This window comes from Dermacentor andersoni, chromosome 6 (genome assembly GCF_023375885.2).
Source record: "Dermacentor andersoni chromosome 6, qqDerAnde1_hic_scaffold, whole genome shotgun sequence".
Taxonomy (NCBI): domain Eukaryota; kingdom Metazoa; phylum Arthropoda; class Arachnida; order Ixodida; family Ixodidae; genus Dermacentor; species Dermacentor andersoni.
In genome coordinates, this window is record NC_092819.1 from 59,037,166 (window position 1) to 59,181,344 (window position 144,179).

At 47.4% G+C, this 144,179-nt stretch overlaps 2 protein-coding genes across 5 annotated transcripts in view; both read right to left on the bottom strand.

Annotated features, from left to right (window-relative positions):
* Positions 1–19,794: 19,794 nt before the first annotated feature.
* On the bottom strand, positions 19,795–100,613 carry LOC126522786 (protein Wnt-2-like). 4 transcript variants are annotated; one of them, XM_055066558.2, is made up of 6 exons: positions 100,432–100,604; positions 91,486–91,852; positions 50,907–51,127; positions 42,683–42,881; positions 38,798–39,062; positions 19,795–22,077 (listed from the first exon to the last, which is right to left on the bottom strand). In XM_055066558.2, the coding sequence occupies exons 2-6, from the start codon at positions 91,575–91,577 to the stop codon at positions 21,421–21,423; spliced, it is 1,434 nt and encodes a 477-aa protein (XP_054922533.1). In that variant the 5' UTR covers positions 91,578–91,852; positions 100,432–100,604; the 3' UTR covers positions 19,795–21,420. The 4 variants fall into 4 exon arrangements, with proteins under 4 accessions (XP_054922533.1, XP_054922534.1, XP_072144852.1 ...); XM_055066559.1 differs by lacking the exon at positions 91,486–91,852 and adding an exon at positions 94,399–94,527 and having other exon boundaries at positions 100,432–100,486; XM_072288751.1 differs by lacking the exon at positions 100,432–100,604 and adding an exon at positions 94,399–94,479.
* Positions 100,614–134,554: 33,941 nt separating this feature from the next.
* The window catches only part of LOC126522789 (ataxin-10), a 35,509-nt gene continuing 25,884 nt past the window's right edge, over positions 134,555–144,179 (bottom strand). Inside the window, exons 6-11 of the mRNA XM_050171592.3 lie at positions 143,605–143,679; positions 142,261–142,423; positions 138,723–138,831; positions 137,110–137,303; positions 136,928–136,991; positions 134,555–134,775 (exon numbers count right to left, since the gene is read on the bottom strand). Of these exons, the coding sequence (XP_050027549.1) occupies positions 134,633–134,775; positions 136,928–136,991; positions 137,110–137,303; positions 138,723–138,831; positions 142,261–142,423; positions 143,605–143,679 (748 nt within the window). The 3' untranslated portion in view covers positions 134,555–134,632. The remainder of the gene's footprint in view (positions 134,776–136,927; positions 136,992–137,109; positions 137,304–138,722; positions 138,832–142,260; positions 142,424–143,604; positions 143,680–144,179) is intronic.

Below are 144,179 nucleotides of genomic sequence, written 5' to 3' on the forward strand. Positions count from 1 at the left end.
TACGATTCATTTTCAGTAATCGTGTCGCGTCCCCGACTTTCCATTTTCTTTCTGGTATCAAACTTTATTGCAGTAAAGCTGAAGGGCATTGCAAGAGATATGTCCATCTGATAGCCGCTTGGCTATTTGACGGATGAATAGAAAGCAAAATGCGTCCACCGCAGGCAGTAGTACTGTCTATCATGAACACAACAATAATTGATATCACAGTATATGCTCAAGGACAATAACGCGAGTAAGGAGATATTTAAGAAACTTGCTGTTTGTTAGGAATGAACAATTCACAACTAAACTTGAAGCTGCTTTGCGAGCTTCTTTTTATGAAGAAAGACATACGGCAAATTTTAAAACCACCAAATTCGAATACAGTCGCTACCCCTCGCCATAACGGAATCCTACTCTACGAAATATTGGTCTATTTGCAACTTTATGGAGTTTTGAACGCAGTGCACGCATTTTAAGCCGGATTATTTGAATTTCAGTGGGCGACGGACTTTGCTTAATATGAAGAAAGTGGGAAGTTGTAAATCTGCATACGATTGCTCGGTGCAGTATACACTACCGCTCTTTACGTTTCTTTAATTCGTATCAACCTGGAGACGGAAGGTAATTTTCCAATACATTTCCTCAATAAATTTTCTTCACACAATCTCTCAATAAAACTTCGTTTTACATAGATCATATAATTTGTGTGAGATCTGTTTAATTATTTTTTATTTATTAACTACACGCGGCCTGATGAACTCGCGTAATATTTCCGTGCAGCTTAGCAGCTGCGTCGACGTTTGTTACAAAACAAATTAATGCTGTTCTCCTGTAATTATTCTCCCGTTATGCAAATGAACTTGAACCTGTTTGAACCAGTTTGAACCATTATTTTTTTCGCTGCGGAGTTCAACCGGAACTGAACTGTGTTCGCTGAAAGGAACGAAAACTGGAACGATAAAGCTTTCGCTTCGACACTCTTACGCACGGCCAAGCAATCTTGCTGCTTTCGCAGTGTTCAGCAGTCAGATCGAAAAACAAGTCTGTTTCCTGGGCCATTTCACCCTGCGCCAAAATATTGGAGCCGAACAGTTACATGAAATGCGAATATCCGCATCGCAAAACGGTGACGACGACAATGGTTTTGTGTTTTCGTCATCTTTCTCGAGGCAACATTTCCTTTCTTTTTTTAGTCGAGCATTGGTTTGATCTTCAGCTGTGAAGAGAACGCGAAGCTGTTACTTGTACGACATTCGCAGTAAAGCGCAGAGGCGAACTTTGGAAAGTTTGCGCTGAGATTGTTGGCCATCGCGATAAAGTGCACCGCATGTGTGTTGCAACGCCTGGTTTCACTCGATAGCAGGCGCGGTAATGCACCTTACGATGCAAACATATCCACGGCAGTTCATCTTTCTTTGAACGAAGTTGTTACATTGTTTACATGCGGCGAACACCTTGTGTAAGATCATCTTTAATGTAAAATAGGTAACAGAAGTTTTCAGGACGGCGAAACCAGCGGGAAAGCTTCGCCAAAAAGAGTCGTCGCGCATGCCGAACTATAGGTCGCGCGACAAAGTGCAAAGCTCGCTTTTCTTTAGATTCGCTCGCTGATTTAGAACGAAGAAAACGGCGTGCATAAACGAGAAAGCGCTCTCTCGTTGCGCACTTATGCACGTGCACTTAATTAGGGGCTTTACGTGCACTTGCAGCAGCCGCTGACCGAGCTCATTGCCGCGCTGCAGGTGGCCACGTTAAAAACGGGCGGGCGAACTGCACAAGTAGCGAATTCTCGGCAAATTCTGGCGAATCGCCGGCGTGACGTGCTCGCCTTCGTCTCGCGCGCTCGAAAACCGGGCTATATATCCTATCCGCGCCTTAAACTGTGAATCTTCACAGCAGAAACGTTTAGTAAAGCAATGAAGGGGGCTAGTTGGTGAACGTTCATGGTTCATTGCGCTACGTCCGTCCACGTCCTGTCCTTCCTTAATATCGTGTTTGTAAAACTGAGCGCAGTATAACCATGAGCAGAAACGTGCTTGCACCTTTCCGACAGTCCGGCACTGCACGAGTACACTTCGCCTCCGCAAACGACGGGTCCCGGAATACGTCGGTGATCTTCATCAGAATCTGGTGCGGCTACGCTGTACGTCACGCCGGAGGTTTGCACAACATAGCGCGACATCTTCAGCCTCGCTACCCACTGTACCACTCCTATACGTGCTAAAATGATGCGCTAAGCGTCAACCACCCGCCCATCTTCCACAAAAGAGCGCAAACTGATGTCACACCGCAAGAAAATAATCAGGCACAGTGCCGTACCGGGGACGCTGGAACCTCGGCACATCCTTTATGCCGCACGGTGTACCCATGCCCAGACTTCGCAGCACCCCCTGATGTTTATTTTAGTCGCGAATAGAGCGTTGCTTTGTTTTAGTCAAGCGTAGCTTCCATTGCCTCACAAGTGGCGTCGTAGTGGTCACGCAAAAACACAGTTGCTTCCAGAGCAGAGCACATGCGGGAAAGGGCGGTTTGGTGAGTTTACAGCTGCGCCCGGCGCTGGAGCGTGAGTCATCAGCAAGGATTCCGCAACTATGTAAAGGCCGAGCCGTTCGGCTTCCGCCGGGGAGAAAAGTATCGCGCGCGCTGCGCCGCTTTCGTTTCCGTTCAGTTCAGTCTCGGAAAACGGACGGGACGCCACGTGTTGTGCGTTCCCCCGAGGAACTGGCAGCGTTCGACGAGAGCAGCGGCGGGAACTCGCCCGTGAAAAGGCTCGCCGTCGGCGCGCCGATCCAGCCGTTCCGCCCGAACCCTGGAAATCCGACAGGAACGAGTAGATCTCGAGCTGAGGGAGCGGGAAGGCCGAAGAAATCCGGCAGCGTTACCTGTGGCTTACTTAACCGTGGCGAAGGTGAGGTGCACGCAGGACAAGCTTCGCTTACCCCCCTTTTCCGGTAGGGGAAGGGTTGGTCATTTTATTAAAACGTTTTGCTAATTCCCACGTTGTTGGAGCGCACGCGCCGTCTCGTTACGGCTATTTCAAAGCCTCTCCGCTTTTGAAAAAATACCATTCATAACGAAGTACATTTCCTATGCCCATGACTTCCTTACAAGAGGGTTTACAGTATTCGTTAAGCGCAACTACGAGTACAGGGAGGGGGGGGGGGGTGTATTTTGTAAGAGTCCGCCTAGTGGACTGTCCATTTTGGCCGCTGCTGATTGGATACAGGTGTACGAGAGAGGAGGAGACCAGCGGCCCTACCCAATCAGCAGCGGCCGAAATGGACAGCCCACTATAGGTGGACTCTTACAGGATACCCCCCCACAGAATAGAATATAAACTCCTTTGTACAACACCTACTCTCGCGCCTTATCCAGTACGGTCATGATATGGTGCGCCGTGGTATTCTGAATAAAATAGACGAAAAGCGCAGAGTCTGGTGGATTGAAGCTATCATCACGTGCACGTTTTGTGTTCGTGCTGATAGCTTATGTCCCTTACGAGTTAAACGAAAACGTAAATAAAACTACGCGCTGTTTACAGGGCTTGTCCTCTGCATCCATGGTATGGCTTACGGCGCAGAAAAAGAAAAAAGGCGCATTGGAAAAAGGATGAAATGTACATAATAAAATGTGCAATACGGATGAAATGTTGTCGGTTCATCTGCATTACTACTCTTTTTTTTCTTTTCGTGCATGTGTTTCGTGTGTTCTTTGCTATAAGCTACCATGGAATCGCTATTCCGAGTTGCCGAGATAAGTACTTTATTGATCTTATCCTCTGCAAAAGCATCGAAGTAAACACCTGAAAACGAATGCGCACCTGCCCAAAGCAGAACTGTTAATATTAGAGAGAAGAACAATGATTTTAATAAGTACTGATGATGCTACACACCTGTATGGCGTCTCGATCGCTCTGCAGTGAATAAACCCACCAAATGGAGCGGCGAAGAGCAGTTGAAATATCTAACGCATTAGACTCGCCAACACGAGATTTTAAGAGCTTGATAGGGGCGAGTCAGAATTCGAAATTCGGTCATCACCCAGCCATCCGGTAATTCCAGTTGCGGGACGTGTTTACGTTTTATCTGCTGGAACTATCAAAATTTGTCAAAGTGTGTCACCATAGAACTCGGTCTTGTATTTAAGTATATGCAAATTGGTGTCTAGTTTACGTAATCTAACTACGCACACTCAAGCTACACTTCTGTAGCTTTTCAACGGTGGTTTGTTTGCGAGGCGAAAATAATCGAATATTCCTTTTCTATGCGTGGCAAAAGGAAAGAAGGAACTGTATTTACGTCAATTTCCATCAAGAAAAAGAAAGAATGAATGTCCACCAATGCTTGCATGTGCGCGTGTTACACATCAGTTTTGCTGAGGTGAGTCTAATCAAACACTAATAATTCGAATGATCATATTACATTTTTTTCTGCCAGAACACTTCCGCTACCTAGACATGTTTCCGACACCTCGACAAGCTTGCGCGTTCTGAAGCGTGACGTCACGCCGTAGAGCATGAATCCATACGTTTCAGTCGAGATTACCGACTGTGCCTATAGCGTCATCCTACGGCTTTTAGAAGCCGAACCTTTCAGCAGTATACGCTCCATCTGCGCATTATAGATAACAGATCAGCTGAAATGCTATAGCTTCTTGTCTTTGCGGGCTACTCGTCGCGATTAAAAAGAGCTAAGCCTTTTGCTATACCTACATGTGATGTCCGCTATGCTAGATGCCCTGCATCGCGACCACTATCTTCCAGTTAAATTCGTAGGCCGTGTCTACATTTTATTTTTCGCGGGCGAATAATTGCGTTGAGACATGCACGTTGCTTCATATGTCTCATTTTTGTTTTACGTGCTCAGTAAAAAAAAAAAGAGAGAGAGCCAGCCATCATCAGTGATAGTTCAGAAGTTCCCGTTAATTTTTTCTCACTTATTCAACTCCTCATTTACGAGCACTTCTGCGAAGCTTCAAATGTATAAGTTTAACAAAGCAATACAGCTTTAACCGCAACTGAGCGTACTCCTGTAGTGTTAACCAACCCGTACGCAATAACGTCATTAAAGCTGTTTGTCGGCGTATTACAGCTTTACTGCTCTTTTGCAAGGCCATCAAGGCGTTGTCATAGCGGTTCTTAACGACCACTCAAATATGTCATCAGATGTAAGGCAAATTGCACCCTTACCTTTTATTACGGCGGAAACACTTTTCGGCTGCGTCCTTTCTTCGGGGCCGCTCGAAGAGGCTATAAAATGCCGCGTGCGGCAAGATATCGCACCATCGCTAAGGAGCACTTTCAAAAGTTGCGTGACGCAAGGTTATGGCTGAATCGAAATTGTACTGGAGAGCCTGTCCGCACACTTTCGGCGCTTACGAAACACCAGAACATGAGGTGGCGGTAGCGCCGTTAGCGACATCTCGTGCCACTTTATTCGACAACAAAGTACATTAGCAATGTTTTTACATTGTATTATGTGTAGCCGACAAAGAAAGAAAATATAGCCACTATACGGCGTCGATTGTTGCTGCCGTGTGTCTTTACTCAAGCAGCTAAGTAGATTAGATTAGATGTACCTGTTGGATCAGCGGGCTGGGTTGGAAGTGTGCGATTTCTGCTGCTCCTCGTAACTTATATTTGAGCGCTAAGTGGTGGAAGGTACGCGAAAAAAAAATTCTGACTGGCATAAAAAATGAAAAACAAACATAGTGGAGGTCTCAACGTGAAATTAAGCGCGTGGTTGAAAAAAAAATGTTAAACTTCTAACACATGTACACTGTCACTTCTCTGAGACTATACATGCTGCGCGAAACTAAGGAATTCGGCAGAGCAAATAATGCTTTCCTTGCAAATGTCTGGCGAAGGCCATGGCTGCGGAAGTTGAATAGGCCGAAATTTTATCTTCGTGTGTTACAGTTCAACCTAGCCTCTTATGGTTGCATCATGAGCAGTGACGCAATCATAACCAGAGAAACATGGAATAAAAATTTGTACATGGCCGCGGGATGCTGTAATCATACGCTTATCAGGCTCCACTGTGCAACAACTCGCTAGTGCATCCCCATTGTAACGTATGGTGCTAATTATTACTCAGATTAAAACGATGTGTCATTTTTTTCCTGGCATATGTGACGCAGGACTTTCTGTTAGCCGTACAAAAATGTAACAATTCGCTCTAGCGTCCAGGACGCTGCACCTGAAGCATCAAACGGAATTCCAAGCACACACCCCACCTGGCCAACAGAAGTGCTAACCGCACAGCTCGTGGTTTGAAACTTCGAGGTAATCGACAGCACTTCAATCCAGAAGTGTAAGCTGTGTGTATTTGAAACTTGGTAGGAATAAAGTGCATTTCTTTAAGGACGCACTTGGTGTCGTAAGAAATATTGAGGTGCATGCTTATCCCGGGACTAAAATGGGATCTGCTAGGTGCATGACTGTAATTGTTTTTTAGAAATAAGGTGTGGTGGTTAGTTGTACGTCACTGCAAACGTCTCTACGCCGGGGGAGTCGAAAGGGGGAGTCGAAAAACGTAGGAACCCCTTTCTCTGTATCAAACTGTGCTTCGTATGTATGTATGTGTGTATGTATGTATGTATGTGTATGTATGTATGTGTGTGTGTGTGTGTGTATGTATGTATGTATGTATGTATGTATGTATGTATGTATGTATGTATGTATGTATGTATGTATGTATGTATGTATGTATGTATGTATGTATGTATGTATGTATGTATGTATGTATGTATGTATGTGTCTCCTCATTAGTTAAGATATACCGGCTAGTTTATTACTGAATAGATACTATAAAGATATACGGAACAGGCTGGTAGGTAATCCATAGTGAAAGCAACTACAACACGCAAACAGCTCAAGGACCAACAACAGGGACAGATACAACCGCTTGCGTCTGTCCCTGCTATTAGTCCTTCGTTTCTGCGCTGTAGTCACTTACACACAGTTAATCATGCGAAATTATGTCTGCGCTCCTTCGTTTGCCGTACGGTCTTTCAGCACTACGTCTGTTTATATGATTAATATATTCAGGGTATTTTCAAGTAAATTCATTTCAGTTTGTTTACCAGACAGTTCTCGCTGGCCACCTTCACACACTTTCCGGGGGTCAGATCTATCTATCTATCTATCTATCTATCTATCTATCTATCTATCTATCTATCTATCTATCTATCTATCTATCTATCTATCTATCTATCTATCTATCTATCTATCTATCTATCTATCTATCTATCTATCTATCTATCTATCTATCTATCTATCTATCTGTAGGTGGAATTGTGTGCGCATGTGCCGCTCTTCAACGAACCTCTTCAACGAACAAAAGCGCACAAAGACGTGTACTGTGAGAGCAAACAGGACAAGGCGCTTGCGCACAAATGGAAAATTTTATTGGAAGGAAACAAATATGTGGGCGCAAAAGAGTAGAGGGCCTACGCATGCGTGTCGATGATCACGGGCTAATGCTTTCAACGCAACGTTAAAATTAAAGAAAGTCTAACTATTAAGAAACTCAAATTCCTTATCATGTAGCAAGATCGAAGGGTGGCTGAAGCACTTATCTCCTCTTTTCTTTATGTGGTAGTCCTGTGCCACTTCACGAGTTAGCTGGTTGTTGCTCGTGTAGATAATGTGTCTTTCAAAACAGGATAGCAACCACATTCCCTTTGGTGGGCGGCTAGATGCGTCCCTGCGAGTGAAGGTCTTCCTTTAGTCGCACGTTGACGCAGCGCCCAGACTGGCCTATAGTATACTTTAATTTTACCACACATAACGAGATCGTATACACAATGCCCATCGCACAATCTACAAATTTTTCTGGTGTGCTTAATACTATATTGCGATGGCTTCCTGCGAATACGCGAACAAATTGACTGAAGTTTGCTCTTGAAAAAAAAAAAGAACCTCAACCTTATACCTACTGTCTATATGTTTTAATTCGTGCGGCGTTCTACGTAGATACGGAACAACGGTTAGTTTATTCATTTTACGACTGGGCGCTCTGACTGTCTTCTTTGGTTTTCAGTTCTTTTTCGAAGACGAAGTGATTCTTTGATAGAACGCTTGTGCTTTTGTCTCCGCTTTTTCGCTTTGTTTCCCTGCATTTCTGGGAGCTGCCGCTCCCTCCTTGCGGCAATGGATGAAGAAATCTCCGAGGACTTTCCTGATGTGCAGCCGTCAGGTCGGCTAGCGTCCAGGAAACGTGGAAGTGCGTCAAGCGATACAGACAGCGAGGCCACTGAGATATGTTCGGACAGCTACGACTCATCGGACGATGACTTCCAGGTCGTGATGAGTAGATCAGCGAAAAGAAGACTACTGCAGGCATCTTCGTCGCCAAGTGCTTCTACCGTGAAGAGTGCACCGCTGCGCTGGCCGCACACTGTGCTCTTTATGCCCGTGGACCCAGCGACCAATTTGCGGCTCCTCAACAGGCAGGTCCTCTCTTCCTTACTCGAGAGAATCGCACCAAATGAGATTAAAGACGTGCGAATAAACTCGCGGAAAAATGTCCTGGCAGTTGATGTGCTACATCGCAGTGCCCTACAACACCTACGTAATATAACTGATATCGACAAGGTAAAGGTGCGATCAATGATCCCTACAGGCGGCGATGGTACTGCGGGCGTCATTTATGACGTCGACGTTGCCATTCCTAATGACGACTTGCCAACGCTGATAAAGCCAACGACAGAAGGCAATTTCATTACAAGGATTTCCAGATTGGGAAACACACGCTGTGTGAAGATATTGTTTGAAGGAGACAGCCTTCCTTCCCACGTCAAAGTAGGACATGTCCGCCATCCAGTACGACCATTCGTGCCGAAGCCCCTCCAGTGTTTCAAGTGTTGCAAGATTGGCCACGTGAAGGGTGTCTGCGTGAACAGCGTAGTGTGCCCGCGGTGCTCCGAGTCCCATTCAGAAGACGCCTGCAGCGCACATGTTCTAAAGTGCCCTAACTGCAGTGGTCCTCACAAGGCCTCATCAAAGGATTGCCCGCGGATGCGGAAGGAATTCACGATTCTAAAACGCATGGTGCGAGACAATTCAACGCATCGAGAGGCTGCTACCGCTGTTCGGCGACGTCGGCATCGACACCGAAAGCGTTCAAGAAATTCCGCAACTGCAGATAGGTACACGCCAGCTACAGTCAGAAGGGCTGCCGCATCTCCACACTGCGCCACCAAGACAGATACAAGGAAAGCGAACAAAGAGGAGAGGCTCGCCTGCCCTGAAGAATGGCCTGAGCTACCGAGGGCACGACTCCCTACTGAGTTACCTCAAAACGCACCGACTGCAACGCCTTCTGCGACTGTTGAAGCGACGCTGGCTGATGATCTCCAGGTCATCAACATTCTGCGGTCGCTCATGAGTGCCATTCGCGTTATACTTACCAACATGAAGTCTTCGTCTGCGCAAAGCGCACTACAGGTGTTGGACACTTTGAGTCCAGTACTTGCAGCTCTTGGTTAAAATCATGGCTCTCCAGAAGCCGTCGTTTCGTGATGAAGTCCGAAACGCGTCGATATTTCAGTGGAACGCCAGAGGACTGAAGTCACGCATGTCGGACTTTCGACAGTTTGTGTTCACAAATAAGTTCCCGGTCATCGTCATCTGCGAGCCCCTATCAGATAACATCAGACTGTCCGGGTATGAGTGTTTCATGTCCGCCACCCACGGAGAATGCAGCAAGATCATCGTATTCATGCGACGTGATCTTACGTATGTCCATCACCCAGTGTCGCCAGACCAAGAAAACCAATACGTCTGTCTGACAGTGAAGAAAGGCAAGCTCACTTTCACATTAATTGGAGCCTACATATCGCCCTCAAGTCGGTTGGACTGCGAGAGATTACGGCAAATCACCACAGCGACTCCGCATCCTTTGGTGATTACTGGAGATTTTAATGCCCACCACCATCTCTGGGGAAGTTCTAAGATAAACTCGAGAGGCAGAAGATTAGTGTCATTTGCCTCCAAACAAGAACTGTGCTTGTTAAATGATGGAAGCCCGACCTTTCTACGTGGAACTGCCTACTGTAGCTGCCTGGACCTGACCTTTGTTTCACGCTCCTTCAATAGAAAGGTCAGGTGGTTTCCGGATATTGAAACGCGGGGAAGTGACCACCTACCCACTTATCTTAGGGTTGAAGGGTTGACGGACTCCAGGTTAGCCGCCGTCACACAATGTATCGACTGGCCAATGTTCAAGTCAATTGTCGAAGACGGCTGTCGTGATGACTTGTCCACTAGCCTAGAGGACATCATAAAAGGTGCCCTAGAGGCTGCGAAACATTCGCTTCTGAGAACGTCTACACGCACCGAATACGACGTTGAGCTAGAGAAGCTTCGTGCAATTCGTCGTCGGGCAGAGCGAAGATACAGGCGCACGAAGTCTGTACATGACTTGAGGTTGGCCAGAAGAACTCAAAAGAAAATTCAGCGTCGCATGGACAAACTTGCATCACAAAGATGGAAATCATTCTGCGAATCTTTGGATCCACGGAAACCATTGTCTCACATATGGAGAACTGTTCGTGGTCTCCGTGGAACCCCTCAGCAGCGCCACCCTTTTAAGTCTTTGGCCCTTCACCAACAATGCAGCGAGATTGACGTAGCGGAAGCTTTCTGCGGGAGGATTGCTGCCGAAAGCAGTTGCGCTGGAACATCGACGCGCCGCCACTCACCAATTTCACGCGACTCCCGCATGGATAGTCCTTTCTCCATGGACGAGCTCGAAGCTGCACTGGCCTTGTGCAAGCGTTCATCTTCACCAGGACCCGACGGTATAACCTACCGTGCCCTGTGTAATCTTGGCGATGAGGCTCGAAAAGTGCACCTGCTCCTGTTCAACAGCTCCTGGCAGACAGGTACGGTTCCCCAAGAATGGAAGACCAGTCGCCTAATTCCACTGCTCAAGCCTGGCAAGTCGCCTGTAGACATTGCATCATACCGACCAATTGCGCTTGCCAGTTGCATCGGAAAACTAATGGAGAGGATGGTTCTAGCGCGGCTAGAATGGTACCTCGAACATTACCAGGTATATCCAGATGCAGTGGCCGGTTTCAGGCGTGGCCGTTCTTCCATAGACAACGTTATCGACTTGGTGACGTACGTCGAGCACCAGAAGTCCTCCAAAAGATTATCTGCTGCTCTGTTTCTGGATGTTAAAGGAGCGTACGATAACGTAACGCACGAAGCGATTTTCAACGCGTTAGAGGCAGTAGGACTTGGCGGCAAAGTATATTTTTGGATAAGTAGCTACCTACATAAGAGATCCTTTTTCGTACTTACCGAGGATGGCCCGACCTCCCAGCATTACAGTAACCGTGGGGTGCCTCAGGGCGGAGTACTCAGCCCAACGCTCTTCAGTCTAACACTCATTGGACTCGCCGACATCCTGCCAGGCACCGTTAGGCTCTCCATCTATGCCGACGACATTTGCATTTGGACGTCGGCTGTGACGCGACTGCAGCTTCGCGCGCGGCTTCAAAAGTCAGCTACTTTAACATCATCCTACCTTAGAGAACAAGGACTTCGTATATCATACGAGAAGTGCGCAGCGGTGGCATTTACCAGGAAATCAATGTCACCATACGTGATATCCGTGGACAGACACATGATCTCGTACAGCACGAGTCACAGATTTTTGGGGGTGGTCCTTGACAAAAATCTCTCCTGGACCCCTCATGTGAATTATGTGAAAAAACGCCTGACAGGAATTTGCCATATGTTTAAGTTCCTTGCAGGAAAGACCTGGGGAGTGCCAATACACTCTATGCTGCAACTGTACAGGGTCCTCTTCATTGGATTCCTGCGGTACAGCCTACCGGTCATGTCCAACACCTGCAGAACTAACCTGAACACAATCCAAAGCATCCAAGCTCAAGCACTCAAGATATGTCTCGGTCTACCGCGGAGTGCGTCAACGACTGAAGTTATTGCAGTCGCTCAAGATTTCGCTATTAGAACGCACATTAGCATTGAAACAATGCGTGTGCACATAAGACACTTCGCCCGGACCCCTACCCACCACCTAGCAAGTCTCCCAGTAGATAGGCCCCACACGACGTTCAGTGCGACTGTCTTCGCGCACCGTGCCTCTTTCAGGTCAGGTTACACACCTGCGGCAAGGCCTTCTATTCCTCCATGGTGCATGCGCCGTACTCAAGTGAACCTTACAGTCCCAGGACTTCAGAAAAAGTCGGACTTGCCATCATCAGCGCTCAAGCAACTAACTTTACTTCTCTTGTACGAGAAATACAGCGACTGCACACACGTCTACACTGATGGATCAACTACATCAACCAGTTCCGGCGGCGCTGTAGTTATACCAGCAATGGGAATAACCAAGCGGTTCAGGACTTCCCATGTCACTACGTCTACAGCTGCAGAGCTCGCGGCTCTCCGCGACGCGCTTCAATTGATAAATACTGAAAGTCCTCGAAAATGGGCAGTCTTCTGCGATTCAAGGCCGGCCTTGCAATGTGTGCATTCATTTCTCCGACATGGAACTCACGATCAGCTCACGTGCGAAATCGCGGAACTTGTCCATCACTTAAGAGAAAAAGGCCACGATATCTCTTTTCAGTGGATACCAGGTCATTGCGGTATCATTGGTAATGATGACGCCGATAAGGCAGCTCGGACGTCAAACCAAGAAGACCGCTGCGTCCCCATTCCGCTCTCAAGGACCGACGCCGCGAGACAACTTGGCATTCTGGCAAGCACTATCTCCTTAGCAGAGTGGAATACCGTACATACAAGGCGCACAAGACTGCACCGACTCAACCGTCACTTCAACTCAGACCTCCAGCCGGTGTGCACCGGCGTGAAGCGTCTCTTCTGTGTCGGTTATGGCTTGGAGTGGCCTTCACAAATGCCTTCTCAGCACTAATTGGAATAGTCCTGATAGTCCTGCATGTGATGTTTGCGCATGCGAGGAGAACATTGACCACATATTGTGCCATTGTCCTCAATTTCAAGCACAAAGACAGTATTTGTCCGACACATTGAGGAAACTAGACGATCGTCCTCTGAGTGAACAGACAATATTAGAGCACCGTCCCGACCGATCATCGGCTCAGAAGGCAGTGAAGGCACTTTTGTGTTTTCTCAGAACTTCTGGTTTGCTCGAGCGACTTTAACTGAAGTGCTATCCGTACACGTACCTACACCTTCTCTCTCCCTTCTTTCTCGTCCCCTTCTCCCTTCCCCCAGTGTAGGGTAGCCAACCAGACTATTGACTGGTTAACATCCCTGCCTTCCTGTATTCTTATCTCTCTCTCTCTCTTTTTCAATTCTTTCAAAGTGTTAGCACAAACAGATTTAATGACATTTTGAAGATAGCCTGGTTGTTATAGTTTGTCGATCAGGTTAGTAAAGCTCGATTTCATCGTGTTGACACGATTTTCTTTCATTAGTTCTTTAATTGTGAGCCAACTAGCCAACTAGCCGAGTTGCCCAACTACTAAACCAACTAGCCCAGTTGTCCGTTCTGTTACACTGTGTTTGTATGTGTCACTCGGTCTGTGCTGCTCTTTAATGATCCTCTTTGACACCGACTTAGGTCGTAGGGTAATGTGCCAGAAGGTGTGTCCAACTCATCTGCGAACGCATTTGTCGCCAACTTCGGTAACTAGGTAATTGCCAATGGGAACGTGCTGCCCCACAATATATACATATACATATATATATATATATATATATATATATATATATATATATATATATATATATATATATATATATATATATATATATATATATATATATATATATATATATATATATATATAAACCTTTTTAATGTCTCCCGTGCTCGGGGTAGCATCTAACCCACGCCGAGCGCGGACTTTACTTTTGCATCGATGGATGGCGTTACGTGGGCACTGGTGAATTGAGTGTGCATTAGCGGCAGTGCAGCCGGAGATGAGCCCTGGCGAATTTTGACCAGCGGATATTGCGACGGAAGACTTCGACCAGCCAGCCGACGTGTACCAGTAGACAAAACCTTCGAAATTTTCCACGTGCCGCAGGCAGAATCGAAGCCCTCTTCACATGCTTTCCTCGGTGACAGCAGCCCGACGCGTTTTCAAGCTGCGCCACAACTGCACTGGGTATGCGCCGCTTTTCAGTGAACGTCTCTCACGCGAACTAGCGAGTTCCGCCATGAATACACTGGGCGTGAGGCGCTCTTCCATGGAGCTCTTGCCAACTTGCTTTGGTGCACGGAGTATATGTGGTGTTGTGTGTGTGTGCGTGGCTAGAAAGAAGCGAAAGAGAACACCCCGGGCTGCCGCATGGTGCGCTTCTCAGCTATACGCACCGGCGCGCCATGCACTTCGGAGGGCACGCGCACAGCTTCGCGGCGGTGCCGCTATGTGGCGCAGGCCGTTCACAAAGGAAGCGTGAGAGAGGGGCCAAGCTGCAGTGCACGCCACGTATGTACACAAGGTGTCTCGACGGTGGTAATACGTTGTTTCGCTATATTGCTTCAATGCTAAAAGCATTACCGTCGGCAGTAACGGTGAGATCGGCTCTGCCGACTTCTCTTCCTTTCTTTCTTTCTTTCTTTCTTTCTTTCTTTCTTGTAGCCATCAGCAGTGGTCATTCTACTGCCTAAAGCTCTTTCGTGGCATTTAGCCAACGGTGCAGCCGGCCAGAATTAACGAGTGTGGAGGCGCTGTTGCATACTATCCGCCCAGCAGGGGGTGACATATTGACAAGCGTGTGCCGCAGCTTGTAATGAGGGAGTGCCTTTCTTGTTCGCACCGAGGAAGCAGCCCGCGACACTTGCGGTCACTACAGGAAGCCTGCCGCGCGACCGATCCGCGGGCACTGTGGACGCGGGAAGACCGGGTGGTCCATGCGGAGGTCCGCGGGGCTTGTGTCGCGAAATTTTGACTTCTACATTTTCTGTTTTTCGCACTGCGGCACTGCTTGGCGTACAGCATTTCCACGGCGTGCAGGCATTCTTCCTGGTTTAACTTCAGTGAAAAAAAAAAAAAAACAATCCGCTATTGCGCTGCCCGAGCATTCGTATATATACACAGCTTTCGTCAAAATGGAAAAATGTGTCCCTACCCGCTGAAAACCAGCAACGGGCGCGACTAGAAGTGCTGAAAAAAAAAAAAATAAGGGTTCAAGGGCCTCGGAAAGAAGCGGCGATGATGTTCGCCGTTATCCTATCGACTTCGGTACGACTGCCGCCCCAGACACTGGGCGAGGTTGCTCAGTGGAGGGCAGTGACCGATCCTGATTTCTTCCGAACCCCTGTAGGCACTTCCAACGCCCCTGGTATATGCCCCTTTCGTTCGATGACCTTGGTGTACTAATGAGCTTGCTTTTTTCTCTAAAGGCTTTGCTCGTTGCAGTCAAGAGATCATTTTTCACTCGCTTTTCGGACATTTTGGAGAAGAGAAGCGGCATGCTGTAGGATATTGCCTATATCGCTGTAACATATTTTCTCTCGGTTTTACAGCGCGCGTTCGGCGAAGGACACTACGTTAAACTAAAGCCAGGAGAACATGTTCTCACAAACTTTTATTAACCATAACTTTCAGGACTGAAGCCGCCTTCCAGGACCAATTATCTCGTCTGTCAATCACACCCATTTTTTTTGCAATGCTCTAGCCAACATTGTTACTGCAGGACGAAGAAAGCATTTGCTATATATGTTTTCCCCATATGTACGCAGTCCCAATAATACTCTCTTTGAAACTGAAGGTAACTAAGCTAAGTAAATAAATAAAGAAGAATATCAGCTAGTGAAGGATATTATTACGATATCATCGAGAGATGGTCAAGGGACGAGCCGCCGCGAGAACGACGATGAAGTGGGTCTGTGCTTTTGTCGCGAGCGAGTGAGGGCCTGGCGGTCTGTCTCCAGTGTAAATAGCCTGTAAATAGCCTCTTTCGTATGTGTCTTTCCACACGTAACATTCTGGTGTAGTATGAAGTTCTCTACAAGAAACACTACTCACGAACAGCTCGAGTTCGGCAAAGGCAACGCCGACTGGTAAGGTCAATGCACACCATCACCATCAAAGCCTTGTACAGTGTTATCAACATTCGCTAACTCTGCCGTGGGCGCTTGACTCGCGTTATTCTAAACGCTGCAGAAACCATCCGTGGAGCCAGCATAAAAGCACTCGCAGACGTCATTACTTAACACACAGAAGTACAAAACAACGCCGACTGCATCGCGTATTAGGAACGCTCATCAAATTAAGCGCAGCATCGCCGTTCTTTCCGTGAGATTCAAGCTCGGTCAGGATGCTGCATAGCGGGCTTTCGTGCCAACCAGCCATAAACGACTCGAGATACTTGCTTACAGCCATTGAAAGAGCGCCCCCGGTTAATTACCTAATCGATACCGCCATAAATATCGTCGCTCTTATTGCATCGCGTGGACTACTTATATGAACAGAAAGTTCCGGCTCTGCGCCTCCTTTCCGCAACGCCTGTTACTCACCGTGCCATCCGTACTTACTTGCGATTTGTGGCTAATGGCTATGTAGCATTCAAACAGCATGTCTTTCGGAGTTGTTTGTTGTTTTCATGCTCACATAACCGGAACCCGTCGCCTCTTTCAGTAATGGCGGAGTGTAAGAAGGAAGACATTGCGTCTCATCTCGATACGAGCTAGCACGAGAAGAATGGTTATTAAGGGCGAAAAAAAAGAATGCTTCGTCCAGGAAACGCACGCCTGTTATCTATAGCCTCCTCCTGCAGGAAACGGGTCCGCGGAGCGTTGTATAAGCGTTAGCATTAAATCTTCGCTTCAATGCATGCCAGGTAATTCGGAAGAAAATGCGTTTTGAGCCGTTACAGCTAGATAACTGATTTCGTTGAACGCATTTTTATGACGAATACTTGGGGACGACTTATTCTCAAGGGACGCAACTAAGAAGCATACCTACTTATGCTGTTGACGAAGACTTTAACCACGTAATAGGCGTTTGCTGATATTTTTACGATATTAATGATTGTCTTAAAGAACACTTTAAGCATTCGATACAACACGTCTATTGGAGTGCGGGACGTTTTTCGACCGTGTCGGCGCCCTGGCCATTCTTTGGTCGCCACTAAGGTCCTTCATAGCATTCTTGCGAAATGCGTACCTCGGTAAAGAAACTGCGTACATAACTTGTGGGCTCGTGCATATCGAGCGAGTGTGTGTGTTAGTGCCCGTATGCGTGGTGTTTTATTTCACTCAACCTCTTTCATCTCTAATTACCCATTATATATGCAGTAGCCTATCACTATAGCTGGCGTCTGTAGTAAACAACAAACGTTTTTTTTCTCGCTCGCTCTCCATCTCTTAGCAAGACACCTAGCTCGTATAGTTACATTTAAGTTCACGTTAAAGAACACCGGTTGGTCAAAATCAGTCTAGAGTCCCACACTACGACGTGCCCCTTAATCGCATAGGCATTCTGACGCCTAAAACCCCAGAATTTCAGTTTTAAGACACGTAGGTCCTTTTTCCGCGAGTACTTTGTCTGCACTCCACATGTGATGTACGTGTTGCGTGTGAAAAACGTTCCTAGGCCAATACAATTCCGTCTTTGTGGGATATAAAGCAAAATACGCGCAGTCGTCGGTACTTACCACAGCCCGTGTACAGCGATGGCTCCCGATATGCTAAAGCGTAGTTTGTGAATTCTTGATGGCGCAAACGTGCATTTTTCTCGCATTGATTGAATCGCGCTTTCTTACCTTCTAAACAGTGAGGTCTTGGTCATCGAGAGAGGCCAGGTGCTCATTGCTGGCCTAGGGCAAGTCGCGGCCAAGTTTGTATGCAAATTAAGGGAAAGCTTTAAGGAGGCAAAGCTTTCGCAAGATTGGTCCTGAAAGAAGCTCCGCTGGCCTCATAAGCGTTAGTTGAAGCTCAATAAGAAAAAGTAAATAAAAATAACACTACTTAAAAGCCCGATTTGCAACAGCAATTGCAATAATGTAAAGAACACCACTGAGTGTTAAGTTAGAACTTTCTTTCCGCATTTTTCTTCCACGGTTTAATCTGGAACCGTGCACTTGAAAGATATACGCTAATTCAGTATCTCGTTAAACAAACCGAAAGCGCTGCCAATCACTGCCGGAATTCACGGCGCAATAACACACGTGTGGAAGCTGCGCTCACCTTGTCGCTTTCACACAAATTGCAGCAGAAAGTTGTCCACGAGTCGTCTATATATATATATATATATATATATATATATATATATATATAGGTATAGTGTGTGTGTCTGTGCGCATATTTTTAGAAGGTTTTCGATCGACCTACTCTGATATATTAGCGTACGGCCTTAAGGGCTGTCACTTATTGAAAATATTACTCGAATTTCTTACAATAAAACGCCGTCTAACTTGTCAGCTAAATGACGTTTGCAGAGTGCCAGTTCACGCACGGGAATTCCGACAAGGACGATAACTGAATTGACTGCTTTTGTACGTCACTAAGTTTCCCCGTTCACACAATCGTTACTTTGAACATCGTGATGCACCGAGGCACGTTCAGCGTATACTCACGATGGCTTATACAGTATCACTCTCCCCCCCCCCCTTTTTTTTTTCAGTTTTATTTTGGTTGCCAATTGCGTTGCAAGTGACTAGGGGTCACTTGCGCGATGGTGCTGCTCAGGCACGTCGTGTAACGTGCTGTTTTCTACGCAATTTATTGCAGGGAAGTGTCACACTACGTTCGTTCAGGAACCACGGCAACTGTGGGTAGCACACGGAATTTGTCCAACCTTCGTGCTTGTGGCTTCCTACTTTATATTTTCTTGCTTTTATTTATTACGCTTTATATTCCTAAATTTCCAATAAGACACACCTCTTTCTTTTGCAAAGTGATGCGAGTGGCAAGTTTCGGCGCAAACACGCATTCATCGCAAATTTTGGAATCTATAACGCAATATTTTCTCGCAAAGAAAAATGAAAAGATACGATTTTGCGAAGCCACAAAGTCGTCTGAAGCCAGAAGGACAAAGTTGAGGCAAATTCACGCGCTAAAGCCACCATCCCTGCGCTTTCAGCAGCCAGGCACCTTGCAGGCACCCCGTAAACGTTTGGGCCAAAATTCACTTCCAGTAGCTTTTTCTTTTTTTGTAGAAAGAAAGCACTATGCACCGCTCGTCACATTAACTGAGAGTGAGAGCCCCCGATGACGACGTGAGACATTCTCCAGCAAGGTGAATTGCCTTGGCATGTGATAAAAAAAATAAAGCCCCACCAGCGACAGACCGTGGAGAGCCCACATGCGTTCAGTCCTCCATGATATCAGTTATATGAAGAAATATATAAAAATTTGCTGTTCGCAGTACATGAATTTGGCTATACACTGACTGTACATATTGGTTTCTTGATCATCAATCAAAGTTTTGTCGACGTTCAGGGAACGTTTGATAAAATGCGACACACATGACAAGCAAAGTTCACACTACGAAATTTTTAAAGAGAAAGAGAGAGAGAGAAAAAAAAATAAGGACACCGTTCGTAGCGCTACGTGAATGTTTCATGCGGATGCTGCGACTTATTGAAAAAGTGCAAAGATGCGTGACGCTTCATATTTGCTTTCACTATACATTTCATTTACTCCTGAAGTTGTTTTATCACCTGCACTGGTGTCTGTATAACCAGGGGAATAAAGCGATGCTGGCGACAGTTTCCACCGGCCTACGTTTACAACAAAATACAAAGCGTATTTTAAGCTCACTCCTGCTTCGGAACCTGGGGACGACGATTATCCTTTCAATTACTATCTAGATCGTCAGATCTCACCAACAAGAGGCCAGAAAGCATGTTTATTTAACCGTGGTGGTCACATGATGACCGTATACAGAGCTTCAAACAACAGTATCTTTGTACAATGGGGTAAGTTATATTCTAATGAACAATGAGAATAACTATCTTGAATATATTAACTGTATAATAGCTATTGTACTCTGCAGAGTTCTAAGCATTTTCGTTTCATGGATAAAATAAAGATTTTTAGAAGGAACCGTAAAGCCGTAGCGCTTATTTTTGTTATCGCGCACGTACGCGTGAAAATATAACGTCTAAGTTGTGCTGTTAAGAGCTGCATTTTCCTAGCTATACGTGGCCTTCGCCTCGACTTTCGAAGCATAAGAACGGCGCTCCAGGTGATCGTGGTCGTCACATGTCCACAGCTTATCTTGTGACCCTAATTTCCAGCTCAAAATGCCAAAATGTCCTTGCAGAACACGACGCTGCGCCCGCCTCTGACACCGCGGCAGTCACGCGCGACTGAAAATGTAAACAGCGCAATGAGGAGTCAATTAAGGAACGTTTACTTAACCCCTTAGTTCAATTGGGGAGACCGTCGTTGAGTGGTGCAAAAGCGCTTCGGAATTGCCGCCTCGTCTCTCAGCCATTGCCACTTGCGGCAGACAAAGTAAACACAACAAATATCACATCTAAAATGGCTCTTCTGTAATAGAATGACGGCTACGCACATCGGCGACGTCCCAGTAAGTACACTACGTCGCTGCCTGCACAGAACGTGTAACCAGACTGGAATGGTCTATTATACCGCAGGAGCAATCATACTCGTGCAGAGCTGCAGGGAGTGAGTTTTCAGCGTCATTCAAGTAGTGAAAATGGCAGCAGGGGCAGAAAAGGCTCGCAGGCGATGCGTCTTTTCTGCAATGCGTAGCAAGAAAACAATTAAACGAAATGCCTAAAATATTGGAGCTCTCACTTATGAGTGCGACGACTACCCATAGGTGTTGTTACCTCTCTACGTGACACCGTTCAGAGTCGTCACTCCGAGCGGCTCTACAGTGACAAATGTAGACTGCTAAGTTCTTAAATGTCTACGATAATCTCGCCCACAGATGGATTATCACTGTCCCTGGGCGTAACTCGAAAACCAACGGCCGCGTTACCTACACTCACGTAGATCGAGAGTTGTGTACCAAAACACCGGGACGGCTGACATGGGAATGTTGAGAAGTAGAGATCCTAGGTCTGAACGCAGCTACAGCCGAGTTAAGCGAGTGATGCCTCAGGCAAAAACGATCCTGAACATACAAATGACGCGTACATAAAGCTCAGCGTTCACAAGTCTTCGAAAGCACAGATAAAAACTGGACCCAGAACAAACAAGAGTACACGTCACCGAAAGCAGGCCTTCACTGTGCACAACCCTGAAGTTTCAGACGATGACATGTCGCATTTCTCGCTGTAGTGCCGTATCCTGCCTACAAGTTAGCAGAGTCGTATACTGCGCTGACTGCACGATATGCGGACTGGCCTGCATGTTTTGCTACTTGCTTGCATCAGACAGTGCAGGTAAAAGAAGCTCCTCGTCTATCAGCTCGATGTATACAGCCGGCACCGGCCACAAGCTTGTAGTTTCTATCGTTCACGAAACAACGGCGCTGACTGCGTCACTTGCAGACGTTCTCGCGCACTTTCTCCGCGCACGTCTGACACCGCACGAAGCAGCACCAGTGGAACTTGCAGTGGCACTGCTGAGTCCTGGTTCGGTAGTGCGTCTCGAAGCCGCGACCGCAGCACAGGAAGCGGCAGCTGTCGGGGCCCGTCGAGGTTCGGTTGCAGAAGCGGCCCGCGGTGCCGGCCGAGCCCCGCTCCGGGTCGCGCACGCAGTAGTTGGGCGAGTCCTCCAGGAACACCAGGTCGCGCGGCTTGGGCCGGACCACGACGTCGGCCCAGGGCAGCTCGTACGAGTCCGGCGGCTCGTCCGCGAAGAAGACGCTCGCCGACGACGACGAGGCCCGTCTATTCGAAGAGGACGCCTTCTTTTTCTTCTTCTTCTTCTTGCTGCCCGGCGGAGTCGCCGTCGCCACTGGCGGTCGCAAGTGCTTCTCGTGCAGCTTCAGGTGCACCGGTCTGCGCCGGTTCGGGTCCAGCGCCGCTCGGGAGCGACCGTAGTAAGGCAGCGTCCGCTTGGCGCGCCGGTACCGCTCGACCAGGTAGTCGCCGACGTGGCTGAACGGGGGTAGCCGCTTCCAGCAGGTCTTCAGCGAGCAGGAGCCGGAGACGCCGTGACACTTGCACTCCGTCAGCAGGGTGAACTTGACGGCCTGAAACGAGTCAATGTGGCGAGCGTGGTCGCCGAGGAACGAAATTGACGTTTGTATATGTGAACGAAACAAGTGACCATCTTCGTTTCACGTGGCGAAACGTCCTAATCGGCACGAGAAGACGGTTAGTCGGACTTTGCATGTATGAAGTTGACTGAACTACGAAGTATACAGCTCTCCAATATATTAATAATCTCGCGGAAGCGCAGACCGACACGTCAGTCGCCACCGTGTTACGAAGCGCACTTGGAAAAGTATAGCGAGATATAGGCGAACGCGCGCAGAGCGTCCTGATGTTCGAGCACCGTCTGCTAGGTTATTTCAATGCATGCGTCACGACCTTTGTTGTTTAATTACCAGCAAATATATTGTTTGCGACTGCCTATTGCATAATCACTGTGAGCGCAGGAGCAGGTGTGTGCATCTCGCTTTTGGACGGAAGCAGATAAGCAGCTTACTATGTGAAGCTCAGCAGAATTAAGAGCCTAGTTCCCGATGCTCGTACGATAGTATACTCTGTGCGCATGCGCATATCTTCGACATTTTGTGAACTGCGCTCTGCGACACGGCGCTGACCGTCGGGTCGGTCGTCACTCCCGTGAGATAATTAAGCTCTTAGAATGTTGTCCGTATGAACACAGACATAGCTGCAAAATCTTGATATGGCATTAATGTTCTACGATAAATAAGAAGTTAGTGCACAGTCCTTCATTACAGGGCGCACAATATAATGCGATGGTCGAAAGTTCGAATCCGCGTGCCAGTCCTTGCAGAAGCCTAAAGTATGTGCGAATAAAGCGTGGTTTAAGGACATGCTGGTAAAACTATTTGCAATGCTCTAGATTATTCGTGCAAATTCAAGGGTATGGTCTATGCTGGCACCATAACCATGGTAACGGGAATTCGAAACAAGGACACCAAGGACGGTTGCACTCTGCATGTCATCAGGATCCACTAAACTGCCTCGAAGGGACCAGCGTAAAGTGGCGAACGCCGTCATCGGGAATACGTGGAGGAAAAGTACTCCATTCTCGAAGACACGTGACCACCGCGGTTTCGGGTATGACAGCTCCTAAAAGGATGCGTAAGGGAGCTCCTAGAATAATAAGTCAGCCCCCAACGCGTTAGTGATCTGGTCCTCCCAGCACGTCCCGCAAAACGAACACGTTTAAGTTAGCTCCAAGACGTTAACCGGCTCAGGAAACCCCACCGTCCATCTTGATGCCTCCATCTACGTTTCTCAGCGGCTGCCTCGTCGTTTGTTATCCTCCAGCTACTGAAAAACGCCGAAAGACGTCGCAGATGTCTGTCCGCCCTGCAGAGTCAAGTGCGTTCGTGAAATACATTACTCGTTGTACAATGGAGAAGAGAGAAAAAAGTAAATGAAAGAAAAAAAAGAAAGAAAGAAAGGAAGAGAGGGTCACGGAGACGAGAGGCGGCAGTAAAGAAGAGGCACACACAGAGCTCGCCCGTGACTCGGGCGGCGGCAGGGCGGCGTTACTCATCCACGAGCGCGCACACCACGCACGCGTTCGTCGGCGCGGCCCAGCGAGCACGAGTTGATGGCGATGCGTGGGCAATACTACGGCGGCGGGGCCCCCCCGACGAAGAAGTCCGCCGCGTCCTCCGCACAGGAAAAAAATTAAAAAAGTTACTCCCCGCTGAGCAAGATGAGCGATCCGACGAGCCCGGACGGCCGTCGAGGTGGTTGTTGTTGGAAGCCAAGTGAAATAAAAAGGGTGGAGGCTGGGGGTGGCATAGAATTTGGGCCTCGGCGTGCAGCAAGAATGCGTGCTCGGCCGCCGGCAAATAAAAAGGGAGGCGCTGATTTTTTTCATTTTTTTTTTTCTGGCGAGGACCACCGACTGCTGTCGCAGTCCACCGCGCGACGAACTGGCTGGTCCTTGGCCAGACGGGACCGGCGCATGATTTTCGGCACTGCGGCCGATAGACGGACAAAAAAAAGAAAGAGAGAGAATGTTGTCTGCGGTATCTTCAGTCGAAATGCAAGGTCGCGACTGAAACGATCATTAGCAGGGAAAACCCGAGTTCGTTGACGGGAAGCCCGGCGATGTGTTACGGATACAACGTAATTGCGTGTAGATCAGAATTTTAAGGTAGTGAAACGGGAAGTTGTCATTAACTCCCCCCGTCCCTTGAGATGAGAACGAAGCAACAAAAGAAACACAATACGGTTTACTCGGCAATATAGCTTCGCAGTTGAAGAAAAACTCGTGCTGGGTCCGGGGATCGAACTCTAGACCAACGCCTGTCCGGAGCCTCCTGAGCTATCCAGCAGACTAGCAGTCAATCGCATTGCGAGGCTCAATTAATCGACAACTCCAAGCAGAGGGACACTGGCTTTCTGCAGACCACTTCTGGAGAAATCAGCAAGGTGGTGGAAGTTTCATGTAAAGGAAAAGTTGTCACCATTTTGAGGGGTTATGTGTCTTTCATAACTCTTCCTTTCATGATACTTCCTCCACCTCGCGCGAAACTGATCGGCCAGGATTTGTCATTGTAGTATAATTGGTACTTAACAAAGGTGTTAGAAAACCTAACAACACTTGACATATTAGATGAGTGCTTACCACGACGGCGGGTCTGTGGACAGACAGAGAGAGGAAGAGAAGGCTTTATTGAAAGACGGAGATTTTTGTGCAGTTTTTCTTGCAGCGTACGACTACTGACATGCTACTGTGTGTAGGCAGGTGGAACAGTATGCATAGATTCTAGAGGAAGGTAGGAGAAAGAAGAAAAGAGGTTTTCAAAAACATGCTTATGTTTTTCAACCATATGTTTCACAGTATGTTTATATTTGTTTCACCGTATTATTATACGGAGAAAGAATGGCGAAAAATTGAGGTCTTTCTTTAATGTGAAGCAAGCTTTCGATATTACTTTTTAAAAAGATGAATTTCAAATTTCATAAAGGTATAGGTGACAAGTGAATTAATTAATTAATTAATTAATTTGCCAGCATGGCTTATTCGCTTAAGTGGGGGAGGGTCTGGCAGGACCATAAAGAAAATCCCAAAAAAGAAGGGTCACTGGAAAAACAAATGCAAGACCTGCCGCTGTTTTGGAGAGAAAGGTGATGGGACTGTCACCTAACATAGAGGAACGTGAAAGGTCATTTCCATTTGACAGAAAGCGTTTCAGTTAGTGGTCGAAGTATGAGGTCAGCGAAAAGGTGCTTACCTTCAAGATACTAGTTTGACCTGCGCGTGCGTGCGTTCGTTGCGAGTGGATTATTCCAATCCACTTTGAAACTGTCTGTTAAGCTTGTTGACAGCAATGTACCATTTCCTTTTGTTTTTGTTTTTTTCAATAGAAAGGTGTAATCAGCCGACATTCTAATTGCGTCGCTGTCTCCTCTTAATCCCACAGAAAACAAAACGAGGAAAAGAAAGACATAGCCTTCACAGTTGCCACTGAACAACGGTCAATAGACTTAACATGTCGTTGGTGCCCGAGCAGTGCTGCTCTTCATTGTATAGACAAGGTGAACTGACCCTGCGCAGCGGCTTGCACGGTCTGTGCTCTCTTCGAAAGCCAACTTGACAGCTTGGCATTAGGTTCGATTAATGCATTCCCGCGCATTCCGTCGCAGCCGTGATTGCCCCGGGAAGTCAGCGCTGGCGGAAACGAATGCGTGACCTGTCGACATTCATCTCTTTTTTTCGGCTCCGCGAAGCCGAAAGCCTCGGTCAAGAATGCCGCGAAAGGGCGGTCAGCGTTCTATCCTATTCCGGCGACGACAATAGTAAACCGAGGGTTACACGCCGAGGGGCCACCCCTCCATTTCACCCCGCTTTTCCAATACACCCGTTGTCCGCCATATTTCATACCAGTGGCGCCACCTGTTGCGTCCTCCACAAACGCCGCGAGTCTTTCATTCGTGTGCCGTCGCGCGCGGTCCCGAGATAACTTTATCACCCGCGCTAGACTACATAGACGGGGGCCCCGGCCAAGATTTACGGTTGCTGCTTCGCACCGGTGGTCGCCGTATTTATTGCGGTCAGTTCGCATCCATAAATCGACGCTGCCTTCGCTTAAGGAGAACGGGCAAATGCTGACGGCGCTTATAGCCCGCGGCTTAACCGCGGCTGGTCTTCGCGAGCTGAGCAACAAAGCCTCTCGTCGTCGCAGTCTACATAATTGCTGCCTATTAAAAGAAAGAAAGGAGAGCGGTGCATTGAAGCGCAAGCAATTGCTTGAGAAACGTGCGCATCTGTAGGCGGTTCTCCGACACATTTATTATTATCAGCGAAAGCGAGGCAACCCTACAAAAGAGTCTGCTGGTCTCGCGGAAATTGTGCTCAAAGGCTGCGGAATCCGTAATAGATAGGCGTCTTGCCAACGTATCCCTCCCTGACAGCGAGCGGGAGCTCTGGTTATAAACAGGGTTCCCCGAAGATCGCCAGACGGTGATAAGAGTGGACGAAAACTTGAGGCCCCTGAACTGTAATGAATTTGGGTGGCTGGTATGAGGTGGGCGAACGAAAGGGTATGCAGAATGCCTCGTGCACCCAAGAACAAAGTTCTAAAACGCAGGAAAAAAAAAAAAAACGCGCATGATGCGTAAAGCAGCGTACCTGGAGATCGTATCAACATCAATTTAAGAATGAAAAAAAATTGCAATCAATTTATTTTTAACCAACTAAGTACTTCTCTTTAACCGCCACCAAATAAAAGTGACTTCTAATCGTCGGAGGAGCGTGAAGTCTTGCACATTTTAAGCGCAAGCACTGCAGAGCGCTGGCTGCGGCATGAATTCAAGCCTGTTTCTAAGAAAGATCGCGAAAAAGGCGAAGCGTTTGCTTACTATGCAGGCGTACCTATAGCCTTGCAATAACTTTCAACAATTGCCACATCTTAACACCACTCATCACGTGAGAGAGGTGTCCTGTATAGGACAAAACTGGAAAAAAAAAAATCGGCCCATATCCCCCGCTTATGCGTGATCTATCGAACTTTTCTTTGATATATACTGAAATAACCGCCCACCTTCACTTCTGGTTAGCTCAAGGGTATTCGCTCAAATCATGTTCTGGCCTCATTTTATGTCCCTTCATTTTTTTCACACTCGGCTGCTTCTGTTGTCGACTTCTTCGGTTCTCCGTATGCCGACTTCTTCAATTTTCTATCGCCGACTTCACAGCTCGCCTCTTGCTTGTCTACTCGGGCACCTCCACCGTGGTACATATCCATTCTGGAAAATTGGCCAAGAATGTTTGGGTATACCCAGTGACCGCATGCCCAGTTGCACAAAGCCAGCGTCCCGAGTTGCCATACGCGCGCATGCGCAGTGGGGGCCCAAGTTTTCTGTTCGGTCATACACCCAGTGTGACATGTCTAACGGCTCATACCTAGTGAGCCAAGTTGTTGGTAGGACAGTGTAGCCAGACCCCGCAAAAATGGGTGGAAGAGGCAAAGGAAGCTTCGCTTTAAAAAAAAAAAAAGAAAGACGTATTTTACGGTCTACTATTGTAGAGGCTGAAGGTAGCTGTCTCGCCCTATCTGTTTGGATCGCCGACGACAGTGGAAATACGAGCACCACCCTTGCATGGACAGCTTGCATGTACCGCAAAATATTAAACTGAAGCTTTGATTGCCTCTTCTCTGAACTTCGCGGATGTTGTCTTGCCGGGTATAGACAACTTGTGCCACTGGGCATGTTCCCCAATAAACAACATCCTCCTGGCTGCCGTGTTATTCTTTCTTTTTTCTTCTTTAAGAATAAACATTCATTCATTTCCTCATAGAAATATACATGGCAACAAAATATGCAGAAGGAGATCCCAAAGCTCTGGCCTGTAGGGTGACCTCCTGGCATAGTTGCCGAGTATAAAACAACTTGGGCCTCCTGGATATGTGCCTTGTTATGACGCCGATGGGATACGTAATATGCCCACTGGCCTCGAAACCGTCCGATTCGTCTAAAGACGCGCCGCGCAGTCGGTTGTTCGAACGCAATTCGAACCTGCTCAGACATGCTGATCTATAATGGAAGTCTGCTAGAAGAAGTTTATTTTTTACAGCGAAGCTGTTAAGAGCTACTTCCCCCAGGACCGTGTCCGTGCGTTAACACAAAACTATTATCATCAGGACTGGCTCCAGCAACATCGTCTTCTTCCACAGCTGGATTCCGAAGATAGGGCTATGCCGGGCCTACCCGCGGCGGAGGTGAAATTCGCTGGTAATCCTTCCACACAGGGTGGAAGGGCGCTGAGATCTAAAAAAATGTATATATATATTTTCTTGATACGATAATCACATGATGGGTGGTGCGGTTATTTCGGTTTGGCGCTTAGCAAGTTAAAACGATCGTGTCCCAAATGGAGGCGGTCGTTAAGGAAATGCGTCACATCGCCCAGTAGCACCACATCAGGCACTCGCGTTGTGGCACAAGAATTCTGGGAACCTGAGAAATTCAAATAGGCGCTATTTGCGCTTCTTGAAGAGAGCTAAATTTTACGGCATGGTTTGAATACGTCAGGGAATGTTCCTTTGCCAGTGCGTGCACATTGGGATCCCTTTGTTCCTTCCTAGCTTCTTACCACGCCCTACGTTTCTTTCCAAATGGCGCGTTAGCCGCGACAAGGCCGGACCACGTTTCGCCTTGACTACCTTTCTTTCAATCATTCGCTCTTTCTCTCCCTCCAGTTTAACAGTTTAGCTTGAGAGAACATTGAACGTCGTCGAAGTACAGTGCGATCCAATGCTAACGAAAACACGCAAGCATACGGATTGCACTACATGCAGACCCTCTAACTGCGCTGGCGGGTAGAAGCTGCTCGGCGGATTCTGGAGGCTTGCTGAAAGTAAATATAGCGTCAGTTGCACCGATACAGTTGCTGCAGAAAGGGATGCCTTGACCAACCGCGGAGATACAGTCCACCCGCGTGCACACATTACGAGTTGAACGGACTGTATACATTTACATTCACGTAATACACCACGCCAAACGAAGGCTCAAATTTCAGAGCGCGGTGAAGCACTGAACCGCGCACCTCCAGGCTATACGATGAAATGACATATTACACAACGGGTTCATTAGAAGATCCGATAAGTGCCCGGCAGGACAGCGTTAAACAAGTACTCCTCTGTTTCGCATCCTCGTGTAGGCTGAACAGCTTTTACACGGTGGTTATGAAGGGGAATGAAGCGGTCTTGTACGCAGACAGGCCGGAAAGAGTGCACACACCCTTCCCTCCTCCTGCGGTCTTCGGGGACGGGCGTCTTTTTATTCGCGCAGCGTCAAAATTGCGCCCTCTCGTTTAATCTGCCGGGCGGAGACGCTGCTTGCGCGTGCGGTATTAACGACGTGGCGTCCTGCATATAAATATCGCTGGCCCTTCGGTTCGGCGGGCGATTTATGCGACGCCGAAGAAGCAAGCCCACGGGTCTTGAGAGCAGTGCAAGAGGGGCTCCGTGGGAAGATAAGCGGCGATAATGAGAAGATAATCACGAGTTTGCGCTTTCTACAGTTGACCCATGCGAGCGCGTTGTATACCTTCTCGAGCAGCTTAAATTATGATCCTCCACTCAGGGCAGTAACTTTCTCTGGATTATTATTTTTTTCTCTTTGCACCTGCTTTTCTTGGTCTTTGCTTTAGCGTTGAGGTGTACTCGCGCTGACTTTTCGCAGGCCTCTCCCACTGCAATGTTCGCGCTTCGATAGTTACAGTTGAAAGATAGCATCTAAGGAATTCGTCGAACGCCGTTTAGCCTCTTGCGTGGACATCCTCGTTTGTCGCATTTTATGAGCACATTATTACTTATCGAGCATTCCACAGTTTACGGCGCTGATATAGCGGGGCTATGAAACTATCATCATTATCGACTGTCACCTTGCGCAAGCACACGATAACGAGAGTCCTTTTCTCTCTTTCTTTTTTACGCTCAGGCAACCGATAGTGTTGTCTCACGTAGCCGGGAATTTTATGTCACCGGAACCCGTTTCGGATGTCGACAACCATGGCGGTGGGATTCAATGACGAGTGCCCCAGACCTCTACACCTGTTCGGAGTCATGTTGAGAAAGCTTGATATTCCTCTTCAGTGAGCTCTGCTCCATTCCGACGAGTTTCCGTCTCTCTCTTTCTTTTATTCCAATAAGGCTCCGTTGAGGCATAGTACGAATAAACGATATAAGAACGGGTAGAACCCCACATCATGTAGGAACTTCGATATAATTTTTCGGTGAGAGTCCTCTTGAGCCCACGGGAAGAAGCCAGGGGGCCGGTCACAGCACAGGCCACACCCTCTGACCAAGGGCTCTCAGATATGCATTGGGCTTGGGCAAGTCCGTGGCATGTGGTAGACAAAGCATCTTGTGTCAGTGTTGTAAAGCTGGAGTATATGGCGCCAACCTGGATCGAGTCCTTCCCACTTGCAAGCGACAGCAAGGATGAGGGCGGTCTTCGCGCAAATGATCCTCAGTGGAAGTGCCTCTTTCTTGTGAGGTTATGCAGGGAGGGAGAGGGCAACCGGGGCGATAATAGCATGTGTGCCATGTCGAAAGCATTTCTAATGGGCTCGGAGAAGAAACAAGGAGTCAAGTGCAGGAGTTGTCCGTGGTGTATGCGGGCTCATCGTGTTATCACGTGCTTTCTTGTTTGTCATGATGTTCAGCTTTTGCGTGCAAATGTTCCAGCTACCGTTATCCCGTTTATCCTTATTCCTTATGTTTCTTCGAAGAAGTAACCAGAAAGGAACACTGTTTGTCCCGACTCATGAATTTGATCCTGGGTAAGCGACGTACAAGCGGTCGCACCATCGTCGTGCTGTCATTGTTCCCATGAATGTCGTCGTCGTTGTTAACGGGCCAGCTATTACTGGTTTATGTGGCACTTCTGTCAGTTATTTCAGCGGCCCTGTGTGACCACCTGTGGCGAAGCGAGAGATCGTAAGCTATAGCCAACACAGCTACTAATCCGAGACTCTGCATGGGTCTTGAGTGGTTGTGGCAGGTCCTGGACGTGCCGCATGAGGGCAGTCTGATTCTTCTGGTGCTTCGTGTGGTACGGTGAGTCATTCCAGGAAGGATTGCACTTGGTATGATGGATGCAGTGTTGAGTTTCTTGTGCGTGCGACGAGAGCCAGAAAGTATGCGCGAAGGTACAGTATTCTGCGCAGTGAGGTCAACGGGCTATCAAACGGAAACCGTATGACCATTGAGATTGTTGGATAGGTTATGGGACATATCGAACCTTTACGATGGCAGGGCACAGGCTCTCGAAGCTAGGCTTCATACTGTGGGAATTGAGAATAGGCGGTGCTTTCACAACGAGAGACATTGATACGACGCAAGGGCACGTGTATTCGCGTGATCCCACTCCTGACTCACTGTCGCCAGCTGTAATTTCTACTCCAACGCCACAATATAGCGAAACTGAGTATCGACCATGTGATTTTGCAACATCAGGTGTTAAAATAAGAAAGAAAGGCAGAACAATATCCCAGCAGGAGGTACGAGTGAAAGCCTCCGCGTCACGTTTAAAAAATATGAAAACCTAAAACAGGCTTCATTCACACTATACAATGCGATGCTATCGCACGCGGGTCCGGAGGCATACAAGGACGTCGAACAACAAAGAGCGATGAGCATCGCGCTGAGCGCGGAGGCGCGGTCGCCCCGCGAATAGCGTGGCGCCATTCCAGGTCCGGCATCCGTTCGCCACACGCAATCTGCACGCCCGACTCCCACCGGTAGCCCGGCCTTTCGAAACAGAAGCATCGGCGGCTCCAAGGAGGCCCGCACACGAACCACGCGCGCTCCCGATTATCGCTTGTGCAAACAAGATGCCGAGAGACACCGACTTGCCGACTTAGCCATGCACGTCGCGTGCGACGGAGGGGGTGCGCGCACGTGTGCACACCTATGCTATATACATGCCGGATCGACCAGAGAGAGAAAACAAGCCTTGTCGGGCTGCAGGTCATCAAAGTTGGCCCGCCAGCCAGCCGCATGGGCGCCCGCTCCGACATACCTCCAGCCGAGAGGTACAACAGCCGTGATCGATGGCGTGGAAGAGGAAGAGAGCCGACCGCTCGGTTGCGGTGTGGGCATTCGAGTCCCCCACCCCCATCGCGGCTCCATCGCTTCTTCTTCGGCAGGGAAAGAGGCATGACGACGGAGTATCGTTTCGGCGCGCGCTTAATTGGTTCGGCCGCCCATCTGACGGATCCTAGGAAGGGTGTGTCCCGACGGCCACCGCCGCATTGGTTCCGCGAGCGCCTCCGCGCGTGGGACGTCCGATTCGGGCCCGTTCTGGCGACCGGCAGCGCCGAGCGTGTGCAGAAGAGCGAGACCACCGGGAGAATTTATGTCCGCGCTGGGGCCGCTTATCGGGCTACCGCACGCCGTCTTGGGGCGCGCTCGAGAAACTACGGATGTAGAATACATATACCTACGCGTGCAATGCCCAAGAATGTACGCGGGGCTTGTCTTGGGAGTCCGTTTCGTGTAACGTTCTCCCTGCTAAGCCGCGTGGTGATAGGGCATGGGGCAGGGTTTGCGAGCGCAGATAAAAAGAGCGCGGTTGATTTCGATGCTTCGCGTGGAGCTTGGTGCCCGCGGTTTGTTCGGGACATCTATTTCGGGTCTTTCGAAGAGATTTTCTCCGATTATCCGGTCGCTAAATGATGGCCGATTCTGACTTACTGACTTCAAATAAATGAAACGGACTCTCCCTTTTTATTTCTTTTTTGACCTTCCGCTCCGGTCAGGAAAGTCGGCTTGTTCAACCGTACGATGTATTTCGACATGGCTGTGGTGTCTCCCTGGCACCATAAGGAGTTACCTGTTGTTTCTTTTCCTTGAAATGTGGTTGTGGTGTAGTTTGTGCGGGTTGTTAGGCTAACGTCAGTATTCTTTTTTAAGATTAAATGAAACTACGATAGAGATGCCGCGATGCCGTGGAGTGATCACCGAAGTTGGAGATCACACTTATGTGCGGCGAATCGAGACTTCGGGTGGTGTTTTTGCGATCAAGATCAAGTAAGAATAAAGATAAAAAAGGTAAGAAAAACGAAAGATAAGTGATCATAATCAACAAAGGAAAATTTTAAAGTCGTCCATGCGGGGCATATGGGTCTTGCCAAGCGTGAGACAATGGAGTGGTGGAAATTTGGTCGTCTCAATTGGTACATGACACTCGAGGATTCTAGGGCAACGACAGCAGAAGGACAAAATGCAACATCACGCAATTTGTGTTGTGGTTCTCTCATATATTGCAGTTGTGTTTATCCTGCACTGCAAACACCGAAGGAGCTACACCAATTCACCCACACTGGCAATGACAAAACCGACCTGAAGAATACATATAACGTAGGTTACGGTGTGTAAAATATTGCACTTTCTACGGTTCTCAGATTCGAGCAGCAGCAGGGCCTATCACCGACAACGGTGACTCAGCACGACTGCATTCCGATGGGGGTGACATGCGAAAATCTTCGTGAATTAACATCTAGGCGCATATTCAAGAGCCATGCCTAATTTTTGCTTGAAAACGAGCCTTCATATTAATTACAAAGTGGAAATATTACGTCTATTTATGTCACTTCGGTGAAAAAAAGAACTAGAAACAGATCAAGATAGAAAAAAGAAAGCAAATAGTTAAAATGAATCCGTATCCCTTCGCTTCGGCGTGCCGCACAACCCCACGTGTCTTGCCGCTTTGGGACGTTAAACCCGAGGAATACACCACTGCCTTCGCTCGCCTATCGTCAGTGTCACGTCCGTGGATGGCTCAGGAGTAGCGCAGGAAAGCGTGCTTAATCGTGACACCAGGCAACAGACAAGCTGTTTTAAAAATATTGCGATGACTCACAGGGCGACCACCTTTTAAGTGATATGTTTAAGCGACACGTCTTAAAGGCGACTTGGTCGGGTGTAGTAGATATCGTACGTAAACAAACAAATGAATAAATTGCGTGACAACCTATAAGGGGAGGTTTGGTGGAAACAATGAACAAATGGTTGAGTCAAACTAAAGGGAAAGCCAGAAGCGTCACGCAAAACCACCATGCAAGACCACCACAGGTGATCCAGATGACTCCAGATCCTGAACCAGGTGACCCAGACAACAACGACAAGTCGGCAACCATAACGACAAAGCTAAACAACTTTGGGCTTGCAAGGCGAGTACTCGGAAAAAGAGACCTACGAATGGCGAGTGCCGATGAATGCCTTTTTGCCACCGAATAGTATCACACAAAGTTTTTGCCAGTCTGCGCACGTGTAGCAGCCCACGAAATACCGTACATATACCAGAGACTTGGACGACAGGAGCAGCTCCGACAGCCATATCCTGAGGCAAAAACATTGTTCTACCACAAAGAACTAGAAGTTATTGTTGTGTCTCGTGATGTTCTCGTCATATAAGTAGAAAAGAGCCACAGCCACGTCCTGAGGCAAGAGCATTGTTCTACCAGAAAGAACTAGAAGTTATGCTTGTGTCTCATGATGTTTACGTGATATAAGTAGAAAAGAGCCACCATACATATTAGTGATTGTGTTACTCCCGAAGTCTTTAAGAAAAGGACCCAAGTAGCACGTGGTTTGGCATCAAAATAAGAGTTTTTTTTTCAGGGCCCTTGTTGAAGTCAACGTCACAACGCAGTATAATATATAGCGATATGTAATACCTTTCCGCATCGGCTCCCGTAAAGTATACCGGGTGTTATTTTTTTTTTTACAAGGTCCAAAAAGAAAATGCCTGTGGCAGATAGCACAATTCTAACCCTTGATATAAATTACTCGATGAGGCGGCCATTATTTCTACGAGAAACGGAAATACCTAATTAAATAATTGACATAATTACCCTAACTAACTATTTATTTAAATATTTTATGAGACGGCGTATCCACTTGGAACGAATTTTTTGGACAGCCCCAGTTCCGAGATATTAATTTTCAAAGTGTCCGTCGAAATGCATTGGCGTTCCAGTTAGTTTTATGCTTCAAAGCGTAAAGCAGCGGTTTCTTAAGAAAGTAACTGGAACGCCAATGCATTTCGCCGGACACTTTGAAATTTAATATCTCGGAACTGGTGGTGTCCAATAAATTCGTTCCCAAGTGGATACGCCTTACGAACTCACCGGCTAGAGTTCATAGGCTTAAACATGTGCCGCAAGGTAACTATCTAAATAATTCATTATCGTAATCATGTTAATTACTTATTGAAGTATATTGTTTTCTCGTAGAACTAATGCCCACCTCATCGAGTAATTTATATCAAGGATTAGAATTGTGCTATTGGACACAGCCAATCCTCAAAATTTTCGAAACCTTTTAGAAAAAGATATGTGCACGTACAAACTTAGAGCGACACAAAGCTGTGCAAGTCGGTAGGGTTTCGGGGTGCGGAACGCCAGGCGTACAAAACGCGGACAGCTGAAGAACGAGAATGACAACTCAGACGGCGTTCGCGTTGTCTTTCTTTTTCCGTCTCGAGTATACGTGTTGTGCATGCCTGCCATCCCATACTATGTACACGAGCGTGCTAAAACTTTCTCACAGCACAGGTCTACGCCTTATGCACGGCAAGTTATTCCGCAGTCTCCCAGCCCCTTCCCCTGCACCATCCCCGAGCCCTCAGCATCCAGCCTCACCTCATCGCCTATTGCATGAGTGGTGTTTACGGTCCGCCTCCCTCCCTCCCTTAATCTTTAATAAATTTGGCCGCCAGCGGTACGTTCAAACGCCGGCCGGTTTCAGCCATATACTTCAGTGTGGTCCTCGGTGAAAGGGGGGTATGAAACCGAGAATAATTATGCGACTGTATACTGCCGGAAGGTTGTCGTACTGCTTGCAGGTATACCAGCAAACAGTAGACGTTCTCATAGCGGTACCGGATCTGTTTCATTTTCCTTTCTGTTCACGTCGTGGTGTCCGTTCAACTCATTCCTTTCCTGGAAGGCAGACAACCCCGGTCACCTCTTGTCGACCTCTCACGATTTCTTTACCTCAGTTCCCCCACTTCGTTTTCTTCGTGTGTGTGCGTGTGCGTGTGTGTGTGCGTGTGCGTGTGCGTGTGCGTGTGCGTGTGCGTGTGCGTGTGCGTGTGCGTGTGCGTGTGCGTGTGTGTGTGTGTGTGTGTGTGTGTGTGTGTGTGTGTGTGTGTGTGTGTGTGTGTGTGTGTTTAATATCTACCACGATATGCGTTGGGTTGCCAACAGCGACGCATAGTGCGAGTGTGGTCTAGCTGACGATGACACTGGACAGGTCACACCGTATCCTATTCCATTTGGACGCACTCAAACATAGAGGCAAAGAAAAAAATCGCCTCTGGCCAGTTTATGAAGCTGAATAGGCAACAACTTGCAGCTCCAAAGCTGCGCGGCCACAGAGAAGCAGTATTTCCGGATGGATATCAGTTCTCTACGTGCGGCGTATAAAAGTCAGAAGCATTAGCATTTTTGCGGAATACTTCTCAAAAAGGAAACCTGTGCCCTTCACCAGCTTTAAACATCAAAAAAGAAAAATATATATACAAGCTACGCAGTAATACATATTCACCGCTGTCCTTTAGGCGGATGGGGGCTGGCGCTTGACAGATCCGCGTCTCAGAGATCGACGTTCGGAGATTGCAATCAACTCGGCGGCCATTTGTCCGTTGAGTGAGCCACGGATTCAACGGGGCTTCTTTTTTTTTTTTTTTTTCGCCTGTTCCTGCTGTCCCCAAAAATACCTTCCGCAAAGATCGACGAGACAGACAATCACTTTACTGCCTACGCGTCACCGATATAGGAAAAGGAAGCAGGCGCGTGCTAGGAGGCATTTATGCCGCGGCCCATTCACTGGGGAGTGATGGAAGGCTCCAGTTTAGCGTCGTCTTTATAGGAGCCCGACAGCACGGGCGGAGAAAGAGACGACGGCGAGCGAAAGGCACGGATCGCCTGACGTCGTCGACGTGGCGGTGGGGGCAACGGCGTCGCGTGGAAGGACTCCAGCTGCAGGCAGCACACCGCGCATTGGATCATTCCTAAGCGGAATACGTATTACGGCCGATTCTCACGCGCGTACGACGGAGGAGGACGAAGCGAAAGCCGCATGTATATGGCCCTGGCTTTACGACCTATCCGTATGCGGTTAAGGCCCGACGTTCTTGTGTCCCCCACGCAGAACGCGGTTGGCCAGTGTGCGCTATGTGTGTGCGTGTGTGGGAAGCAAGAGTTCGGCCAAAAGGTCCGGTACAACGTGCGGCTTCGCGTGGCCGTAGGATTCTATGCGCCTGCACCGGGCACAAAGGGTAAGAAGAAGGCCTTCGAGAAAGTATGACGAACAGAATCCTATGTAAAAAAGAAGAGAACAGAAAGTTCAAGGAGCAAGCGACGAGCAGAGTAGTCGCACTTCAAAGCGGCGAGAAAGAGGGGGAAGGGAGGGGGGGGGGGTTGCGCGGTGAAAGAAGCGATAATAAAGAACAAGGGTGCACACAAAGGCGCAACACTGCCTTCCGCGGTAGTTTGGCGCGGCTTTCGCATCGCCGCGGCATGCGACCCTGGCCGACCTCACAATGGGGCCCACGGGCGGCAGCAGTCGACGCCCATGGGAGAGAGAATTTGTGCCCGGGATAATAATAAGAGGGTGAGGAGACCACGGGAGACGCTGAAATGCCCCCCCTTGTTTTCGGCGCCGCCGCCGCCGCCACGGCGTGGAACCCGAGGTCAACATCTCTGCACCGTCCGCGAATGGCGGGGACCAGCGAAGCGCCTGCAGCAACAGCAGCTGCTGCCGCTGACGCGCGCAGTTCACTCTGCACTATAGCTCCAGGAAGAAGAGGGCACCATACGATCCAATGTCTTTGGGAGAGACATCGAACATCCGCGTAACGGTAGTACGCGAGAGGGAGCGCTGAATGGTCTCCATGGGAAACGCAGACTCTGGACTCAGATCACTCAGGTCTTCGATTAGGCAATATGCATATTTTTTATCATCGTCATCAGCAGCAGCTGCCTATTCACGTCCACTGCAGGACGATGGCCTCTTCCCTGCGATCTCCAATAACCCCTGTCCTGCGCCAACCGATTCCAACATGCTCCTGCAAATTTCCTAATTTCCTCACGCCACCTACTTTTCTGTCATTCTCCACCGTGCATCCCTTCCCTTGGCACCCATTCTGTAACTGTAATGGTCCACCGGTTGCCCATCCTACGCATTACATGGCCTGCCCAGCTCAATTTTTTTCTCTTAGTGTCAATTAGAATAACGGCTATCCCTGTTTGCTTTCTGATCCGAACATCTTTCTTCCTATCTCTTAACGTTACGCCTCTTCCAGACGGCGACACCATCTTAACTTTGAACGAATGACCATGCGACTCATGCCAATTATGAACCGGAGAACTTCAACTGAAATAACTAACACTAAGCGAAGCCGTTTCTGCAAAGAAGGAACAAAAAGCAAAGCGGAATAGCGAAATACCGACCTTGCAGCATGCCAAAGATAAATTGCACTCGCATCCCATATTGGACACCTTCGGAAGTGGGAAGCGCGTCCGTGTCAAACCTATACCGGGTCAAACAGCGTCAGTTAACAGTGCAGGCCAGTGACGCATATACCGCGTCAGGTTATACAGACTCGTGCACGAAAGGCCGCGTTCGTCCCGCACGTAATTCAACTGTCGCACACAAGCCTGCCTCGTTGTTCGTATACACACGTTCGGCTCGAGTCACGTATAAAGGCGAACTGGAAGAGCACTGCGGGGCTCACCTTCCTTCCGGCCCGGTTGTTGTGCAGGTTCATGAGGGCCCGCTCGTCGGTCTCCACCTCTCGCGAGTCGAGGAACCTGCGCGCCAGGCGCATGCCGCGCTTGACGTGTGCGCTGCACCCGCCCCACTTCCAGCTCGGGTCTCCGGCCGACAGCGTGGACATCGACAGCAGCTCGTCGGCGGTCAGGCCGGCGCGCCCGGTGCCGTCGGCTCCCCCGGGCTGAGGCGTCGACCACGAGTCCCGCACGAACTGGGCTCCGCGGGCACTGCGTCGGCGAGGCAGCGGCGAAACAAAAATGCGTTTGGTCGCCACAAGAATTCTGCCTCTGCGAAACGTTCGACCGTGTGGTGAAACGTGGTAAAACAAAAATGACGTAGCGTTCCACAAGGACACGTGTCAGAGGTTGCCGTGTTTCACAAACATGTTAATTAGCGTATCTAATCAAGGTTAGAGGTTAACGCGTTTTACGTCTGCAACGTGGTGACACGAGAAACGTGCTACCGCCTTTCGCAAGGACACTTGCTGAGAGAGAGGTTACCATGTTTATTAGCAAACGTGTTGCGAAATTTCACAAAGGTTAGAGGTCACCATGTCGCACAAACATGTTGGCATGTGAAACATGGTGACACGATCATTTGTAAAACATGTTACCATGTTCGTGGTGTGGAGCTAAACCAACATTATACCACATTACATGGGAGTGTACAAGAAACCAGGCATTCCACAAACACAAAACACCAAGTGCGGAGCAATGGGAGAGCTGGCTCACCAGCCGCGAGCTAGAGGCTCAAAGAGCTCTAATAACGCACGCGTGCGAGGCGGCCCGGCTCAGTGGAGCCCTGGACTAGGGGCCCATTTATGGCTGAAGAGGACCCAAGCTTCAAGAATGAAGACTTCGGCCTCGACCCGCTAAAACCTTAAAAGACTCAATAAAGTTTTCCATTCCATTCCATACCATGTTTCGCAAAAAGCTCACGTTTGAGGTTACCGTGTTTGACAAACATGTCATGTTTAAAAAAAAAAGTCCATGTTGCATTATGCTGTCCATGCTGACCAGGTTCCACAAACATGTGAACATGTGTAATATCAGAAAGGCACATGTTTGTGCTGCATGGTGAAACATGGCAACCTCTAACATTTTGTAATCTCAAAGCATGGAGCACGTAACCAAAAACGCGGAGCAAGGGGTACAGACGCAATACCCACACACACTCTGCGTTCCGGCCGATGTTGAGCTGCATTTATTTGTAACGGGTTTAACAAATCTAGCAACCAACTAGGCAGCCTAACAGCATCACTTATCGTTGATTCTGCTTCTGCCCTGCGTGCACCTATAATGACTGATCACAGTTGTAGGGTAGCGCTAACAAAAGTGGATTCCGCTTTGTATAAAAGTTATCCACAGGTTGCATAATGAGTGGTTGTAAGTTTAGCGCCCCCATGTCGCCGGTTTCCTGTGTTTCCTTACTTCGTTTATGCGTTATGAGTTGCAGCTAATGTCAAGATAAGGCAACGAGTTCATAGAAAGGTGGCGAGTTAAAGTGAGGTCAAACGAACAAGGGAACTTTAGCCTGGAACCAAAGTTTCATCAAGGGGACTTTCTAGAACAGGGCGCTGACAACAAAACATTTGTTGTAAGTGATGCCTAGTCATTTATCTATTACTGGTGATACGGAAAATCCCTGTGGCGTAAAGGCGTTGCCTACTTACGTAGGCGGGGGCAAATGTAGAAGAGAGAAAAATTGAGATTGAGTACTAAGTCTACGCATCTTGAGTGGGGGGCCTGCGGTAGACGCACATCAAATGGAGAGTCTCGCGGGTAACCTCTCGTTCGATGGCTCAAAAGGAACGCTTGTCAGTGCTTAAGCTGTCCTTAACCAGATTTAACACAGCTTTCTTTTTTTTTTTTCGCCGCTATCGAGAGTACATCTAAGGTTTTTGACGTAATAGGTCTGCGGAAACCCGCAAGGTGGAGAAAATTAATTAATAAAGGGAAATGAGACATCCACCCAAACCAATCCAAGTGCTACAAAGGAAACCCATACGTATTCCTCGAAACTATAGCTTCGCAGTTGAAGAAAAATTCATCCTGGTCCGGGACGAATTTTTCTTCAACTGCGAAGCTTTTGTTTCGAGGACCCCGTATGGGTTTCCTTTGTAGCACTTAGCTACGTTTGGGTAGATGTCTCATTTCCCTTTATTAATCTAAAGTTTTTCCTTGAATTGCTGTGCATATTACACATACCTCGAGTCTAATGTTAGAGTGATTTTCAAAGCGCTCTTGCAATACTGTATTCGAAGACAATAAGCCAACTTGCGCATTGAAGGTGCCAAAGTAATGCATGCACAGTTACGTTTCTGCTAAGTGTACCAGTCATTCGATCTTATACGAGGCGTCGCGCACAGCTGTCAAGCGGCGTCATGCTTCTCCGAAATGTTGTGCCTGTTGACCAGCGTACTGGGTAGCGTTTTGCGTGGGAAAGTCAGTGAGTGGTCTGTGTTTGTAGCAAAGTTGACGTAATATCTCTCAAATTTGAGAAGTAAAGATTAGCAGACGCTATTTGCCTGAGCAAAGTAAGAGAAAAAAAATCTGATGTTCTGACCTGAGCTTGCAGTTTGGAGTGACAATCTCGGTCCTTTGAATGCGAGATAGAGCCTATCTTGCTCAAGAATGCACAGTACACGTTCTTTGTAAATATTTATAGATTCATTGGTCGTGTGACCGCAGCTGCTGTTGACCTTCCTTGTGAGTTTCTGGGGCTTCCAAACTCTAGATGGTAATAGTGACTGTTCTCGCCTGCCTCGAGCTCGCAAGACCTGGGTCATCACTAATGTAAATATTTATATATTCATTGGTCGTGTGACCGCAGCTGCTGTTGACCTTCCTTCTGAGTTTCTGGGGCTTCCAAACTGTAGATGGTAATAGTGACTGTTCTCGCCTGCCTCGAGCTCGCAAGACCTGGGTCATCACTAATATTGCACCCAGTGACTCGGCAGTTGTTCGTAAGGAAGGTATCATTGCCAGTGAATTAAAGACGGCAATGAAAGTGAGCAGGTGTCCTTACATTCTCTGCCCAGTTATATCGTGCAGCGATATCTTTCTTTCTCACAAAAGTTTTTTTATTTGTCAGTCGACTCTAAGCTGGTCGAAGGAAAACTTTCGTGTGCGACTTGGGCGTTCACTTCCGCAACCGCGAGAAGTGCGTACAATTGACAGCGCAACAAGATACGTCAGATGGCCAAGCGTTCGCATCATAAATCATTACAATCGTGGAGCACTGTACATACGTATCGAGAACGCACACACACACGAAAAAAATAGTTTCTCCGATAGGTGCTATATGCGAACGAACACTTAGTATTCTCCAGCAACTATCGATGCATCGCGCGGCAAGTTTTCCATTCAGCTACAATAGAGTGTACATGTCCTCAAGCACAAACTTTTGACATTGCTGCTCTGCTTTTAGCCTCCCTATTCGGTATGACAATGACAATGACAATGATGTTTATTTGCATCAGTACATGACGCGAGGGGCATGCAGAAAAAGCTGCCACATGGACAGCTTGACGGCACCTATTCACCAACAGCACCTGTTCGGCGCTGTTGCCGGCACGTAGCAGTCAACAGCACTGAATATCCCTGCTACACTTCCACGTTTATACAATGAATAATTCGATACAGTAAGAGCGAGAGAGCAAGGACAGGAAAGGCAGGGAGGTCAACCAGACCAGCACCTGGTTTGCTACCCTACGCTGGGGGTGGGGAAAGGGGAATAGAAAGGATAAAAGAGGGAGAGAGGGAGCCCTGAGTGCGTGTGGGAGGATTCACAGGGACACTATAAACGGTACCCTAAAGAATCCATGCGGTCTATGGCGCTCACTCACAAGGTGACCGGCTCTGCAGGCGGTGCCTCTACGACGGGGCTGATGAGCCGGTGCGCGTAGTGAGTGCGTAGCTGGGGCTCTTGGTGTGGCGTGCGGTCGCAGCCGCAGCGTGACAGCTGGCCCCGGGTGCACGCCCTGGTCACCGCGTACGTGACTGCGGCCGAGCTTACGGCGTACACGAAAGCCGCTTCTCTGCTTCCTGCATATAACAGAACACACGTAATGTATACACACGCAGAGCAGACGAACCGCTTGTTTGTAAACATTCAGGTAAGCGCTTGTCTCCCGTCCTATATATCCGCTGTACCGCACCTGTATACCGCTAATTCAGCGTCATGTTACGGAGCGCCGTGTTTCAGCAATCATGTCCCCCCCCCCCCCTTCCCCGCCCCGACTTCTTCGAAAAACATTCGCACTACTGGTCCGGATGTTTGTGCAAATTAAAGTGTCGGCGCATGTACTGCATATACACGCGAAACGCTTTAATAATCGCGTTTGTCTGAGCACAACCACGATCGTACTTTCTAAGCATTCTTTTCGTGTGATTTTCATCATTTCTTATCATCCGTCCCACCGGGCGGACGATCCCGGTGATAGCGGAGGCCCAGCTTGGTATGAGCGAATGACAAAAGGCAAGAAGAATGCAAAATCAAAAAAAAGAATTAGTCCCAAACCACAGACTCCAACGAAGATAAAAGCAGCAAATGTTCCCAGGATTCGCAAGTCTGGCCCATATAGTGACCATGCACGTGAAGCTTTCCGCGCTCCAATACGTTACACTGCGACAGCTTCAATCCCAGTCTTCCGGACTTCGGAGCACCAGAAATGGCCCACAGAGGGTTCTTGGTGCTCGCACGAAGGCATAAAGCCCTGTGTTATAGGGTGGCTACAGGGTAAACAATTTCGGCCTCGTTTCTCTAGAACCGAACAGCTGTTGCGCTGTTGGAAACTTTAATCTGTTCATTTGTCCGCATTAATTTTGACAAGTGTAACCACACGGTCCCCCAAGCTTCGAAAAGTGGACATGCCAGACTATAGTTAGCTTCTGAAAGTCTGGAAAAGGTGGCATAAGGCGCAATTGCGTTTACTAATTTCAGTCAAAGGGAAGTGTTGATAGAGAAATGACGCCATATTTGTCACACCAAACTCATACCTCTAGACATGTCGCTTTACGCTTGCGTGGATCATTGTTTGGCGACTTCGGCACTTCAGCAATCGTAAATAAACACTCGCTAAATGTGCGTGCCTCCTCTCTCTCTCTATGTGCCTGTCTGTGTGTGCGTCTGTCTGTGCGTGCGCGGGTGCGCGCGTGCGTATGTGTTCATTTTCGTTTCGCAGTGCACTTCCTTAGCGACTCATCACCAACTGGCATGGTTTTCATGTATCCTAAAGGTTGTTGGGATAGTTGTTGGGAAGGATAGTTGGGATGAAGCAGCTCCCGAAGCATACACCTGCTTCGATTCCTAACACTACGACTCATTCGCCCTTCGGCTGACATGGACCGTCGGTGATTCACTGACATGCCTACGGGCACCGGAACAGATGACCGTGTCGCTTAAAATCACAGAAATCGCCGACGCGCTCCACTACAAGAACGAGTCTCAGACGTTAACAAGCGCAGCGTTTGAACAGCTGCTGTACGGACAGTCTGAGCGGCGTCTTCTTCTCGTTCGGCGAGAGAGCACGGACGTTCACCCAACCGGTCGTGACCCTGTTGGTGTAGCCCGCTGCACTCTTCTTCTGCAAGGCTCCCGCTCTCCACAGGCTCGGTGTATGCGCGCAAATGTCGCTTACTGCACTGTTGCTTGTAGGGAAAAAAAGCCTTCTCCGCTCGAGGTCCATCAACGGTGGGACGTGTGCAGCGTTATTAGTGGGCGAAAAGAGAAAGAAGGGGGGCGCGCACCGGCCTATTTCTTCGCTTGACGGGACCCGGTGGAAATACGACCTGTCGGCCCGCGCGTAAGACGGGAAGGGCACGCGCGCTCGCGCGTGTTTACATTCGCCCAAACGAGGTATTTATGCGCCTAGTCGCGCAAGGAAAAAAAAAGAGAAGGAAAAGAAATATGGGAGGTAACGCAGGACTCGCTCCTCGCACGCTGCATACATGCGCCGCGGGCGCCTCCCACTCGAAGAAGGCGCGCGGCGTTCGTCTTTTTCATCTGCGCCGCGACGCAATTGGTGTTCACGCATGGCCGCGTGGCGCTCCCGTACAGCGCGCGCGTCTTCCTCGGGCGTTGTGTACGTTAGAGCTGCCGTATAGTAAGACAGCAGAGTGTGACCCAGAGAGAGAGAGAGTGAGAGGGAGGGACACGCACATGCAAAGGTGTACACGCACGTCGACGATGAAGAGGGCTGGACCGCGCGCGCGTGTCCTGGCGACGCCAACGCTAAACGCCGCGCCGGCGCCGCGTCGCGTATGATCCCGCCTGAAAGGCCGCCCCACATTCGGCGTTTCCCGGCGTTTGCTGGCGTTTCGTCACCCGACGTTTATCGGCGTCGACGCCGAGGGTGGCGTGCTCAAGAGACCAGCCTGAAGCTGCAGATCTCACCGTCACCGCCAGAAGCGGCTCGATGAGCGCAGACCAGTCTTTGCAGAATCAAGCGTCTTTCCTTTCCCTAGATCACTATCGTCTTTATCAGACCAGTGATCGCTGGTCCGTGTGCCGCTCGCGTGGCTGGACGCTGGCGCCGCTCATGCGACGGCGCCGAGAGACGCAACGCGAGCAAATGCCGGTAAAGACGCTGAACGTGGGACGGCGTTAAGTGGGGCGTGCAGCGTTGTGGAGCGCTTGCGGCGTTGCGAGGCCACGCTATTCTCGACCCGTGGCTCTCTGCATTCCTTTGACCATTGTATGACGTAGTTATACACTTATACCCATCATACAAAAACTTTTTGCCCTTTTAAGGGTAGCATATTTTTCACGTGGCTAATTGTTTCCCGGTCGTATGGTATAGGGTGACGTATTTTTCGCATGCCTTACTGACACGCTTACATTGAAAACTGTAAATATTTTAATTATACATGACGGCGAGCTCAAACTACACTTGCGACAATAAAGCGGTAGTTGAGAACTGTCTAATAATTTCGACCAGCAGGCGCATCCCTAAATATTTCACACCAAAGCTTGACAACGGTAACAGTTAAATTTTATTTCACGCAGTTATTGTGTCTTCTGTCACAGGTGTCAGGATGGGGGGCTCAATCCCATCGCTCGTGATCCGTTGTCAAGATTGGAGTCCGGCATGAATTCGAAGGTAGCTGGCCCATGCCGTCGTCCAACTTATCCACGCTGAGGACGTTGATGAAGGGAGGGACTGCTTCTCATCGAGAACGAGGAATATGGGTTTATTTTCAGTATTTACATGCAGTTCATCAGTCTAGCATAACTGCGAGAGAAAGTAAGTCTAACACGACTGCTTGAGAGAGTGTCTCAGTCTAACATGACTGCTTAAGAAAGCATCCGCACAACAGCAGTTTTTAAACACTCGGTCCTCCCGCGATACAAGGTGACGCGAACGATCATTTAGTCCTCGTAAACTAGCCGCCTCTCCGCGGGACGGTTTACACACACACATGCACGTGCACACACACGTGTTCACGGTCCGAAACCGACACCACACGAATTTCGTAGAACTCGGAGCCGACCCGGGTAGCGCGCGCGGGTAGCACATTGTCTTGCGTCTTGGTCGGCGCGTGGGAAGGAGCCCACGACGACGTTCCCGCGGCAACTCCCCCACCCGTAGCAGATCAGGTCCGCGTTGTCGTGTTGCACATAAAGCCTGCTTCGTCGAACTCCTTCAGTCACAACGGCGACGAGGCTAGAGCGTAACGGTGGCGGTTTCAGCACAAAGCCTGCTTCGTCAAACGCATCCTAGCTGAAGCGACGGAGAGTGGAGGACGTGCGTATTGTTCCCGATACAAAGTCGACTTAGTCGCGCCGTGGCTAGAGGTTGGCGGCGGCATTCCAAGATGAGTATGCCACCGCTGGCGGAAATGGCTGGCAAACTTGCACTGCAGCTGGCCGTTCTTAACACAGGTCATCATCGTGTTTACTTGGTAACAAAATTCGCCTACGAAAAAACTTCATTTGTCCCCATCAATAATTGGATCTTTTCCCGTAAGAGCGAGGGTGTTATTCTGGAGACGAATAAGCACCCCTAGGGGTCACGTAATTTTTTTTTACCGCGTACAGAAGACCTCGGTGCACCGATGAAAGATTGCAGAAAATGTCAAGGTTGGAAACAAAGCGATGTGACCATATAGCCCATCGAGCGCAGTGCCGAAATCGTGAACGCTTTAAAGTGTGCTTGCCGGAACTCAGTGTTTTTGTGTAATCAAAATCGCGTCGTGCAGTGGAAGTGGTACCAGCGGAAGCGACTGATCGGAAACGCTGCACTTGCTCGCCCGTATAGGAATGTTTCGTGATAGTCAGTCAGTCGTCCGTACGCTGACCTAACCGAACCTCAGAAGAATGTAATTTTGTTAACAAGCACGCCTGACGAAAACACGAGCCTCGACGAGGCGTCATTCCTAGCTTGCGGTCGTTCCCAATCAATCGCTTTTAGCGCTTCTCTATGCTTAGCACGAGGTTGCGGGTTCGATCCCGGCCGCGGCAACCACATTCCGAAGAGGGCGGAATACAGCGCGCGTTGGGTAATAACCCTAGGCGCCCAAATTAATCCGGAGTCGTCGGCTACACGGCACCCCTCATAGTACACTGTGCCCTTTAAGTACGTTAAACCCCATGATAAATAATTTTGATTGATTGCATAGGACACGCCGTGGTAGTTTAGTGGTTATGGCGTTACGCGTCGCTAAGCACGAGGTCGCGGGATCAAATCCAGGGCAGGGCGGACGCATTTCATTGGGGGGACGAGATGCAGAAACGGCCGTGTGTGTACCCGGCTTTGGGTGCACGTTATAGAAACACAGACGGTCAAAATTATTCCGGAGTCCTCCACGATATGGCGTGCCTCACAATAAGATCGTGGTTTTGGCAGGTAAAACTCCAGAACTTAAACTGATTGCACAGACTGCTCGGCCAGTTTCGTGGCGTCACTATTCAGAACGCAATGGTTTTGTGTCATCTAATGCACACTTGGCAAGTCTTCATAACAAACGCGGCGCAATTTTGCCGGTAAATTCCAAACCACTCTTACGAGTCGCCGAAGCAGTTCATATTAGATGTGCAATAGCAATACCGATGTTAAGGCTCACTGTTTTGTGCACTTGCGTGTTAATTACTTTGTGCCGTGAGGTTGCAGGCCCGCACCAAAAAGAAGATAGTCTTATCAGAAATTAATACAAAAAGCATTGATAAGAATGAAAGGTAAATATTCGGCAGAAATCTGCCTTGCTGGGAACAACAGGGTTATAAAATAAATTTTCGTTGAAGTTTCTTCAGTCTTTAATTCATAGACATGTATTCCGGATCCCATAAGACCTTTGCCATCTCCGTTCTTATAAATAGACGATTCCCAGAGATTTAGAAGGGTGGCAGAAAGAGCGATGGTTGCTAATTCATTCCCACGTACTTTGCTACGAGTGGTTTTGTGCCTTAATCTCTTACCATGGATGACGCCAGCTTAAACTACGAAAACGGCCGGCGCCCGGTTTTCATTAGAGAGAGAGAGAGAGAGCGTGAACTAGCAGTGACTGTGGCCCAGACGCGTGAACGCCCGAAATGCACGACAAGCACTCGCTGTACTCGCACAGCAGATTTCGGTTTCAGTGGGGATAAAATTGGGGATAAATTGGGGATAAAAGTTGATGGAGAATACCTTAGCAACTTGCGATTTGCTGATGATATTGCCTTGCTTAGTAACTCAGGAGACCAATTGCAATGCATGCTCACTGACCTGGAGAGACAAAGCAGAAGGGTGGGTCTGAAAATTAATCTGCAGAAAACAAAAGTACTGTTTAACAGTCTCGGAAGAGAACAGCAGTTTACGATAGGTAGCGAAACACTGGAAGTGGCAAGGGAATACATCTACTTAGGGCAGGTAGTGACCACGGATCCGGATCATGAGACTGAAATAACCAGAAGAATAAGAATGGGTTGGGGTGCGTTTGGCAGGCATTCTCAAATCATGAACAGTAGGTTGCCACTATCCCTCAAAAGGAAAGTGTACAACAGCTGTGTGTTACCAGTACTCACATATGGGGCAGAAACCTGGAGGCTTACGAAAAGGGTTCTGCTGAAATTGAGAACGACGCAACGAGCTATGGAAAGAAGAATGATGGGTGTAACGTTAAGGGATAAGAAAAGAGCAGATTGGGTGAGGCAACAAACGCGGGTAAACGACATCTTAGTTGAAATCAAGAAAAAGAAATGGGCATGGGCCGGACATGTAATGAGGAGGGAAGATAACCGATGGTCACTAAGAGCTACGGACTGGATTCCAAGAGAAGGGAAGCGTAGCAGGGGGCGGCAGAAAGTTAGGTGGGCAGATGACATTAAGACGTTTGCAGGGACAACATGGCCACAATTAGTACATGACCGGGGCAGTTGGAGAAGTATGGGAGAGGCCTTTGCCCTGCAGTGGGCGTAACTAGGCTGATGATGATGATGATGATGAAACATAAAAAGAAAGAACTAAAGACTAAAGCCAGAAGGGTAGCCGGTTCCTTCGTGCAGTTCCCTGGCATGCGTGGGTGGCGCGTGTGGTTGTTATTCGAGACGCGATGCGCCCCCTACCCGTCGGCCACGTGTATAGCTTCTATACACATCGCGGGAGGCGGTGGCTTTGTCCGGGGCCCCGGCCGTCCCTTGTTTTAGCACGAGCAGCGTCACGCCCGACGGTTTATCCGCCCACTATTTTGGAGCCTTCAAAAAAGTGACCGCGTCGCTGAGAAAGTTTCTGGATACGAAGAGCAAGCAGCCGCCGGCGCCGCCTGACCCCGACTTCGCGACTGGCTGCCGTACAGGTGCTAGATAGAACCTGAGGTTGAGCTTGTTGATACGGCTTCGTGATGCGAAAACAGCGCGAGGACACGGACAACGCGGAGAAGACGGGAAACAGCGGGCGCTGGGATCCTGTCCGGTGCACTACGTTTTTTCGTCCTTGTTCTTTTTTTTTTTGATACAGTCCTTTTATTGTATCATTACAGAAATGTTGTAACCCTCAATTGCCATCTGCATCCAGCATATTGTTCTTCAGATCCACCGGGCTTCTCAAGTAAAGGTCCGCAGGACTTTCGACATGTTGCAGCTCAGACACAAGGAGTAAGTATAACTGAGAAGGAAATTCATAGAAGAATCAAAATGGGTTGGATCGCATACGGCCGACATTGTCAGCTCCTGACTGAAAGCTTACGATTATCAATGAAAAGGAAGGTGTAGAACCAGTGCATTTTACCAGTGCTGACTTATGGGGCAGAGACTTGTAGACTGACAATGAAGCTTGAGAACAAGTTAAGGGCCGCGCAAAGAGCCATGGAAGGAAGGTTGCTAGGCATAACGTTAAGAGACAGAAAGAAAGCAGTTTGGATCATAGAGCAAACGGTTATAGACGATATTCTGATTGACATCAAGAGAAAAAAATGAAGCTGGGCAGGTCATGTAATGCGCCGGTTAGATAACCGTTGGACCAGTAGGGTGACAGAAAATGGGCACCAAGAGAAGCGAAACTCAGTCGAGGACGCAGAAGACTATGCGGAAGCATCAAATTAGAAAATTCGCGGGCGCTAGTTCGAATCGGTTGGCGCAGGACAGGGGTAATTGGAGATCACAGGGAGAGGCCTTCGTCCTGCAGTGGACATAAAACAGGCTGACGATGATGATACCTATATAGTCATGAAGGCCGCCTCACACACTCGAATCCTCAATCTTCATCTCGTATCGCTGTCCTCATTTAATGTGTGTAATATTTAACCCCTGAAAAGGGAATCTATGTACTACAATAAGAGCCCTACAAAAAAAAAAAAAGAAGATAGATCTGCACCTGCACTCCTCTACTGCTACACACATCAAGAAGGTTCCATCATAGCCTGCAAGAAAGAAAGATATTGAAAGAGCACATTCCTTGTTCAAACCGTCCGCTGCAGTAGCACAAAGATGGTGATCCCGCTTTCCGGCGACCGAATGCTTCCCGCTCCCCTGTTATTCCACAAGTTATACGGCAGACCCGGCGATCCCCGGCGCCGGTCCGGTATCACTCTCTAGGGTGATTGATTCACTGAGAACAAAATGAGCATGCGCCCGCGCGATTCGTCGATACAGACCGACAGTGAAGAGCTGTCCGAAGCCGGACTCGTAGGCGCCCGTGTCCGAGCAGTTCCAGCGTCGGTGACGGAACTGGCGGCGGCATTCGGCCAGTCCGAGCAGGGCGCCCTCTCCGACGGCCACCATGACGTCGGGGCGCGTGGCACAGAAGCGGCGTTGCGCCGCGGTTAGTCCGCGGATCCGCTGGCAGATGAGCGCCGGGGCCAACGCCGCGCTAAGCCTGCGCAGGGGTTTGAAAAGAAGTGCGTGAAGAATGGGCGTTGTCGGGGAAGAAAACGCTTCCGCGCACGAAAGTATCTCCCAGCTGACTGCGAGGGCCCAGGACGCGGCCCTAGCTCGAGGCATTCTGGGATGAGGACGCCTCTCCAAGGCTTTATTTGTGTAATGAACGTGTTTATTTTCGCTCTCTCTCACACGCACATTGCTCACGCTCACGCGCACACGCACACGCGCACACACACAGCTTAGATTTGTTGTGGTTGTTGTTGTTGTTGTTGTTATTATTTGGTAGATAAGGCGTGCCGTCGTGGGTACGTACGTGCCATAACTCCGTGATGCTCAAACACAGTTACACATCAAGAAAAACTAGAACAACTTGCTCACGTTTATATCTGTCTATGTACCAAAAAAAGCACTTGTAAAAAAGAAAATAGAATGAAATGTTATGTGAATGATCACTCACTATGGCATTTAATTAAATTGTAGGAGAGGGAGGGATACTATTTTAGAAAGGCAGAGAGGTCGCCCTGAGCTAGCATGCTCTGGCTTACTACTCTGCACAGGGGAAAAGGGAAAGGGGACAAAATAGAGTGATGAAAGATGATGATGAGGAGGACAGGAAAAAGGAAAAGGGACGCATATATGCAGTAACACAGTGGTTTCCTTAAAGCTTTGTGCCTAGTCCGGTGATTTTCAAGTAGTCAAGAGCAGCCCTTGTGGCTATTGGTGCTAGTGTACGGTCACATATTGCAAATAAAATAGTACTTTCAGACAATGTTTGCCTGCCAATGCCCGCTATAGCGCTGAAGCCAGCGTCTTCCGCTGCGATGCGTAGAGAGGGCATTCGCAGAACATATGTTGCAGAGTCTCATGTACTTTTCAGCGTTCATAGTTGGGTTGTCCACACGCCCGATGAGATGTGCATAGCGTCGAGTGAAGGCGACGCCAAGGCGAATCCGATGAAGCATGCTTGCATGGCATCGCTTGACTTTAGGCGAAAAGTCCTGCCAGAGTCTACTTCCTGCAGGCGCCCGTACCGATGGTCTGGTTGTGCCCAATGTGCTGTGCAATCTCGCATGAGCGCAGTCAACGGAGTTTACATCGCTTCGCGAGTGTGGAATTTTTACGTCGGTGGCTTTGGAGATAGCGGTTCTTGCTTCCGCATCAGCTAGCTCGTTGCCGGTCAAGCCACAGTGACCAGGTACCCATTGGAAGGTAATTGAGTGTCCTTTCCTCTGAGCAAGACCAAATATTTCTAGGACGTCTAATGCTAGCATGTAATACTGGCATCTCCTCGAGGGAGAATCGATGGCTTGCAGCGCTGATTTTGTGTCAGAAAGTACATCAGTACTTCAGTGCATGTACGTGGCGTCAGGTAGGAGACAAAACGAACAGCTTCCCGTATTGCAACAAGTTCTGCAGCTGTTGACGGCAACTTGTGGTCCAATTTGTATTGGCAGGTTGTGTCCAGCTGAGGGATCACAAAGGCGGCGGCCGAGGTGCATGATGTAACGGATCCGTCTGTGTATATGTGCACAGAGCCATCGTATAGCCCGGCCAAATGGACCAAAGCGGGTTGATTAAGGCCAATGGAAGGGATACGCGACTTCTTTGAAATCTTATGAATGTGAAGGCGCACCTGTAGTCTATGCAGTGTCCACGATGGCACTTCATAGATGACTGTATAGGTGCGAAGCCTGAGGAATGCCTGAGGAATGCCTGTGAGTAGTGAGACATATTGAGTAGGTGCAGCTTGGGCGGTAACCTTAATTGAAGACAAGGTGTAGTGCGTGTGTCGAGTCAGCAGTCGGAGGTGAACTCGAAGTGGCTCACAAGACATGTAAACTTCAATTGGACAGGTCAGTGATTCCTCTATGGTGCTGGACGTCGATGTACACCGTGGCAGGCCTAGGCATAGCTCGAAGATGGGTTCGAAGGCTTTCCAACGAAAGGAGACAAGTTGAACGTATATTGAAAAGCACAGGCATGCTGTATCGCAAGTAGCCCACAAACAACACTTGATATAGCTGCAAAAGATTTTGCTCAGAGGGGCCCAATCTTAGTCCAACTACAACATTAAAAAATATTAAATTATGTGGTTTTACGTGCCAAAACCACTTTCTGATTATGAGGCACGCCGTAGTGGAGGACTCCGAAAATTTGGACCACCTGGGGTTCTTAACGTGCACCTAAATCTAAGTACACGGGTGTTTTCGCATTTCGCCCCCATCGAAATGCGGCCGCCGTGGCCGGGATTCGATCCCGCGACCTCGTGCTCAGCAGCCCAACACCATAGCCACTGAGCAACCACGGCGGGCATACAACATGAAGAGCATGCATAAAACTTGATAGTTTGATCCGCAGTGCACTGATGTGCTTCGACCAAAAAAGCCTGCGATCAATGACGAGTCCTAAGCATCTATGTTATGGATTTGCTGAGCTACCTACAACTTAAAACTCGCTCCAGGGTCCAGTGTATCGAAAGCGCTACCATAGGTCATGTGTTAAGTTTCCTGTGCCTCAATAAGGACTTTGAAGCATCAAGGTTAGCTCCGCCCAAATGAACGCTGGACATTACAGGGTTAAAAGAGGGATTTGCGCAAGCACTATACTTTTCAACGTGGTTGTGCCTAAATTAATGAGCCTCCTAACTTCGTCAACGCTCTAAGAACAACAATCCATCTAAAAGAACCGACAGTGGTTCAAATAGCAAAGTCACTCCAGAAGTGGAAACACAGCGTGGCGAACTTGGGTTTATTTGTGAGATACAATGGGACGCCGTCGGCGAACCCTGGTACTTTTACAACACCGCTACGTGGTAATTGTAGGCCTTGCACATAAGCGTCTCCTAGTATATTATACGCACGAATTGCTCGGGGATAAGTACGAAATGTACACGCGATAGAGGGTACATCGGAGTACATCGCCGATAACGGGAAATTGTGCACTTTCTGGCCCATAAAACAACAACAACAAAAAAACATACAAAGGTCGCTTCTCAGAAGGGCGATGAAATTTAACGAAAAGTAAGATGGTGTCAGTTGGCTAAATATGCAGCTATGTCCAGGGTGACCAAGTGCCTTCGAACAGTGGCCACATAAAGGTGTTGCGTACTGCGTGTTATAGTGACAGCATGGTGCCGTACCAACGATGCACTCGTTGTAAGCCGCCGTAGTTGAATGTCACTCTGTAACCATGCGTATTTTTGGAGGTACATATTTGGGGACGAGGTTCATGGTGGTCATCTCCAATCGAAAAAAAGTGGGTTCCTGTGAGCACCCCGTGTCTTCCGCTTGCGAGACCACAATCTTTACTGATGGAACATTGGCGTATGCTGACGGGACTTGGACGCAAACTTTGAAACAAAAAACGGCAAGGCGGGCTATACATAAGGGTAACAATATAACGAGATGGCTATAGTTGGTTAAACTAGTGAACAGATCTTGAAGCGCCCCGGCACACAAAGGGTTACAGATGGCTACAGATGGTTACAGTGAAGCACTGTCCTTTCTGCTTTTCTGTGAAAGCGTTGTCTACATCGCTTCTACAGAAAATCAGCTATCCTGTAACACTTGTCTGTGTGCCGGTGCGCTTCAAAATCTGTTCCATATTGCGGTAAACACAGCAACACACCCGCCCCCAACGACCAGCCCGCAAGAATAGGCCATTAGAGCCATGGCAATCGTGTTCCTTACAGTGACTTGAATGCTCAGGATTTCCATGTGCTCAACGCAGTAGACCTGAGAGAGGCTAGCTATAGAGGACATCGCGTCGTCAACGGTCTCAGGAACACTCCTCGCTGGGACGACAACATGGAAGACCAGGGCATTGGCATGGACAGGTGGACACGCCTAACGCGTAGCACGCAGCGATGTCCCCTGCAGCTCGCCGTCACCAACCTCCAATTTTGTCTAGCTGGATCGCCTACACAGCCGCAGCTGTAACGGAACATTTATTGCGGTGGAAGTGTTGCGGACACTCGAGACGAGTTCGAATCGTCGGCGCCGCCACCACCGTCGCGATGTTATGGTGCCAACGGCGCATGCGCTACCATTGCGAGGAGGTTCAGAAGGTCGCCAGTGACAAGCAGGGCATTTGGCTACAAAAACGGCAAAGCCAAGTGTGCTCACCGTCACGCTCCGATTAATCGGCTCTGCACCGGAGCCAGGGCAGCGTTCTGCCTTCCGCTCCTGGCATGAGCGATGTGCGCAAACACACTAGCGCACCTGCGCCATTTCCTCCAATTGATCTCTATCATCAGCATTGTGAGACACCTGGTATCTGCCAGGGAGCTGTTTACACTGCCAGGAAACGCTCGTCTCGCGTGCTGCGACAAGTCAACACGTCGCTTAGGTGCATTGTCGACACACTGTCCGAGGATCTTGAGGAGCTTGTCCGAGGAATCAAACCCGGATGTAGAGTTCATGCCTGTTTTAAGGGCTAAACTTAATCTATAGACCACAGCGACATGGAACTGTTCGAGTAATAAGCAGCAACGTAAGAGAAGACCTCACGGCTCCTTCAGGTTAACTAGCCAGCACAGAGCGAGGTTGTCGCTGCATAAATCTATTATGCGCATATACTAGACAGATTAGATTAAGAAAATGTCGAATGCAGAAACCTCTTGTTGGAGATTATAACAACCAAGAAGAAAACTTGTTAAGGCACCTTGCCTCACAGTGGAGGACGAACACAACGCGGACAGAGAATAAACCAGAATGCAGAACTGTGGTATAAAATTGAAATATTGTTTTTAGATACGAGTGAAATTCTAAAGTTTCATGCATGTATTTGTATTCCATTTAACCACCGTAATTGCTCAAGCGAGGTTTTAGCTTCTCCACTAAATTATTCCTCACAATCTTTGGAAATCACAGCGCGCAAACAAAGGTCATTAAACATTTCATTCACCGCGTGTGCCTTTTTTCTTAAATCTTCTCAGACTATTAGGAAGGGCAAAAAACAATGATATGTTCAGGGTCTGAAAGTGATGTAATTTCGTTTGTGTCGCTCTTTACGGGTGGTGTAGTGGCGCCTGTGCGATGCCATTGCATTTCGAACACGGCTTGGGTTGCCAGAAATTTTGGCGTACCAGTGTATGTCGCCACCTCCGTATTATATAGACAGTATTGTCGCACCCGCGTGTACTTAGAACGCCGTCCAAGAATTTCAAGCGCAACGCTAAACCTTGTTGTCGCGGTCAGTGATAAGGGCGAAACTGCCAGTTTGTTTGTCTGCTTGCTCGTTTTCCCGCTCGTTTGTTTGTTTGAAGTGCGCCCAAAGTACATATATATCGAGTGTTTTGCACTGCGCGGACGGTACGTTGTATTCAAGGCATGACCTTGTATAGCTACAACTGTTGTAAGTTGCCGACGGGGGAATAAAATTTCTTTCAGCTCGGCTTAGCGAAAGCACTCGCCCTCTGCAGGGGCACCTTTGTTTTAGGTGGTGTAACATTATCCTCCTGCCACCGACTTCCTACCACCGAACAACACGAAAACGGACAAATGAACCGAAACAAAATTTATTTGCTTGAAAAGGTCTGAGCTGGCGACAATAAAATCTAGCTTCAAGCATAAGGTCGGCCATAGATAGCACGTATTAAGGAGATGCACGCGAGAAAAGCATATGGAAAAAAACAAAAAACAAGGCGCGATTAGAACTGATTCTTGTTGCGAAAACGGCGCGAGTCGCGATGAAGCAAAATGTGGAAAGGAACGATTGACGAATGTCGTAAAACCAGGAACGGTGGCTGAGAATAGGAGATCGTAAAATTAAGGTTATACCCGCCGTGGTGGCTGCTCAGTGGCTATGGTGTTGGGCTGCTGAACACGAAGTCGCGGGATCGAATCCCGGCTACGGCGGCCGCATTTCGATAGGGGCGAAAACACCCGTGTGCTTAGATTTAGGTGCACGTTAAAGAAGCCCCAGGTGGTCAAAAATTCCGGAGTCCTCTACTACGGCGTGCCTCATAATCAGAAAGTGGTTTTGGCACGTAAAACCCCATAATTTAATTTTCTTTAATTAAGGTTATATGGGAAAAAGAACATAAGGAAATCAAGATATAAAACAGCGTGAACGAATAAGACCAAGAGGACATTATTGTCAAAAGCATGCAAAAAATGTAGGGCACTTTCAGCGTGGCAGGAGTGGACACCTGAGAAAGTAATAGAACAAGGATGGCAACACTGCCCGCGTTTCTACACACTAACAAACACATCTCTCGCCGCAGTCTAAGCTACGAAGCGGAAGGCTCAGCGCAGGAATCCTACTATGTACAGTCGTATTAAAGAACGCAACACTGCAGAGCCCTAACTACCTCGAAAGATAGAACGGCCACGCGGCCATCAGCATATAGTTCGAAGGACAGTGGCCTCGGACTGTGGCAACGTGTGCTGCAAGCTCAGAAAGCGGCACTTGGATCGCGGCAGTTCCTATGGTAGACTTTTTTCCAAATGGGCACCTCCGAATGTACAAGCCCTCACCGTCTATCTCTCCTTTCCTTCTTTCTTTTCATGCTTTAACCAACTTCCCCCTGCATAGGATCGCAAACTGGATATGGTTCTGGTTGACCTTTCCGCTTGACTTTCCCCTGTCTCACTCTCTCTCTCTCTCTCTTATAGGCAGCGACAAGAACATCCTTGTTTTAGCCCGGATTTGTAGAAAGTACCGAGTCGCCGTGTAAATTTGACGGAAACCTATTCCCAATTCAGCATAATATGAAAATGTCGAACTCTCGATTCCGAGATCAAAGCTCGCCCCGCTTTCGAAAGTGCCGTTTCGTTAGTGCGTTCTATGTACAGGTAAAGAGAAGCAAAGCTTGGCACTTTATGCACAAACAAAAAGTCGCGACGTCCCTGTCTCAACACCTGCACCCAGCGGCCGCGCTCTCAAGCACGCGCCTCTCCGAAGGCCAGCGAGTGCTACCGACTGCCAACTCGAGCGACGGATAAGATACGCCACCAACCAGCGCGGTTCCAATACTAAGTATACTACTGAGCAGCTGTCTGCGTACTGGAACTCTGACTAAACCAGACTTCGTCTCGAAGCGTCCGGAAAATAAAGAAAGCAGGAAAAAAAAGGAAGAACGCTCTACAAGCGCAAAGGAACGAGGCTGTGTCGCCGCAAAGTACTGCACAGCTACAGACCCGTCCGTCTTATCGCCTCCTTTTGAGTCCGCCTTGAGTGGGAACCGATCGCATTGATATGCACGTATTACGACTATAAACAAAAAAAAAAAAGGCGAAAGAAGGCGCCCACTGCGTACGCCGCACGCAAGCAAATTATATCACTTTACACTCCGATTTCTGCACAACTCGGAGGTCGAGCTATCGGGGAAAAAGGCGCACGCCGAGAGGCCGGTCGACAGCCGCCTCCTTTCTTCGTATAATACGGCGCAAAACGATGCGCGCTCGCTCGCTAACCGTTCGCGTTCACCATGCACGAGCTCTGTCGGCACCGCGAGCATCTTACTCCGATAAAGCACTCCCGATCTTGAAGGCAAGCCCCCCCACACGCGCACCATCCCCACCCGTTCCTCCGTCCGTCGTCATCGGCGAAGCCCCGCACGTCCACCTTTGTATCGATTCTACGACGTGGCAAAACGTCGCTGGCTCGGTAGCGTACGCTGGCACATACTACATACACGCGCGACCGAGAAGGTAGAGACCCTCCCCTAGTCCACCTATATCGCCCACTAAAGTGAGCTGCCGGGCTCGACGTTTATCGGAGACGTGGCGACTCGCTAAAGGCGACGGGCTCAGCATGCGTGACGACAGACGCGTAGCCGCTGGCGCGCCTATTCCGAGCTTTTACAAGTTATCTCCCGCCCGGTCCGCGTTCGGAGCATTAAGTGCCGCCAGCCTGCGAAAGGCAAAGCAAGAAAATACGCGTCTGTATACGTGGCGATGCGCCTACTCGTGCGTATGTGCGTGCTTGCGAGCCGTGTGTTGGGGTATTGGAGGGAGCGAATCATTGGTTCAGCTATTGTTCTTTTGTTGTTGCTTCTTTGTTTTTCCTTTCTTGCGCCGCCTCATTCGGAGCAGCCAGACTGCCCTGACTTGACCCGCTGTGGATTGCCGCGACCCTAGTGGGTAGCTCTGGATTGGACTAAACGGCCGACAATCAGCTCCGAGACGCATCCCACTTGCGCGCGCATTTCGATAGCAATCGACGCGCCATTCCAACGTCGTAAACCTCCAGGTCTTACTCCGTGGTCTGAAAGCCAAACGAGATATCAAAGGGGTTACTGCAAGCCTTTTAGATTAGGTTTTATTCCTTCTCTGATTCTCTCTTCAATTTGCATTTATTTATTTACTTATTTCGTGATTATGTCAACCCAGCAACGGGCCATTACAGGAGGGGATTAGAGTAAAACTGGTAAAGAAAAGCTGTTACAGTTTCTTGTCAGGATTCGTACTAAACTAATGGAAGTGGTTCGGTATGAGGGATGCTTGGAGGGAGTAAAGAATTTGGGGGGAGGTGGGAAGGATATGAAGGTAACATAATTGCTATAGAAGGAAGAAAACATAAATATGAGGTCTGGACTTTGGAGGAAATGTAGCAACTGTTGATTGGTGTGCTCACGAATTCAAGAGGACAGATAGAAGAGATCGAATATACTCAGCTATCTCGGAACAGCTGAAAAGCTCGCCAAAAATACTCAGATCTCAAGGCTGCACAGTTTATTGCTCTATTTGCTTGTTTGTTTGGATATTTATCACACACACACACACGCCCACGAATAGACTGAGCTACGTCCAACTTGAGTGGTCTTCACCACAAGAGACCACCAGAATTGTCCGTTTCAACATTGCTGTGAGTCGGAGGCGTGATGCAGTTTCCTTGCGGCTCCAGTCGTGAGCGGACTTTCGTTCCTAATAACGGAACGGAATTGGACACTGGCACTAAAAAGGGTTCGATAAAGCGCAATACCCAAAAGAGTCGGTGTGGCGATCCATCTACGTCATCCCATCCGTCATGTCCAGACTTTCTGCCTCCGAATGTGCGATAACATTCAAAAATGAGCATTACACCGCGAGCGATGACAAGCATCGATCTCACGAGCAAACGCCTCGAGACAGGTTTGCGACGAAGCTCGCGGTCACCGCTCCCATGGAGTTTCCAGCGTTTCGTCTGGCGAGGAATTCTCTGCCAGGACGGTGTCCGTTCCCCCCTCTGCCTTCGCCTTTTCGCCCGTGCTTCATGGGAGGCGTGGGCGGGCATCCGCTTCGGGGCGTGTGCGGCGTGTGTGTCTAAGCAAATTAGGCTCGCTCCGCTTCGTCGGACGCTGCGCAGCAGCTAATTGGGGTTTACGGAAACCGAGATCCGGGGCGAAGCGTGCAGCGCATGCGAGGCACGAAGACGCGCGAGCCGTTCCTTGGCCGCCTTCTTTGCCGTCCTTCGTCCAGGGGTCGTTCTCGAGTTCTGCGCGGCGGTTCACGCTGGTCTACCCTGTGCGCATCGGGATACTGCCTCCGCCTACGCAGAAGACGGCAGCCCTTGAGACACGTTCTGCTTCCTCTTCTTCCGTGATGAATTGCCGCGCTGCTCGCGGACCTTGATGATAGGTTTCGAAGCGAATGGGCGGAGCCTACCAGTCGCCTACTGTTAACAGAGAGAGAGATAGACTGCCAGGAACTACGTTGCTCTTACAACAAAACCTACAATCGGCATCGTAAAGCGAACTCGCAGTTTGTACATTACAGCGCAATATAGGGTTTGATGCCCACAGCCTCTACCCTTGTCCAGTTGGGCGGGGTGGCTCTGTGGCGCGTATACTATCGGAGCGATTTTTTCTTTATTTGTTCCCTGTCGAGGCCCCAGGGATGCGCCATAAATCAACCGGAAGTTACCGCCGCTACAGCGCCCCCTGCCGTGGCATGTGTGCATCGCAGCGGGCGGTGCTTACGTCGGGCCGAGTCGATCTGCATCCTCGGTGGCCTGCTTGTCAAGGTTCTCAGCGGCAAGCTTGGTGAGGGGCATCTGGTGGCCACGCGAGACAAAAGAGCTGCCATTAGGCTACCAGAAGCGCCTTTCATCGTCTTCATCTTCGTCAACATCCTTGCAGGAGTAGACCTAACCATGTAGTTCAAGGAGCGGGTCCGGCAGTGCTTCATCAGCCGAGCAGTAAGGTCACGAACTCGGCTTATTTTCCTTCAGTTCACTAACTAGCATCCCTGAAGCTATAATGAATTGCAGTTAAGGTAGCCAGCCTATCCGTCATGGTGACGGAGGAATATGAACGCCAGACGTTTTTACGCATTCTTTTGAGCACAACTTGTTCGTGCCTACTTGTTGGGCATGCCGCTCACGGTGTTGGAAGAGCGTCGCAAGACCTGGCTCGAGTAGCAAAAAACAGGCAACTGAATGAGTACTGTCATATGCTCAATCAAATAAATTAAAAAAACAAGAGTTCAAGTGTGCGTTCCTACAGCGTTCGAATGAGAGCAGTTGTACGCACACCGGTTAGTCAACGGGGCAGCACTAATAGCGTTGTTTTGGGGGTCTTCTCAAACCGTTCTAATGCTTCCGAGTCAGCGACGCAGAGAAGCGTTATATATATACAGGGTGTGAAAACTACCATGCACCAAGATTTAAAAATGGGCAGGTGCCACGTAGCTGGACAGAAGACAGAACCAAGGTAATGTTGTTTGCCGTCGATTGGAAATACTCAGATTACTTTTGCATTCCGCCTAATCACATAATTAGTCAAAATTAATTAATCAACTTCTCAAATTTTGTAATTCGATGAAAAGTATCCATGAGAAAATTGTAGAGCAACATTAAGAACTCCCGATACAGCTTTCTGTTGCTCAATACATGCTACAGAAAATTGTTTTTGCGAGCGTGAAAGCCCACGAACACACGCTAAGTGCCTCGAGCGGCCAGTCGTACGGCTATGTTGCGCGAGTAGTCGCGGGATTGTTTCACTTTTATGCAGCGCGTACTGAGCAGCAGAAAGTGTATCGGGAGTTTTTCATGTTGCTCTACAATATTCTCGTTGACATTTTTGAACTAATTATAATACTTGAGAAGTTGATTAATTATTTATGATTGATTATGTAGTTAGGCGGAACGCAAAAAATAATCTGAGCATCTCCAAGCGACGGCAAACAACATTACCTTGGTCCTGTCCAGCTAGGTGGAATTTGCATATTGTTAAATCTTGGTGCATGATAGGTGGTACAGCCTGTATATGCATTTACAACAGTTTCCATCGCTTTTATTCCGCTCCATGCATAATGTCATCACTGTGCTGCTGTCGCCGTGGGGTTTCGGAACCGCCACAGTTGGATCGGAACGATGATTTCACACCACGACCCTCTACGTGACGTCTTCTCCGTGCATTCGGTTTACGCGTACAAACAAGATACACACGTTGAGGTAGCGATTCCTCGGTCATCACTTACGCCAGTATATAGTTTCAAGTCCAGAACCAAGCGGGTTGGTAGGCCTCCTGGAAAGGTGAAGTATGGACTGGCACCAAGGTGACAAGCCGGGCACCGCAGGCCATTCGACTTGGGCAACGATGCGGAAGCAACAGCTTGTATTACGTCCCTATCCACCGAGGTCCGCCGCGTGTATAGATTCCAGTTAACTTTCGCGAACGGGCGTCACATTTTTTATCCCCCAACGACGGGGTCACACGTACGCACTATCGGCCGTGCCTCCGTGTTGACCACGCTTCTGACTTCTTCGTCCCACGGATCTGAAGTGAGGACACTAGCCCCGTCCCATCACCTTGGGATCGGGCACGGTCACTCCCGTGCCCACGGGTGCACCCCGATTTCGTTCGCCTGCGACTGCTCGCCGAATGCCCCCGCGGAAGACGGAAGAAGTTGCGGAGATTGACGACGTGCTACATCCCCGTTCGCGGATTTGGGAAACGCGCGCGCGAGTTCGAGAAGCTTATCCGAGGCCGTGTATGTACACATATAAACAGACCACCGCGGAGCCAGCGCCCTTATCTCGCTATGTGAACACAGGGTGAACAAGAGAATGAGATGAGGCGAGGGGATAGGAGGGGGAGAACATGGTCCCCGCTACCTCGCGTGTACTACGAAAAAAAGTAGGAGAGAGAGAGAGAGAGAGAGAGAGGAAGTATCTGTACGCTGGAGGCTACGTGCAACCTTGGTAAGCGAGACCGTGTCGTCATTAATCATTTCCCCACCGGCGCTGCTTTCGCAAAGAGCGCCCCGCAGTATGTTTTCGTGCGTGTGTGTTTGCTCGCGCGTTCGCTTGTGTGTTTGTTTTGTATGTTTCTGTACTTGTGAGGCCGAGCTGTGTGTGTGCGTGTGCGTGTGTGTCTGCGTGTGCGTGTGCGTGTGTCGCAGATATGCCTTGCCCATTCGATTCCCCGCCGAGTGAACGCCCCTTTCCTCCCCTCGCCCGAGGCTCCAAATGGGACTGCACATGAAAGTCGGCTCTCCTCCGCTTCTCGGGTCTCCTTCTTTCCTTTCGCTTATCTGTTATTTACGTTGTTGTCCACAGAGGGGACTGAAAACGGCGCGGCGTTAATTGCGTGCTTTCCTTATTTAATAATCGACTCGCAGTGTCCTCGCCACTGACCCCAGCTTTCTTTCTAGGTTCGTCTCACTTCTGTGGCTGGAGGCGTGCGCGTGTCCGGAGAGCGTTGTGTAGCCCCTTTCCCTTCTGCTCTTTCCCAGCGCTCGTCCCGACGCCGCAAAGCGTTGGACGAAAACGTTCGCATCGGCGTCGGCAAATGTGGAGGTGCCGTCAGATCGCGTACGCAGTATGTCTTAATTCCTTTAGAAAAAGCGATACGAAAGTAGCACCTATTCTTTACGAAGTGGAAGGCTGCCTCGATTCTGAGGTCTTTCTTCGGCTGTGCCGTGACCAGGATGTGGGCATGATCGTTGACCTGATCGTAAGCTGTCCATTCGAATACAGCTAGAGGCGGCGTTCTCCCTGATATATACCACTCTGGCGTTAGGAAATGAACAATAATACGCTTCCCTTGAAAAGTTTCCGGGCTATTGATTGCGCGTTCGCAATCAATTTCTGCCAGTCCAATAGGGTTCGACTTTTGTACCCGGCACTCTAAAGATGAACGGTTAATTAATCAATATGTCAGTCCCGTAAATGATTCATTTATCGGTCAATCCTTTATTGAGTGGCTCCGGGATATCTTATGTCGACATGGCATTCGTTAAGGTACCTCTAAACTCAGCGAACGCGGGCGTTTTGGGACTACACCCCTATAGGAACGCTACTTCCGCAGTTGGGAATGAAGCCCGCGAGCTCTCGATAAGTGGCAACCCCGAAGCTCCGAAATTTCAGAAGAACCCCCACTTTCGCCGTTAACAGCTTTACACTCCAGGAAATTCCCGACAAGAGTCCTAGAGCTTTACGGCGTCAGCTCTGCCCGTTCGGGCAGCGGTGGTACGTACAACTTTTGAACAAGGCCTTAAGTGTGCATGCCAAAGAAGCCACGTATATCAACGGGTTAGTACTGATTGTAAAGATCAAATGTAGTACGTGGCAGCAAAGGCTATCAAAACGCGAACGTTTGAGCGCGCACGTATCTTTCTCCGGCTACGCACAGCCGGTCAATCAATTTAATTTAATTGAATTATGAGCTTTTACGTGCCGAAACAAAGACATGTCTTTTAGCAAGCATCAACTAGGCCAACAAGCAGTTCTGTCGAAACAAGGATCTCGTTATGAGGCGTGCCTTGGTGAGGGATTCGTGATTAATTTCGACCACCTTCGGTTCTTTAACGTGCACTTCAATGCATGACATGCGAGCATGTTTTTTTTTTTCCATACCACCTTCATTGTAATGCCGCCGCTGCGGTCGGAATTGAACCGGCGACCTCTTGCTCACAGCTGGTCAAGCAAGCCTCGCGCTAAGTTCGTTGGCTGTTCGTGCCACTTCCGCGGGTGAGCGGTTAAGATTTGCACTCCCTGCTCGTCAGAGCATCTAATATCGGTCATGCGCACTGCGTGAAGCCCACGACTATTTTCTGTCCGCTAAGTCATCTATCCAGTTTTCTCAAGCAGTGATGGAAAACGACACCGCCCGCTTACAAAATCGGCAGCACCGAGGAGTTTGAGGGAAAAGCTGAAACGGACATCTCTTCTAAACGACGAGTGTCCAAAACGCCCAGGTCACTAAAACCGGCAACGTGACTTGGGCATATGATATGCCCTACTTTTGACCGCCACGCCTGAGGTGAGACTGACCAGGCTGAAATGGGGCACACTGCAACGGCTTTTGTTTTGCTGACATCATTTGTCGCGTACGGACTGCTGAGGGGGGAGGGGGGAGGGAGGGCTAACACAAAAACGAGAAAGAAGAAAGAAAAAGAGCCTTTATGGACTTTTGACTATAAACAATAAGAAGTGTAATTTCAGTTTGAATGCTGAAATATATTCTATAAGAAAACAAAAGAAACAAAAGAACTGCACGAATAGCATTGTGCGCTAGAACGAAGCAGTCAATCACACAGAAGCTTGCATTACTTCAGTGCTATTCTGTCATTTGGTGTATCAATTTGAGAGTGTCCGTTCAATGACATTCGCGTTGCTTCATTTGCTATATCACTGAATCCAATCAAGCAGAAAATTAAAGGCCTTTTTATGTAGGGCATACGTCAATATCCCAGCTTGTTGTTCTCTTTTTTTTTTTGCCTGCCCCTAAATTCAAGTTAGGAAGTTACGTATACCTCATTGGCCATGCCATGCTGTGGTTCTGTTCCCTGCCTTTAGACGTGTGACAAGTTCCAGTTCCGATTCATCAGGACACAGGCTATGAAGAGGAAACGCACGCGTACGGTGATGATAATGTACAGGTGAGGAAAAAGTGGCATAAGAAATGGCGAGAGAACGTAAAAAAAAATACTTGTCTTAACGCCGGGGCGCGGACGAGAAGCTATAGATAAAAGATAGGTTGCAATGATTGCAAAACATTTATTCGTACATGCGATGCTTATCCAGCGTCGTTCAAAACAATGTTATAGAGAGTAGAATCTCTTTTCTTAGTAGAGAGATGTTTATATCTTCTTTTTATTGCAATCAATAAAATACGGAAAGGTATAATAAGCTTGCTTGCAGTTGGGTACCATTATAATAGAAAGTGTTAACAAGTAGCAGGACATATACGAGTAGGAGAGCTTCTCACAGTCGCATGCTCACCAACGTATTCTAGAACTTTCCAGTAGTCAACGCTCTATCTCGTCCAAAGACACTAGGTAGCGCCTCACACTTCCCTCTCTCACGGGCCTATATAGCCTAAAGTTAAAGGGTGAATTAATTAAATTATGGGGTTTTACGTGCGAAAACCCCAATATGATTATGAGGGACGCCGTAGTGGGGGACCCCAGATTAATTTTGACCATCTCAAGTTCTTTAACGAGCACCTAAATATAAGTACGAGGGTGTTTTTGCATTTCGCTCTCATCTAAATGCAGCCGCCATGGCTTGGAGTTTGACTTAAGTGGTCGCATGCCCTTTAGCGACATCCCACAGCTATTCCTGATGGAATATTTTTTTTTTTAACCAGGTGCTTTCATTGTCTACTGGAATGTACTGAACGAATGTGTTTCTACGTATCAAGCGCGACTTTTCTTCTTAGCAATCTTGCAGGAGCATCATTTAAGCTGAGTGCATTTTTCAAACGAGAAGCGGCGCTGTGCTCTACTCGGCAGACGAGAGATATACAGAGACTTGCGATTGTGTGTGGCAACGCAGCGACAAATCTAGGCCTTGAGCTTAGCCCAGAGAAATCGGGAATTGCAATATTTTTATGAAGAGACGAGCAATTACGCGGTATCAATTCAACAGCAAGTCATATACCATGGTCAAACAATACAAATACCTAGACGTACACATAAACGAAGGAAAGACTTACATAAACACCCAACAAGGTCATTTGAAGATAATGGCGAAGCGGAATGCAGCAATAATTAAGCATAGGACATTTTGGGGCTGTACAATAAACATGAGGAGGTGCGTGGAATCTTGAAAGGAGTAATGGTGTCAGCGCTAACATTCTGCGCTTAAAATAGGATATGTTGTCGGGGTTGGAAGTTAACCAAAGATCTCTTGGCCGGTTGGCTTTGGCAACCCGCAGTAGAACTACAATTGAGGCAGTGCAGGGGGACGTGGGCAGAACTTGCTAAACTATTCCCACACAAAATGAACAAAAATTTCATCTTGGTAGCGCGGTTATAGCGCAGTTCAGTCCTGCACTAATATAAAAACTGTAACGCATATCCAGCAGAGACACTTATATAACATCTTTTCAACGTAAAAAAGGGGACTTTTGACAGTAACATCAACGTTATTTTCACGTAAACCAGAGAAATCTCAACCTTTACTGGAGGTATTGAATCTCCAACTGATACATATAGTGTACCTTCAGGCAACGTTGGTCATTTATAGGGTGGTGGTGGTACCTTCATGTAAGCTTGCATACAGGCTCCTTACTCGGTGGAGTCCAGTATGGAGGAAACAAATTAACTAGATGAAACATGGCGTCACACAGTCAGCCTAGGCACGCCAACTTTCCACGAAGCTGTCCCCTTTGCTCGGTCTCTGCATCGTGCCTCCAGAAGTCTGCCCAGCAGGTGACCCTGCGCTCATTCTGCCCAGTGTGCTTCTTCTTTCCTGGTGAGCATTAATCAATGCGCACGTGTTCGGGTGCTTTGCCGAGCACTATATTCACATTTATTTCTCCCGACTCCAGTCGTGTATTGAAACGTTTGCGTTGCTGCTACACTCACGCGTTGCTCTTGCGCGTTGCTGTCGTACTCGTCTTTTCCGAAGAGTGCGGGGGAAGGAACCAAAACCTACCGTGACACAATCCCGTGTTCGCTCTTTGCATCGAGTCGAGGAAGAGTTCTCAGTCAAGACCCGTTTGAGAATATGCGAGTCGTCACTGAAAGCTATAGCTACAGCATGCAAAGCAGGAGTCCATCCTACCGCAGCAACCCCGCTGCACGTTTATTAAATATTGCCTCCTCGCGGGTGCAGGACAGGCTACGCCGTTGGTGCCACCGCAGACGGCGACGACGGCGGCGAACGCGTGATCTTTCAAACGCCGCCACGTCGTGGGCGGGACCAGATGCGCGCCGAGATTCGCCGCGAGGATGACGTCGTCCCTTCCAGACCGCCGCCGCGCGACCGACCGCCCGCAGCTCGTCTCGCGCTTCGCCCGCGCAGCCGCTCGAGTCCAACCTCGATTCGTCGTCGTACGTGTCTCTTCTTTTCTGCCGCGGCCCGGGCAGGCCCCCGTATCGCATCTGAATTGGGCGCTGACTTGCTTCATGAGCGATGAGCGCACGCGTCGCGCGCCGCGCATACGGGCTCGCTCAACACCGGCATAACTCACCCGCGGCCTCTGCGGAGATGCGTCCAGGGCGATAAGCGCCTCGCCGACCCCGAGACCGACGTCCCGCCTACCCACCACAGAACGCAGACGCGCGACGATGGTTTGCGCCGACGCCTATAAATACGGTTGCCGGGAGCGTAGTAAATCATGCCCCCCCCCCCCCCCCCCCCCCTCCTCGTTTGCTGCCGCGCGAAGTGGAGGCAGACGCGACGAGCTGTACGCAAATCGAAGCGTCAGCGTTGACGACGCTTGATTTGGCCTCGAAGTTATTTGATTAGACGGAACAGTTTCGGGGGCGACTTGAATCATTGCCGATAGGGGATGCAACTGGCTCCCTTAGCGCAGGTTTTGAAACGCCTTTGCCGAGCGCTGACGTCCTTTACGTGCCTATGATTTTTTTTTATCGCAATAAGCGTGCAGCATTTTGAACCAGCATCTCCTAGTCAGAACAGCAGTCTGGGACCTTGCACCTACAAAGACGATCATGGTTTGGTAGATCACACCAATCGTTTTGGTGTGCCAGACGCATGCGTAGTCGTTTTCTGTACGAGTTCCATCGGCAGCGGCAACAGCCTGCTTATTGTACACTGAAAGGACATACACCGCTCCCTGCGATTTGCAACTGCCCTGTCTTGCGAAGACCGAATATGTTCGCACATTTCCTCATTTCATCGCACCCCCTCAGCCGACTCATCTTGAATAATGAGTCGACGAAGAAGAAAGAAAGATATCTTCTAGATATTTGTTGCGCCGATTTGAAGCAATTCCAAGCTTCGCTCAAGCGCCTCAAAATGTACACAGCCGATGCGAGTGTAGCAGTTCACTAAAGTAGGACGTATTTTATCGTTTTGTCATTAGATTAACGTCCAACACGAGCGTCTAACAGAGCTCCAGAAGATTCCGCCCTCATACGACGGCGAATCCGGATTTCCGAACGACAGATGTTCAATGGGGATTAAAGGAGGGCTTGAGAGGGTCGTAAAAGATATTGCCCCGACTCAGCGGCCGCCCGCTGTGGTGATGCTCGAAGCACGCTCGACGCAGGCTTGCAACCCGCATTCGCGCGTCGGTAGCGCGCGACTCGCTAGTCGGCCAGCTGCCATTAAGAGAGTGTAGGACCTGTTTTACTGGCCATATAACCGGGCTGCCGGCGCCCGGTACACCCTAAAACAAAATTACACCCTATGGGTTGTATCTTGCCACGCAACAATAAACGTCATCTCGCTTGTCCGCATTTCCTTTCTTTAACGCTGCGAGCCCGGTACTTCCCAGTAACGAACGGCATACGCGTTATCAGCACGACATAGCATTCCCGACAGGAAAGTAGCGGGCGCGGCGTTTTCAAGAAAGGAAACGCAAACAAACCAGATGACGATTATTGTTGTGTGGCAGACGTACACCCCAAAGGGTGTACCTTTGTCTAAGAGTGTACAGGTCCAAAAACCATCCCACGAGGAATGCTATCCAAAAAGGCCACGTGCCGACTCCCAGGTACCGGACAGAAAATGACACGAAACTCATTTTCTGGAAGCGCGTCGGCTGTCCATTGAACGCGGTTGTGCACAGGGGAATACTTGTATGGCGCATTACCAAGGCGAGGTGCCTAGAAATTGCTGATGTGGTAAGAGTACTCACAGATAGAAACCCAAAGGCTAATTTTAAATAGAACAACCAATAAGCGTAATGACTGAGAGTGCGCTCTCATGCCACTATTCATCTGGACCTGCCTTTCCAAACTTCTTTTACGTTTGTAAGAGCAAATTTCAGCCGATTAATCTTATTGCTGGACATATCATAGAACAGACGGCCTCCCGACGACGAAGAGTACTTACGAACGAGAAGCTTCGCGAATTTGTGCCCTGGTATCTAAAGGTGGGATGGACTCTGATCTGAACACAAGAGAGAGACAAAAGGGAAGGAAAGACAGGGAGGTTAGCCAGTGTAAATACCGGCTGGCTACCCTGTGCTGGGGAAAGGGGTAAAGGGAATAAAAGGAGAAGGACACAAGAGCGAGAACTACGCATGTGTAACACTAACCGGAGACGTGGAAAACGAAAGTATACACGTATTTATTTTCTTGGGTTTAAATTGACGCGTTTCGTTCCGCGAGCATCGCATATATACATCGAGGCGTGAAAGTGTCCAAAACGGGGAATGCATGGAAAAAGAAAAAAAGAAATTTAATAATAAACAGTACATCCGCCTTCGTGAAATTAAAGCTGCACTGGCTGCGCTTTACCGCACGACCACCACGTTTTAATGCGACAGCGTTGAGGGCCCCGCGTCACAGAAAGTCCGGCGTCGGCGTCGGCGTGCTGTATGAGCTACAACACAATCCCCGTGGTCAAAAAGGGCCTCATGAGTGCACACACAAAAAATGTCCTTCAGTAAATACCAGTAGTTGACACGGTTTTTACTTCATGTTTTCGTATGCGGTTGCCTCCATGCCGTCTTAGGGGCCCTTCGACCATGACCACCGCATTGCAGCCCTTATTGCACGCCGCTACTTTAAATGAGCGCACATAGACTGCGTAGCTGGCATTGTTTGTTGAGGTGATATACTTACCTCGCTCTATCTTAACCCTATCGAAAAAAAAGCCCATATGCCCCGTAACACCCATTACCGATAATCCCACATAAAGCATATGGAATCCCACAAAAAAACCCGTATGTCCCCCTCTATCATATGGGGTTATTAGACATAGGAGTTAACGGTCATGCGGGTTTCTTTCAACAGGGTTACAAACTTTATTTCTTCCATCACATGGTAGTCACTTTGTTCTGGTAGCTTAAAGGTATTGCAGTAGCCGGCTCCAGCAACTTGACTATGGCTACAGAGGGAATACGGCAAGACGGACAAGAGTAGACGCCACATGGGTGGAGTGCGTCTCCTGTCCGCCTTGTCGTCATCGCGCTGTACCATGAGTCATGAGTTACCGCCAAGCCCTACTTTCCACCCTATCCGAATTCCAACCAGTAACTTCTCCACTTCCTAGATAATAAATCCCGTCAACCTCTCTCTGCTTCTCTCGACAGGGACGCCCACATCTGTTGCTTGCACTTTGTCCTGCCGCTGAGCTGTGGTCCTTAAAGGACTGAAGAATATAGCGCCTCCACCTCTCCAAAATCTCTCTCTGACCTCCCCCCCTTCTCTCTCTCTCTCTCTCACTGTTTCTCTGAGTTGCTTAAGTACTCACGAAACTCGAAGTTCGTGACCAGCAGCTAAATATCTAAATTTATACAGCATAGTTTCGTGCTAGTTTAGAGAGCAGAAGCACTGAACGTCGATGCCGAGCTCTGCCTTCCTTGGTTTCGCCTTACTAGGAACTAGACTATAAACAGACAAATGGTAATGGTAGTCGGGTGCAGTCCAGATCGGCTGCTGCTCGAATGGATATGCGGCGATGGTATCTACACCTTCGTGCAGTTGAGTGCAGCCGACAGTGGAATTCCAGTCCTGTGCTGGAATCTCACTTTTCTTCATTTTTAGTAGCGTTTTTGTCCCCGAAGGGACAATTAAAACGTGCAGTCTAAATTAACAGTCGGTCGTAAAAACTAAACTGGTTGTCTCGACGTTCGTAATAACTTTGTGCATTGGCTGTAAATTTCTTTTTTAGTTTTATTTACGTATACTGCCGCTTCATTGCGAAACATTGCAGGGGTGGGTACAAAAGCTGCTTACATAGGCAATAAATCAAACATGACACAGCATACATTAGCATACACACAGAACATGAAACTGCCCGAGTATGCAAGCAGCATGCGATATGCCTTCTTATCCGCAGATTAAACTTCTAGCTTTATCTGTCATGGCCGGACAGACACCGCAACAAGAACATTGGGCACAAGATATACCCGTCTGCAGGGGGATAAAACCTTATAGATTGTAAAGCGCTCATATACTAATGAGGGCTGTCAAAGACAGGGGAAATCTGTTGCAGGTGATTTCATCCGAACAGAAGGGACATCACCCTGTTATGCTCTTTATGCGGAGGTAACGCGACTACACTAACTAGAAAATAACCCCTGCATGCGCACTGTATCCGACCACCGTATCCAACGCGGCGGCAAGAGGTAGACTCGTTGAAGTACAGCACAACGTCTAATCTTGTGCGAGTAAGTATCGTGCCACGAAATTAGTGATTTAATTAATTTACTCTTTATTTCTTTACCGTCAAGGCCAATTGGCATTAAACAGGGGTTTACACAAGATAACTAAAGAAAAAGAATTAACGGTGACGTCAGCACCTTCCACCCAAGAAAGGCGCCATTTCTCGTACTTTGTTTTGTTTCAAACGTACGGTTCTCACCCACGTTCCTGTCCATTTTCATACTCTTCTTCGATCGTTTTCCTCGCTCTTCACACGTTATAACGGACATGTTGCCGGAGCCGCGTTGCCTATTTAACACAATGGAGCGAGAAACTACCGGCAGTCAAGGCCCTTAATTATCTCACATCTATGGACCCATGCTATTGTCACCCCTTGAACTCCAATCTTGGGTTGTCGCTGGAACGAACCGCAGACTCTGCAGAGTTTCCTACAAAATTGCTAAAGGGAGCGACCGTTCAGCCACCACGGAAATAATGGTTAATGCACGGGTTTGTCTCGTCTTCGTGCTTGCGGCTTCAAACGTTCTCGTGTCGTTATTTCTCATGCTTTCTCTTTTCTAAATTTATAAGTGCCTATATTTTTCTAAACGTAGCGAGGTAATTAGTCCGCGCGCGCACGCATAATCATTACGAATATTTGCGTTTATAAGGCAATATTTCGTTGAAAACGGTCAATCTACAAAGTCACAAAAGCCGTTCGAAGACAGAAGGACAAAGTTTAGGAAAATCCTGCCCATCATTCTCATACTGGCCTAAACCGCCATGCTTGCAGCTGCTACATGCACTAGTAGCGCCCTCTAGCCATTTTCGTAGGGCAAGGAGGAGGAGGAGGAAAGAAAGGCAGAGGGAAGGAACGTTAACCAGGAATGCCTCCGGTAGAGCAAACGTCAAATGCAAAAAAGAAGAAAAAGAAAGGAAAAAAGCTGCTCTTCCAAAGAAACGTTGTAGGTTAAATCTTCCGTACATAGTGTCAGCGTTGGCTGTGCGTGCGTGCGTAGTTTCGTCTTCACCCCACATTTGAAGAGGCTTGCGGCGTCTGCCAGTCAGGCGAACTCCTCCAGTTCTCATTACAGACACCATCCTTCCCCTCTCGCTGTCCGGGAAACCACTTAAATCAATGAGAAAAAATTACGCTTAGCGTTCGAACGTATTGAACCGGGTGGGGGCCATTTGGCCAAGCCAACGTAATCGGCAAGCAAGAAAACGCTGCTGCGGGCCAAGTATGGCGAACCTGTTCTCTCCTATCGGCAACGCATCGGTCTCCGAAACGTGGTTGGATTTAATTAATATGCGTATACAGCCGCCTTGTCGATAACAGCAGTATAGACTACAGGGGACGCTGCGAGAAAGAGCAAATGTTTTGTTAGCCTCAAAGCATCTCCGCAGTTTTCTTTTTCCCCGTTTCTGAACGAGCTTCCCGACAGAAGACGTTCACTTCAACAGTCGCGGAGGTCGGCCGCGGAGCCGGGGTGCATGGAAGTGTTCTCCATTTACGTATTTTTCTTTTCTTCTTCTGCTCTCCTTTGTACATTGTTTGTTTGCCGTGTTCCCTCTCTTTCGCTCCTCCCATTTACGTGACCATTTATCTTCACGAGCCGCCGGCGCAATCAGGACATGCATTCTATTGTGACGGGTACGCGCCCAAAACGAACTTATAAGCAACCGCCGTGCGCTTTTAATCCCGCGCTGGACGCACCGTCTCCTGCCACGCTTAGCAGACGGCCGTTCCTTCCATCTCAATCAGCGTTTTCTCACGACCAAAGACCGTCGAAGAACAAAGAAGCCGCACAAGAGAGTTGGATCAGGGAGGAAGAAGTGAATAGGAGTGGCGGTCACAGTTTTCGTCTAAGAAGATGAACGTTCTCTGGCCCTGACCCGCTCTTTCTTTTCTCTCCTTCTTATAGCGTTAACTGCTTGCTTCTGTTGAGTCCAGGGGCCGCCTGCGATCTGACCATGCTCAGGCCATCACTCTAGCGCACTGACTGGGAAGGCTGAGATTATAGAACCGGCGAAGCCTATGCGCTCGCTGCGTACGCACACATTACAGCTTTCGCATCTGTAATTGCCCCGGTGAGAGCGTTTACGGGTACGGCTATAGCTGCTACTGTTCGGTGCGAGCAAGCAGCCTTTAGGCTGATTTCTCTGTCCAAGCATAACAGGTCGCTCTCTCCATCAACGCTGCGTCTGTCTGTCTGAAGGCCGAGAAGGGGATTAAAAAAGATGTGTGAGAGCCGAGTCATCCGCGTACGGCTACCATTTTCCTGATCACTATTATCGCGTCATAACGTGCAGTGCAAATCGTTAAATAACCATGCACCGGACCATCGGTACTTGCTTATCACAAGACGAGTAGGATGCGCAGTGCGCATGACAGCCTCGCAGTTAGGAAGATGCAAGGTCTTCGCGCCGCCTTACAGTATATTTGCCATGTACGAGTGCTTCTTGCTATGCTGCGTGCCTGTGATATAGTATAAAGCACGCCGCCAAGCTTGTATATTGTATTGCAGAAGCCGAGCAACTCAATCACGGATATTTACAGAACGTAGCATCATTCCGATGAGTCCCAGCATCAGTCTTAGAAAAATACCGGCAAACGCATAAACGACCTGTTCTGTCCCCTTGCGTGCAGGGACGAAAGAAGCAACAGGTTGACGACTTTCGCCGTGTGTGTGTGTGTGTGTGCGTGCGTGAGTGAGTGAGTGAGTGAGTGAGTGAGTGAGTGAGTGAGTGAGTGAGACCCAATTGTCTGGCCACGCCTGCAAGTTACCCCAATCTTGTGCGCAGTTTAGTAAATTGCTCCATCCCCATTTTTAACGACTTTATGATATTTTAAGCAAGGCGTTCATTTTGCTGTCTTCACGCCCCTTTCTTCTTTTTGTCCTGAATGTACGCGCGTAGTAACGAAAAATATGCTGTGCAACTATTTTAAGTGCATGCGTTACCAATCATCCTGAAACGAGATTGGTCGATCGAATATGCATTTAGGGTTATGTTATTCGCATGGGGATAAATGTTCAGCAGTTCCTTCACGAGTTCTTTTCAATCTGCATAACTTCAGCTGCTTTTATCCTAGAGCAATATGGCACCATTTCAATGACAGAGAAAGAAAGGAAAAGACATGGCAGTCTGTTCTTCGAACGCATAGAGAAATAGCGATAGGTCTTCCGTTCTTGGGGACACATATATGATCCCGCTCAACAGCACGATACGGCTGAAGCTGCGCATCCTGGGGCTTCCCACCCAAACATATGCATGGCTTCCTGCCCACAACTCAGGTCCAGAATATATATATATATATATATATATATATATATATATATATATATATATATATATATATATATATATAAATTTGTCTTATTCGTCCTTCTCGTCCATGCAAGCACACGATCGGAGACCACAAAGTGCTTCCTATTCACACAGTGCATTGTTTCTTAACCTAATGGTGTTATGCCTGAGGAATAGCATTTATTTGAAAACAAAACCAAAAACAAGAACAAAATACTTCTGTGCCACTTCTTCAGCACCGATACAACTACGTCTCCGCCGCATTTTTTTCTTTCTTTCTTGACAATGCAGAGTTACGAAACCTACCTCCAGTAAAATGCACCTTATCACACGAAAGCTTCCACACGCCATTGTGATCGTACATGGCGCTCACTAATGCTCTGCCTACGCGGCCCCAGGAAGCGCGTCAAGGTAGGCGCATTCGTAACGCGTCGTGTTGGTCATCTAATCCTAGTGTCATCATCAGCTACGTCACCACTATACTACCGCGTGGCCACGACCCATACGAACAAGCCTCGAGCAGGTTCCCTAAATCCTGCTGTCGAAGCAAGCGTTTTTCCGGGGCGGTACCGTGCAATTTTTGTTGCTGCAGATTCCTTGCGGCAAATGGCCCGAATTCCGAAAAAAAGAAAGAAAGGTGCTACGCTATACGTCCAGCCTCGTTTCAAAAACAGAAAGAAGGAAAGGAAAGAAAGAAAGAGAGAGAGAAATGTTACTGCAAGCTTCTTAGAACGTGCGTCTCTTTCCCAAGACACCTCCACGCGTTTCCTGCATGTTCGAGTTAAGTGCGAAGAAGATTTGCACATGCCACGCAAGCGCAAGGCAGCCCTGCCTGAGGCACAGTCGGCGGAAGCCCTGCAGGCACGCCGAGATCGAAGCAACATCGCATACATTCACGGCGACTTCCCCAGCCTGACAATCTTCAAGGTCACCGGATTTATGCCTACAGTTGCACATGTTCTTTAAATTCAACGCTGCGCGCCGTTCCAGAATTACGAAGCAACACCGCAAAGCGGTTCTCCGTGCTACGCGAAAACGACATTAGCCTTACGGTGGCTATACTTACGCGCGTCGTGAGCTGAGGATAAGAGCCCGCTATCTCGCGTTCCGACGGGGGCCAGATGTGGGCTTAGCCTTCCGAACGACATCGCTGTCGAAATTCCGGAGTGAGCTGCATAATGCCATTTCATTATTTCACACGACCTGCTCTCCGGAGGTGTTCACTTCCGTACATGCACTATATAGGTTCGATGGCTCCGCACTCCGAAAGCAAGCGTGCTATGATGATAATCATGCGAGAGGAGGAGCGTATAGAGGATGCACCTTAGCTGCGAGCAACATCTACGTAGCAACTTAGCAAAGCGCAATTAGCGCTGTACACGCAAGTGGCGCAGCCAGAAACCCATTTATCAAATTTTACGCACCCCATTTCAAACCCGGCTCCTTTGTAGAAGAACCGTTCCATCCGCCACATGATGACGAGATATGGCAGACGCAGCGGACGAGACATTCCACGCGACTAACGTATGCGCAGCGGCTCCCGTTCCCGAGCCCCGCAGATGCGCAGGCGACGGCTGCGCCGTCCCAACGTCGACCGACAGTTCCGCCGAGCAATAATTACCTCAGGTCAAAGTTTTCACATCGACAGGCGAGAAAGACAGTTGCCGTGGAAGTGCCTACTTGACGAGCCCGGACTCTCCGAATGTTTATAATGGCACGGGACGGATAGACAAATGCTAGTCGTGAGGCGTTTGCGCGCCGCATATAAGGGGAGCTGACAGCGGCACATGTGTAGCGCCCGTCTGCGTTCGGGTGTGTGTGGGCGCGCGCGAGAGACCGTCGTCGTGACCGGCCAATTCAGTCTCCTGCCGTGGCAGATCTCGTAAAAAAATTAGCGGCGAGTTAATAACAAGGCAAGACCCGTAATAGCCATTCTTTCTTTTTTGTTTCTCTCGGCTTCCTCACGACCGGCACGTTACAAACGCATATGAGGTATACACGCAAATGCGCGCAGACACACGGCATTCCCTCTGCCGCCGTGCTTCTATATGTGTGCGCTGGCTGCAGGTGATATGCGAGCTGGCGAGGGACGCACGTTTCTCTAACAATTACTGACCCATTGCCCACGAAAATCGGTGCCGCCGCTAATATGTACCACCGCGAGCGTTCTCGAAGGTGTCGCATACACTGGGCGCGGCTGCCCGCTATATGTATATGTACGCGAGAAAAGGTATCTTGATCGCCCGAGGCGATTGTTACTACATCTGCCGATTTGCCGGTTCCGTCAAAGCCACGCTGATGGTTATTGCTTCACGCGAAACTGTTGCACAAATCGGACACAAATGGTCGCCGGAAGAAACGTCGTGACGGCCGTCAGGAGTGTGCGTTCCTGGACGCGAGATGGCCACCGATTTGGATACGCTCGTGAAGTGTCGCTTCCGAAGACAGCACAGGCAGTGTAGTAAAGGCGCGGGCTTTTGTCGAAAGTTTCGAGGAATTCCGCGTCGCCTACTGCTGCAGGCGTTGAATAATCATCACTACAATATTATGAATGCATATATAGGTACATTCGTTGGATATCTCAGTTATCTGGGAGCGCCGGGAATGCTTGCAGCATAGTATCAAACACGACATGTCGCATCTGACCTCGAGGGGCGGTATAATCATTTATTCAAAGCAGTTTTCGTTATGTGAAATCTAACCGATCTCGATGCTGCCAGTTTATGAAATATCTCTCAAGAAGGTTTGAAACAACTGAGGCTACATTGTTTCGAGGCAAACCACGCTGAAGCGATAGCCTGTGTCAATCAGCGTATGATTTGTATAACGGACGGAAAAAACTTTAATGGAAAAAGGACCTGCGAGGTTGCCAGCCCGGGCTCAGGCCACCCGGGCATTGTGTGCGGTGAGGCATAGCCTTTCCACCGCTGCCCGGGCCCGCTGGATAGCCCATAATTGGACGTTTAGTTCTGAGCTAGTCAGAGCGCTTAGCCATCGCTCCTCGAGAAGGTCCGGTTCTATGTTGTCCTCTACGTATACTGAACTGATCTGTGTGCACTTCCACAAGATGTGTGCCATGTCTGCGTGTTCGTGTTTGCAGAGCTTGCAGCTAGCGTCTGGATATTGTGTTGAATTTATTCTGTTTAAGTCTACTGGGTTTCGGAACGTTCTGGTTTGCAATCTTTTCCAATCTGTTTCTTGAGACCTGTCGAGTTGTTTGTGGGGTTGTGGGTATGCTTCTCTTTGTTTCGTGTAGTGTGTCAGTATGTCGTGGTACGTGACCAGTCTGTCCCTGTCGTCTTTTATCGCTTCTTCGTCGTCCTCGCCTCCTCCGTCTTCTTCATCGCCTCCGCCGCAGTCCTTCCCCCTTCCCCGGGGGTTGCGGGGTGTTGGGCCGTCACTGGCCGTGCCGCGGTGGGTTAGTTTTCGCGCGACTCGGTGGGCCTTGTATAAACTCCACCTCATATATATTGTTCATCAAATGAGCCGTGATTTTTGTTAAACTGCGCGTTTCAAATTAATACCAGACACCAAATGTTTCCGGTTAGAGGTTTTGCGAGGTTCAAGGTACCCCTCTTGCTGAATAGTACAGAAAATTCAGCTGCAGTTCTGGCATGCATAAAAAAAATCTCGACATTATAGGTCCCTTTCGAAACGAAACTTCACACCGCATGCTCTCTCTCGCTATATATATATATATATATATATATATATATATATATACCTAACGTAACCTAACCTAACCTAACATAACCTAACCTATCCTAACCTAACATCTAATCTAATCTAACGTCTAACATCTAACCTAAAATCTAATCTAATCTAACATTATATATATGTATATATATATATATATATATATATATATATATATATATATATATATATATATATATATATATAAGCACACCTTTTGCATCCGCGATGTGGCAGCAGCGCGTTCGTGATCCCAGAGGACTTCCCGTCAGCCAATTTTGACAGTTCAGTTAGCAAAGAAAAAAGTGTTTTGCTGGGTAGTATACTGTAGGCACATATTCTTGACGTTTTCTGATATAAAGAACGTGAACCATTCATCGAACCCATGTAAGTGTTTTTTTCTGTTGCACTTAACAATACAATTGACTTGTCAAACACTCCAACTCCCCCAACAAAACCGGTGCCAGCTGTAGGGTCCTATAAATTTATAGGACTTTCTAGGTGGCACTTACATACATATATGTATATATGTCTCTGTATGTATGTATGGTCCTATAAATTTATGTGTATATATATATATCGTAGATAGACGAAAGGCCAGCGGAACGGTCTCACCATTTTACCATGTCGAACGAAGACGCAGGCCATAACGAACCAAATCATAGACGTTGGTTAGTGCGCGGTCAGAGATTTCTTTAAGTTGTCCACGTTGTACCATGCACAAAATAAAGTAAGTGGCAACACTTCGAGTCTATGCTTCGTGCTGTCTTTCCCGAACGAGTTCTGTTCTTGCTGCAACATCTGCCAAACCCTCGCTTTCCTTACAAAGAAAAAAAAAAGTGAAAGTACTGCAGTTACACTTATAGCATGGCCTAGTACACTTATTATAGTTTGGCCGTGTGCACGTGTCACACCGAAACATAGAGGCTGTAGGAAAAGAGGAAAGAGAAAAGCAGAAGGCAGGGAGGTTAACCAGAATAACGTCCGGTTATCTACCCTACACCGGGGGAACGAGAAAGGGGAAAACAAATATCACAGGGAGAGAGAGGAGGGAAGGAAAGAAGAAGATTGCGGTGAGTTCGCTGACGCTTGTGGTCTTACAGAAATCGCATTAAGAGCCACAGATGGTCGCATAAGCCCGTCGTCTTGAGAAGCACAAAAGCGCCTTCACCGCTTTATGGGCGACGGGGGCGGTGTTCCAGCAGCACCTGCACAGAAAGCGGCCCATTGTCCAGTATTTGGAAAGCTTTGGCAAGTTCTTGTCTCTCTGGGGCATATCGTGGACAGTGGCACAGCAGGTGGTCGATATTTTCTTCGGTACCGCAGACCTCGTATGCTGCACTGTCAGTTACTCCAATTAATGCAGAGTATGCCTTTGTGAAGGCAACTCCTAACCAAAGGCGACAGAGAAGCGTAGCTTCACGTCGAGGAAATCCGAGTGGAGGTCGGAGTTGCAGGGAGGGGTTTAATCGATGCAGTCGTGTAAGTCGTAAGTTCGGCGAGTTACACTCGGTCAGTTAGAGACTGCGTGCCAGGTGTCGAAGCTGCCTTGCTGCGTTTGTCCGCGAAAGCGAAATTGGAACGCTGTGCTCTTCTTGATCTGCTGTGCGAGCAGCTTTATCGGTGGATAGCCGCTGTAGCTTAGTATAAGTGGCAGTAAGATACAGTGAAGTTGCGTCTGACAACAACATGCTGGAACTGCATTTTCGGTACGCTGCCGTGGTCCATATATACACGCCATTTATACTGAAGGTTCTGTCGTCTACTTACCAACACACACCGAAGACAATAAAATAAGGTTAGCTGCTTTTGTAAAGTATCCTCCTACAATACTAAAAAAAGACACTCCTATGGTAAGAGGCGTTTTGATAAGCCAGAAAGGAGTTAAAATGAAAATTAGGTGGGAACGCCACCTCGAACGCCGCCACATCTTGCCGCCAATGCCGCCACATCTTGCCGTGACGCCATGGATTTCGTTATAGAAGTGTGCGAATATTCGAAACCTCCGAATGACGAATCGAATAGTGTCCCATTCGATTCAGTCTTCGAATCGAATAGTCTCTATTCGTAAACGCGAATATATTTTTTTTCGAATACAGTTTTCGAATACATTAAAATGTCAAGTGTTCGCAATCAAACATAAAAGTGGAGTAAAAGAAGTACGATACTTTTCATCTCAAAGGAGCATAATTAACCTACGCATAAAACGTTGAGAAATTACGTAGTGCAGAAGGTTACGTAAGTGCAACATGCTACGTCACAGGAATCATACACACTCTCCGAGAGGTTTCGTGTATAGGCGAACAAACTGCATTTTTGATAAACGACGCTTGATAGTGCGCCATGTAATCCGAGAATGATGCTAAGCTCACGAATACTAGAAGGATGCAAATACCGTCATTACATCAATCGTGAAAATTACTTCTAGTTATTCGGAAACTATTTGAAAAGTATTCGATATTCGATTCCATTCACTTCTGGCCCGATTCGATTCGTATGCGATTCGGTCTCCAAACATTACTATTGCTGCGCCCCTACATTTCGAAGATGTCCGCTTAGTGTCTAGTAATAGTTTTCCAAGTATGAAACTGGACTACATTGTATTCTAAAGGAACAAAAGGAGTGAACTTGGCAATTTTCGAGAACACTTTGCTCTGACGCGACACAAATACGAGAAAATGCTTCGAAATTAGTGACGTCACAATGGCGCAGCGACTCTACATAGCATCGGCGCGAAAGGCATGGAATGAAAGTTTGGCATAAGTTTTCTCTTTTATATTAATCAATTTCTTCCGGGCAAATTAACAAGAATATAGCTTTTAATATCAGTATAAACGGATTCAGTGCTCCTATTCAATGTGCCTTTAGGGATGGACTTTGCCTACTTTTCGCCAAGGCTCCACCGTGCTCTAACAACAGGCTCTAACAATGCGGACAATCTACGGTCAAGTGCAGCTTTACGACATGTCGGTTAAGAAATGGGGCATTTTACGAGGTTATTATGTAATTACGCTACCCTAAGACATTATACAAATAGCTCCGACGTTTTGGGTGGCGTTTTTTGCCGAGTGCGTGGCACGATCCGACAATTTATTGCATGTATACAGTAAAGGCTATTCAAGTGGACAGTCAGGCAGCTGCCGGCATGTAATGGCGGATCACTTTGACATCGCCACCGCGTTATTACGCAGCGCTAATGCTCCCTAAGAGATCCAGCAGGTGGCTACAAATTGGGCACGCAGTTAACCTTTTTTCAACTTTGCGAAACATTTGCGAAACTCCACTCGGCCGTTTTTATCATGCGAACGAACGAAAAGGGGAAGAATACGGTCCTGGCACTTCGCGTGTATGTACACATATAACCGTCGACGATTTTTCCTCCGTCCCAACGATTGCGCGCGTTCCGAAATGAAGTCGTTCGCTCCGTTCCTTCGTCTCGTATAGCATCGCGCGGCTATACCTCGGCTACACCGCCTCGACGAGTAGCCCTCGCGTGGTGTTTGAGGAGACGTCCGCATGCAGTGCTGCGTGCCGCTGGAAGGCGGCCCTAATGACAGGCTATTAAAAGGCGCTTCATTGATTGCCCCGCGAGGAGCGGCTAACAATTACGGCCGCCAAGCGTATACGCTCTCCGTGCGCGCGCTGCTTCCGAACCTGCGGAAAAGTGAGTCGCCGTACCTCCCTTTTGTTTTTATTTTTTTTTAGGTTGCCGTACTTTTTTTCGGGGCCATCTATTCCGCTTTACTTCCACATTTTCCGCGACTGGCGCCGCATCACGGAGCTAATTGACGACGACGACCCCTCCCCCTCTCCACTGCCCCCCCACCCGCGCGGACAGCGTTTCGTATAGGTACGTCATCAGTGATAATCACAGGCCCTGTGTATAAGCGCGTCCGTGGGAAAGTCTTCGCGAAATGGTACAGACGTCTAGCCGTTGCTGTATTAGAGTGAGGACATGCGGTATACGTGTACACACAAACACGCACACGCAAGAAACAAAATTGCGTCACAGTCTACAATATACGCCTGCGACGAAGCGACGCGGGTTTTAGTTAGCGAAGCCGACAAAAGGGCGTAATTTTGAGCTATGGGCGTTTTTAATGTCTCTGTATCGACATCTCTCTTGACAAGCAAACTGCGCTGTGCGGTTGTGAAAGACGTTCCCTAATTACCGGATAAGCGCAGAAGCGGGTCATTTCTCATACTATACGTAGAAATAGGAAGAAAAAAAACTTGTCTTTAATGCAGAGCAGTGGGCATCACGGCTGCCTGCCCGACGGTGTGATATGTCAAAAAAGTATAGTCCGTTTGCGGGTACTTCATACACCTTCTACTGCGACGTAAGACTCTAAGAATCTGGAATATATCTCGGGACGTTGTATACCTTTAACTCGTGGTTTTAGCTTGGCCACTCTTCTGAGGCCATGCAGCTATAAGCAACGCCTACTGATAACGTTAGTTTGTGTTAAAATCATCCCCAATGGGCTTGAATACTGCTTTCCTTTAGACAGTGTCGATACTCGGTAGAGCAGGTCGGGTTAGTCTCGATTTACGCGTTGTATGTAATGCTTCTTTTTTTTTTTTCATGCAACTTATTACCAACGAGGGGAATTCATCCTTTTAACGCAGTTTAATTAACAGGGGCGTCTAAGCTAGAGCCCTCGATCACTTGAATATAACGATGTCATGAGCCGAAAGCAACCTTTTCTACGCATATTAGCAATCAGACCTATTGCAGCACACCGCAATGAGCCGGGTCAGTAAATAGGTCAGATCATAAACGCACAATGTCACAGAAATAATTGGCCATGACAAAATCCGGTTGTCGTGGCTGGTTGATCAAAAATATGTTACTTATTCTTTAAATATTGTTAGCATTCGCGAGAGGTCATAATTCACGTGTTGGTAAGTGCTGCTCCAGAATAAACGGTTTTTAAAGCGATACACGCATTGTTATGTTAAACTGAACCGCAAAACACTCAGTGCCCTTCCACTAGTGAAGAAGGACGACCAGCGAAGCAGTATATGTGGACCCCTTAATGGCGAACTGCACCTCCGCCGCAGGTCGGCCCGCTATTGCACTATCCAGTATGGGGAGTGCTTAACGCCTGCTTCACATCCGCCGCGGGTCGACCCGGCATTGCACTAGCTTCGGGATTTTGTGTCTACACACGGACACGATCCTGGGGGAACTAACCCTTAACAGCTCTTCGCTGTAAAAGAATTCAACTTGGCAGCAATCTCCCCCGAAACACAGATACATCAACTCACAGGCTTCGATAGGAAGCGGCACATATGCGGTTTTGCTTCCTGTACGGAATACCCAACTCTACTTCTCCCTAGTGCTGGGTCGCTCGTGAAATTGAGAACGTTTACCGCGTTCTTCTTGAGTGCTCAAAATACGCCGAGGAATGAAGCAGTTTAGCGAAAAAAGAAACTATGAAGTTTGGACAAGCGCCCCTTTAGAATGCCAAACTTACTTGGAGTGTAGTCAGCAAGTCAACTGCAGCAAAAGGCAAAGATATCTTTAAATGACTTGATTAGCTGACACAGTTCGAAAAGCGTTTACGATAAGTTTAGTGCTGCTCGATTATATTTGAAGTAACACGCTTATGCTGTGGACAGAACTTGTGCGGAAGCGAGTGTTCGCGCCTACCATTCATTCATTGCACGAAGCTTTCGCAACAACGCATATATATAAGTGAACAAAGTGCATATATTACTCGGGTAACGGCATGGGTAGACGACGGTGAACTCTCCGTTGCGATGTTGCTATACTTTTGTATTTCATTTTAATGTTTATTGGGTTATTTATTTAAGCATTCTCATTTATTTCATTGCATATTGCTACATACCACAGAGAGCTAGAGTAGCCGAGATGCTCTATACATCAACCTCCCCACATAAACCCTTGTGTGAAACAGCAGAACAGAGAGTTTCTTCAAGGACACCAGCTTTCATGCCACAGAAGGATATGTAAATGTATCTTACCGACGTAAATAATTAGTTCTCTTTCTCTTATTTCCTACCCATAAACTTTGCTGCGCCAACGAAACTCGGTTGGAGTACTGACTTCCTTTAGACAGTGTTGCTACTCGGTAGAGCAGGTCGGGTTAGTCTCGATTAATGCGTTGTATGTAATTATTTTTTTAGTAGAACTTACCATTAGCAACGATGGGCATTTATCATGTTTACGCGGTTTAGTTAACGGAGACGTCTAAGCTAGAGCCCTCGATCACTTGAACATAGTCATGTCACGAACCGAACGTAACTTTTTTCTACGCAAATTGGCAATCAGACCTGTTGCAGCATACCGCAGTGAGTCAGGTCAGTAAATAAATAATACCATAAGCGCGCAGTGTCACAAATTTTCTGCTTGCTGAAATGTCGAACTTCTAGGCAAGAAGAGAACACGCAATGTCATCGTAACTGCGATAACGACAATTAATTATGGTAACAATCAGTCGGTGCGCTTTGCTAACTAACTAACTGATCGACAGGTTAAGGATGGTGCGCATGGATGCGATGCAGTGTACAGCCGGCGGCGGCTACGCGACTGATTGAATTAGTTGAGAAATCATTCGTTGCCCCGTTGCAGCTACACCTGTGCACGAACTGTTTCTCGTGCATGAGTTCGGAGCTCTGCCTTGCGGTGGGCGTGAGCTGCACCTCACGCTGTTTGCTTCCTTATTTGTCCATCATTCATTTAGTACAGTTGACAAAGCTATGAAGGCACTTTTGTCTTTCTCGAGGGCGACTGGCCTATGTGAACGTCTTCGACTCGCTCAGGCCCTCTGCGTGCGTGCGCGAGCTCACCGCGGCTTCCCTCCCCTCCCCCCTCTCTCTCTATCTTTCTATTCCCTTTCTCCCGTCCCCCAGAGTAGGGTAGCCAATCAGGTGCATTTCTGGTTAACATCCCTGCCTTCTCTCTTTATTTCCTCCTCCTTGATTGTAGCTAACTATAACTAAGTGTTCGACAACGTGCATTTCTTATCATTAATTCATTAATGTTCACTTTAACTGAAATGAAGTGGCTTCGCACGGGTGTTGATATCGACATTTCAATCGAGATCCCCATTTCAATATGTCGACTTGCAGTAGCGATTGGCGAGACGTTGCTCAAGAAATAAAAAAGGCGGGGAGGTTAACCAGAAGCGAGTCTCCGGTTTGCTACCCTGCACTGGCATGGGGGATATAGGTGTCGTAAAGACGACGTTGCTCAAAAGAGCAACTGCCTTCAGGCGCAAAAGTAGACCGGCGAAAACGTTGATTAATGATAAAGGGTACTAGCTTTTACTACATTTTGTTTTTCAATATAGAAGCGAAAAAGAAAAAAATACGCAGATTATTTCTAGGAGGATATGTAAGAGCGAAACATGCATCGGCGTCATCGCATTCTCCAAGTGTTTTCTTGTTTTTGCAAAAGAGTATTAAACGACCGAAGACACCCGTCAGGCAAGCAAGGCCGGCGCACAGTTCGTGGCTTGCAGTATAATCACCAATGGGCTCCATACGAGTGCAAAGCCTAGTAAAGAAAACAAGATATTACTCGACTTGTACTTGACTCGTCACCTAAAATACCACGCGCAGCCGCCAGCCGCCCGAGCTATAGCGCAGCCACATGCAGGAAATCATGCCTGGAAGGCAAGTTTCAAGTGAAGCCTAAACGGCACTAACCGGTTAACGTAAACTGTAGCTGTAGCATGTACGAGCTCAGACTCGTTCGCCGCCAATCACGCAAGCACATTCGAAAAAACAAGCGGACAAAAAAGAGAGAGAGAGAGAAGCAACCATAAATTCTTGAGTCGCCATCGAAGCTGTGGGAAGAAGGTCGCCCGCACAAACGTGACCACCCATAGGTGAGGAATGAACGCGAAGGCACGTCAAAAACAGCGCGGTATCCGAGGACTGATCGCGGTAATGAATACCGGTGCGTACGCGCGCCCTTCTGTCGCGACTAAACGACGATCGTTGAAATCCTGGCGGTAATCAAGCAAGGGCGATTATAGTCGCACGCGGTGGAAAGGAAAAAAAAAGAAACGTGATTACATTAGACCGCGACCTCGGCGAAGCAATTACAAAATTCAATGGTCATGTAATAGGACAGTTATAATGTCGGTACGACGAGTCGCTTCTTGGTCTTTAATTGCCATAACCCATTGGTTCGGCACTTGCCTTCGCAGAACCGGGCAGATAAAATTATCTATCTAGTAGGTATACTGCGTGCCGTTCCTTGATGGCGGTGGTCTATCGTTAATCATTACTAGGAAAGTGAATGCACCTAAAGTGCGGAAGTGGAGCTTTTAAGAGGCAGTTAGCCCTTGCATATAGAGTGCAAAATTAAAGAACGCAAGGTACAGGCTTAGACGCGTTTCTGTAAGTCATTCCGAAGACGTCATAGGAGCCCCGGGGCAAAAACATAGGGACCCTCACTCTTTTCCCCCCTTCCCTATCAGTAAGCATGTTTTCACCATCATGAAGCGGTTAACCATGCGCAATTATTTTTCGTTCGTTTTATTCGAACGCAAGCGAAGGAACATGTCCGTGCAGTGCACCGGTGCAGTGCACATGCACATTTATACCAGAATAAAGTTGAGAGACAGCAACGACGAAGACCGTGGCTTCACAATGCTAGCACAATGACTGCACGATGACAACGAAGGTAATGAAGATGGTGACACTAGGACAATGGCCAGGTAATGACTACGATGTCATGATGACGATGGCATGCCAACGGCTACTGCGTCATAATGTCGACAATGGCATATCGGTGGTAACAACACGACGACAACATTTAGCTGATTCTATAGTCGATTGTAAATTATATTCTTGGGTTTTACGTGCCTAAAACACGATATGATTACGAGGAACGCCGTAGTGGGGAACTCCGGAATAATTTTGACCATCTGGGGTTCTTTCAAGAAAGTTGTATCCATCCATCCATCTGGGGTTCTTTAATTTGCACCCAATCCACGAGACACAGGCATTTTTACATTTCGCCCCAGTCGAAATATGGCCGCCGTGGCCGGGATTCGATCCCGCGACCTCGTGCACACCATAGCCGCTAAGGCCACCGCGGTGGGTTGACTTTATAGTGTGATGCTCATTCACTGAGCGCTACAGAACAGCTGTACATGAACGGGATTACGCTCAAGCTCGGTTTCCTCGTAAGAAATTGCTATTCTGCGTAGTGAAACATCTCGTGCAGCTTTCCTGCATTCTTCCATTCCAGTTGTTTTACATTACAGCATTACGTTCACTTTTGCAGCATGTTTTAATTGCACTAAATCATTTCGCCAAGTAACGCGGATATGGCAGTGACGCAGAGTTAAACCTTGTTTTAACACTGAGGGACCATGGATGTGGTCACGAAGCATTAGGTCACTTGATATGTCAAGGAGCATGAATATATAGTCCACTAATAAATCACCTCCTCAGCAGACTTTGTCAAGAACATGTCACGTGAGTGAGCGAACTCGCGCAGCTATGCAGGATACCTCTAGCGAGTACAACCTTTTTCAAAAGGTACCGAAAGCATTACTGGAGCCACAAGACTTGTTAGATCACGACGGGACGATCGGCTTCTCCGCTTTTTGCCTTATATGGTGAGACGGTGAAGTGGAAACACTTCGCCTGGTTGTTGATGCAATTTGACGTGGAAGGCAAGACGGTGCTTCAAAATCTACATAGCAGGGGCCAGTGCTTCCACGTGAGCTTTCAATTCATTATAGTTCAGTTCAATCCTAACGAGCCCGGAGGGATCACGACGATTTCTTGGCCTCTTGATTGCCTTCTTCCGAGACACTGAGTAGATGACCGTTTGCTGAAATATCCATTTGGTGAGACATACATACTAACAGCGTGAAAGGTGCTGAGGTGTAAGAATTGCCGGCCAAGCGCGCCATGCAGGCTACACCCGCCTGTTGCGACTCCACCGCTACCCACCACCTGCCCTCTCCTGCAGTCCTCCACAGATACGTATGAAGTTACCAAGTTGCAGAGAGCAAGAAGCTTTGTCCCTGTGAATCTCTGCAGCTCTAGGGCAACGAAACTTCCACAGTGGCCGCAGTACACGAGCCGAACATATGCGTATGAACCTTTGACAAAAAAACTACATTTGATTGCTAGTCTTCGGTGCCGTTTTTCCTCTAACAAGTTCCAAAGCTGGCTAGCCTTTGGTTTAAGTCCACGTGACAGCTGACGTCACAAGCCGCATCCATACTTTTTTCTCTATTCTGTTCTTTCACTATTCGGTGTCATAGGAATGTTGCAGCGAAATTAAACAAAAACTCACTATCCTTTCAGCGGACCAAATATAGACCACAAAGTTTTGTTAAGGTCGCCCATGCGCTGCTGCTAAGGGAGCGCATAGTGGCTGCCCCCAATAATAAAAGGCGGGCGCGGAAGGAAAGAAAGAAAGATAAGAGAGAGAGAGAGAGACTGTTTGTTTGATATGGCACAGAACAGGTTGTTACGCGTGGCAACGCAGGCGTGTGCGTCTGTGGCCTTTATTGGATTTGTGTATCGGGTGATGACGTGACCTAGAGACGTGGTCGGGGGCAATAACCATAAATAACAGCCCGCTCAAGCCCGATGGCTTGACCGGGTTGCGGGAGGCTCGCGCTGAAAGCGTGTCTATCGGCTCTGCCTTTTGCTTTCACACGCTTTCTGCATGGTTATTGTAAGGGAGGAAAAAAAAAGCGAGTCAGGTTTGAACAGCTACTAAACTTGCTTTTCTTAGGTGCCTTTCGAATTCGTTGCTACCGCCTTTTCCCACGTTCTTTTCTCTTACTGATTTCTTTCTTTCCCTTTTCAGAAAAGAAAATGAGCTCAGAGTATCAGTTGTTACAGATGTGTATCGTAAGGAAGAAGTAAGTTCAGGGTAATAACCGCAAAAAAAAAAAAAAAGAAATCTAGTATGGAACAAGTGATGACCTTGTGTTCATCGCTTCAGGATGTCTTTTTCAGTGCTTGTAGGGAGATACATATCACAAGATTTCTGTTGCCAACTTGAGGTTTCCTTCGTTCTTCAGTGTCTCGGTATCTCACCACTTGTAACTTACAGTATTAGCATGCAACAACTGTCAAGCGGTTCTCTGCATGCACATTTGCTGTGATGTGCATGCATGCCCTGTGATTTCTTGCCACATCTCTATAACGAAACAGAGCAACATTGTGCATCAGACTAGAATCACACTGCCTTCTGGAGGTTCGAGCCTGATTGGCTGACTGCAGTCAACCATTCAAGGCCTGAATGCGCAGTACTGTTCCAGTGCAACTACATAGCAGAATGCTTCGTGATTGCCGGTGAACGCGAGAGTGCTTGGCAATCGGTTAGCCTTTCGGATGTCGTATCGCTGGTTTTGTTGACCTTAGTAAACGGCCCTTGCTCAACTGTAGCAGCAGCACACGCAATAAAACATATATCGGCATCCTTGGCTGTCATCGCCTGTTAGAGCACACGGACAAGTTACTTATACCAACGGAGGATTTCGGTTCATAATTCGATTCTTCAGCTTCTAAATTTTGAGTGGTGTTCTGCGGCAACTCGTTGTCGTTTCGAACATTTTCACCAATCCACAATCCCTGCATTTCAAGACTAATTATGTCTTGATACGGCGCATGCTACATTGTACTTATGTTCCCAGAGGTTCTAATTGATAACTCGAACCAACTAGTTTCAAGATGTCCAACAAACATGTCCATCAAGTAGGGCTGTTTCCAGTGAAAAGCTGATTCACATTCTCGTTAACTGATTCATGATCCTAGATTCCGCGTCGTTTCACGGGTTTCATGACGCAAGGCCTACTGATATTATAACGGCACTGTAAGGGAAGTGATACATACACACACGTATGTAGCCATAAGAACGCTGCGAAAAAAGAAAAAAAAAACGAATGTTTCTCACCGTGCGTTATCGAGAAGAGCCAAGAGGATGAAGGTGATCTTGGCGTGACGAGTCCACTGCGGGCCGTGGGCTCCAGCGATTCCTCGGACCATGTCCCTGACCTACGTTGATGGCGGCGGCATGGCCCAGGCTCGAACAGCCTGAACCTACAGCCGTCCATCGACACTCGAGACAGGCATGTCACTTCACCGCCCGATGAAGGCCCGAATGCCCGCGTCTCATCGCAGTGCTACGACGACGCCACACTGCAGCACTCGCTGAGTCACCGAGACGTGGGCAGTATAGTCGTCTTCCTGGCGCTCTCCCTTTTCTTTTTTTTTCTTTTTTTTTCCTTACTTCGTGGGCGGAGGCGACGATACTGTAGCCGCTGCGCAGGGCCGGTAACAGAGCGTTACTTCCGGTTTCCCTTTTACGGGACAACGGGTGCTTTTCGAACGCACTGGGTACACTCGAGATGCGAGAACTCGAGATGCGAGAACAAGAAACAAGCGACCTCTCTGCGGTTATCGCGACAGTTTTGTGAACCGAGTCACAAGCAAACGAAACGCGTCCGCGAGGGGTGTTGTCTTCACATATCCGTCGGAGCACTCCTCGCAAGAAACCGATAACATCGGTTCTTGTATCCGATGAGGCCCTCTTTTATTGTGAGAATGAGCTTAGCAGCAGCACCGAAAATTGAGCTATATGGCGCTTGCGCACGTAAAACGGGGCCACGAATCAGCTCAAGGAGGTTGTCCCGCCAAACTCACCAGGACGACGCGTCCACTTCTTGCGCACTCAGGGTTTTAAAAGGAAGGAAAAGAATGTAGCGGCGAAGCTCCATCGCACGAGCACTTCCGAGCGGCACACGATGCACGATCAGCACAAACAGCACACCTGTCGCAGAACGGGAAGCGGTATCTGCGTCCCACGCGGTTTTAAGCACTGCACATCCTCATCCGTTTGGAACCGGCGACGAGCAGCGCGCGAGAACGCATTGCGCTGTCGCCACGCTGTGCGCGACTCGCTCAGGTGGCTGGCTGGTATAATCCCCTCACCGGTGGCCTCGCACAAGCGGCAAAGAGGTAAGAACGTAGAAAGAAGAGGGGAGAAAAAGAGAGAAAATAAAAGGAAAGAAAATACGAGAGTGGTGTGTGTGTGTGTGTGTGTGTGTGCTCGCGTTTTATCCCTTGCCTCGATTGAATGTGTGCTTCCCCCCCTCCACCATCACCTCCTTTCGCTTCTTAGCTTGCTTCACCTTCCATACACGAAGTTCCCTTTCCTCGGTGCGCGGACCAGTCGGGAACGACGCCGCTAGCGTGCGGGACGTCCCATTGGTCCGTAGCGGACACCCTCTCGCCCCCGACGCGCAGGAGCCCTTGGGATGGGGCGGAAAGCGCTACCGGCTCGACGACCGGACGGCTGGCTTCTCCGCAGAACTTCCCTGCCTTGCACGGTAGTTGCACCTCTTTCTGCAACGCGCAACCTGCGCGCCGAGCAGCTGTGTGAAGTAAGAAGGTGAAAGCTGAAGCAGTTGGGGATTCTAGCTGTAAACAGCACGGTATGATTAAATATACAAAACGATAGCTTGCTTGCCACTGAGCGTTTTTGAAAACAAGAAAAAGTATTACGGCAGAACTCATTTCACGACGACTGTCGACGGTAATATGCGATTAGCATTCGAGTAACTTAGTGACACCGTATTTCTGAAGCCACGTTTACTCAACAGCTGTAGTGGTCATCTTGAGATTTCCATTGCTTCGGCTATATGCGACATATTCCGGCATCGTCTCACTTTGCTATGGCACTCGCTCGCCAAGGTCGCCCATGAGCATGGGGGCATGACGTCGTCCGTACGACGCCGAAAGACAATGGAACGACGAAGGAGTGATATCAACGGAACGTCAAAGGCGGCGTGAAGACCATGACATGACGACAATGAGACGACGAATATTTACCGATGACGATGGTACACTGACGACAGCGTGACGACAACAACATTAGGACATTGGGATGACGACGAATGTATGACGACGACGGTACGTCCACAACCCGTTTACGAAAGGTCGAATGACAACGACGATACTGCCAGAACGGCATGACAAGTACGGCATCACAACAAATGCACCAGCGCAATAGCGACTTTCCGACGATGACACAATGGCGACGATGGCGTGACAACGGCGGCACAATCACGACTTGAGTGACGATGGCATGGTTACGGCAGAACCACAAAGAAAGAACGAATTCAATAGATCGATGAAGGCGGTCTGACGACGACGGCATGACGAGAGTCGAATGTCGAATTTTGGAATGATGACGCTAGAACGACCACGACGGCATCACTACGACGATATGACAATGAATTCATGACAACTATTTGACGACGACGCGTCATGCAGTCGACACGTCGTAAACAGTGTGCATGACGCGTCAGCGATGATGGTATGACAACGGTATAGGGACAGTGAGATGACGACTGTATTATGAAGCATGTAGGGCGACGATGGCGGGGCGACGACGGTACGACGAGAGTCGCATGACGAAGCTGAAGTGACGATGACGACACGATCACGAAGGCACCGCGACGGCGGTGTGAGAACCACAGCCTATATATGAGAACCTATATGAGATATATATATATATATATATGACATATATATGACAGATATATGAGAGCCTATGTGAGAACGATGGTCTGATGACGACGGCATGACAAGAGTTTGATGGCAAAGCTGGAATTACGACAATGCAACGAACACGACGGCATTAGGACCACGAGCACATGCCTATAGTGGTACAAGCTATTAGGCAACTTGGGCCATTGGGTCGGAGTAGGAAGCGAGACGATGACGACATGACAACGTTCAGATGAAGAACCCAAAATGATGGCGATAGAACGACCACGACGACATCAGGACCACGAGCACATACCTAGTGGCCCGAGCTGTGGCCCGTCGCTGTCGTCCTTGCGTCGGTGTTGTTCGGCTTGTCTTGACTCGGGCTCTACTTTTCTTCATATTCAAGGCTAAGGCGCTTTTGAGCTTTTAGGTCTGCTTCACGCTGCAGAGAGAGAGAGAGATGCAAATGAGAGAAAGGCAGGGAGGTTAAGCAGAGTTAAAGCCTCCGGTTTGCTACCCAGCACTAGGGGAAGGGAAAGGGGAAGTAAAGACGGAAAGAAGAGCGTGACAAAAATAAAAGAGTGATAAAAAGTCCGTATTTGTCCCGGCTTCATTTAAAGCGAAGAAAAAAAAAAAAACGCGAAGTAGATGAAATTGGTTTCTCTCCTTGGTATCTAATGCTTTTGTAGTGTTGTCCTCACGATCCTCGACACGTGGGAACGACCTGCATCTGCTGGAATGATGATGATTATTATCATGATGATGATAATGATGGTGATGCTGCTGCTGATGATGATGATGGTCTTTAAACAAGGAAAATCCCGCAGTGGGGAATGGGCGAACCTTTGGGCGGCTGGAGGAAGCGAAATAAAAGCCCACAGCTGACTTCCGCAAGCGTTGCTGCTTTTCAACGTGGTATATGCATCCGCCAAAACACAAGTAGCCATTATTGGCCATTCAAGCAGACACTAGCTCCATATTTCCTCCTTGCAATATATTTGTAGAAAACTAAACTGTGCATTGCGAAAAGCTGCTCCAAACAGAGCGTGATGTTGTACATCCCAAAGCAGCATGCTTGAGGTTAGGCGCGATTTCATTGAAGAGGATGCATCCGTACATTACTGTGTGAATGGTATTTTGTGGTGAAATAACGTTAATGAAAGGCAATCTGCAACTGCAGTCATTAAATAATCACAAATATCGTGGTTCTGATTTCTTTGTGCTCTGAATCACAGTATGAAGCTTCTCTTTTAAAATCAGTTGTCCATTCTTCAGGTCTAAATTCTGAATTACGTAGCTTTCTTTCTTTTTTTTTTTCCAGTTTCTCAGTGTCATACCTGTTTGCTTCTCTCGCTACGCTTACTCACTGATATCTTGAGTGTGACTGACTTAGGTCGTTGTTTCGATTCTTGCCTCGACCAATGGAGCAGATTTTTCGGCCTTTCACAGTTTGTATGTCGCCTTTTAGTGTCTGAATGGTGTCGCCATAATAGACTTGTCATTACACTCTCTAAGACAAAGATTATGGTGTTGAGGTCCCCGCAATACCATCTAACATGTTCTTCTTCACTAACTTTTAATTCACGTCACATTACTCCTTGTGATTCTGTAACCTATTCTAATCTCCTATTCCGCACGCACATTGTTCACTTGAAAAAAATATTGCTTTCAGCATGAGAGCTCTAACTGGAGCACGACCATTCTTTTTTATTAAACGCTGTTATCATTGTTTCTTATTTATTTATTTATTTATTTATTTATTTTATTTATTTATTTATTTATTTACATGATACTGCAGGCTCCGTCTGGGCCTTAGCAGAAGGGGTAAAAGTACAAAACAAGAGAAAAAAAATTGTACAGATATTCAAAAAATAAACAAATCAGTTCTAAAAGTGTGACACAAGTAATTAATATGTTCTAGAGAATCAGTGCTACTTAGCAATGGCAAAGGTAGAGTGTTTCATTTAGTAATTGTGCGGGGGAGAACTAAAATTTGAAAACGTCAGTTCTTGTCTGACAGGGAGTTAAGGATTCTGAGTGAGGATAGCTGGCTAGTTGTGATGCTAATGAACGGACATATTGGTTAGGACGTAAGGTGGATTTGTTATTTCTGAAGTGAAAAAAAAAAAGAACTTAAGAATCAGAACCTTCCGCCGAGGCTGCAATGTCTCGATGCGATGCGCTTGCATGAGAGTTGTGGGTGAGTCTGATTCACTGTACATAGAAAACAATAAATCTAATTGGTTAAAAAATTTAATTACGGGGTTTTACCTGCCAAAACCATTTTCTGATTATGAGGCACGCTGTAGTGGGGGTCTCCGGAGATTTTGACCACATGGGGTTCTTTAACGTGCACCTAATCTTAGTACTCGGGTGTATTCGCATTTCGCCCCCATCGAAATGCGGCCGACGTGGCCGGGATTCGATCCCGCGACTTCGTGCTCTGCAGCCCACCGCCATAGCCTCTAAGCAACCACGGCGGGTCCGATCGCTTTCCGTTGAACCATCTCAAGTGCATTAATATTGTGTTTATCGTGAGGACCGCCGACGGTGCAAGCGTATTCCATTTTAGGCCCAATTAGCGACGAGTATGCATGAAGTTTAGTTTCGGGAGGCGCTTGTTTTAGATTATGTCGAAGGATACAAAGCTTTCGGAATGAGGCAGCACATATGCTGACAATCATGCGTAACTTGTTCCAAAATTTAAAAATATCCGCGCGTACTATGTGACTGAACAGGACCGAGCTAATGTTGTTTTTCGTCGCTTGGGAGCAAGTCAGACTTTTTTTTTTATCTCGCCTAATTGCGTTATTCGTTATTACTAATTAATTAGCTTTCTAAATACCACAATCAGAGCAAAATTGTCAATCAGAACATTGCAAGCCATTTTGAAAAATTCCCAATCCATATTTTTGTTGCTGAATAGGTACCACATAAATGTTCTTTTTTTTCCCCAAGCGTTAAAGAAAGCCCGCAAAACACGGAAATGCGCCTCGCGACTAGTCGCGAAGGCGCATTTCGGTTCTGTTCAGCCACGTGACACTCGCATATTTTTAAATTTCGGCACAAGTTACGTGGGAGACCCTGTATGTTGGAGACATGAGAATTCCAACTTAGGTTGTCAGTTATTGTAAAACCCAAGTATTTACATTCATTAACTTCAACAAGAGGACGAGTAGGAAGACTGCAAAGCAAAATCCTCTTATTTATCTTCTTAGAAATCTGCATGTGAACTGTTCTTTCATTATTAAACCTCATGTCCCATATTTTACACCATGAGCAAATGTTGAGGTTGACGTTGAAACGTTCCTGATGATCTCTGCAAACAATCTCGCTATATAAAGTACAGTCGTCTGCAAATAAGCAAGTTTGTATTGGCCCTGCGATAACATCAGCGATATCATTAATCTAAGGCAGGAACAGAAGCGGTGGTACCCTGGAAATTACCGGAATATGACGTGAGCAGTAGACATTATTGGAAAATGATTGGACGCGGTTTTCTAAATCGGCAGAAATCCATTTTGTAATGAAAGAGAAAAAGTGAATGTACTTTATAGTTTACAGATTATCTTATAGGGTGAAACAAAATCAAACGCTTTTCGAACTTCCAATAAAATTACGTCAATTTGTTCGACATTATCGATCACACTTGCGAAACTGAATTACTACGATCAGCTGTGTGACCGTAGAAAAGTTTTTCGTGACGTCATGCTGAAAAGGAAGAATTAAATACCGTTGTCTGTCAGAAAATTGGTTATGTAGTTAGCAATAATAAGTTAAAGTAGCTTACAACAGGAAGAAGTAAGAAACATCGAGCGATGCTCTGCTAGCACCGCAGTACCTCCTTTATTGCTTTTTTTTTTTGTCTTTGTGTATAGGCACAATATCTGCCGCCCACCAGTTACCCGGTATATCTGCCGATGATGTGGATGCGTGAAAAATGACGCTAAGAAACGGAGCAAGCATCTCAGCGTAGCGACGAAGGACCGCGTTGGGAGCAGGCCATCAGGGTTCCGTGATGCTTTAGTTACGAAGTAAAGCAGCATCGAAACAAGACCTATGAGTGATATAATGTCAACACGACCAAAACAGAATGCAGGCGTCCGAGAAAATATTTCAGAGTGAACAGAAAGAGCACTGAAAAAATATACATTAAAATGATCCGCGATGACATCTTCGTGGGCAATTTGCATACCACTGGGTTCTATTTTGTCAATGGCGTTTTTCTCCTGGATTGAAAGAGCAAGGGAGTAATATAGGAAGGCAAGGATGTTAACCAGTCAAGGGTCTGGTTGGCTACCCTACGCTGGGAGAAGGGGAAGAGAGAGAAGGGAGAGAGAAGGTGTAGATACGTGTACGGACAGTACTGGAGTTAAAGCCGCTCTCGCAAACCAGACGTTCTGAGAAAGCACAAAAGTGCCTTCACTGCCTTCTGAGCCGATGATCGGTGGGGACGGTGCTCTGGTAATGTTGTTGGTTGTTCCTGGATTAAAAAGGCTCAGAACGTTTGGGAGGAGTCTCATAAAAAATTTGGCAGGATATGTTGAAAAACAGTGAGGTTTTGAACGCAGCAATGCTTCACCAAGCGTCGTTTGAGCCGTTCTAACAATGAGTGGTCGCACGTTTTTTTTTTTTTTTTTTCAGTCGCTTCAGTTTTCTTTTGTGGTGTAACATTTCTCACGTTATCCAGCGGTAAATTTTCTTCTTTTCTAAGTTTTATTCGGTAGAAAACTATCAAGACAGTAGTTTGCATATTTGTTTAAATTGATCCTAAAGATTACTCACACTTTGAAAGCTGCTTAGCTTAAGATAAAGGTATTCTAGGACATTCTCGTACTTGTCACGAGAGAAACGTATTTGCAGAATTTTTTTCAGGGGGTGTTGTGCAAGGCGTTTGAAGAATACACGCGAAATACACCATAGCAAGTTCAGAAATACCATGATTTACAGATACATTAACTTCTTAATTTGTCCTGGTTACGAAAACAATACCAATGATTCAAGAGCATACATCACAAACCCGCGCAGGCAAAGTTACCATTTGCATCACATCCCGGTTTAACATGATATTAAGCAAAATACCGGCATCTGCACTTCTATCTGTATACTTGACAATGGGCGATTCCGGTCAACTGCGGGCAAATTGAAATCGCCAACAATGAAAGCTGTTTTTTATAAGAAAAATTTGGCAAATGATTGCGTAGATCCTGCAAGCCTCAAGGGTGTGCGTCAAGAGGTCGATAAACGGCAGACAGCGAAAACGCTCGTCCCGATAACAACAATTTCAAAGCAATGTTTTCGTGATTATCCATTTGACTTAACAAATACGCTCGGTGCCATGTTTTATCAATGAGCAACACCGCCGCCTTTAGCAGGTCGGTCACGGCGAAAGACCTGATACGAAGGTGGGAAAACATCAGCGTCATCAATGTCGTCATGAAGCCAGGTCTCCCTTATAACGGCAACCATGAGGACCATAACCTAACATCAAGTTTGGCACATTTGTTGATGTTATGTGCATTTATGTTAACAAGTTGAAATTGATTACTATAGAAGAACGTATTTGTCAATCATTCCTGGAAATACCATGACAGGAAGGCACCGTTGCTTGCACCATTGCATTGTCGTCCCACATGAAGAAACCGTCGCTTACTCGCAGTTTTTTTTTTATAATTGAAACTTTCGTTCCCTCTTCTGCAGTGTATCTCGAGAGCAACCATGCTGAACGAGCACTTTTGCCACTTTTAGTTTATGAACGTTCTTAGATACTGCTTGCTTCTCATTTTAGAACTGAAAATCAACAATAATTGGCCTATGCTTGCCTGGTCTGCCTAAGCGCTGTATTCTACCCACCGAGACGAATGGTGTACCTGTAGCCTTGTAGTGAAAAGGTCACTCAAAACAATTTGCTTGAAACCCAAGTCGCTCTCATTAGGACCTCCCTGGATTCCAAAAATGGCCAGGTTGGACAGTCTGCTACGATCTTCCAAATCGATAGCCTTGGCTTTCAGAATGCTAATTGTCTTTCTGCGCGATTCGAATCGGGCTGTCCTTTCTTCTAATTCAACGAAGCGCAAGGTAAGATCAGACGTCCGTTTTTTTTTTTCATATTATTTCGCTCATCCCAAAGGGCGGTCATTTCTACTTCAACTAACTTATTTTGCTGTGCTAGCAATTCCTTCAATATTTCTGTTGTTGTAGTGCCTATAGATTAGCCTCCACATCACCAAACCGAACGAGCGTGCACGTAAGACACATCATATGTAATTGAAATGCACTGTTGTGGACGCGGCAGGACCAGAAGGCCTCGGCAATCACTACGAAAAGTGTTGTAGCTGGGACTGACCTGCACAAAGTAGAAGAATGTGTTTCGTGACGTCATGCCGCTGTCTGTTTCGCCGGACCCACTGAAGGTGCAGACGGGCAGTCGATCATTTATAGGTAAGTCCTGTGACGTAAACGCCGAATGTGGCGCTGCCGTGACCACTTCAACGAGGAATGGAGGTGAACCGTGAACTAGGTAAGATACGGTAGCACACGTGTTAGCACGGTGACTCGTGTTAACGACGAGGCGAAGTTCTGGATCATGCGTCCCGGCGGAACAGCAGGGGAGCCTGCATGAAGTAGAAAAAGCGCTTTCGCGACAACATGCCCCAGTCTAGTCCGCCGCATACCCACCTGCCTTTGTTCGCAGTTATGTCATTTATGAAGTTATCAATTATGGAAACACTTACAAATGTCGCGTGTCTCCAATACAGCGCATCCAGAATCAGGCTATTCGCATCATCCCTAATAACCTCTACTTTTCTGATCCTAACTCCCGACGACGCGCTTGCAAGTTATTGTCTGTACAAGATCGTTGTTAAATTCGATTTCACACTCATCTTTTATATGGTACTTACGAATAAACTTTCGTGTGTATACACTGATGGCAATTTACTTATTAATAATAACCGCTCTGCATTCGCTGCCAATAACTGTCAATAATTATGGAAAATTACAAATTCCGCTTTTAAGGCAATTAAACTGTGGAATAGTTTACCAGATGCATTAAAATCATTGTCATCGTTTTCCACATTTAAATTGTTCCTTAAAGCTTCCTTTCTTTATTAATCCTAAATTTGTCCCGTGTGCTAGTAGTTCGTGCTATATTTGTTCTTGAGCTCTCCATTGTTTTACGTACGTATGTTCAATTTTATTCGTTTGTATTGCATAACAATGTTTAATGTTATTCTTGAGCTGCTTGAACTGTGTACATTTGTTCGCTAAGTCATTTTTTAGGCTGCTTGTTTATTTTCTATCGTAATTGCTGACGAACATTCCGTCGCAATTTTCGATTTCGGCCCCCTCTTGTGTGTATTCGTAGTATGCCTAACTTTCTGTATACTAATACAATAAAATGACTTGATTTCATTTGATGTGATTATTTTGATTTCGCCTGTTGCTCGGCAACTGAAGGCAAATATCGCACATCGAAACCTTGCGTGATCAGTAAAATACTGGCGTGTACAGTGCCGCCCGCTGTTGTGTAGAGCACGCGCGCGGCTGGCTTTGCTCAGCCGTAGGGACATCTGGTGGCAACTGCAGGGTCCGGGATTGTGTGCCCAGGAGCATGTGCGTCCCAACAGACACGCAGAACTGCTTTTGACGAGTGGCGACGAGTAAAAGCGCCTTTGTTTACCCTCATCTGCACTCAATCTGAGGGCACTTGCTGCACGGCAAACGTCACAGAATGAAGCGTAGGGGTTGATAACGCGGGTCGGTCCTTTCGCAACAAATGAAGCGCGCTCACGGACTTTTCGAGATAACAAAGGCGCTTACGAACATCACCTTCCTGTTAAATGCAACAAGCGCAAGTTAGCGTGTTTATTAGGCCGCGCATGCTCCTGGGCACGTTGTCTCGGACCCAGTAACCGTCACCAGGCGTCGTCCCGCAGAGCAAAGCCGACCTTTAGCGCGCTCTACACAGCATTGACTGGCACTGTACACTGATGCACAGTGATGTTTTAAGACGATGCAGCGGCTTAGCTGAGTCCTCTACGGGGCTGATGAGAACGAGAACTTTTTTTCTAAGATCACCCGCATACATTGTTTACTACGAGTGTTTGATTGACTTAACATATTGGCCCCTCACAGCCACCATCCAAAGAATTAATCCTTGCAATATTTGTAGAAAACTTTGCTTTGCGAAAAGCTGCCCCACGAAGCGATGTTGTACATTCCGGATCGTACTTGGTGCAACTCGGCGGTACAGTTCCTTCTGACGCTTATATGAACAAGGCTATGCGCACAAACAGTTTCTGCACATCGTTATTGTGACATCTTAATGCAAATAAATTTGAATTCGGGCTTTTCGAATGCCAAGCGAGGTCCTCTTCAATGGACAATAGCTCAAACTTAGTAGCGCAATGGTGAAAAGCAGAAGAATCCAGGCTACTGCTCGCGAGCAAATAAGAGACCCTGAAGGAGGATCATCAGAATAGAATTAAGGTAATGGATGGAATTTTGATGACAACAATTTCAGGTTCGATAAGTGAAGTTAAACATCTTGACTTTAGACAGCCCATAGTGCATGTCCGTGTGTGTCATCCTGTCACTGACTTGCTCTCGCGCTTCAAAGATATATGGCCTATGTAATTATGGCGTCCCAACTACCCCGCTACTAAGCCTCGTCAGAGAACAGGTTGGCTTCACAAAAATGTATTCAACAATGTATCGCATTCATGTGATTAATCTGGTAATCGAAAAGCCTGCGGGAAAGTCTGATTGACCTTCACAAATCTCAAAAAATTATTTGATTCAAGAGGGATACCAGTCGTCATAGAACCATTGCGTAATAACCCGCCGTGGTTGCTCAGTGGCTATGGTGCTGGGCTGCTGAGCACGAGGTCGCGGGATCGAATCCCGGCCACGGCGGCCGCATTTCGATGGGGGCGAAATGCGAAAACACCCGTGTACTTAGATTTAGGTGCACGTTAAAGAACCCCAGGTAGTCGAAATTTCCAGAGTCCTCCACTACGGCATGCCTCATAATCAGAAAGTGGTTTTGGCACGTAAAACCCCTTAATTCATTCAACCATTGCGTAATAAAAGAAGTACTGAACGTCTACGCGAGTATCTTTAGAAATATGTGCAGGTATCCCAAAGCTACCACAATTTCCTTTTCAGAAAGGCGTTAGGCAAGGTGAGACAACTTCTTCAATGGTATTGACTGCCTTCGTTTGAAAAAGTATCACAGGGGAACATCTCCCCAACCTGCTGTTTGCAGATGACGTTGTCCTGTCGAGAAACGCTGGAGATACCCTAAGCAAATGATCGAGGTTGTGAACCGGCAATGTCTGAGGGTAGATTCGAGAATTCATATGCGCAAGGCTAAGATAATGCTCAATAGCGTGGAAAGACAGCAATAACTTGCGATAGATAGACAGCCTCGAGAAACTGTCCAAGAGTATATTTATCTATATATGCCAAATTTAGTAACAGAAAACGCGGGCACGACAGTATGGTTTCCAGGCGGGTAAAATTGAATTGGTGAGCATATGCCAGGCTCCTAGGTGATGATGGGCAGATTACCCGAAAACAAAAGTGCACAATCATTACAATCGACTGGGGCTGAAACATGGAGGACTAGAAATAGGCTTGAGGAGAAGCAAACGACCACGCAGCGAGCTGTATGGAACGAAACACGACAAACATAACGTTAAGGGAGAGGGAAAAGCTGGAATGGATTAGAGAGAAAACGGGTGAAGCTTGTGTTCATGAATCTTAACCAACTTGGTCGGCAGCAATCCTTGCTACAGCTTCCAACACTGTTCCACTACTTCTAGCTCGTGCAACCTAATTCAGCGCTATATATGTGCAAAGCAGGATAAGACACTGCATGCCTTAGCTGTCATTCCCGTGCAAATTTCAGCGTTTACGATTTTGGTACGCCGGGAAATCCATTTCTGTTCTTTTAATCTTTGTTGTTTTCATATCTTCACAGACTTCCCGCGAAGGGTATATTCAACCGCAACTACTCTTTCTTTGCCCCTGTCCCTAAGGTTACGGCTACAAACTACCGCCGCGTGGGTGCTACATATTTGTATACTCCAGCAAAACTCAGCGCCATCGCTTCACCAACGAATGCTAAGTACAGGACTCACCTCACGCCTGCAACTCATCACAGGCCCGCGCGATGTACTCGTGATTGCGCAGCAGTCCATTAGTCCAGCATCATCGCAAGCACGTTATCCACGCCTCCTACATCTTCCCAACGTTGAATAAACATGGCGCGAATTGACCTTATCGGAGTGCATCTCAATTTACCCTCTCATTACGCGGCTCCCGATAGGAATCACCCTCGCTGTCCTTGCGCCATCCGGCAAACACTGCACCACTGCCAGGCGAGGGTCAATTAATGACACGACAGTTTCCAGCCGCACTGTCGATATCTCTCCTGCAATGCGCGCGCACCTAGGCGCCAGTAAACCGAGTCAAATGACACTGATCGTGGCAGTATAATTACTCGGAAGGGCCTCAACCGGACCGAAGCTGCCCAGAGATGCGTGTCGGGTCTGTGGTCGCCGTTTGTCCAGCCACTTTGACGAGGCAGGCGCTCTGTTTCGAAATACGGCGAAGGGAGATTTCTGGCGACGAGCTGCGTCGCTGTTCCCGAGCCCAGCCGTTCGTGATCCGCCCAATAAGGCAGGCATGCGGCCGCGATCTTCGATGCGGCATGCATAGCACTCGGGGGGAAGGGGACGCGCCACGCATGTCAAGAGAGTGAGAGAGAGAGAGAGAATCTAGGGATCAAACTATAGTTGTAGGCATACACGAACGGCAGCCAAATCTCCTTTCCGCGTTTATTCCCTTAGTTCGATCGGTGGGCTCACTCCGCTTCTCGTGAGGCCGAGAGACAAATTACCGAGCACGACCGAGGCGTCGTGGAAGAAAAAAGCGGGGGCCTCTTTCGGCCACTCTAACAAGGCTGGCCCGCCCGCGGGCGAAGTGCAAGAACCGAGAGAGGATACTACGTGAACGCCGCGTTTCGGCCGCGATTTCCGCCTCGCGAATACCGTGTGAACTGCCCTAAGGTTGCGTCGATCATGCTCTCAATTCGCTAAGCGTTTGATGCGCGCGTACGAGCTGCGGAAAAGTTGAGCGATTAGTGGAATTTTTTTCCTTTTCTTCTGATGTATAGTGCCAGCGGGGCCGCCCCGAGCCACCTCCCCCCCCCCCCCCTGCTATTTCTTTAAAATGATGCTATAGTTTTAACAAGAGAATTCTCACGCGTGAGCTCAATTACGGAACAAGACGACTCGCGTATGAAGCACACTGATGAAGAGGTAGCCCAGAGTCGCACAGCGATAATACAAGTGTGATGAGCGAAGAATAGGAGGAGGGAGTGGGGAGGAGGCTTGACTGCCAATGAAGAGCGAAGAAGACAGTTAACAACCTAGCTAAGCAACCGGGCAGGGAAAAGGAACAATCGTTAAGAGTTCGTTGCGGTGAGTGATTATAGATTTCGCTTCTTAAGATCGTGGTTAAGGCTACGTAATGCGAACGCGTCCCAAAGTAAATGCGTGGATGGCGCCGTTTGAAACGGGTTAAGCTTTCGCAGGCGTGCTGTTAGGAGGAACGCACAAGACCAAAGATAGAGCTCTAGGGCAGACAGTGAATCCGGTTCCAGCGTGGCGTCAGAAGCAAAAGTTTTGTTTATTATTTGTTCGTGTATTTTTGTTCAAGATAAACTGCAGTTCAAGGATCAGGCAGGTGGACGTACGACAAGATACAAAAGCACATCGTGCAAGAAAATTTCAAGTACATGTGAAGAAAAAAGTGATAACCATAGCGAATACACTACTTTAGTAAGACGCTAAAATACAACATCAATACCACGCAAAATGGTTCAATCACACACTTTCAAGTGCTTTCACATCATCAATCATTAGCAGACTTTCAAGCAACGCTTTCCATTGGGGGAAAGTGCGAGGAAAAAACGAACGCTGAAAAAGCGTATCGAGAGCTAAATGCGGTGCTACCTCAAGATTATGAGCGTTCCATCTTGGTCGGTATAAACGGGGGCGTAAGTATGAGTTGGGGCTGGTATTAAATTATTTTGATTAGAGAGCAATAAAAAGAAGAATACTAATCCAGCGACAGCTCGCCTCTTATCAAATGAGAAAATGTTGTTGTAAGTCACGAGTTCAGTCAGTGAATCCTTACGACAATAGGAGTTGAAAATGAAACGAACTGCCTTTCATCTAGATTTTTTTTTTTTATTAAATGCATTTAAGGAGAGGTTGGTGCCTTTCTTTGAATCATTGCAAGTTTGCAAATGTCCTCCCTTTTTCTTGTTCCCTTTTTTTTTTTTTTAAATACGGATCTCAAGACACGATCGCGTGTTCTTGTTGGGGGCATCACGAGTCTATTATACGCGATCATTTTTATATGAGATGGGGCAGCTATCAGTTTCTGTCGAAGAAACAAGCTTTTCTTAGGCGGTCACACAAATTTTATTTATGTGACTGAACCGTGACGGATTATTAGTGATAGTAACCCCTAAATATTTATGCTCATGAACTTGGTTTAGTAAGCGCTCCTTTAGTTTTAAATCAAACGACAGATTTCTTTCTGGAAACCAGAAGAAGCACAGATTTGGTGTCCTTTAGATTCATCGACCAAACCTGGCACCACTCTGGAACAGCGTAAAGGTTAGTCCGCAATCATTCTTGGTCTTCCGGGGAAGCGACAGTTTTAATGAGAATGCACACATCTGAAATTAACCTGATGCCTACTGATGATGCGTCGATTGTTGTCATAATATCATCTATACATAGATGATGAAGTGCACAGCCGAGAACACTCCCTTGGGAACTCCAGATGATACCTGATCGAGGACCCCAGATGGTCAGCCCTGCACTTAAACAAACTGAAATAGGTTTGAGAAGAATAAATCCACTTGACAGGAGTTAGAGGAAAACCAATATTCTCTGGTTTTAGTACAGTTTTACTGCATAAAACGCGATCAAATGCCTAACTGAAATCTACGAGACGAAAGGGCGTTAACCGAGGGGCCCGTTCTTTATTAATCGTATCATAAGAAGCCAACAAACAAAGACACCAAGGACAACGCAGGGGAAATTACTTGCACTTACTACCTGAATTAAAGAAATGATAAATTAATGGAACCGAAAGTGGCCGAAAAAAAGAACTTGCCGCAGGTGCAGAACGAAACCATGTCATCGCATTGCGCGTGCGATGTTCTGCCAATTGAACTACCGCGGCGCCGTTTTCCCATCCACTTTCTGGGGTACTTATGTGCTACTTCTAGAACTAACCCTTTATCATTTCTTTAATTCAGTTAGTAGGTACAAGTAATTTCCCCTGCGTTGTGCTTGGTGTCTTTGTTTGTTGGCTTCTTATGAAATGGTTAATAAAAATCGGGCCCCTCGGTTAACCCCATTTCTCCTCATTCCTTACATAATGAAGGTCTCGAATCCGGCTACGTTGATGCTTTCTGGTAGCATGTGCGGGTTTATTGACCAGTTGCCTTCACCCAAAAGGATGGCATACTCGTGACGCTTGCGGCAGAAAGTATGTTCCAGATCCGCCAAGGCTTGTGAGTGTGGCGCTGGATAACACTGCCAGGGTTAGCTCTAGAAGTAACATATAAATACCGCAGAAAGTGGATGGGAAACCGGCGCCGCGATAGTAATGCGAAGACATAGGATCGTTCCACACCTGCGGCAAGTTATATATTCATCCAGTTTCAATTCCAATAATTTATCATTACTTTAATTCAATTAGTAAGTACAAGTAATTTCCTTTGTGTTGTCCTTGGTGTCTTTGTTTGTTGGCTTCTTATGAAATGAAATATACAAATACGACATCAATTTGTTCACATTTATCAAGTGCTAGTGCCAATTCATGAAAGGTTATAAATAGTAGGGTGGTGTTAGGCAAATGTTTCCCAAAGCCATGTTGCGAGAAAGAATTGTGTGTTTATCTAGAAATGGCACAATGTAATTGGAAACCAAATGTTTCATAAGCTCGGAGACAGAGGATGTTAATGAAAATTGGTCGGTAGCTAGAAGCCAATCATTTGGAACGAAGCCTTCAGGAGAAGATAATCTGAACAAGTGGGTTAGGATATGTGCTATCTGTTCGGCACAGCGGCGCAGAAACATATTTGGAATTTCATCTGGACTAACGGAACATTTAGTTTTCAGGTGAAGATCATATGAAGTACGCTTTCGTGGCTTATAAAATCTGCAGAAAGAGTCGGAAGACAAGAGTTGAATATGACAGTGTACTGATCCGGTGAAAAGACGGAGTGAAAGTAGAGATTAAACTGATTTGGCCATGTTGATTCAGTATTATGTGGCCATTAACCGTCATTTAGTCAACTTTCTTGTCAGGATCATTTAGGTAGCGCCACATTTTTTCAGGGTTATTCTTTAAACAATTTGACGGGCACTGCGTAGACTTCGCAGTGTTAGCAATGCTGATATTAACGTGATCAAATATTTAGACAGTCTATAAGCCCCTACACAACTACAAAATACTACTTTGAGTCTGCGGATTGGTACAAGTTCCCCTTGTGGGCATATACTACATAACACATAAAGACGCCCAGCTCACAACAGTTATGATTTGAGGCCATATGTTCATATTTGTTCTCTATGACACCTATGCACATGTGGATGTATATGGACCCATACTTCGTAAACTGCAGATATACAGGGTGTAAGGACCACAAGATTATTTATCCTTAGAATTGTCCGCAGACATTACACGAACATTATATACAGTTCCTGTTCCGACTAAGCAAATTGTCGCAAGAAAGAGGCCATCTAGGAGACGTGTACCGTGCAGGACTCCCATGTTGGTCTAGCTCCATGTTGGTCTAGCTCGTTTGTCATGGCTTCGTAATGGTGCCAGAGAACAGGAAAGGCAAAACGAGACAGCAAGACGACGACAAAGCGCCTGGCGGTGGTCTTACTATCTTGTTCATCACGTACTCTGTCGCAAATTTGCAAGCCACATCCGGCGTGAAGAGTCAATAACTGAGATCGGAAAGCAACGAGAACACATAGCCATTTGCCACAGATGACAGTGGATTGGGAGAACAAAAGTATTACAAAGGGCCATTGACGGAATCTATTATGAATCACCCCGAAGTAGCGTTAGCTGACTTAAAGACGACAACTACGTTGGGGAAGGGTGCCTGAACATTCTTCGTACCTTCTTATTTTTCAATTATGAAATTTTGTTGTTGTCAGGACATCCTTGTCTGCGTGATGACGATCGTTTTTTGTTGGCATCTCGTACGCATCGGGAACGGAAAGAAGCCACAACAACTACTGCTCCGAAAAAGTGACCACCTACCTCGCAGTTCGAAGGGTGTACGTGCAGGCACGAAACATTTACGAAATGCCCGAAAGGCTCTACATACATTAATCGTGCTCATCTCGTCGACGATTTCCTCACCGCAACGAAACACTTAGGCCGCCGTCACCACATTTTTGCCCCCTCTGATGTACAACGCGTGACTGCTATCTTCTACTATAGTCATCCTCATCAGGGCTCGATCAAATTAGATGGCCACGGCTAAGGGCCATTCCCGTGTGTCTTGACATCGTGGGAACGTACTTCTAAGGATAGAGAGAGAGGGGGCGGAGAGGCGGGGGAAGGAGGAGCGAGAATAAAGTGATTTAAGTGCCTTAATCGTTTTATGTTGTAAACTACCCCCCCCCCCCCCCCCCCCCCGGTGGCTATATCCCCCACCGTTCGACTCGTTCACCCGTGAATTCAGTTCTGCGGGAAGAAAAAGAAAGGCTTCGAGATAAATGGCGGGCTTCCTTGGCTCACATGTCGACGCTTGAGGCTTGGGGCTGCTGCCCTTACGACACGGCCTTCCCCCTTGTCTTTCCCTTACTTGCACTGATGATCATCTCCGTTCGCCCTCCTCGCCCTTCCTCAATTAATTTATCACTCTTCGCTGACAAATTAATCCTCGCCTCACGCTTCTACTTCGCCTCCGAGGCATTTCGCTCTTTTGAAACGCGCCGCTCGTTTCGCAACAACCGGTGTGGCTCGTCTACATTGCTAGCATGTGTATGCTAGTGTATTGTCCAATTTCGCATTTATTCCCTTACACCCTCCTCTCTTTTGTTTCAATTCATATGACCGAACGTCAAACCGGTTGTACGCTCTCTAAGCACAGGTAATGTGTATAAGCTGTACGGTTTTGTTGATGCGTGTTCAGTGTATTTATTTATTTGTTTGTACTTATTTATAACCCAAGTGTATGTATATAAATTTTTATGCGCTGGAAATATCAGTGTAATTTACCTCGTGTATGCGTGCATTATTAGTAATTAGATGCCTGCCCGAAGCACGTATTTCGATGTCGAGCTGTCGACTGCTGCCAAAGAAGCGGGAGGCCACCTCCGTCAAGCTGCACAGTGCAGTAGCTTTTATGCGGCTGCATGCTACTTCCTTTTAATCAAGGAAGAAATAAAGTTGAATTGAATTGAATTAAACTGAATACTTGCTAGCATTAATCAACGGTTTCTTTTTTCAAATTGTACACTGCTCGCATGTGCGTGCACGTATACGGTACAGACGTTCCAAGGGACCTCTACATTTTATGTCGTGCGTTCATCGCCGAAAGCTCTAAGATCAGACATTCTTTTCTATGCGAATTTCTTTGTCAACTCTACGCCCCCTTTGTTCTTTCTGAGTTGCTGCCCGCCAAGTGATGCTACGACGACCTCGTAGTTAGCGCCACAAGGCTATCTCACGCACACGCACTACGTGTGACGGAGCAGTGACATGACATGACGACGCTGCGTATGCCTCCTATCATGACGATTATGATGACGATGCCCATGCCCATGATGGTCATGATGACGGAGATGATGATGACGCGTGACAGCTCCCGTGGTGATTATGACTAGGGCGATGCTATGATGCCCAGGGCGACGACGAGGCTTCAGAAGAGCCCTAACTCAAATCCGCACTCAGTGATATCGGCAGCAGTAGATAGACAAGTTCTACAAATCTTTTATTTCGCCTCGAAAGCGCGGTGTCAATAAAGTACGAAGCCTCCGACTGTAGACTAAGAGAATGAGTAACACAAATACATCACAAATATGACGCTCACAAATACAATCAGCATTTGGGGGAAAAGAAACTGCTACTCCCACTTATTTGGGCTAAATTCCAACTTAAAGACCTGAAACTGGGGAGTGGTTTATCAGGGACGTCCAATTAATTTTGGACAGCCCAAGTACTTGGACGTGCGCGTAACTTTTGCACACGAGCCCTTTTGCAGTTTACCGTCGTCGAAATAGGCCGTCGCGGCCCGGTATCGAACGCGCAACCTCGCACTCCGCAGTAGGCTGCCATAGCTGCCGAGGTAACGCGGCCAGTTCAACCGGCTATACTCTGCACGCGTGTAGTCAGGCACGTGAAATGCGCAAAGAATGGAGCACCAGGTTTGAATCTCGCACTTGCGAAGCTCAGAGTCTTCTAGATTGCCACAAACGTTCGTAATAAATATGCCTACTACGATGCTCCAACTTTTATAAAATAATACACACACCGAAGCGCGTCCTGCACCAGTCCAAATATTCTCGCTTCCCTCTTTATCCCGTGTAGGGGCCAACTCATTCTGTCCATTGGACTTTCAGTTCGGCCACATTTCTTTCAACTTGAGAATCAAGGAAAGCGCATACTGCTCCCGAACGTATCTTAAAAAATTTTGAGTTCTTTGGTGGCTTTGGTCAAGTTTACAGAACGTGGACTCCATGCGAGAACTCTCGACAGCAACGTCAGGTGTGAGAAAATCAACGGTTTTATGTCTAGCATGCTCGGGAACGATCTATAAAGTCATATTTTTTTTTTAAATATGGTGAATGTAAAATACTGCGCAGAACAATGAAATAAGCCAACTCAAATATGATGACACACTGACACACAAAGCAAACTCCGAACCATCTAGCTTCAAACTCGTTTTGCTAATGCACTTTCATTATATCCTATTCAACTTCACAGCACAGATCCAATCGAAAGCGCTCCAAAATGTGTGCGACGAGGTTTAAATATTATTTTCACTATAGCGCTATTGCTCTTTATGCACTATGTTGGTTTACACTGTAACGCATGCAGCGCCCGATTTAGTTATTTGCCATTCACCACAATTGACGCCTACGATTACTTAACCCCCATCGTTCAAGGAGTTCAATCCATGGCCGTCAAACAAGTGCACCACGAAGCAGTGAGCCCACTTCAACGCTTCTTTGGAAACAACGGCATAGTTGATTAAGGTTGGCTGCGCCAGGGCACCGTGCGGAATTGTGAATCAATGCATCATTCGTGTGCCAGAACCAACATCGGCGGGCTTTGTTTAAACTGCAACTTTTTCTCGGAAGACTACCACCCTTAGCTGGCTACATTTTCTTCTCTTTTATTAAAGTAGTGAAAAGTGCACAGAATTTGTATTTGCGAACTTAAGACGTTTTAAGTCAGTCAGTCGGTCGGTCGGTCGGTCCGTCCGTCCTATTCCGGAGGGGTTGGGGGCGCCTACCAACTTGAGCTGCTGGGTACATGCTCATGTTCGGGTTGGCAGCGTTTTCTCATAATTTTCTTTTATCCTGTAATTATCAATAACCGAGTGAAACGGAGTAGCCACTGCCGGTATACGACGACAAAGACTCCTTTTATTAATTTTCTTCTCAATAAAGAAAAAAAAAACGACCTCATTATAGCGGCAACCCTGTTACGTGCAATGAAACAAATATTACTTTTCCAATTCTTTCCAACCGTACGCGAATCACATCCGCCAGCCCGCAGTCCCATAGGAAGTCGCGAACGGCATGCAAAAAGAAGGGACGAGTGAAGAAAAGCGTATGGCGCGCTGCTGGCAGATGAAACGTGCGATAAGAGCCCATTGTGTGACACAGGCTTGCAGGGACTACCCACCCGGAAACCGAATATTACGTCTGATTCCTAATTCTTAAAATGAAGGACGCTTAAGTTAGGGACCCCTTTTGTTTCGCGCTATCATGCGCGCCCTTCGAGTCGCGTTTTGCCGTAAAGTCGTCTGCCGGGCCCCGCGCCTCGTGAATAAACAAGATTCTGGCTGCGTGCCTGTCGCGATTCTGCCGCGTCGCTTTTACGAGCGAGGCGCCCACCACGGGTCTACTAGCTGCGGACATCTTTTATTCATCAGCCCATATCGCCTGAATCGGCACTTAGAAGTCTTCGTCACATCATTCCGACGGTGACGAAGGCTCCTTTAGCAAAATTAGAAATCCCTAGAGCGTACAGGTTTAGAAAGAAAGCGACCTCCAACTCGGCCCGTGCTTGGGCGTCTACGCACACCAAAAAAAGAAAGAAAAAGAAAGAAAAAGAATGTTTGTCTGGTGAGGCCACCTCCAGTACGTGCTGAGAGTCGCAAGCGTTCTCCTTCAGCTAGTAAGTGAAGCTTTTTTTTTTCCATATCTGGCGTGGAGAATGAAACTTAAGAAGCCGATAAGTTCTCGCATCACCAGCTGTGTTGTGGAAAGAACAGGAGGGTTTTGTATCCGGCGCCGTTGTGCGTATATTTAGCAGGTCGACTTCATCAGTGAGATACGGCGACATTACGTCGCTGATAAACACTGCGACCAAAAGGAAAAGGCACCCGCCGTGGTTGCTCAGTAGCTATGGTGTTGGGCTGCTGAGCACGAGGTCGCGGGATCGAATCCTGGCCACGGCGGCCGCATTTCGATGGGGGCGAAATGCGAAAACACCCGTGTACTTAGATTTAGGTGCACGTTAAAGAACCTCAGGTGGTCGAAATTTCCGGAGTCCTCCACTATACGGCGGGCCTCATAATCAGGAAGTGGTTTTGGCGCGTAAAACCCCATTAAAAAAAAAAGGAAAAGGCGCAAGTGAAGTAACCTCGATGCCATGCGGCAGAATACTATGTAGTACAATATTCCCGCCAACTTTGGTCACTGGGTAGTCCATGGTCTATTGTGGGCAGAGAATCTGGGTGCTGTGCTTAGGGAACCGCGTTCTAAAGCAACCGTCGGACCAATTTGGGTCACTAGGTATGTGTGACTGGGTATGTGTAGCTCTTCAACGAACCTCTTTCACGCCGGCTTGGGTGGAATCGCGAATACTAACCTTAACGTAAAATGAACATATAGTTGCTCACAATATGACGGCATAGAAGATTGATTGTCTATATACATCACATGCGTGGCGTTTTCAGGCCTCGTGTCAATATATTTCATTCAGTCTGTATAATGTCACACTTATACTGACTGTAGTAATACCTCTGGCGCGTATGTATTCTTCGCATTATTACACCATTGCTACGCCATTGCTACACCATATTACACCATTGTACATTGCAAGCATTTTTTTTTTCCTTATTTACGATACTGTTGGCCACAAGGCCGATACAGAGTGGGTTTAAGGCAAAAGAAATGCAAACTGCATGTTCCAACAATAACGTTACGTCAATAAAGTTAAAGCCACGAAGTACAACTTCATAAACTGAGCGATAGTATAACACTTTGACATTCACAATTGGCGCTTCACATTCATGCAAAATACTTGAATTCATAGCACAAAGCTCAGACTTACTAAACAATATTGTTAAATAAGGTACAAAGCATGTGCAACATATACATGAGTGCAAACAATATATATTCAGGTTTATAATGACGTGATTATGTATTGTTTAAAGGAAGCCGCCGTGATGCATTGCCGAAGCGATGATGGCAAGGTATTCAAATTTAAGTAGTTTGAATAAAGTTTCCATTTGTCTAGATTGCCCAGTCACGCATACAAGCCGTACAGACTTGTACAGAAGGGATATAGAAAATGTATATGCGTGACGGACGCAAATGAGATAAGCATATATGCTCCATGCAGAGCTAAGATATCCCTTGCGACACTGTGTTTAACTAAAGCCCAGAGGACGTGTACACTTCTGTGGCTAATTGTATTTTGTTTTATTACAAGCTGGCGTAAGCAAGCTGGCAGTGACATGTAACCTTCACGAACGTACTTCTGTGTGTTTTCTATTTCGAAGAAAAGAGTAGCGCCACCAAACATCGCTTATAGTGAGTGGTGGTTGATCACTGCCACATAAGGTCGACTGCCACCAGCATTGCAATTCATGTAGTAAATATTCCGGCGCGTATGTGACATCGGTAACACGTGTTCCCTGTATGGGAAGATGACGTTATTCAGAAGAAAATAACGTCACGAATAACGCCAGGCAGGCAGCTAGTATTGAATACGGTGGCAAGGAGAACGATATCAACAATTGGCGAAGGAGCGTTTGCTTCACCAAGAACAGAGATACCAGATAAACACTTTACCGAGCTGAGGCTAGGACACGGCCTTATTCCATCACGAACGCGCGCTGCTTAGTGGCATTTAGTTGGAAAGGCCGGTTGCCATGCAGTACGGTCGGAAGAAAGCAATGCGTTTCGAAAGCGCCAATAAATGAAAGACGTCTCGGTCGACGTTATGCGAATACGATTACGCGCAGGGAACGTGTAACTGGACAATCTGAAATCGCATTGTTGGCTACACGGCCTGTAACGCATTTAAACGCGTTCGTGAACGTGGATGAGCTCGGTCGGTTGCACTGCGCGCGAGCTCCACTCGCGCAGCACAACCATGGCCTTGGTCTAATTGAGAAGCACGCGAATGCGTTTACGACCAAAAAAAATGACGCTTTGCTTTCGAATTGCCAGCAGTACAGACTGCGACGGGCCGCCTCTAAGCCACGCTTTTTGACTCCGCATATGGCCGGTAATAGACAGAAGCGCGCGTGCGACTGGTGGCCCCGTCTGGTTTCTGTTGTGGAAACTTGCACGCGCGCAGCGCATGGTCTACAAATCATCATCATCATCATCATCATCATTAGCCTGGTTACGCCCACTGCAGGGCAAAGGCCTCTCCCATACTTCTCCAACTACCCCGGTCATGTACTAATTGTGGCCGTGTTGTCCCTGCAAACTTCTTAATCTCATCCGCCCACCTAACTTTCTGCCGCCCCCTGCTACGCTTCCCTTCCCTTGGAATCCAGTCCGTAACCCTTAGTCGATCTGTCTGTCTGTCGATCTGTCTGTCTGACTGACGAATGTGGACTATATCTGCACAGCGCGTTGTCTAAATACATACGCTCGTGTTGCGGTCGATAATTTCTCTAGTGGTTGATACATCCGTGATACATCCTGCCGCAGTAAAGTTGCTAGGATCAACAAGCGCCCGCTACACAAGAGCTAGACCATTGTGCTGCTCTTTTAACCTACCAAGTTACGCGAAAGATAAACGTTCCAGAAGGCATGCAGAGTCGCGCGACGGGCTTAAAAGACGCGCTTGACAATCTCTCCGGCATACTTTGGGTCCCGGCCAGTTTCCTCGCCGCGCAAGAGACAGGCCATCGCCGTCCGCGTATCGCTTATTTACGATATACCCGATCTCGGGCACGAAGTTCCGCATGCAATCGCGAGAGGCCCCGATGCGCTTAAGTTTTACCTTGAAAGCCTTATACGGAACGCGCACACGAACGCATGCACAAAGGAACACAACAGATCCCATTCAGCATGCACGCCATCGGTGCTGGATGCCGTTAGGGGAACAGCAATGACAAACAGCTAGGTAACGACCTAAAAGGTAACGGCTGATAGTTGACCCGAGGAGGCAATGGTAGACAGTCTTTCTTTCTTTTTTTGACGCAGGTAACCAGTTGCAATAGAATCTCTAAACGTGCTGTCTGTGAACGAATTCAGGCTATTCAGTCCGCCCGAGAGTCGGCTTCTAGCACCGTCTGGGGCCAAACGTGCTCCAGTGATAAAAGTGACAAATGTTGATCGCGTATCACTATAAATAATGCCGACAAGCTTTTATCAACATTTGGTATGCCTGCGGCAAGCAAACAACTGTGTCCTATTCATCTTGACAAATGGACGAGATAAACTAGCCACTGCCGCTAGAGAAGCAAGCAAGGGCTTTGACTAAATTCTAGCCTTCTGCAACTACGCATATCTTGCGGTGCATTTTTATCTTGTTTCCAGTTTAATGTCGCAGTAACTAAATGCACTGAACGCTCCGGGAGGTAAGGGGGTGTCGAACGTGCAGTACCGCTAATAGGTTTGCTGCTGACGTTCTTCGGTTGTTGAAGCGAATGCAAAAAAAAAAAAGAGGGCGAAAGACGAGGAACAGAAATAAGACATCAGCAATGCGCCTAAGTATAGGACTCGGCCTTCAGCACGGACACTTGTCTTAAGGGCGGGCTCGAAATATTCGCCGACTCGATTCGAGTCGCCCTTGTCATCTCTGCCTGCTTGAGACGACAACCGAAAGAAACAGACACGAGACAAGAAAACAAAAATGCCGCCGGCACGTACACGCGCGAAGCAAAAGCCCGCGCTCGCATAAGAGCGGTTGAGGAAGCCGGTCGCCTCTTGGGACAGGGTCCCACAACGCAGAGAGATCCAGTCGAGGACATAAAGATGCAAATGCGACTCTCCTGCGTACACACACGAGAATGCGCCCAGCAGGCCGTCGTGCAGGCTGCTCGCTCTCTTCTAACCGGAGTAGGGGGTGGAAGGGGGGGGGGGGGGGAAGGGGGTCGACTCGATGACGACGACGCCGGGCACGTGCGGCCCACGCGGTGGTGGCGGCGGCGAGCGGACGCCGTCAACGGTGGCCCCGTCGGTGCTCGACCTTCCTCCCCCGCCCGGTCAGGCAGGCGCCTTGAGCTCACCGGGCCTTCCCTTCCTGCCGCACACGTCCCCTGGAGACGGGAGAGCAGGAACGGCCCTCGAAGAGACGCGTCACCCGGCGCGGTGCTTCGAGTGACACGTTACCCTATAGCGGCGTCCCACCTGTAATCTGTTACACGCTCGCGTGGTCCCGTGCGCTGTCGCGTAAAAGAGGAAGCCGCTACAAAGCGGGCCAACGAAACAGCCTTGCGGGAAGAATTCGTTGGCGTAAAATAATGTCGCTGTCAGCCTATCTCGTTCCTAAAGGAATGCGTTTTACTCTGAAGATCTTTGGAGAAGGGTCGACCATGTTGAGGCGGAGAAGATGGGTGCCACAACAGGCACTCGGTTAGATCGCCATGGTACCATTCCTTTTTATTTAAACGAAAATAAATATAGATGGCTTTCGCGAACGGTTGTTCGCTGCAAAGGATGCTTCTCATTTCGGTCGCGGTGTTGGCGTGTTGCTTGTTGAAGCTCAGTACTGCGGTCCTCTATCGAAGATGATGATGACCATTTAATTAAAACATGACACGTGCCCACAACGCCAGAATGTCCCCTCGTGCCAAAACTTGTTGCTTTCTTCGGTGTATACGGGCTTTATTTGTATTGCCTAACTACTATACTTCCGATCGGGTGGTTTCATAACGACAAGGCTCGATGACCTCAAGCTCTTTCACGCCTGTAGTGCATGCTTATTTGTGCACCTTAATACTAGAACGTTGGCTTACTTCATTTCTGAGTGTTGAAGACTTGTTCGGTAATGGTAGCATATATAGGCTTCTTTAGAGCAAGGACTGCCTGCATGCCTTTTTTTTATCACAAGGAGAAAAATATGTTTGCATTATTTTGTGCCTAGACCTTAGGATATTGGCCTGTTTCCTTTGCTACAGTAAAAACCTTTTCCTTCGGTTCCTCGAACGAATGAATGAATGAAACCTCTATTTTAATGAAGGGGACGGCTCTCGGCCCCTGTTGGGGATTAGGTGGGAAAGAAATCTAGGTTGCCGGATTGTTGGCTGAGGCACATCTTCATCTGAGTCTTGTGCTTGATCTTGCCTTTTATGCAGACTCTGGTATTACTGTGTGTATGGTCAGTTCAATCGCTCTTGCATGGGCTGGTCGACCCCTCTTACACTACTCGAAACAGGCCACTTTGTCTGCCACATGTCGCGATGGCTTTCTGCGTTTCAGGGTTAGCTTGTATTCGATTTCCCCGAGTTCTAGTGTTTGTGCAGTAAGTGTTGAATGTTGGATCTTCTTTGTGAAAAAGCTGTGCAGCTCCAAATGAGGTGTCGCAAGTCTGTTCTGCATGGCTCCTGACAATGTGTGCACCGGGTATAAGTGTCCGCAGTCGTAGCTTCTCTGGTTTGTTGCCATTTGTCAAGTATGTGCGGTGTGTATGCACTGTCGGCCATAACCTTGTTCAAGAAACCCTCTTCCGTGCGACTAAGCCAGCCCTTGTCGTCAAACAGGTGCACATGGTGTAGCTTCTAATAGTCTCTGTTTGCTGTCTGCTTTTATTTCCGTGCGAATGTAAGGCATCAGTGCTCTGCTAGGAGAACATTCGGCCCATACCTTCAAGTATGGATTTTGGTAGCCTGGGTTTGGCGACGAACTGGAGTGTGAGGTGCCGTACCTGTAACCAAGCCCATGGACTCGTTTGCGTCTCAAGTGTGTGAGTGGCTGCGTTTCCCCATCCGTGCCGGTATGCCCGGTTGTCGATAGGATTTCAACATTTGTCCCATTGTCATGCATTCTCTTTAGTTTCCTTCTAATGTCGTTAGCCACAGCATCGTTTGTCGTAGGCACCGTTAATTCGGCTACCGCTTCGTACGAGCCCCTAAGAATCCGATATTTCGCACACGCTGCTCTACAATGCCTCCCATGTAAATGGGAAGGGTGCTGACCGCTCCCCATATGGCTAAGAGTTTTGCGTCCAAGGTTGCACCCCCGGGAAGCTGACATGTGCGATAGCCATTGTGTTGGAGTGTCGATGTGCTAACCCAAGCCATGCTGGCTATATCGTTTCTGATTGCAGCGTGCGTGGAGATGTCAATAGCGTGCTGCGGTTCTTAGTCCCAATCTCTTTTCAAGTATTTTTCTAGGTTCCGTGTTTCGTCAGGAGATAGGGCGTTGTTGCCTCCGTATGGCCAGTGGTGCTTTCCATGGCGGCATTATGGTCGCTTCTACGGGCTCTGGCCGTTCTTCGAATCAAGGAAGCCTTATGTTAAAGGACGCACGTTTTCATTGCCAGTTGACGTCAGAGACCGTTCAGTCTTTCCTCTCCTCGGTGTCGGGCATACAGGTGCACACTGTGAATCTGTACGTGACTGTTCAGCTTGCGTCCTGCCTATTCACCTTGCTCTGAAGTGAGCTCGTAGATGCCTGATCTTGTTAAAGACAGACAACATTTCTGAGTAGCAGGCATACCTCGAATGGCATTGTCACGCACGCGCCCATCGTGCGAGGAACAACAAAAAAGATAGAACAAAATATATTCTCAAATTAAAGCTGACGGGGGGGAAATATAACGAGGGGAGAGTCGGACATGGACGTCACGTACACGACATAGCTCCAAACAACCCGTGTACTCAAGGGCAGTTCAGCCCGAAAAAGTTCGATTGTCGTGGTGTAGTTAAGGTCGCTTGACAGACCCGATAAGCTTTCGCCGTCTGTGCTCTTGCTTAACCTATAATACGGAACGGAGCTTCCCTGACGGAAGGGTAACGTCGCCGAGAATAAGACGAGAACCACGGTGAACCAGACAAGAGCGCAAATGCGTAAGCTTCCAGTAGGGTATAAGATCCACGAACTGAGACCACGAGGCAATAAAAGGATCGGTTCCTCGTTTGGTGAGCGGCGCCTATGTATATAGCTTTCCGAATAAACTGGGAGGACAGTTTCCCCCGAATTTTCCCCGGCAGTAGTATAATAAAATGAGCAGTTGTCAGGGCTAGCACTAGCCTTCCTGGCGGTATAAATAATTGTACGTTGAGGCTTGTCTTGTTTTCCCTGTCTTTCTGTCTTGTTACTTCTCCAGATATATGGGCAACTACGTCACCCTTACATGCACGCGCTGTTTTTCTAGTCGTGCGCACTGTAAGTAACGAAACCACGAAAGATACCTCGTAATTGCGCACTCCTTACAATAAACAAAGAAGACTTGAAAGAACGAGTACCGAATGTGACGTCACATTTCGATTTGGGAACCTTCATCGCACGGCCTCTCAACTCGCGACCCGCGAGTACCGCGCAACGAAACAGACGCCCGCGGGCGGACGGCCAGGCATACATACTCGCCAGAGCCACACCACACAGGGCCCGACTCGTGTTTATAATCATTAGCGCGCTCCACGCGACGACCTCCTTGCAGAGCGGGCCATATTTTTTTAACTTTTCTTTTTCTCGGGCCTGACGCATCTCGTGCCCACCTGCCACGCAGCAGCAGCAGCACGCACACTTCCGGGGCTGTCGTCCGCAACCCCCACGCAGAAACAAGAGCAGCAGCAGAAGAATATGATGAGAAAAGAACTTCGCCGCGCCGGCGCCGTCTCATACATACAGCACCGCGTCCTCCTCCGCCCGTCGCGAAGACTCGCATATGTACAAGCTGCGCGTACAAGCACGTACGCGAGCTCCTCCCTCATTATTACCTCGCCGCAAGATGACAAAACGCGTTTGTCTACAAGAACGGTGACTGCGAAACCTGCGAAGAAGCGCCGGGACGCCTCGACTGTTTCGTCTGCGCAGCAGCAGCAGCAGCAGACGGAGCCGAGAGATCAAGCCAGCGATACACGTCGTATAGACGTATATAGTATACCGACTATATAGGCGCTCTCTATATATATTACTTGGGTGCACTGCCTGGCTCCCTCCAGTGCGCATGCTCCGTAGGAACTGCGCATCGTCGTCGTATATGTGCTAGGGCAGCATTCACGCATTAGAAATTCCGTTGGCGTATGCGGGGCGGGAACATGGCGTCGAAACATCTCCCCCCCCTTCCCTCCTTTACTCGCGAACGAAGTCGTAGACGTCGCCGTGCGGTTGGTTCCTGCCACCCCCCGCACGAGCGTGTACACTTCCTGCACGGCAGGTCGACCCCGTGCGCCATCAAGGGCGTATAAAAAACCGCCCACGGTCATTCCATTCAACCCCCTCGACTTCATTTTATATATATATATATGTATACGTGGGTACCGCATATGTCTCATCCCCATGCTCTTCAGAGAGGAGCGACCCGCGAACTTTCGCGGCCCACCAAGAGAGAAGTTTCAATGCTCATTTGATTTGCTTTTCGAGGACATCAAAAGTAAATAAAGAAGCGGACAGGCGGGTGGCTTACTACGTCGCACCCTCAAATGGGAGCATTCAGCCTGCGAAATAGCGAGCAGAAGAGAGAAGATGTATAAGGAGGTGCAAGAGGTTAACTAGTGAGTCATTTCGTTTGACTAACTTGGGAAGGGGGACAGAGGAAATGGGGTTAAAATCCGAGCAATGGGCAAAAGAAAAGAATAGACAGACAGTGAAGGGGAGAGCCTGTGCATAGGCTTAGTCGTAGTCTGCCTGGAAGACAACGCCGCCATTAACGAACGAAACAGAGCTATGAAGCCTGCATGCAGAGCAAACTTGATTGATTTATGAGGTTTCACGTCTCACAAAGCAACGTCGCACGAGGCAAGACACGCCGCGTAGTGCAGGGCTTCAGGTCAATTTTGACCACTTTACGTTTTGTAACGCGAGAATCTAAAAGCACGAGTGTTACGCATTTCTCTCCCATCCCAATGCGGACGCCGCGAGTGGAATTAAGTTGTCGGAAGACCGAGACTACAGGAGTTTGTATAATTTAAAAAGTATGTGTGCGCAGTTGCCTGGAGTGGTACGTGTGAGTGCTCGTCTTGGCACATGAAACTGAGCAAGTATCACAGCGTCCATCTCATTCACAAGCAGGATTGTCGTATGGCAGTGCAAAACGACGCGAAAGGTTTAGCCGTTTGCCAAATTCACCGCGAGTCACTATAAATGGCACAAGAACGTGCATTTCAGTTTGACATATGGCGAGCCTGATGGAAAACATATAGAGGTAAAGGGAATAAAAAGCTGAAACTCGAAGTCATTTGTTCTCCCATTAACTTGAAAGCGTCATAACGGACAAGACGAATGGCTGTGTCCGCTTTGTTCTTTCCGCAACGGCCCCTGCAGTCGCCACTGAAAGAGAACGGCGTGAGCCCCCTCCCCCCCCCCCCTTTTTTTTTTGCATGTCTATTCGCGCAATGGCAAAAAGTATGGTAACCTTCCCGGCATACCATGGAAACCACGATGGCCTTGATACCATGGAGGAAGGAAATAATATGAGGGAGCATGCCGCAACGCGATTGAAGCCGATGCGGCGGCCCAACACGTGGTATAAACGTCAGAGCGCGCGGTAGGTTTTAGCACTCCCGGTTGATCTCATTTTTTTTTCGATACACCATTCGAAACCATTTGAAACTCTTCAAATAAACAAAACATGGCTACCACCGCGGCGCTTTCGCTTAATGCCGCGCTCAAGTTTCTGGATTGTGGCATCGAATCGCGGTGTTGCGCTATGCGTGTCCGTTCGGCGAGCCGCATCAGAGAGAATGCCTCTCAAGCCTGTCGGAAGTTGAAAGCAATTGTTGTAGGCTTCTCCGAAAGGTACGCGGCGCTGCTACACTGCTGTCTGTTTTTGCGGTAAGCGTGCGGTGCAGTTCGCGTTGCAGTAAATTGCAGAGTAATGTCTCTTGTCATTTCAGAAGCTAAGCCCGCATATCCTTCAATTATAAAGGGAGCTGAGCACGTGCTGGTGGGCGAGTTGGTCATACATGATTAAGCGCGTATACGTGGTTGTCCCATGTCGCCTTCCTTTGTCCTTTGTTTTATTTGGCGCCTTCGTTGCAATCTTATAAAGGGAGGCTAAAAATTGTTTCGTAAACTGGTCAGTTCTCTTGTGAGGGATAAAGAAAAGTTTTGTTTACGAGTTGGAGAGCACCTTTCTCTCTCGTTCGCCGATATATGTTATGTTTTACCCGCCATGGTTGCTTAGTGGCTATGGTGTTTGGCTGGTTAGCACGACATCACGAGATCGAATCCCGACCACGGCAGCGGCATTTCGACGAGGGCGAAATGCGAAAGCACCCGTGTACTTAGATTTAGGTGCACGTTAAAGAACTCCGGGTGGTCCAAATTATTCCGAAGTCCCCCACTACGGCGTGCCTCATAATGAGATCGTGGTTTTGGCACGTAAAACCCCATACTTTTTTTTGTAATAAGATCGTATGCGCACCCGATGACCTACCACTTGTTCGGGTTCGCAGAACGCAGTGTTCGAAGTAGGGTCAGTGCTTGGGAACATAGCGGAGACCGCATGACCCGGCCGTACGTATATGGTTCTCAAACTCCAAAAGCTGGAACAAGCGCTGTTTGCAGTTGCTGCTGCTTTTCTTGGGAGCAGATAAATTGACAACGCACCCTGATTCACGAAAAAACAGCATAGTACGTAGGTGGCAAATGCAACTCATCGTTTCTTGCGGGAGTCAGCGTCATCTGAGGAATAAGCTCCACCGCATTTGGCCTGCAAGGATGACTCCGCTCCCGCAATGCGATCAATCGCATGCATGCAAACCCTCATGCGTAAGACGCCACTGATCCAGCGGCAATGCAAATCAATAAAGCTGGCATAACATGGCAAAGTACACACAGGCAAGGCCTCGGTCAAAAATGTGACGAATACATATCGCTTCTTAGCGCTCACAACGGCCTGTTTACTGCGGCCGAAGTGTGCCTGAGGCCTAAATGCGCTGACGTTGGATTGTGATCCTCTCACAACTCGCCCAAAGTGCGGAACACATGCCTTGCAGGAAACGACCGAAGCGGAACAAGCATCCAGAGAAAAAATGTGACCAGAAATACAGGTAGAGCAGCTGAGAAGCCATGGAGGAATCATCTGAGCCGCTAGCAGGTATACCAGCCGAGCGCGCACCAAATAAAAACTACCGGTAACCAAACGTCTCGGCAAATCTCGAATTTCCTCCGTGATCTCGACGCAAGAGGTGACGTACTGGGCCACCCCTGTGGCTTCACGGAGCGTTCGCTTCACAAGGCTGGCTGCGGGATGTAATGCTTCCTTCTAGCTTTGTCCTTCCTCCATGCTTGATACCGAAAGGAAAACACGAAAACAACTGGAGCGAACCTGATCGCAGCTGTCCATTAAGGAAACCGAACTGAGAGCATGGTGACGCATATGTCTCCAGCGGGCGTAATCTTCTCCGCTTCAATTATTTCTCGCGTTATTTGTCGGTTATTTTTGGTAAAAGCAGCATATCGCAAGCACATGCTTACGGTGACACTCACATGCCGTCAGTGGATATCTCGGTACGCTCTGTATAGTGGTACTAAGATACGATATATTTGCAGAATGCTTTCTTATTAGGAGAAACAGATGGCAAATAACGCGAGAAAGTTTTTTGGAGGTTTGCCTCCTTTAGTTAGTTTGTTTGGCGTTTCATCTGTTTTGTCGATTCGCCCACTGAAAGCGGCTCCTGCTATTTCTTAGCAGGCACTGAGTAGTTGCGGCTGCTGAAGTACAGTCGGGCAAATTGACAGTCTAATTTCAGCGATTCTGGCCAATTTAGCGATTCGGCCAGTAAGCGTTAAAGGGACACTAAAGGTTAATATTAAGTCAACGTGGACTGTTGAAATACCATCCCAGAAACCTCGAAACGCTTGTTTCATGCGAAGGAGAGACTTATTCTAAGAGAAAATGCGTTCTGAAGCGTCTGCGCACCTCTAGCGCAGTTCAAATCACCCGCCCTCCGATCAAGGAGTGGTGACGTCATGGTCTCATAGTGATGTTGCGTTGTCGGTGAGTAAATCGGCGCCCACAGACGGCGCTACGGCTTTTCTGCGCAAAACGCAAACGCGTGGCCAGAAACAGAGCCAAGACAGTGCCGACAGCAGCGCGAAAGCGGAACCATGGCGGAAGTATGGTGGCTAGCCGAAGGGAAAGCGCGCGACGATAAGCTGGTTCTTTATTTTATGACGCCAACTTAGACGCTCGTTGCAATGGACGACCCTGACAACGACACATTGGCACATTACATTACATTATGGGGTTTTACGTGCCAAAACCACTTTCTGATTATGAGGCAGGCCGTAGTGGAGGACTCCGGAAATTTCGACCACCTGGGGTTCTTTAACGTGCACCTAAATCTAAGTACACGGGTGTTTTCGCATTTCGCCCCCATCGAAATGCGGCCGCCGTGGCCGGGATTCTATCCCGCGACCTTGTGCTCAGCAGCCTAACACCATAGCCACTGAGCAACCGCGGCGGGTCACATTGGCACGAGATGCTGGGCTCGACTTCAGCGATTTTAGTACTGTTTAACATGACCTGCTGCTGAGGGCTCGCGCTGCCGGCGTCATTGCGTACTACTACGACGGCAACTGTATGTCGTGGCTGTACATATTTGTACATTTGTAGCTTTTCCTTCGTGAAAACCAAATGCCGCACTCACCGCCCCGTCTTCGACCTGCAGTTGTTCTTGCGCTCCGGAGAATGCAGGCAAGACTGACGGAACAGCTCTACGGGAAAGCATTGCTTTGAAAGGCACTCCACACGATTTCAGTAAGTCGGTGTTGAACTCGTAATCCTCTGGACGAAAGTGCAGCGAGAACACTATGCGATTTTTCGGCTCTTTGGCAACGCGCTGTGGCAAAGGTACGGCACTTAACCTCTTCGAACGGAGAGGTTCACTCGTTGGCACACAGTGATTAGTAGGCTGAATAAACGTACACTCGCCAACTGAAAAAATTCAGAGCACAGATTGACGTTTCGGCGCCCAATAAGGTTGCCTTGTTCACAATGAACGAATGCATGGTGGTCTCTATTATACACGCGTCGGAAGACGTAATGCGCTTGCGTACAACTCAGGGAGGGGTCCCCGTGTCCGGTTTATCGTGTTAGTAGTAGATTGTATGCAGAATGATTCAAGGAGCAATCGGGATGATAATTTTTTTCTCTCTTTCGATGATAGAAGCCGAATGCCAGTTAATACTGTGTCCAGTCTTTTCGTGATGCTCTGCCAGGGCGCTGGAGACCGTGTGTCCTTTGGCTACATCATTGCGATGCTGCTGTAGGCTTCTTTTAAAGTTCCCCGTCTCGCCTACGTAGCACGCATGGCAGTCCTGGCAAGGAATTTTGTAGATGACGCCCGGAAATTTTTCTTTTTCGAGGCGGTCTTTCACTCGGACGAGTTGTTGTTTTACTTTGCTTGAGGGGACGTGGCACATTTGTACATCATAATCTTTGAAAATTATTCATATTGACTCGCTCACGCCTCGTGCATAGGGGAGAGACGCCCGTTGACCAGGCGACCAGGCGTTGCGATCCAGCATGGGGCGAACATATTCGCTCGTATCCGGTCGCGGTGAGTCGCACTTCTAGATTTTTCGCGCGCCCATCGGCATGTTTTGTGGACTCGGCTAGCAGGCATTATTCTATGAAAGGTACAATAAATGCCCTTGTGATTGTTTGCACTACTGTGTTGTCGTTCCTTTGTCCCAAGAGCACGGGTGAGAACCCCACAAGGCGAAGCTGACTTTCAGGAACCGGCATTATGCAACGCACCGCGCTTTCCGAGGTTCGAAGCCAATCGCGAGGACCACAAAGGCGGAGTCGGTGCCATTGCTGACAGCGGTGAATTCTTTCAATGAAAAGCACGGCGCCGAACGGCGAGAAGCTTAATAGCGAACGTCGAAGCAGCTAGGCCTAGCGTTTGCCGCGGTGGTGGCTACGGCTGCCAGCGGATCTGCGTGCGAGCGCGCCGTTTCGAGGCGGCGAGGTAATCAAAACCGCGGCGGTGGTGGCTTTGCTTAATGCCGTTTCGGACCTGCGGTCAGGGCAAAAAGTACGGCAAATAGGACGGTGAAGGATTCTCGCTTCCGAAATTTCCGACGTTCTTATACACCGACTCTACTGGGTACGTGGCAGTGCCGCGAAGCCGTGCGAATGATCGGGCGTCCGGAAAGTCGGCCGTTGACTAGATGTACACTGGCAACTCCTCCATCAGACGACACGGCGTCGAAAACTATGCGTTACGATCCCTATCTGTTACTCGAGCAAGCATTATCGCGACTTTCGTTCCCTTTAATAAAAGTACAGCTAATTTTCTCTGACAGAAGCAAAAATTCTGAGTTTTTCCTGAGTGTATTAAGACTATTCAAAGTCCCTGAGAATTCCCGGTTTTCCCGGTATTTCCGGGTGGTAGATACCCAGGCATGCAATGCATTTATTTCCTCCCATCTAAAGTTTCTGAGACATGTAAATAATTTGAAAATAAGTAATGCAAACAATATGACCACTGAATATATATATATATATATATATATATATATATATATATATATGCAGACCCCAGGCACACGTTGGAATCTATGAAGCCGTTATTAAAGTTGTTTTCAACTAAAACGGCAGAGCGCACAGTTTCAATGTGACAACGCCGACTAGCTTAAACCAAGATTCTGCACGTGACTGACTTCCCTTTGCCATTCACTAGACTCACTGTAAGCACCTAGACACCTAGATTGAGTGATTAGGTGTAAGCCCCCGACTACCCTCGCTGAACGCGCATTCGATCCCCCGCAACTCGCCCTGACAGTTCACACTTTTTTTTATCGCGTCGATCGTATCGCTGCGCAGCACGATCGCCGCGATATCAAAGTTGGCGATCACCGCGATCAAGAGCAACTGTCATGGCGCCGGTGCGAGTCAAAAAAGAAAGAAAGAAAATAAAAGGCGCAGCCAGCAGCGCGCGCGTTCGGAGAAATGGCGCCAGTGAGGACGGGTAAGATTTAGAGCTCCTCGCCCGCCGGCTCGGGCGCCAAAATAAAAGAATGTCGCTATCTTTAGTTTTATTCATGGGGCTCAATTGGATGGATGGATGGATGGATGGATGGATGGATGGATGGACATGAGCGTCCCCTTTGGAACGGGGTGGTGGGTTGCGCTACCAAGCTCTTGTTACATTACCTAATGCCCTACCTATGCTAAAAAAGAAAAAAAAAAGGAAAGGGGAGCAAAAACCAGGATGAATTCCCATAACCAAACTTTCTGAACCCCTATTGTGAATTTTGCTTTAGCGCGCCTTCGTTGTTTGTCCTTTCCCTACTTTTCTGCCATCAATCTTCCAATCGCAGCTTACTAATCTCTACTGCGTACACGTTGACTTTCCCCCTGCTCTCGCTGAACCGAAGGGCTTCAAGGAGGCTAGAGATGCCTAAATCGACCGCTGGGCGGATATCTTCACCTTCTAATAAGACATGCTCCATCGTAGCTTTACCGCAGCAAGCACATGCTTTTTCTTCCTTCTTATATCTTTTATAAGTGCGTGTACTAAGGCATCCTGATCTCGCCTCGAAAATTAATGAGCTTCCCTTTGAGTTATCATAAATTATTTATTTCATGATTTCGTGTTTTCCCCTTAAATAGTTACTCATAGCCGGTTTCTTTTCCATTGCCACCACCCATGAGATTATCTCAGCCTCTCTGACTTTCCGCTTGATGTTATTTGTTGCCATGTTGCTCACCATACATGTCGCATGCTTGCTGGTAAGCTTCCTAGTTCTTTTTCTCCACTGTGAATCAATGTTTTTCCTGTACAAGTTCCTGAAAACTGACCCAGTCCGTTTACTTTCTTCCACATTCCTCAGTCGCTCTTCATAATCAATTTTACTGTGAGCTTCCTTCACTTGAGAACTTGTCCAGCCCATATCACCCTGCACAGCTTCATTTGTAGTCTTCCCGTGAGCGCCCAAATGCGAGGCATCCCACTGACCTTTGGTTGCCATCGAGTCCTGATTTCTTGAAAATTTCCTGATTTGAAAATTGATTTCAAGCAAGCAACCGCATTTCCCAAAGTAAGTCTTGGAACCATTACACCTTTCCACATCCCCCGGAGCACCTCGTATCTATTGTATCACCGTAACACTCTGTATTTTATTATGGCCGGATTTCTCTCCCCCTTAGCTGTTATTGTTTTTTTTCCTGTGTTTGCGCATATCTATCGCCTTCGGTTATCCATATACCAAGGTATTTATATTCTTTTACCCTAGGTATTTCCTGGCCCTGAATTGGTACTGCCTGTTCACTGTTTTCATTGAATACCATAACAGCAGATTTTTAACGCTAAATTTCAGTCCTAGATTCTCGCCTTCCTATCCACAGATATTAACCAGATGTTGCATACCCCTTTGCTTCTTAGCTAGCAACACAACAACGTCCGCATAAAACAAACCAGGAAGCTGCTGCTCTACTACTGTACCCGCCTGTTTCTATGAGAGATTGAATCCGATATTACTTTCCTCTAGCACGCTTTCCATATTCACCATCTACATCATAAACAGCAGAGAACATAAAGGGCACCCCTGCTTCAGTCCCTTGTTGGTGTCAACTTTCTCCTTGCTCCTCATCCCTTCCTATTCAACGCAGACGGCATTTTCTAGGTAAATCTCTATCAAAAGCTGCATACAATCGTCGCCCAAGCCTTCCCCGTCCAGAATATCCCACAAAATGTTGCGGTCTATGTTGCCATACGATCCTGTCATGTCTAAAAAGGCCACATATAACGGTGTCCTTTATACTCTAGATATTTCAATAGACTGAGTAAGGACAAATAAGTTACCATCCAGACGCCTACCTTTTCTGAAGCCATTCTGAAGTTCTCCCAAAATGCCATTATTCTCTGCCCATGCTTGCAGCTTTAATTTATTTGCCTGCATTACTAACCTGTCTATTACCGATGTAATAGTCAACGGTCTATACGAGTGAATTCTATTTTTCTCCCCCTTACCTTTATAAATTGAATTCATTCTACTTTGTCGCCAACTGTCTGGTATTCGCCTATCTTTTAAAATTTTTTATACTGCTTGGTGCGGCTCTTCGGGCACACTGGCGGTCATAATACGAAAGTTACTTTTACACGCCCTTCGAGATCAACGACACAACGCCCTACAGCGCACCACCAGCGATCTTTTAACTAACACCTGCCAGAGCCAAAGCTTCCAAAGCTGTTCTGGCGCAGCTTTTCGAGCAATTTGTCATTCTTCCGCTTTCGGCACCATTTGGAGCACAAATTTGCTTGAGTATAAAAATGGCACAATCGGCGTGGTATTCGCCAACCCTGTAGAATAGAAGAACCCAGTAGTACAATTAAAAGCAGCTAAGCCAAAAATACGAGCTTTGAGAAGAAACTTTGGAACTTTCGGAAGTGTGTGTTGCGACACTAGCAAAGAATGACAAACAAAAAAATAATAATAATACATATTAAATCGGAAATCAGTCACAAAGCATAAATTAATGGCAACACCCAAAGGTATAAGTTGCATTGCAATATTATACCCGAAGCGTAGGTTTGATTGCAGAAGCCAGTCAATTATCATGAAGTTATACACCTCAACGCACTGAATTTTCAATTACCACAATCGTTTTTATTATGCATAAAACACATTACATGTACATGGTATATACAGGAGGAGGTCCTATAGTCAAAGATTGGACTGAGGGGGACCTCATATAATATCCAATTTAATTATTTATTCTGTGCAGTATCTGTGGTCAAAGTAACAAGAAATAAGAACGTCTCAATCCGTAGTTAGTCTTCGGCATTGGACGCAAACGATTGTTATTGGAAGTAAATCGGGTAGCTCTTTCAGAAATATTGCCGTTTCCCGAAGAAATGTACAGAATCAAGCCGTTTTCGACCACTCACCTAGCATCATCCACAAATTCTAAGGGTGGCTTCTTGCAACGCGCAAATGTACTCAGAAAAGCCCAACGATACAGTGAACAGAACTTTGGCTTTGCCTCAGCACAACCACGCAAAGAAGCCCTCTCTACAAATAGAGGTTACACAGTGCTGAGAAATGTAACAATTCTATTCCAATTGTAACATCTTAAAGGTCAAATAACCACGAAGGAAGCATGTACATTTCATACAGCAACGAAATGGCCACGTGGAAATTGAATATTTGAAATGCTTCTAAGCAAGGGCGTAGCTAAGGGGAAAGGGAGCACACCGGGAAGTGCCGCCCCCCCCCCCTCCATCCCGAAAAATATTCCTCGCTACGCCACTGCTTCTAAGATAGACAGTTTTGGAAAAGAAATTTGTACACTTCAAGGGACCCTAACAAAGTGTAATTAAACTTTAACAACATGGTTGAGGTTTATTATGACACCAGCACAAATGAGAAGGCAACACACAGACACACACACAGGTCAGGACACTGTCCTGCATATTTTTTTTTTCTCAGTATATTGCTGTCACCGATGGAATGGTCGTGGATGTAATCACCGTGGTTGCTCAGTGGTATGGTGTTGGGCTGCTGAGCACGAGGTCGCGGGATGGAATCCCGGCCACGGCGGCCGCATTCCGATGGGGACGAAATGCGAAAACACCCGTGTACTTAGATTTAGGTGAATGTTAAATAACTCCAGGTGGACAAAATTTCCGGAGTCCTCCACTACGGCGTGCCTCATAATCAGAAAGTGGTTTTGGCACGTAAAACCCCATAATTTAATATTGCTGTCACCGTGTGCTGTTGTTGTAATCGCCTTCCAGGAAAACATGTTTTCAAAAGCAAACATTAGCCAGATACTAGTGTATGCTGCTAAGTACTACCCTACTCTTTCCTTTCACTTTCCCTTTCTGGTTTAGGCACCTCCATCCTAAGTGAGATGCATCGCACAAGCTGCCTTTCAAAGTCTCCAATCCCTTTTCTACTCCTCCATGGTGTAGGTACTGCAATAACACAGTGAAACGCGCCAAAAAAGGACTTTGAAGTCAAACACTACATATATGCAATTACTCCAGAGTGCGATGTAACGCTGCTACGAACTTGATCACTAAAGGTGATGTGAACTCTAATCTAAGGGTATGAGCCAAAATTACACCAATATCACACGAACTAGAGATGGTGGAAACGAATGTATGGGTGCCAGTTAGTCCTAAATTGGCGCGTTCCATTCTGCGAGTACAATACAGTGCTTCTCTGCGCAACCACAAGAATCCATTCAATCTCTGCTGGGAGACATAAGCACAAGAGGTTAAGAATAGTTTCAGAGAACATGGTGGATTCAATCTTATTCTTAAATGTATACCAGGTGTTTAGGCAAAGAATGCCAAGCATTCATAAACGCACTGCAGTTGTGATAAGTGATATGTTTAATCAGCAAAGCGTTATTCATGGCTATATACAGCACAATATAGACGGAAGCACAAGGGACAGACGCAAGCACTGCAACATATGAAGGAGGTACACGAACATGTCCTTGCTTTTTCCAGCGAGTTCCGTGCTGCCAACAGCAATAGATTCGTACTACCTAACCTGAATGCAGTGTTTGCTACATTATTTATGGCAGTCACAGACATTAGAAATTGTCTAACGATCAGTGACAAACTCAATATCAGAAGACACTCCTTGGGTAACCTTTTAATCGATAAGTTTATGGGAAACATTTTAATTGCATACATTAAGTCAGCTATTGCTATAACCGTCTTCATTTGCTATAAATCCTGTCAAACCACGACATTAGACTTCAGTTCATTCGACTCCGCTTAATTCAACCTCGACTATAGTTGCCGGCCGGCGCCCATGAATTTCTATGGGCACAAACTATCGTTATTTCGATACAAGAATTTGCCTTTGACGGATAATTCGAACTTTACCAGTCGGCACACACGCGCCTGACTCCCATGGAGGCTGAACGAGCAACCGCTTTAGTGGCAGCGTGTTTGCGTTGAACACACGTGCGTTGAACACACAATGCGTTAAACACCCGTAATAATCTCACGTCGAAAACGCCTGTTTTTGACGTGAGACGTGACGTGACGTGACGGTAGCATAAACTACCACTCACAATGTGTGATCGCTGTATTTACCCGATTCTAACGCGCGATTTTTATATTTTTCGGAAAGATCGGGCTGAAATCTTTTTATGGGGTGCAATCGGATCCGAAACCAAAATCGCCTTCACAACGTTCGTATGCTTTACCGCATAGCATACTTCTATTGCGGCGCAGCCAACTCTAACAGTAGTAAGGCGAAGCTGACCTTAAGAATATCGGTCGCCATTGTGCACCATCTATCAGACACTCACTCGTTTTTCTTTTTATTGTGACAACAATTATATGGTCACTCCAGGGGTAGTTCTGCCGTCGTCGTCGCCGCGATGTTCTGTACAAAGTCAAAGGGCGATAACATCGTCGCCGCGCCGTATGCTTTATGCGCGAGTGAAAGCGTGCGAATGTGAGCCGACGATGATGGCTCAATCTCGCGCGCGCAAGGGAGGAAAGCGGGGAGGAGGCGTGGCGTCTTACGAGGAAGGGGGGCGGGCGTTCTACTCGGGCGACGGCTGCTTACGGCGCGGCCGCGCGGGTGTTCTCTTGAAAGTGATCTGCGATGGGGACATAGTGCGCCCAGTGCTGATAGCTTCGTGTGCGCTGTGTTCTCGCTACTTAGATCGCGTTGGAAGCGAGAGACAGCACGAAGGTTAATTCTCTCGCTGCTGCTGCCACGCATTCTCACTCCGGCGTTTTGACAGCGAGAATAAACGTTTTGACAGCGATGAATAAAGCGTTATGAAGGAAACAAATTCTTTGCTGCCACCTGCACGCTCTTAAAAAAACCTTTGGCAGTATTGCGGACACAGCCGATAACCAGTATGGATCCAGGATCCACATGAAAGTGGCTGCTATCGAACTACTTTTATTGAATGTTGATGCCCATTTCTTTTATCAGAGGAGAATCAGTGACCACACCCTGCTGAACCAGACTTCCCACAACAGCCTGGTTCTCTGGGTTTGCTTCCATGAGGTTCCTGATGGCCAAGATGACATGCTGTATTATGACTGACAGCAAAAACGTCAAGGATAAACAGTACGGCTGTGGATGCAATTATTCAAATCATGCATACAGATCATGCACAAATCTCTTTCTGATCTTGTCCCAATGCATCCATGAGCTGAGACCTCATATCAAGGCACAGTGATCTCCTATTTCTTGAAAGAAGTTAGGAGATCCTACAAATCAGACCAATGGTCCACAAAGCGACCCAATGCCATAAGACAGCGTGGCAAAACATGAAGGCTTTGCATGTGGCTTGATGAAGAGCCTTTGACATAAAATGACAAAACATGCAAATAAAATTCGGTCGGAGCTGAGCATAAGTAAAAGGCTTGAAGTGTTTCATGTTTCTTTGTAAATTCCAAGTGCCCTTTGCACACCTCACAATACATCAACCAGCCCCATCTGAAATTCGCATACTCTGTGGGTATTTTCAAAAGTTGTAGAGACAAGATGCATTGACATAAATCTGAAAGCACTACAGCATTCTTTAGACTAAAGTAAAGCTGAACTGTCATTAAAGGTTGATTATTTTATACACACTGCATTTTATTGAGGTTCTGAACAGTTCCCCAAGCAAAAGGTAGAGAGTGCACGTAACTGTTGATCAATCACTCACAACTTTCACGTACACTCAAACCAAACATAAAACCTGTTAAACAGTGTTGAAGGGGTGCTGAAACACCTCTCTAACAAATCATAATATGGCCTCACTATTAAAGAACATCATCTCATAAATTTCATGCCAAAAATTTTTTGCAAATCCTTCAAATATAAGTGGAGCTGTCACACTGATACCTGGCTTTCTCTCTCTTTTCATATCAGGCAGCGCACTGGAAGATACACAGCGGAGAAGCCAAGAAGGCAAAGCCTCAGCCAGAAGTTGAGTGACATGGCCGTGAAAGCGCTCATCATGGCATCCTGTGGTGGCCGCAATAAGACTACGCTATGCAGCATGCCGCTGCCATCTCGGAGGCCATGCGTAGCAGACACAGCTAGGCACAGTGCAAAGATGAAATCATTTTTCTGTCTTTTTGACATCACAGACATAAATATTTTCCCTTTATTTAACTCAATACAAGCAATTATGTATGACTAAGAATGCTCTTGCGATACCGAAATCAGCCAATAGCGTTGGTGGATCCAGTTGCTTTCAACGATGCTGCCTGACGACATTACGGAAAAGAGAGCAAGTGACTTTTTGTTATCTTTGACAGGAGATTGAAAATTTCTTGCTGCATACAGTGCAGTAATATTTGGCTTACGTGTTATCAGCAGCCTCTATGACAGGTTGGCAACATTCTCTTACTAGGTTCAATAAGTGTATCGGAGTCCCTATAACTCTCCATAGTTAAAGGGACACTAAAGCAAAACAATAAATCAGTTGAGACTAATAAAGCATTGTTTGAGAACCCTGCAGGCAGTGATTTCAAAATAATGGTTAGATTATTAGATGAGTATATGAAGGTCAAAGTATTAGTATTTGAATTTCGCGCCAAAACCCCAACGCCGGTATGTCAGTGTGACGTAAGGGATTCCAAAGTATGTTTTCGCATTAGGGTCGCGTTGGCTGAGTAAGGGTTCCCGAAACTTGCCATGTTTAATATTTGGTTCCTTTAGAACACAATGTAGTCGATCTGAACCGCTATATAATTAAGTAGGCAATAGAAGATGCCATCAAAATCCATGACGTCACAGCGACCAGGTGCGAGAACTTCAAGGAGGCATCGCCACCCATCTTTCATTCTTGCCCTTTTTCTGGTTCACCAAGCGTCTTATGGTGGTAAGAGTGGCGTTTTTGGTGTCATAGAAAGGTAATTTATCAATGCAGAAGAAATAATTTTTCTCTTTAGTGTCCCTTTAATGAGAAATCTCATGCAAACATGCTTATTAATTCTTGCTGCTTTAATGTGTTCCATTCTGCTTGACTGCCCAATTTATCGTTGTTATTTAAGGTGATCAACAAAGGTAGGAGTGCCTTAGGATGGACATTTAGTGGCAGATGTGCACACAACAAAATTTCTGTAGACACACACCCATGTTCGTAACCAGCTTACGGCCAAGACACTTCTAAAGAAAGCAAGTGCTTCCAAGATCTCATGGGCTGGTGGTAAATCCAAAAGGACATTCACTGAAATACTTTGAATGAAAGGATACAGGGATTTTTGGCATCTAAATTGCAAACATCCAGTATGAGGGGAATGCCATCCAAGTTCCTTATCTGCAGTGGAGTGACAGCATTACATGATGTTAAAATGAAACAATTAAGAAATGCAATGTTGGAAAAATCTTACTAAGTCTATAGTGCTCTGCTCTGCTTGCTCAGATGACTTAATTACCATGTCTTGATGTTTCCTGTTCTGATGACACATGTTGCCAATGAGTTGAACAAGATCCCGCTTGAAGCCGAAGCTGTGGTGACCAGTCAACTCCAAGGCTCCCTTCTCAACAGCACTGAAGTCATCCAAGCGCGGTGCAGGTGTAAATGCATTCTGGCTTGATTGACCAAGAAGGTGAACTGTCTTCAATACCTCTGAAAGTACAAGAAAAAGAGCCAAAGTGTACCTTTAGTTTTCTAAAGAAATGCACATTTCTATTTTGAGTTGGCAGATAATTCTCTTTCTGATTCATTTCATCTAAAAACAAGCACCAACTCATTAGACCATACACTCTTCCAATTGTTCACAATGTTTTCTTGATATGTGGGTAGGTCTTTGACATCAATCGTAAAAAGACTGCTGGATCTGCCGTTAGGAAGTCACTGAAAAAATTCGGGAACTGTTCTCTGCTGTGGAAGACTCTCCTGTAGAATGCATTTGACAGAGACTGAAACAAGTGCAAGCCTGGAGGGGCGACATCTGATGAAAAGGCTGGACTGGGAGATATCCCTGTTAAAGTCCTCTACAGTTAATTTGATGACTCTTGCCCTGTGAGGCATGCACAGTGAAATTGAAGAATGACGCCACGGTGCCAATTAAGGAATTTCGTGGCATTGATTCAGGCATTCCTGCTTAGTGGCTTCTTCCAGATGGCAGAGTTGCTCACAGTACAATGAAGTGGGGACATAATGACATCTGCGCTGTATAATGCTGAACATATTGTGCTTGTTGCAACCATTTCCAATCGATAATAAATAAACAAATAAAATGCATGGTAATTGTCTGTTTTCTATTGTGCATTTCACATTAAGCAAGGCAGTGGGCATAGTCACCACTAACCAGAAAAAAAAGAAAAAACATTGTTACACAAATGGCCCGAATTTATGCACTGACCCACGGCATAATCCAGGTTTTCTTCAAGGAAGGGAGGGAAGTGCTTTCAGACTTTGAGATAGTGATTGATGATGACAAATGATGAAATCTTTACATGTTGGCAGGTTCTCTTCAATAATCATTACATCTTTCATGTCTCTCCAGAGTAAAACAACAGTAACAGCTGGGAAGAAGGACTTCGTGGGCTTCTCACATGCCATACTCTAATGCTGCGCATGCTAAATTTAAAAGGGGGGTCAGGACATCCGGACACCCCCTGGATCCATGCCCGTCAACCCAATAAAATGAGACCTGCTATCCAACATTCGTCGTGATGGTATAAGGCAAGCAGTCAAACTGGTGGAGAGAGAAGATGCCAATCACTGTTATATAGCAATATTACTTATTAGTTTGACTGCAAAGGCATGTAGATACTGCAGCAGTCTACAGGTATATTGCAGGTTTATAGCCACAGAGGACTCAGGTTCAAGTTCCAGAAAAGTTACTAAATAAGTTGTTTTTTTCTGTTGAAATATAAATGGAGAGGCAGCCTTTAGCACTGAATTTGACTTCTCATACAAAGGCTACCGCTAGCAGTAAACAATACAAATATAATAAAGTGATCATATGCCTACTGCATATTAAAGAAACATCAACAAGACAACAACACTGTACAGGATGCAGCCAAAACTTTGACACACCCAATGCAGTTGCAAGAAGCTCCGAACCATCAGCAAAAGAACCCTTGAATTCCTCATTTGCAGAGGCCAAACATAAGACCTTCAACAGCTTACAAATCTCTGAAATCTCCTGAAAAAGATAAAGAGTACAAAGAGAGCCGCAATCAAAACTAATATACCTTGTATAAATGCCTATTTAAGTAAAATATAGCCTTTTCTTGTGTTTTTAGTGTGGTACATGTTCTATAGAAATTGCACAATACACTGATATGCAGAGAAGCACATGTCTGGGCTTGCAGGAAACTACAATATTTTCAGGATTATGTTTCACTTTTCGGCTGCAGATACCTTAAAGGTGGGATCAGCAATGTTTAGCACTCCTTGAGCCTGCAATCTAACACCACAGGTGACCACACAGAGAACACTAATAAAAAAGGCTTATCAAGAATGTGTTGAGTAGTATTTCTAGGTCAGTGTGTAACACAGAATCCCTTTTTTTGCCACCACTGACAAGGAGGGCATACAAGCATACCTGGCTCTCTGTCTCTATATGAAAAAGGCACAAGTGCAGGGCAGGTATATTAATTACAATCATTTCAGTTAACTTCATTTCATTTATTTCTGAAAGTGTGCAAGACCAGCTCTACGCCTGAGTACAGGCACGCTTGTGTTACACAAAGAACAGAAACAGAACACAAAACAGAAAACCTGAAGTAAAGGTGGTACAAGATGCAACAAAAAATTGAATTAAATCAAAGACAAAAGTCAGATAAAGAGCAAATAGAAGAGCTGAAAATATCAAGATTATGACACAAGGTATTTTGTTGTGTTACAAGACGTGTTATAGTGTTAGAGGTATGAGCTGAATACACATAGAAAATGGTGGGATTACGCAAGTTTGGGTGAGGCACACAGTACGCTACAGGTGACATTAACTGTAGACAGGAAAAGTGGTTGTAAATTAGTTTATACAAAAATAATTAATCAGAATATTTCATCTTATTTCTAGGGGTTATAATACTAAAAGTGCGCAGTACACGCTCATAGGCCTAAAATACACGGCGTCCCAGAAATCGATCGTACAGGATTCAAACGAAATGTCACTGAAGACATTCAATTTTTGCCACATTGGTCAAGTTAGTATAGTTTCATACAACAAACTGAACTCTAACTTCGAGCACACAAAAGAAGAATACAAGAGAACAACGCAGCTGACATTCTTAAACATTTTTGCCATTCTTGATATGCCACCTAACTTTCTGTAGGGTGCATTACAATGCTGGAAACGTGTTCTTGGAAAGTTAGACGGGAGTCAACGAATATTCCTAAGTCGCACATACAACTTGCTCTTTTGACTACAGCTCATATGTTTCACCACTTTTGTAATTTGCTGGAAAGCTGACAAAGGAAGTGCTGCCGTTTGCTTCCATCACAAAAGCAATGATGGGCAAAGTGCTACAAGAGAGGTGGCGTGCCCACCCATGCTCATCTAGAAATCAACATCAAGTTATGGGGCTTAGCATTCCAAAGCAACTCAAAGGCTGTGAGAGCTGCCGTTGTGCGTATCTCTGAATTCATTTCGACCGCATGGGTCAAAATTATCCAAGTCTTAAAGGGACACTAAAGGCAAATACTAAGTCGAGCTAAAATGATAGATTAGTGCTCGAGAATCTCTAAGACGTCAATATTATCGTGAACAGAGCCTTAATAATCGAGAAATTGAGGTAAATGCAGGACATGATTAGAGACTCCCCCGGGACATTCAAGCACTTGCCCGATGACGAAAGCACTCCTCAGTTAAATTCTGTAGCTAGTACTCAACCACTCGTTGCAAAAACATCATTGTATTGTATTAGAAGACGAAATAAAATGCTACTTATCCAGTTCTATTTCATCTTTAGAAAAAAGAACTAATTGAAATTACCCTTGACAACAACGCGGACGGTAGAAAGATTTCGTTTTTGCTCGACTTTGAGCCGCCCAAGCTTTTGTGTGTCAGTATTTTCCTGATCGTGTAGTGCTGCGCTGGTTTTGCTGGCTCACGAAACTCGCACAAACTTGCAAGTAGCAGAGAAACAAACTGCAAGTAGCAGAGAATTCAACTTCCATGTGATCTCGCGGGATGCCCGAACGGTCCACGCCACTTGACCAAAAAGCAGCTGCAGTGGTGAATCCACCACTGTGTTGACTCGGTACCGCCGTCTGTCGGGCGCCATTTTACTCACCGACGGTAGGCAGCAAAGGGTGATGATGGCATATGCAGTGTCACCACTCCTGCTTTTGGGTGGCGGGAGACTTGAATTTAGAATAAGGCATTTGGACCCTTCAGATGCCATTTTCTCGTAAACTGTCTTTTCTTGGCACGAAACAAGCGTTGCGAGGGTTCTGGGATGGTATTTAAACAGTCCACGTCGTCTCAGTATTTGCCTTTAGTGTCCCTTTAAGTGAACAAGTGTCCTTGCACTGCAGTGGCTGGGAATTGAACCCACAACCTCATGCCCACTAGCATAACGCCATAGTTACTGAGCCACTGTGACAGGTTTTGTGCTTATTAAAGCAAAGCCGTCAGTTAGTCGGTATCTCGCTGGACATATATATTTTTGGATACATTATAAACATTATGTACACGTTTGATGCAAGCTCCTGAAAACTGGCCTATATTATATAAGTGCTGCGACAAAGCAGTGCAAATAGGCACACCTCTGTTCTGCGCAATGAAAGAATATCACCCCATAAAAACTGCATATATGATGTCGCCTCAGTTATCTCTAAAGCACAAAAACCTCTTAATGGAATAGTGGATGGTACTGAATGGCTTCTTTGATTGTATAAGTTTGGCCTTCCCCATAGTACTTGGGCCTCTGAGTATGCGCCCATTCTTGGCCGTTTCCTCAGAAGGGGTATATCCCATCGTTACACAAGTGGTAATAAGAGCCTTAAATGCATGTACATATTTGTCACACTTCCCTCTGCATACGCCTATCCTCACCATTCTTCCCTCGACCAGCGTCAAAGTGTTCATATGCTTAACTGCTGTTTGCATTTTGGCATAAGTTGTGAACTCTGCACTGCATAAACATAAATGTTGCTTGAGATTACACACTGCATAGGATGAAAATAAAGACACCTTTATGCATCGCACTTTGTTGAATAGCCTGTAATTAACCACTTCAAGAAAGCTTATCTTCATGTTTCCAACATAGATTACATAAGAGAATTGAATTTGAAGTGGAGTATTTGCATAAGAAACCAAACACTATATAAAGCATGTCTCATTAAGTGTGCTTTCTGTGCTCTTGGTGCAGTTTTTTGTTACTATTATTATTGTTATTATTATTACCTTTTTTTTTTACGGCTGCAACAAACAGCCATCACAGTTCAAACAGTTTCTAACAAGTCAAATTGGCAGGTGGAACTCTTTCCCCAACGTGAATTGCACTGATTGCATTTACACATGCAAAATGAAGATATAGTCTTCTCCTGAGTAACACCCGGAATCTCAACATTGCAGGTGGCACAGAGCAACAATAAGTGTTTCCAAAATATATATAAGGGTTACCGGGTCACCAGCAGCTGCTGCCTCCAAGCATTTCGTCATGGTCCATACCCTCTCCAACAGCTGACTTTGAGCATGCTCTAAGAAAGGTAAGGAGATTGGAATTGGTGCATCTTCACCTTGTTTCTTCATAAGGTCGTCAGCAGCAATATCCAGCAGTACACACCTGAAACGATTTGTAATGCATAGCACTGAAATAATATAACAGCATTGTCACTTCTGAACATAAGACACGGCTCTTTGTGGTACTCACTGATTTATTTTTGTCAGCCAGTTTGTACTGGATGGTAAATTGAGAGAGAGAGAGAAAATTTATTTAGGAGACGGCAGGACGACCGGTTTGAGGTTAACTTCTCTAGCCTGTTAGTGTGCGCTCGGGAACAGAGAAGTAGAAGAAAAGAGTGCTATGAGGGTGACCACGAGGACAAAGGATGTGGATGAATAGAGTCGCTTATCAGATGGTGCTGCAAGTCAACACCTAAAAAAATTAAATTATGGGGTTTTACGTGCCAAAACCACTTTCTGATTATGAGGCACGCCGTAGTGGAGGAGTCCGGAAATTTAGACTACCCGGGGTTCTTTAACGTGCACCTAAATCTAACCAAGTCAACACTCGTGCTGCTCTTGTTAGTGAAATGAGAGGCAGCAAGAATGAGGAAACATTTGACCACAGTATGAAAACCACAAAACATGCTCTCATTATTTATCATTTAGGTATGGCACTTTCTTTTCCCAAATCAATCTGCTTACTGGCATAAAGAGTGGTTCTGTGAGTTGTCTCGTGCTTGGAACAAGTTGACATTCAGCAATGAAAGTGACCTAGCTGATGGAAACAGACGCATGGGATTAATGCAGTGTCCATTAATTTCTTTCAGGAATCATTCCGAAATATGGGCCCTGTTTCTGTAGCACCCAGGCAACAAATCTATGTGATGTTTCCCACTAGTCCTGCAAGGGCAGTACTTTAGGCGAAGAAAGGCTCACTGCACTGAAGAGTTGAAGATAAAAAGGCCAGTGCTTGTGATGTGGTTTTGTATGTCTTTGTCTCAGTCTCAGTCGCGCTGCATCTTTTGAATAGCCAGAACTAAAATTATTGTAATGCTTCATTAAACACAGTGTGATGAAGCAGACGCGCCTCGTGTTTCCTATAGCATCTCGGAGACGACGAAAAGTGCTGTGATTGGTAAGAGAGCTCGGGCTGTTCGCTGCTGCTAGGCTGATTATCTGCTGCTTCTCACCTTTAATTAAACATCATTACAGCAGTAACACCCACATAAAACACTTTGTCGTCCTTACTCAGTTGCACACAATTTTGCTAAATATGCTGTTTCCAGACATGCCACATACCTGCAGCGAGCAGACAACTTTTGGAAGACTGTCACCAAGTCATGATGCTGAAGTAGCCGCTCCAATATGAAGAGGCTGGGTCAAAACAGAAAGAGTGTAAAATGCAACTTGTAAAGAATTAAAATCAGATCACTAAAGATTTTGGTTAACTAAAGGGCCCCTAGCCACCTCTGGCATCTCGAGCACACTTTACATAAACACACCTACAGTGCACAGAATACCTCCAGGATCACCATTGACGAACATGGCAGCGTTACATACCACAGAGAAGCCAACAATGCAAAAAAACCAACCCTGTGCCCTTCCCGACTTTCCCGGTTCCCTCATCACACGGTGTGACCCCAGCAGGGTCAAGCGCATGACGTAACCAGGCTAAAAGCTGTTGATTAGTCGGTTGATGAGGGACAATAGGACAAGAGGGGCACGAGCTGGCTGTGTGTTTTGAGGGATGGAAGTGGCCAAGGGAGTTTTGGAGCAGCTCTGGGAGCAGCAAATTTGGTGCATTGCAGCAGGTTTGCAGCAGGAAATGTTCATTTTGGAGCAGAAGGTGCGCGTTTTGGAGCATGCTAAGTAAG

Coding starts and splice junctions, on each gene's coding strand:
- LOC126522786 (XM_055066558.2), bottom strand. CDS start 91,577: ATGGTCCGAGGAATCGCTGGAGCCCACGGCCCGCAGTGGACTCGTCAC. Junction 42,882..50,906: donor CGGACAGCTCTTCACTGTCG/GTCTGTATCGAC, acceptor TGTTATATGCAG/GAAGCAGAGAAGCGGCTTTC. Junction 39,063..42,682: donor CCTGCAGAGCCGGTCACCTT/GTGAGTGAGCGC, acceptor TCGCCGACGCAG/TGCCCGCGGAGCCCAGTTCG.